At 49.7% G+C, this 141,864-nt stretch overlaps 2 protein-coding genes across 8 annotated transcripts; one reads left to right on the top strand and one right to left on the bottom strand.

Annotated features, from left to right (window-relative positions):
- Window positions 1-9,911: 9,911 nt before the first annotated feature.
- DLL1 (delta like canonical Notch ligand 1) lies at window positions 9,912-18,916 on the bottom strand. The gene is made up of 11 exons (XM_039224217.1): window positions 18,001-18,916; window positions 17,465-17,761; window positions 16,807-16,867; window positions 16,311-16,568; window positions 14,372-14,432; window positions 13,746-13,876; window positions 13,458-13,627; window positions 13,132-13,348; window positions 11,032-11,833; window positions 10,726-10,843; window positions 9,912-10,595 (listed from the first exon to the last, which is right to left on the bottom strand). The coding sequence occupies exons 1-11, from the start codon at window positions 18,052-18,054 to the stop codon at window positions 10,590-10,592; spliced, it is 2,175 nt and encodes a 724-aa protein (XP_039080148.1). The 5' UTR covers window positions 18,055-18,916; the 3' UTR covers window positions 9,912-10,589.
- Window positions 18,917-32,285: 13,369 nt separating this feature from the next.
- FAM120B (family with sequence similarity 120B) lies at window positions 32,286-118,915 on the top strand. Of its 7 annotated transcripts, XR_005526924.1 has the most exons (12): window positions 32,286-32,359; window positions 44,124-45,662; window positions 48,634-48,814; window positions 58,864-58,965; window positions 67,217-67,389; window positions 71,563-71,655; window positions 96,464-96,670; window positions 98,034-98,142; window positions 100,003-100,095; window positions 103,359-103,492; window positions 105,220-105,271; window positions 117,299-118,915. XR_005526924.1 is itself a non-coding variant. In XM_039224211.1 (11 exons), the coding sequence occupies exons 2-11, from the start codon at window positions 44,142-44,144 to the stop codon at window positions 117,309-117,311; spliced, it is 2,544 nt and encodes an 847-aa protein (XP_039080142.1). In that variant the 5' UTR covers window positions 32,286-32,359; window positions 44,124-44,141; the 3' UTR covers window positions 117,312-118,915. The 7 variants fall into 7 exon arrangements, 6 of the variants coding, with proteins under 6 accessions (XP_039080142.1, XP_039080138.1, XP_039080143.1 ...); XM_039224211.1 differs by lacking the exon at window positions 103,359-103,492; XM_039224207.1 differs by lacking the exons at window positions 103,359-103,492; window positions 117,299-118,915 and adding an exon at window positions 105,946-106,160.
- The last annotated feature ends 22,949 nt before the right edge of the window (window positions 118,916-141,864 follow it).

Below are 141,864 nucleotides of genomic sequence, written 5' to 3'. Positions count from 1 at the left end.
ACCCACTACCAGTCCAGCCTCAGATTCCCTGTTGACAGAATAGGAATTATGTTGCCCACTTAGAATCCAAGATCCCCACATGTCCAGAGACTGGGAAGTGAATCTACTGTAACACGTTAGAAATAGTTTTGAAAAGATGTTTAAATAGGATCACTGGCCACCAGGAAGCCGTGGGCTGTGGGGGAAGGTGAGAAACCTCGACGGGACTTCAGTCTTGGCGTCTGAGAATAAGGACTGTGCAGCAGAGCCCACGCAGGGCGGTGTCCCTGGAGCTCCTGGGGGCGTCTGAGGCTCTGCGGGCCGAGAGCAGGCCGGGCGTCCGGGCCGCAAAGAGCGAACCCCAGCGCGGTGGAGCCTGGCTGTGGCCGCCCGTCCGCTTGCGGGAAGAGCACCACGCAGTTTTTGCTGCTCCGGAATCTTCTATTTTCGCCATAGTAATTCTTTTGCTTACATTGACTGTCTATGGCACAACATCAAAAAGCCGTTTGTGGTAATGGATTGATTAAATCAGTGTACGCTGATAATTTGAGCCATAATGTTGAGTTTAGGTTAGTGATTTATTTTAAAGTATTTTCAAATTGGTTGGATAATTGTTCAAACTTCACCTCATTTGTGTCAGGTGGAGATAGCTTGAGAGCAGGTGCTCAGTTTGGGGCGAAAGCGCACGGAGCCTGGGATGTGACATGGTCTCCCGTCCCAACTCAAGACGGCCTCCCTTGAGTCATCAGGTCCCCGTGTCTATAGACTCCAGCCTCATGGCCAGCCAGCGATATGGCCCAGAAGCCATCACACCCCAGCTTGGCCTGCTCCCTCGAGTCCCTCTGAGCCACGGGAGGCCTGGGGGTGCCCCTCTCTGCCCCCCTCCCAGCTCTGCTGCGGTGGCGCCACCATGAGGCCAGCACCTCTCCCTTCGAGGGGGCATGAGAATGCACAGGACTTGTCCTGGCTCCACTGAGAACAAGCGTCCCCGTCCCCCTCTGCACAGGGACAAGGGCCGAGCTGTGTCCATCCCCCACGGTGGCCGTCCACCACTGCCGCCAGCCTCAGGGGTACAGCACACAGGAAAGCCACAGCCGCACGCCCTAAACTCTCCCATGGCTGACCCCTGCCCCTCAGCTGAGGGGACCCTGTGCTCTGCCCCGTTCCATCTGGTGGAAGAGACAGGCTTGCCACCATGCGGGTGCTGAGGCTCGCTGTCCGCGGGGCTTCCCGCGGCACCGGCAGACCCAGAGCACAGGGCAAAGGTGAGGGCGTCACCTCCAGCCCACTAGCCCAGAACACGCAGAGGCCACGGGCTCGGGGGGCCATGCACCCTGTTACCGCTGGCGCCTGAGCTCAGGTGTTCAGTCTCCACAGCGGCAGCAAGCCGCCCCCACGGAGGCCCCGTGAGCACACGTCTCAGGTCTAAATCGAGTTAAAGTGAAAACAAGTCAGGAGAGAAGTCCTTTCTCTCCGCCAGAGGGTCCGTCCAAGCGGGCACGCCTACAGCTCAGTCAGGGCGGCCTGTGGGGAGGCAGGAGCACCGCCCGGAGGAGGAAGGCGGCAGAAGTGCTGCCCAGGACGGCTTCTGTTCGGCCCGGACGTGAGCGGCCTCCCATGTCTGCCCGAGCAGACCCTCCTCTGACAACTGGGAAGGCAGTGGGGCAGGAGCCGGCCCTTTGTGACGCTCACGGTTGACATTTGTACAGTTTCACTTACTCCCCCACGCAGGCTGCCCCCGGGCCTCCCCAGACCCTTCCTCTCTCCCCCAGCTGGTTCCAGCCAGTCACCCAGAACCTACTCCGGGTGTGGTTTCCCTGTTCCCAGGGCTGTGGCGGCCTCCTGGAGCCCTCGGCCAAGCCGCTGGCAGAGGCCACCTCCACAGCGGCCCCCACCTGCCCTCTCGAGGCGCCAGCGCCCGCACGTCCCGCTGAGAGCCCTGGCCTCCGGGGAGAGAGGGACAGAGGCGGCCCCGAGGGAGCAGAAGGGGCCCGCCGGGGGCAGCCCTGGAGCCAGCCCCAGGGGGAAGAGGACACAGGGGGCCGGAAGCTGACCGCACCTGCGGCGCAGGCTCCCCTGGATGCGGCCCGCCGAAGCCCCGGAGACCGTGCAGGCAGACTGCGGAGGCCAGGGTCCCGGGCAGGGTGGAGGCCCCCCCGACGGCGCCGATTTGCATGGGACAGTTCTGGCCACGTTCCCGAGCATGCAAACGAGGACTGACTGATGCGAGAGCAGAGATAAAGCTCGGAACACAGTGTGAAAAGCTTCCTTTTCTGTGAATTTCTAGCACCTATCTCTGCTGAGGTCTGCTGGCTGGGGCGGCAGGGACTGTGGATGTGAAGGGCGGCCAGGGCACTCTCCGGGGGTGACAGGCACGCTGTCTTCGTTGTGGGGTTGGTCTCCTGAGCCTACCCTTATCCAACTATGAGCTTAACATGCGTGTGTCTTACTGCATGTAACTTACACCTCAAATGAAGTTGTTTGAAAAAAACAAGATGAAGGGCGCCTGGGCGGCTCAGTCGGTTGAGCGTCCGATCTTGATTTCGGCTCAGGTCCTGACCCCAGGGTCACCAATCTCCACACTGAGCGTGGAACTTTCTTAAGATTCTCTCTCTCCCCCTTTCTGCCTCTCCGTCATGCTCTTGTGCTCTCTCCCTCTCAAATAACCCCCCCCCAAAAAAAACAATGATTCAATTAAACAAATACATAAAAACATAGATGAAAGTACACACATCCATAAGGAAAACCCAACATAGGGAATATTGGCTCCAAATACACTCAAGGGCATCTGTGGAGGGGACATTTCCAGAAGGAAGTGTCACCTGTCAGGCTCGCCTGGCTGGGCCTGTGCTGACTGTGTGGCCCCCATGATGCCAGTGGCCTTTCCAGCCTCCGCAAAAGGAACTAATTAGACTCAGGTGTGTTACGAACTCTAAATTAATGTGTTTTAAAATGCCTCACACACATTAGGTCCTCACTAATGGGCAGTGGTACGACAGAAAGAATGTGAACTCAAGTAGCAGACAAAAAGGACTTTTCAGCCCACTGTTTAACAAACTAAAGTGCAAATAACTTTTATATAATATTCACCAAATTGGTCAATAAATTTTAAAATAATGATACATATTGTTGGTAAAGAGCAGCTAGTTGGCTTCTATAAATTGGCCTAAGTTTTCTAGTGGGAATTTATAAAAAGACGGCAATGTCTCTACAATGTTTATTCCCTTTGACAATATAATTGCACCTCAAAAACTATTAAAAAATGAGACACAATGAATGATTATGTGGAAGATATTCAATAAATACTATTTAGACCGCTAAAATTTGGAAATAATCCAAATACCTAAAAATAGGAGAAAAATCCATTAGGGTACAGACGGAGGATAGAATATACTTGTTCTCCGCCTGAGACTTTTGCCAGCTGCATTATAAATATCGGGGAGTTCTGTTTATTGGTTGGTTGGTTTGAATGACAAATGTTTAAAGTAAAGTTCTTCGGGCAAGTCTTGGTTCAGTCCCTCCGACAGAAGACCCCAGGGTGTCAAGGTGTCCAGAGAAGAGAGGTGGGAGAGCTTCACCCCAGCACATAACCCTTCCGCCTAAGGGACCTGACCCCCATTCCCATCTGTTGAGCGCAAGTAATCACACGGATGCTCTACCCAAGCTTCAGGAAGGAGACCCTCTGTGTATTCGTAGGGGGGGACAAAATGCGGGCAGGCATCCGTCTCGTCCCCACCTTTCCCGGTGAGCTCCCAGGAACAGTCTGGTATCTTATTCAGCATTTGTGCCTATTACCAGAACAGGGCAGGGCACAGAGCAGGTCCCAGTGAATATGGGAATCAAAGAGTGACATCTAAAAGGAGGAGAAGATTTCCAGGCAAGAAGAGAGCAAGCAAAGAGGGCAGGCAGACATTCGACAAGCGCGTTTCACTTGACCTTGGGATTTCAAGGTCAAATCACACTAGTAATCAAGAGGCATTTTGTTACCCAGACTCATACTTGTCAAGAAGATGAAGAAGGAAAGAAATTTGGGGGTGAAACTAGCCCAAGAACCTACCTCTGACCCCATCTGCCTTCCAGGTTCATCAACACACACACAACAGGTGCATTAAAGTATTACCCAGGGCGCCGGGAGGGCTCTGTCAGCTCAGCGTCCAACTTCAGCTTAGGTCATGGTCTCACAGTCTGTGGGTTCGAACCCTGCATTGGGCTCTGTGCTCACAGCTCAGAGCCTGGAGCCTGCTTGAGATTCTGTGTCTCCCTCTCTCTCTGCCCCTCCCTTGCTCGTGCTCTCTCTCTCTCTGTCTCAAAAATAAATAAATATTAAATATATATGTATCTGGAAAAAATTTTTAAAAAATAAAGTACTTACCAATCTGCCAGGGGACCACTGGGCACCACCTTGAAAGTAAGGGAGGCTTGGGACATCCCAGGGAAAGGGCATGTGCTAGTCCAAGTCCTTCCTTCAGCAAACTTGCCAAGGGCACTCCACGGAGCCTGGTCCGGAAGCCAAGGCTCGGCTCCCTGGGTCAGTGGCTTCGGAGTCCAGAACCCCTGCATGTCCCCCCTGCCCTCCATGGTCCTCGTCCATGCAGGCAGGAAGAGGCAGCAGTTGCATTTGTTACGGCAGCGTCAGGACGGAGGGCTCAGTCCGCTACAGCAGCCTGCTCGCCAGCGTCTCCGGACCGCGTGCAGACCCCACTCACCCTGTCCCGGGGGGGCGGGGGGGGGGCAGGACCTCAGCACATTCCAGGCTGCCAGCCCCACCTGGCTCTCAGCATTTGCTTGGAGGGCCCCCACCTACAGGAATCCCTTTCGGGTCGTTGAAAGGGAGCTGTTGGGGAGATCACATGAAACTAGCCGATTGAACTCTCCTTGAACATTTTATTTCTCTCTGTTCCTCACCAGTCTGCAACTGGCCAGCCCCCTGTGGGCCTGCTGGTCAGGACCATATAGACCACGGGTCCCTTCCTGTGCTGGCACTGGCGACAGCCCAGAGGCTCACTGGCCTCCCTTTCCTCCCCATTGGAGGAACACAAAGCTGGCGTCGTGGTGACTGGCTCTGCCTTCAGGGTGGCTCGGGCAAGCTACCATGGACCAGGGTGAAGGCACAGGCACCTCATCTGGGGCATCAAAAGAAGGTTCCCTGGAGGCTGGCATTTTGAGGAGGAGTTGGCTAGACAGCAGAGCATCCAACGGACGGACAATTACGGCTGGGGTCTGGGCATGAGGGAAGGTAGAGAGCATGAGACAGTGGCCAGCGTGGCTGGAGCTCAAGTGACAGCTGGGATACAGGTATGCGAAGAACTGACAAACCAAATTAAGAAGCTTAAGCTTTGTGACACCTGGGGGCTCAGCCGTTTAAGCACCCTACTCTTGGTTTTGGCTCAGGTCATGATCTCGTGGTAGTGCGATCTAGCCCCCAGTCTGGCTCCGTGCTAAATGTGGAGCCTGCTTAAGATGCTCGCTCTCCCTCTCTGCCACCCCCTGCTTGCTCCCTCACTCTCTCTCTCTCTCTCAAAATATTAAAAAATAAATAAATAAAAAAGAACTTTGAACTTTATACTAGAGCAGGCGATGCCTTCGCTGGTTTTAAACAGGGGTGGCTCACTCAGCTGTGCTTTGGGAAGCCCCTGGATCCCGTGGGGAATGGGGTCCATGTGGTGCTGCTTCACGGAGACCCTCAGCGTCTACGTCTCACAAGCTTGGTGAGCACCTGGCCGACAGGCAGAGCCAGGGCCTGAACCGTGGCACCAAAGCTCCCAAGCAAATCAATTTGTGTCTCAGCCCACTTCCTTTGCTTGGTTTCATCTGAACATGGAAACACGGCAAACCTCCCTAAAATCCACTGCATTTCAGGTACGCCGTCCCACAGACACGGCCTTGCACACACATCAGTCAGTTATACCACAGGTGGGTGTGTGTCTATTCACCAGGTAACTCATCCAAATACATCTGCTCATGGGAAGTTTCAAGCATATGGAGGAGCAGAGAATGGCAGAGCTGAGCCCACCACGTGCCTGGCATCCCGCTCCCACCAGTGGGCCTCCTGGTTCTGCCCGAGCGTGCCCACCTGCCGTGCTCCGTCTCAGGTCATTTTGAGGCAAATCTCAAGTCCCAGAGGAATTATTGTCTCATCTATAAATAGTTTTAGAATTTTTCTCTAAAACATAAGGGCTCTTTTTTATTCAATAGTAATAACCTGTCACGTCTGAAAAACCCGACAAGTATACTTAAATATCATTAAAATACACAGCCAACTCTGAGCATTTTTAACCAAGTTTCTTCCAGCCCCTTCCATCGCCTTCTGTTCCTCTTGTGCCCAGGGGTGTCCTGTGTCCTTCTATCCCGGTATTCCTGCAAATTGCTAACTAGATCGAGGGGTCTGATCAGATCCATGTTCAATTTCTTTGCAAAAATACCTCGTCAGTGGTGGTGTCGGCCTGCCTGAACCCGCAGTGTGAAGGGGATCATGGGCCCCAGGTGAACGTTCCTGGAGCTTCTCTCGGGCTTTCACACTTGACCCTGACTGCATCGCGGCACCTCCTCATTGCTTGAAGGTTCCCAACACACACAGTTAGAAATGCGGTCACTGCTGTTCTCCACTGAGGTGACCCGGGGCCCACAGGGAAGGGGCCGAGCAGGGCAGGGGAGCAGCATTGGGCCCTAACCCGGGCCCTAACCCTAACCCTAACCCTAACCCTGGAAGGTGGCGCACCTGAGGGCACAGGGACACCACCTAAACCTCCCACGGCGACAGACCACGACCTCCTAAGTCCAAGGTGCTTCGCAAGTCTGTCCTGCCACGACCAAGTGCGCCCTGGCTGCAGAAACGCAGAAGGGATGTGGACTGAGGTCCTGAGTGTTCTCCGTGCTATTCTGACAACATTGCTGGCAGGCTACCCTTACGTCCACACAAGGGGCGGCACGTGTGCCTCACCTCACTCACTGGTCTCACTGGAGTCCCGAGGAGGCTGGCGGGTGGAAGGCCGAACGGGAGGCCCTGGTGGGGGTTACGCAAGCCTCTCTTACTGCGCAGCCACAACCCACGCCCAGGGCTCCTTTCGGGACCAGGAAGCCAGGCACTCGGCCCAGCGCAGCTTCTGCGGGAGGGATCCACCACCCTCACTGTTCTAAGTGCTCTGGGTACTCGTTCCCGGCAGGGTACTCGGAGAACGTGGCATTGGCCACTGCCTGGCGGGGGAGTCGCAGCTGATCTGTAAATGCCCATGTTTCTATCTGGCTGGTTTTGATCTGTCCACCTGAGTCCTGCTGCAGGTGACGTAACCCCTGAAATCTGAGTGGCCAACCTATAAATGTCACATGAAAGCACTGGTCTCAGAAGGGACCCAGGGAGCCTCATCCGACAGAGCCCTGGGAGCTGCAAAGCTTCGAGTTTAAGTCTCTGCCTTGCCCCCAGGCAGGCTACTTGGCCCAGAAGAAAGATGGAGGGATTCCCTGATTTTACAACGCAGCTGGGGAGATGAAAATGTTTTCTCTGATGACTTTGAGGTTCTTTTATGGAGTGGGCTTCCCAAGATTCCCAGCACATTCCATAGTTTTGAAAATAGATGAGCTCTTCAATTTATTATCCACACCAGGCCACTTCTGAAAGTGTGAGGGAGCCATTAACCATTACTCCAGGCTGGCCAGTGTAAACGGCCACCAGGTCACCCTGCTTTCACGCCAGATCTTGACTCTTGAGGGCAACACCAGTGGCTCCCTCAGTGATTCTAGAAAATGCTGCTAACCTGTTACCGCAAGCCAGGGCACAGGGTGAGGATGGAGGCGGCTCAGAGGCCTGAATCTGCCCCACTCACACTCTGGCCCTGCCACTGACTTCTTTCCATAGAAAACCCCCTCCACTGGAGCCCTTGCCTATAATTATGGGGTTATTCCAAAATAACAACTCGGGCGGCCCAAAGGGTCAGGACAGATTGGGTTGTGTCAGACACAGAAGCATCTGCAGGGGTGTCCCAGGACTTTGTGTCTGTTGTTGGGCATACCTGGTGTTGTTTTGGGGGGGTCTCCCTCATCTGTATACGTAAGGATGGGTATGCAGGCTGGTTAACACGTGTGTCCTCCTCTCCTCCCCAGAAGACTCCGCAATTCCATCTGTACAGCAGGCGCAGTGGGATAGACTTACCATGGTCACTGGACAAAGACAAGAACAGGTCACTAATGTCCTCCCTTTGGGTAATTAGACCAGGAGGTTCTGTTCCTCTGCCTGCTCCCCTCTGACCCCAGGAATAAGCCACCTGTCCCTACATGGACTTGTCGTCTCAGCTGACAAAGGGCACTGATGCTCTGGAGCCACCAAACCACACAGTGATGAGGTCCGTTAAATACCCAAGTCCTGCTGTCGGTAAGAAGTTGAGTTTCCAACAATTATTGAATAAATTAGTGACTAAACTGGGGTATGGATCCTGACTGCCCAGATTTGAACATTAACTCTGCCATGACAAACCCTGAGCAAGTAACTTTACCTCCCCAAACCTCAGCTTCCTCACCTGTAAAAGGAGGAACACCAGCATCTCTGGGGAGCAACACCAGAGTAACACCTGCGCCAGGAGTAACACCCACACTGGAGTAACACCCTCACCAGAGTAACACCAGTGCCAGGAGTAACACCCATGCAGGAATAACACCCGTGCTTGGAGTAACACCCGCGTCAGGAGTAACATCCATGCCAGGAGTAACACCCATGCCAGGAATAACACCCACACCAGGCATAACACCCGTGCCAAGAGTAACAGCGCACCTGGAGTAACACCCACACCAGTAATAACACCCACGCCTGGAGTAACACCCGTGCCAGGAGTAACACCCATGCTGGAGTAACACCCACACCAGAGTAACACCCATGCCAGGAATAACACCCACACCAGGCATAACACCCGTGCCAAGAGTACCACCCGTGCCTGGAGTAACACCCACACCAGTAATAACACCTACGCCTGGAGTAACACCCGTGCCAGGAGTAACACCTGCGCCAGGAGTAACACCCGCACCAGAGTAACACCAGTGCCAGGAGTAACACCCATGCCAGGAGTAACAGCGCACCTGGAGTAACACCCACACCAGTAATAACACCCACGCCTGGAGTAACACCCGTGCCAGGAGTAACACCCACACCAGGAATAACACCTGTGCTTGGAGTAACACCAGTGTCAGGAGTAACATCCATGCCAGGAGTCACACCGCACCAGGAATAACACCCGTGCCAGGAGTAACAGCGCACCTGGAGTAACACCCACACCAGGAATAACACCTGTGCTTGGAGTAACACCAGTGTCAGGAGTAACATCCATGCCAGGAGTAACACCGCACCAGGAATAACATCCGTGCCAGGAGTACCACCAGAGCCAGGAGTAACACCAGCACCAGGAGTAACCAGCCCAGTCATGCACAGTGGTTACCCTGGGGCTGCTAGTCAGCATTCAGTAAAAAGCATTTTTATCTTACTGCTCTCTGTCCCCCAACAAATGTTGAGTTAGAAGGCAACTAACCTTTTTGAATTGACTGGAAATAAACCATAAACAAATGGATGAATAAGTATTATCCTAAGACAAAAAGCCTTTGCCATGGCAATACAAAAGTGTCTCACGGGTATTTGATCCCAAATGAGGCTTTGTTCCAGCCCTTCAACCAAACAAGGCACAGAAAGAAGGTGTCCAGCTCTGAGGGTTCTTGGGACCCATCAACATGATACTGAGTTGTGTGTGCCTGTGGTATTCCCAGCGAGTCCAGGGGCCCCTCGGGGGCTGGCCAGTCTCCCTCGGCCTCTCCCGGAGCTGCCTTGATAACCGGGCAGGGCTCTCTGGGGCAGGTGGAACCCACTGAAACCAGGCAAAGACATTAAAAATCGGCAATCAGAAGCCGTTTCTGTGTTGGAGCAAGCACGGGGAGCGACTACACCTCTAGTCGTCATTCATAATATTTATTTTGGAAAAATATTTTAAAAAGGATTTTCTTCATTAACAAAACAGTAAAAAACTCAAATAACATTTGCACAATATTCCATAAATACATTTATATACAAAAAAATATAGTCACATAGACCCGAAGTGCCTTTGTACATATTTACCAAGGATTTAAATTATAAAAAATGAACATCACAAAATACTCAAGCTTTACAGATATCATGAAAAATATTTTTACAAGTCCAAAAAATAACACACATTTTTTTCCACCTAGAAAAAACACATTTTAGTATCAAAAAGGACGATAAAGGCAGTGTTTGTGATTCTAATTCAAGAAAAGACTGGCTCATAAGAACCCAAAATATACACTTCAGGCAGTGCATGCTTCTTATGTAGTAATTAAGTCCATTCATTTAAATATATATTTTTTAAAAAGCAACTGTCCATAGTGCAATGGAAACGTCCTAAAAGGCAGTGCAACAGGCACCCTCGGCCACCGCCGCGCTGCAGCCCCCGCCGCGCCCAGGCTGGCCCCCGGAAGGGAGAGCCGGCTCGGCCTGGATCGGGTCCTCAGCAGCAGTCCGCGGGGCTCCCTTTCCTCTTTCAAGCAGCATCCACTGGGGCATATATCCTTGGAATTTTATTTATTTTTAAGAGAAACGGGAATTTTGCCATATCACTTCCATTTCACACCTAGAGGGGCCCACAGGACAGAATGGGGAGTTAGTTCCAGACAGAGGTCAGGTACCCTCTGACCTCTCCCCCTCCCCCACTTCCATCCGGAGCCCAGGCCCGGGCAGCTGCAGCCGCGCTGCGCACTGACCTCAGTCGCTATGACGCACTCATCTTTCTCCTCCGATATGACGTACACTGACTGGTACTTTGTGTCTTTTGAAGTGGAATACACAGAGTCTGGCCTTTTTCTTTCAGATGCTTCTCCACTAAGAGGAAGATAAAAGAACCACAATAAACACGTAAGAACAGGAAGAACTGACCAGCACCAGCCCGGTGCCTAGCACCCCGTCTGGCGCCCGGGTCCCCTCCCGGCCCAGTACACAGCGCCCCCTCGGCACAGGGGCGCCCTCCAGGTGGGCCTTCCCGTGTGTCCCCTCCCGGCCGCAGCACGCACCCCCTCGGCGTTGGGGCACTCTTCTCCTCCCCTGCAGAGCCCTGGGGCTGGCACTCGGCATCACGCTTGCCGTGAGGGTCCCTGACGGTGGCGGCAGCGGCGCCCTTGAGGTCCTGCACTAGGTTATAGTCCACAGCAGGGTAGCGGGCCTTGAGGCCGTTCTTATCAGCCCCATGGTCCCCGTGGAAGTCAACCTTCTTGTTGGTGTTCTTGATCTGCGTGGCCCCAATGACGCTGACACAGATGTCCTTCTCCCGCTGACAGTTGGCCAGGTTGTTCATGGTCTCGGTCTCTCCGCGGCAGGGCTCAGCAGGGGGCCGGTCCTTCTGCAGCCTGAGCCGCACGCAGACCACCGCGGCGGCACAGCCCAGCAGCAGCATGAGGACCAGCACCACGCCGGCACACACAGCCACCCAGGGGAAGGGCCCGGGCTGGCCCTCCACATACTTCTCGCTGAGATCCACCACCACCGGGCCCGGGGGCGGCTCGGGCAGCAGGAACTGGCAGTTGGGGCCCCCGTAGCCCCGGGCACACTCACACAGGTAGCGCCGGTCCCTCTCGTGGCACGTGGCCCCGTTGTGGCAGGGCGCGTGCTCACACCTGCTGACAGGGGCACTGCAGTTCCTGCCTGTGTAGCCTGGGGGACAGGTGCAGGAGTACTCGTTCACACCGTCCCGGCAGGTGCCCCCGTTGGCACACGGGGAGGAGGCACAATCGTCCACGTTGTCTTCACAGCGCCTCCCGGAGAAGCCAGCCGGGCAGTGGCACAGGTAAGCATCGCCAAGGTCCACACACTGGGCACCTGGAACGCAGGACACATCGAGGCATTTGCTGCGCGTCTGCCCTGCGCTGTACCCGGGGGCGCAGGGCAGGCCAGGCAGCCTGGGCCCGAATACCAACATGGGGGAGGGGCGTGATCTAGCCCTAGCTCCACAAACTATAAATAATACAGCAAATATCTTTTTTTAAGTATTTTTTAAATGTTTGTTTATTTTTGAGAGAGACAGAGTGTGAGCAGGGGGAAGGGCAGAGAGAGAGAGGGAGACACAGGATCCGAAGCAGCTCCAGGCTCTGTGGCTTACAGCTCAGAACTCACGAACCATGAGATCGTGACCTGAGCCAAAGTCGGACGCTGAACCGACTGAGCTGCCTGGGCGCCCCGGCAGCTAATGCTTCCCTCGCAGTTATGCTCTGACAGGCACTGTGCACAGTGCTTTGGCTACATTACTGCCTTCACCTTCACGAGATCCCACAAAAGACCCAGTTTGCAGATGAGGAAACTGAGGCTTAATGAGGCTGATGTGCTTGCCCACAGTTCCACAGTTAGTGAAAAGAGCAGGGTGGACAACAGAAGAGGAAAGGAAGAAAGGAGGGAGTTGGAGAGGCCTCTGTCCTTCGAGAGCCAAGTCTGCTAAACCTCCAGCTATTCTGCCTCTAAAAATAAAGCATCCAATGTTTCTGTTGCTTCAATGGGTAGAAACACACAGGAGGCAGATGTGACCCCACAGGACCGCCACTCCCTCTGCACAGCACGTGGAGCGCAGAGCTACATAATTCGTCCCCATCAATCATCGTGGCTCTGCTGAAGCTCCAGACGCTCACAGAACGGCCTGGCATGTCTGGGCCCAGCTTCGCTCCTCTACCCACTCAGAGGGGAGCAGGGCGCCCATCAACAGACCACACTTCTGCACAGACACACCAGACGGTTATGTTTGGGTGACAGAGCTGAGCCGGGCTTCCCTCCAAAAACAGTCGCTGTGTTGCCATTGGAGTGCAATCTACTGAATTATGGCCCCGACTCAGACACCTGTGGTGCTATATGACCTTGATAAGTCATCTCACCTCTCTGCCTCAGGCTCTCCCTGTAGAACGTGAGAATCCACACTCCTGCCTGCCTTTCTTGCTCCCTGAGCATTTCCAGGCCCAGGAATGACATTTCTGTGAAGAGTTTCTGACTGTTTAGTTGAAAGGGCTCCACAGCCTCAGGGTAGCGTGCAAAGTGATGCATTTGCTTTGAAATCAAATGCATGTGCTTTCTAGTGTGTTCTTACAGGGTCGACCACTTGACAAAGTCTCACAACGGCTGGGCTGCCCTCCTACCATTGGAACAAGGTGAAGAGCTGCAGGAATCCACCTTCTTCTCACAGTTAAAGCCGGAGAAGCCCACGGGGCAGCGGCAGGTGTACCCTCCCTCCGGGTTGTCTGAGCACCGTCCCCCGTTGAAGCAGGGGCCGTCGGCGCATGCTATGGCGCTCAGCTCACAGACTCTGCCGTAGAAGCCAGGGGGGCAGGTGCAAGCGTAGCCGTTCTCGAGATCCTGTGTCGCGGAGAAGATAAAGAGCTCTCGTAGGTGCCCCCACGAGACCCACCTGGCCCTATCAAAGCGGCGCCCCCGCTCACCAGGAGACCCGCCGCGCCGGACTCACCGTGCAGCTGCCTCCGTTCCTGCAGGGGCTGGCGCCGCACTCGTCAGTCTCCGTCTCACAGGTGGCTCCTGAGAAGCCGGGCCGGCAGGCGCAGGTGTAGCTCCCCTGGCCCGTGTTGCTGCAGGTGGCCCCATTCCTGCAGGGCTTATGGTGCGTGCAGTAGTTCAGGTCTGCGGGGGGCAGACACGGGAAGGGAGGGCAGGGGGCCGGGGTCAGACTCCGAGAGGCCACATCTTCCCCGTAACCAACCAGGGAAGCCCCAGGCTGCTGGACGGGGCGAGGGCTCACCCTGGTTGCAGAAGAGGCCGCCCCAGCCCTCCTGACAGTTGCACTGCCAGGGCTGCTGGCAGGTGCCGTGGAGGCAGCCTGGGTACCGGATGCACTGGTCGCAGTACCGGCTCTGCCAGCCCACTCTGCACCTGGAAGAGAGCGCGTGTCAGGTGGGCACGGGCCTCGCACACCACCGACTCCCAAGAAACCACCTCCCCACGGCACCAACACGTCTGGCTCTCGAATGAGCAGAACCCCAGAGTCTCCTTGGGAGCCTTCGCCAGTGCCTCAGAGGGTCTGTTTCTGGGAAGGAGGCCCGCTGGGACGGCACTTTTAGAGACTCCCTAGGTGGTCCTAACACGCCAAAAAGTTTGAGAATCACTGAACTAAACTCATTTTCAATGCCAATTCCTTGCACGTGGCTATCTGTATGCTCCCATAACCACTGAGGAGCTCAGGTGACTGCAACCCATCAACTCTACGTTTCTGTGTATTTACTGAGTAGAAACATGAGAATAGCAGCTCTGACCCCTACAGCCAGCTGCCCTTACCTGAGTTTTTCAAATGACCACCTAGAACTACTTTACAGGTACATCAGGTACAAGGGTAACCAGAGAAGGGAAAAAACACTGTTGTAAACTTACTTGCACTCCCCTGGCTTGTCACAAAACCCATGCTGCTCATCGCATCCTGGCAAGCAGATTGCTACAAGCAAAGAGAAGACAGGGGGTCAAGCCCCACCCTGAGCGCCTCCCCGACATAAGGGGGGCGCTGCCACAATGTAGTTGGGACAAAACTTGCTCAGCTCAGTTGGCAAACCCAGCTGAGTTAATCTCCATCTGTGGAGCCTCCACCATCCTGCCTGGTAACTGTGGACCTCACTCCGCCCGCCCCGGGATGAGCATTCTTCTTAACACAGCAGCTCCGGGACAAAAGAGCGCGGAAGCCCCCACCCCCACCCCATCCCCTTTTCTTCTGAGAGGGTCAGAAGTCCTTCCCCCTCCTCCTCCCCCACTTCCCAATTCTATGCACAAAGCTCCGCCTCTTAATACCCAGAAAGTGTGTGTGTAGATAAGGGTGGACAGCTGGTATGCAGAGTACCAGGGCAAGACAGCTGCTCTATTGTCTCTGCTCTCCCAGCAGCTGCCCCGGTGCAACAATACCGCCTCCCCCGCCCCCTCGCCCCCACCCGCACACACACCCCCGGCGTGTGTACACACACACACACACACACACACACACAGACACGCGTGTGTGCGCACTGTGCACGCGCCCTTGCGGCCAATGGGAGCTGGCGTGCGTTCCTGCCCCCTGTGCCCGGAGAGATCTAATCGATGGCACGCGCTCGCTGGGGGCGGGGAGAGACTCCAGTGTTTGAATAAGAAGAAAAAAGTTTAAGTTTAAGGCTACCCCGCAGCGAAGAAGAGGAGGGAGGGAAGCTCGGTTGGAAGGCGGCAGGCAGGCCAGAGGTCCCCGCGGGGGTGGGGGCTGGTGTGGAGCTGGCTTCCTTCGCCGGTTATGAAACTCATCAACAAGCTGCTCCAAGTTCTGAGACAACAGAGCCCGCTCAGGCCCAGGCGCAGCTCGGAACAATGACGCGGAAAGCGAAGACCTACCCTAACCCCCAGGCACGAATCAAAACTGAGACACTGCACCTCCCGAGCCAGCGGTTCTGGGCCTAAGGACAAGGACTGGAGATTCACCTGCTCCAGGGCAGGAGGAGGAAACTCCACAAGGGTTTCTGGGGAGTTCCAGGACCCACCCAGCCCCTGACTGGAGGGAAACCCAATCCCTGGGCATGCAGGGCGGCAGTGAGGCCTCCGCAGGCTGGAGGCAGGCCCACAAACCCGAAGCAGGCCCCGGAGGCAGCGGGAACCTCGCAAGCCTCCTGCTCTGCAAGCCGCAGAGGCCGATAAAGGGGCAGGCAGGGCCCAGCTCGTTTGGGCAAAGGTAGGCCTCTCCCAGGCAAGGTGCTTTGCGAGCATGGTGCACTCTGGCAGGTGGGCCCCTTCCCAGGCAGCTCTTGCCTAGCCAGGCCTCCACTGACACACAGCGTCTCCTGTCCACGGAGTCCACGGACCCCGTGAGGGAAAACGTCATTAACAACACGTGTGCATCACACAGACTATTTGCAAACACACTCACTCTACTAAAAGGCCAAGCACACCACCTCTAGAAAGAAAATGAAGCATTTTTCCAATGAGACGCTGTCCTGGCAAGGAGAACCAGTTTAAAGTATGCCCCTCCACACACAAACTCTCCTCTCTGTTCCTCCCTTCCTTCCTCCTCTCCCTCTCCCTCAGGCTCACTTCCTGACCCCTGGCCCCGGCGCCACAATCCTCCCTGATTAAGAAAGGCAGCTTCCCACAGCGGAAGTTAAAACTTCTGAGCTGACCCCAGCCCCGCTGCTGGCTAGCTGTGAGGTCTCAGCAAGTTTCTCCAGCTCTCTGGCCTTGGTTTCCCCACCAGGGCATCCCTCCAGCGCTGACACCTGAGGGTCCCACTGGCTCAGAGAATACTCTCCACCCCCACCCCAGGGAGCTCTGGCCTGGATGCAGACTGGGGAGGGGAGCGGGGACTCACGTTCAGTGCAGTACTGGCCTTTCCAGCCGGGATCGCAGACCTTCTCCCCCCTCTCCCCGCAGGTGAAGTGGCCGAAGGCATCATCTCGGGGGCGGCAGAAGACGGAGCAGCCGTCCCCGTAGTAGTGCTCGTCGCACACAAAGCGGTACGAGTACTTGAGGTCCGTTCGGCCGCTGCTGTGCAGGTCCTGTGACCACTCCTCGCCCACAGTCAGGTGCCTCTGGGTGGCCAGGCGGCTGATGAGTCTTTCTGGGTTTTCTGTGGGAAGAGGGTGCTCCCGTTGGTTCTGACCAAGACCCCAGAGGCTCAGGGCACTGGGGGAGGTTGGCCTGATGTGTGATGCACGAGAGGAGGCCACAGGCCCTCCACGCAGAGCCTCCCTCCTGCAGGAGTTTGCAGAACGAAGGCACAGGGGCTGATTTCGGGCAGAGACAGGAGTGCATGCTGACTAGGGACGCTGTTGGCTTGGTTTTAGAGGTTTTTGATTTGTTTTTACCTGTTGTGAGGTCATCAGGAGAATCTGTGTGCAGGGCTTCAATGATCAGCGAAAAGGTGCCCTGGAAGAAAGGGGGAGAAGACATAAGACAAACCAGAAATGTTAAAAAGCAAAACCAAAAGCAAGGCACTCAGGACACCCAAGTGGGTGACCGCCTGGTGTGCAGATCTGCGCGCAGTGTGTCCAGAGCAGGCTCTCTGTACATCTCTTGCCTGTTTTCACTTTCCTCAAGGAAATGGAAGAACTTTTTAAAGAGTGGTTTCCTGACGTGTTTTTTCAGCCTGTTAGTACAGGATATCACGTTAAAAAAAAAAAAAAAAAAAAAAAAAGGCTGCGCAGAAGCAGGCGGGGCTGGAGGGGTTTGTCATCAGTCTCCGGGTGGGGAGACTACACACATGGGCCAGGGGCTGTCATGCTCCGAAGGCGGCCCTACCCTCAACCTGCCCAGGGACGGGGTGTCCCCCGTGAAGGGGCTCCTTGGCCCGGGCAGCGAGGTGGTGCGGAGACCGCGTTCCCAGACGCCTCACCCGACCCCGCCATCACTCTGCCCCCTGAGGGGTCATTTCGGGCGCGGAGGCAACGCTCCTGGCCTGGCCCCTGCCGCCGCCGCCTCGCCCCCGACCCCCGCGCCGCCCCGCCCCGCAGGCGCCGCGCTCACCGGCCAGGTGAAGCCGAAGGGGAAGCGGATGGGGTTGCTAAAGGCGGGGTCTGCGCCCGCGCCGTCGGGCAGGCTGAAGGAGTCCACGCCCAGCACCGGTGTGACCGCGCTGCCGTAGGTGCAGGGCGGCTCGGGAGACACGCTGGCCTGGTAGTGCTTGAGGCACACGCGGAAGAAGGTCCTGCAGGCGCAGGGCGGCGGCCCCGCGCCCCCGCGGCAGCAGTTGCGGTTTCCCAGCAGCCCCTTCTTGTTGACGAACTCCTGCAGCTTCAGCTCAAACACCCCGGAGCTCCAAACCTGCGGGGTGCGGGGGGGGGGGGGGACGGGGGCGTGAGGACGCAGAGCCCTGCGCTCTGGGGTTCGCTTTCGGGGTAACAGCTTGCTTCACGCGCCCAGCTCTCCGCCCCCCTGCGCCGCGCCCTGCCGGCGCGCGGCCTGCGCCCACGGGCCCCTACCTGACGCCTCACGGCTCCCGGGTACCCCCACTGACAACCTACCTGACAGCGGGGCCCTGGAGACCCTACCTAACAGCTTACCTGACACAGCAGGGCCGACACCACGGCGAGGGCCAGGGCGCACCGACGGCCCATGGTGCACCGCTGGCCGCGCTCGAGCTCCTCTGCCGCCCCCCCCCCTTTCTCTTCTTAGAACAGCGGGGAGCGCAGGGGGGTAGCCGTGGCCCCAAGGAGCGTGGGCAGAAAAGCGCCGCCGCTCTGCCCCGGGCTGGGGTAATCAGGACTTCTTTCTTCAAGAGCCAGTCTCGCCTCTTTCGGAGGCTGCGGTTCTCCAGATCCGCCCTTCGCTGGCGGCGCGCGGGGGACGCACGAGAAAAAAAAGGCTCGCTCCAAGAGACCGCTGTGGAGCAGGAACTTTCGGTTTTCCTCCTTTCTTCCAACCCACGAGTAGGTAAGGGTCGTCTGCTTCCTGGTTTTGTCTCAAGCTTCTTCCCAGGAAAAAAAGGGGGGGTGGGGAGAAAGCGTCCAGATATTCAGCTTAATTCCCAAAGAGCTGCAGAGGCTTCCTCCGAGTCCGATTAGAAAGCCGAGGTCTGGAAATCCCACGCGCGAGGCGATAATCCCGGGCCCCAGCGGCGCGCGCGCAGGGACGCCCGGCGGCGGCGAGTGTGCGCGGCGCGCCCTGCGGCTCAGGCCCGTGTCACTCGGCAGCAGCGGTCGCCCCGGGAGCGTCCCGGACTCGGGTCTCCTGCGTCCCCGCGGAGACACGCGTCTTTCCGAAGAGCCCAGCCGGTGCCATCCAAGTAAACAGCGCGGGATCCGAGCGCAGGGTGGCGGGTGGCGGGGGGCGAGCGGAGGCTCCGCGCCGCGGCTGCGCGTCCTGTGCGCGCTCGGCCGGGCCGCTCTTCGCGGGTGCGCGCCGAGGTCTGCGCTCGCCGGCGCCGGCTGCCCTTATATCCAGCCGGCCGCCCGCATGGCTAATGAGATGCAAATGAGCAGCCCCCCAATCTGGCGAGAGCTGTCACAAAGGAGCCACTTTTCCAAACCCTCCTCTCAATGGATCGCCAAATGGTCAGTGAGCTGTAAAATGTGCAACCTCCTCCCCGCCCCCACACCTCCCCGCCCCCGGCCCTCCCCTGCCCCCGCCCCCAGCCCCCCGCCTTCCTCCGCACCACACAAAACGCGCTCATTTACATTCCTGCAAAATGTTCGCGGCGAGAATCCCCTGCGCTCCCGAGGCGGGGTCCACGGCTCGGGCCCCTCGGCTCTCCCGCCGGCCACCGGCTCGCGGAGCCCCGCGGGGACGCGCGGGGACGCGCGGGGGCGGCGCTGAGCCTTCGGCCCCGCCGAGGGCCGCCCTCCTGGAGCTGCCGGACGCGGCCTGGGGACACCCTCCCGGCCGACGCGGCGTCTGCCCGCGGTCGTCCCGCTCGGGCCGTGCCTCGGGGTCTGGGGCGCGGGGCCGCCGCTTCTCCAGGGCAGCCCCTTTCTCAGGACGGGCCCTCGCGGGCGGGGGCCGGGAGCTTGGTAGGAAAGGGGCGGGCGCAAGCAGCGGGCAGGCGGCGGTGAGCGCGGCGGCAGTTTCGGGAAGTTTGGGAAGGTCTGGCATCGAGGAGCCACCCGGCCGAGGACGGCGACTCTGCGTCTGGAAGCGCAGAGCACGCACGCAGGGCAGAGCTGAGGCGAGCGCGGCGTCCCCCGGGACCCCGGGACCCCGGAGTCCCCGCGCCCGCTGCGTCTCCGCACCAGTCGGAGGCCGCTGGTGGGGGCGGGGTCTGGGTAGCGCTACGCCTCCCCCGCCCCAAGCTGGGAGATCCTGACGCCTCAAACTAGTCCCCCTCACCCCCGCCCCGCATGCGCGCGCACGCACACACATACATACACACACACACACACACACTCACACACACACACACACACACACACACACACACACACGTGTACGTCCTTCCCGGAGCGATTCTCGGCCACAGGCACCTTTCCCGGGTGTCCAGCCCCTCTCTCCTGGGTATTCCCCCCTCGGCCTCCCTCCGCTTGGTAAAAAGTGAGTTTGGTGTGTGTCGTTCGCGTGGCTGTCATTAAGGCAGTCTGTTATTGTGCGAGGCTGAATCAGTGGCTCTTTGTGCGCTCAGCTGTATGGTAATGCAGACCGCACCTGCTCCCCGCACAATGCCGAGAGAAAGAGCTCCCCTCCGCGCGCGCCGCGGCCTCTGCAACAATGTCCGGCACATGTTCTAAAGACCCTCCAGCCCGGCCCCCCCCAACCCGAAATCTTTACACAACCATCACCTTATTAGGGTTTTACACGTCCATCAGACACTAGAACTTTTGTTTTCATTTTTTTAAAGGGAAATGAGTTTATTGGGAGGGCTGAGAACACACGTAACACACAATGAGTTATCTAAATTGCTCTCATGCTTGTGCGCTCAATGCAGAATTAAGGTGGGGCATGGACTCCTACTCTGGCATCCAGCTTTCTGCTAGGCACACTTCGAGGCCTTTTCCCCAGCCCCCTCCTCTCCCTCCCGCCCCCAGCACCTATGGCAGGTTTATCAGGACGGAAGGTGTGAATGTGGGAGTAAATGTCACTTGGTTTGTGACACAGCCCCAGGGTGCCTGGCCACAATGTCCTCTCTGCAGGTGTGCTACAGCCACCTTATTGGTGGGAACCCACACTGTCCTGGCAAAAATGTGACTTTCATTGCAGCAGGTGTGGAGATCACAAAGTACTGTTTAATGCGCAGGAAGAGGGAAATACCAAGTAAAACCACTGGAAACAACAACCTAAAAATCACTTGGGGAACTCAACCGTGGCCATCCCTCTGGCTGTTAGGCAATCACAACTGTGTTTCTTTGGCTCCAGAATACCTGTCAAGTTTCTAGATTGACCCATCTGCACACTTCAGGTTTTCCACTGCTGCCTCATCGAAAAGCAAAGAATTAGTCGAAAGTAATGTACGTGTAAGGGTGAGGTGAGAAAGGCAGGCTTGGACCCCACCAGAACCCCCTACTGTTTGGTTCAGAACAAACGGGGACTTCAAAGATGCTGCACCACCAGGGTGGTGGCAATCCCAGAGTGGCCACCCTTTGCAGACTTTGTAAGGACGTGCTACATCCCCACAGGCCTGGGTCAGCACGAACCCTAATTTAATCTTGCCACCTAGTGTCAGCATCCTTTTCTCACTACATCCATGTTTCCTCTGAAAGCTGATTTCTGAGAACTTTGCTCTCTCTACAGCATAGAAGTTGGTGTGGGGGGGGGGGTGTGTGAGAGGGTTCTAGGAGCGGGGGAGACACAAAGGAAGAAAGGAATGTGAGCTCTAAATCCTCTGTGCCTCTGAGTCTAAGAGTAGATTTCAGTAAGAAATGAAATTTCAGGAACCTTTTAATTAGAAAATGGAAGTGGGAAACAGTCTCGTTTGAATGCCTGTTTAGAAAACTGGAAATAAAAAGTTCCACGCGCAAGGGCTTAAACCTTGGGGGGAAAAGACTTGCCCCAAATCTTTAACAAACCCCCGTCAGTATCAAGTATTTGTTAAATTGACGTGGCACAGATTTCTCGATTACAGCGGCAAAGCGGAACTGAAAGGCATCGTAAAATCCATCAGAATCCTGCCCAAAGCGTTCATTCTTTTCCAACTTAATTTATGCCACGCGATTCTGTATTGGGGAAATCAAGCAGAAAGCCCTTTTCTTCTCTTTCCTCCTCCTCCTGTTTTCCCTCTTCTTTCTTTTTCCTCCTCTCTCCCCTCCTTCCTCCTCCTCCTCCTCCTTCTTCTTCTTGTTCTTCTTCTTCTTCTCTCTCCCTCTCCCCCCACCTCACGCTGGTCCCTCTCCCAATCTCCCTTTCAAAGCTGAGCTAACGGGAGACTGTTTAACTTCTGTGTTTCTGTAGGGGCCTGTTGTAGTTTAACTCCTGCACACCAGTAGCTGAGATGAACAAAGGAGAGACTCGAGGTCCAACTATTCATCCTTTCTTTGCACTTTAATTTTCATTGATTGGGAAGACAAGGGGAGCCCTTAGGGATTCAGGCTGAAGGGGGATGACACGCCTTTAGACGCCATCAGCCCCCTAGCCAGCCATCTGCTCCGAACCAAATGGCGTTTTTTCACTCCCCTAACTGCATGTCTCTATACTCCCGCAATGAAGCACTCTGAACCCCCTAAATGCGGGAGGAAGCTTCAGCGAGACTATGTTAGATAGACTCGCCCCCATGCGGCCCTGCTGGCCAGACTCCCTCCTCCCTGCACACCATAAATCCTCACCTTGCTCATTAGGAAAAAGCAGGAAACTTTCTTTTAAATACTTTTTGATTTCTCAGCAAATTTACTGTACAAAGTGAGACTCATTAGGGCTTAGAAGGCACCTAATCCATCAGACACAGGAGAGGACAGAGAGATTTGCTGCCTGGTGGTGGTGTTTTATTTTTGCCAGGCATGCATAGCTCATAGCCTGAATAACCTAGTGGTTAGGGTAGGCTCAGGTTATATGATCAGAACCATGGCCACATCAGCTAATTTCCCTGTTTACTGGAGACCCTGATTATTTTCCCTCCATTTTATTAGGCTGCTTGGGAAAAAAGGCTCGCATTTTATCAAATTAAATATGCCCACCTCAGTACTGGTGTGACCAAATACTGTGGACTCCCAAAACTGTCTCAGTCCCCTTTTGCCCAAAGAAAGGTTCTATTCTCAAGGTGTGTGTGTGGTGGTGGCTGTGAGGAGAGGAAGGAGGGTCTGGGCAGATTGCAAAAAACAATGCCCAGAATAGGCTCCAGGGTCTAAGCCAGCCACAGGTTCAGTTTTCTGTATAAACAAGTCTGGAGACTGGAGTGATGTTTGTGTTTTCTTAGACCAACTGAATACTGTATACCCAACAGAGAGGTTCTCTTATTCCTGAGAAGAATTAGCGTCCTTGTTCAGAACAACAAAATAAAAAAACTTCCAAGCAGCAAATCTGGTGTTGATCAAACATGCCAGGTTACCAGGAGGAGGAGGAGGAGGAGGAGGAGGGGACCTAAAGCGTGTTTATTAATTAGTATCACCTCCCCCACCAACACATCCCGCTGCCCCTTCTCGACAGCCACAGTTTGTGTATCTTTTTTTTTTTTTCTTTTCACCCATACAATGCTATTACAACACCTACTGTATTCCCTATGCTCCACCTTTCATCCCGCGACTTATTCCACAAATGGAAGCCTGTACCTCCCACAGCAGTTTCGGAATCACAAAGTGGTTAAAATAGAGGAATTGACCAACTTGCTGTGAAGATACAGATCCCTTCAGTAAGCCCTGGGTCTGTGTGGTAGAGCTGTTAGGGACACTTACTTCTTACTTCTTAAGGCTGTCTCAGGGACTGAATCCCAGAGACTCTCGAACATCTATTTACAAGACACACACTGACCCCAATGCATACACAGATTTGTTTAGACTTGATTGAGTCCTGTGTGGATCTCTGTCTCGTTGAAGATACATTCTGACCTCAGCCACCCATTCATGCCCGGCAGGGAGAAAGAAGGGGAGGGGTGCGCAGGGCTAGCGCACACTTACACTGGAGGCTTCCCTGTTGCTGGAGAATCGACGACACAGCAAACCCAGCGAGGCCCTTCTGACCTCCTTGGCTGCAGCCCCTCATAGCAGAGAGAGCCCCACGGACAACGAGGACAGTGACTTTGGGGCGGCAGGTTCACGGTGGGGGGGGGGGGGGGGCAGGAAGACAGGGCCCGGCCGGAGAAGCAATGGTCCTGACAGTTTCTGCTAAAGCTAACCCTGCCCAGCGAGACCCTGTAAGTGACACGGTGGCCCAGCTCCCCGGTGGGGCAGGGTCATGGCGTGTCATATAACCTTCCTTTTTTAACGGGAGCGGCGGCCGTGGAGCCGAAAGGAAGGCCTGTCCCGGTCCCACGTGGCTCCGCGTGGTTGTCGCGGTGTGGCGCCCGGGGGACACCCCACCTCCGCGGGGGCAGGGGCGGCGGCGGCGGAGGCCGCAGGTCCGCAGCAAGTTGCAAAGGCATGTGCTGATTTGCATGAGAAAGGGCGAGTCGCGTGCTCAGCTGGCGGCCCCGGCGCAGATGACGGGTCCCCACCCCCCGCGCCGCTCCCCCCCCACCCCCCCCGTCCCGGGCCTCGGCCGCCGCTTCCCGAACCCGCGGATCATCTGCTCGCGCCGTCCCGCGCTCATCTCCATGACAAAGCGCGTGTTTACCTGGCGCGGCACCGGCGGGCACGCCTTTGTCCCGGATCGGGTGACCGCGCAGCTGCTCCCGCCGCCGCGCGCCCGCCCCGAGCGGCCCCTCGGAACTTTGCTGCGATTGAGCGCGTCGGGGCCGGGCGGGGGGCGTGGGGCGGAGGCCGCTGCGGCGCGGGAGGGGCTGTGCCGGACTCTGGAGCAATGCCGGAGGGCTTCCCAGAGGTGGTGGCGGCGCCCGGCCGGGCGCTCGCTCGGATAGGTGTCTTCGATGGGTTGCCAGGGCCAGGGGGAAAAGGGTGGCGCAGCACCACCCCGAGGACCCGGGTCGGCTTCCGGACGGTCCCACGCCAGCCGCGAGGCCGCGGCCCGGGAGAGGCCCCTGCGGCGGTCCTGCGCCCGGCTTGCGGCGCGCCCTTTGTGCGCCCCTGCAGGGGTGCGGCCCCTGGGAGGCCAGACCTGAACACCGGGAGGCAGGCCGCTCCCTGTCACCTGCAGGAATGCTCGGCCCCGGGTCCAGGCGTCGCACCTGGAAACTGCAGCCTCCGACGTGGCAGACAATGAGGAAGGGAAGAAAAGGCGTCGAGGGGCGCCGCTAGGCCGGGCCTTTCCCCAGGCCCTACTCTCCCAGGACGCGCCCCCGCCCGGTGAGGTCGCGGGCACCTGTCGCCTGGTCCCCGGGGCGGCCCGTCAATCACCCGCCGGCGGGGCGGGGGCGCGCGGGGGCTGCGGCCCTGTGCCCGGAGGCTCTCAAACAGAGTCGCCCGGAAACGTGGCTTGGCCCGGGGCCCTCCCCACGGAGGGTCCCCGCCGGACCCGCGCAGCCCGGAGCCGCGGCGGAGGAGCCCTGGGTGAGGCGAAGCTTGCGAGCACGCTGTCCTTCCCTGGCCTCCCCACCTCCCCTTTTCTGTGAGCATCTGCCCGGGGAAGAACAGATGTGGGCACCTGCGGTGACAGGCCGCATATGTTCCATCCTATTCACAGGCATTCAGACGTGGTCACAATGAGCAGCCTTTGTGCGCACAGTCACTAAATATATTAATCTGCACTCCCCAGAGCACCGGGCTGTTTAATTTTTCACTAGCAATAACATCTGATCTAATCCTTAAATCGGCTCCCAAAAGCCTGCCCTCCCGCCCTCCTTTTTTTTTCTCTCTTTTTCCCCACCCCCTCTCCCGAAAAACGTGTGAAGCTATTCAACCTTCCACCTGTTGCCTGCTGAACTGGGCGTGGGTTCTTGCAACATCTGATGTTGGTTTGGGCAGGGGGTGGGCGTGGGGGTGGGGGTGAGGGGGGGGGTGGGAGCGACCTGTGTGGGGGACGCCTGTTGGGCCACATGGGCAGAGCTCAGGCATGTTTATCAGAAGGAAAATAAACACAAAGTGCAGAGTGCGGTTCCCCAAATGTTGTGCAAACAAAGAATGATAATTATTAAACAGCTTCCGAAGCAACCCAGCATACCCGTCCTGTGTATGCCCCCTTAAAAATGTACATGAAGTTCCCATTTTTCTTTTTGTTTATTAAACTCTAGTGGTTACTATAAACACCGGTCAATAGGCCACACAGCCAAAAGGTAACATAAATCTCAGATGTAAGACTTAGATTTTTTAAGCAATTTTGGTGCATGACTCTTTTATCTTAGCGTCCCTTATTCTGTTTTGATTTGTTTTCGGCCACAATGAGTCCTTTAGTGCTATTGTGGGCGTCACAATGCAGACGGACATCAGGCTGTGAATGAAGACAGAGGCAGTTTAAACAAACCAGGCTCTTTCTTTCCTTCCCGTCCATTGTAATAGGAATGGGCCTTCTGCACTGGCTGCTAGGAGACCGGCTTTTCGAAGCCCTACTCCAGTAAATGGGCTGGAGAGAAAGGGACCCCTATAAACAGCCTAAGTATTGGAGAAAAAAGAGGGGACAAATTTATGCAAATGTCTTTTCACCTTCGAATCAGCACATTTCTTGATCTCAAAATGTAATTCTTGATCTGCATCCCTTGCTTTTTGAGTTTCCTCCTTGCGCACCATTAAATTCTTAGTCTCTCCCCTTTAATCCCTCCCAGGAAACAGAATGGGGACAGCACTGGCACTCCATTAAGGTTTGCTTTCAAAATGCTATGGGAACAGTGCAGTGGCTGTTTATCAATCATTATCACTAACAACTAATGATCAATTACATTTGAACTGCTTTCAAAATGTAAGCTGCTCACTACGGGCAGGTTGGGGAGTTTGGATTGCTTTTTAGGAACAGTCACAAACTTATGCTTTCTTTTATTGGTAGTTGGAACTGTTCCTGTTTACATTAGTAGACTCATTAAAGCAAGAAATATAGCTGTTTTTAGGTTGTGAAGGGCCCAGTAGTAGTGTGTTAGGAATGAGCCACCACCACTACCTTCATTTCTCAGTAGCTAGAACTAAGTCATAGGACACCACTGAACCAGCCATAGTCAAGGCAAATGGGAAACCCATGACGGGCTTATGGAAATCACTGTTCACGGCTGGGGCTACAGGCAGACCTACTTGCCCCAAGCACATGGCAGTGAGAAGGCCACTTCATTCACTCACTTTTATTTCAGAAAGGGTTCATATAAGATTACTTTGCCTTCCTTAAATGTTTGATACAATTCACCAGTGATGTTACGTGGGTCTGGAGTTTTCTTTGTTGGAAGGTTTTTACTTAGAAATTCAATTTAACAAATAAGCGTATGGTTTAATAAATATAGGGTTACTCAGACTTTCTATTTCTTCTCAGGCTCGGTAGTTTTTATGGCTCAAGGAATTTTTTCATCTCATCGGCAGCTGTTCAAATAGTCTTCTTTTAACCTTCCAGTGTAAGTAAAATCTGTGGTCCCATCTAACGTCATTAATATGGGTGATCTCTGTCTTCTTTTTTGTGGTGATCAATATAGCTACAGGCTTATCGGTTTCATTGATCTTACCAAAGAACCAGTGTTTCACTGGATGTCTTTACTGATCTAGGCTAAATCTAGCCCGGGCCACTAGGCTTGCTTCTCTTCCTTCAAGAATCTCCATCCTCCACTTCCTGTTGTCTACTGTCTGAAAATAATCATTCCATATACTTTGTCTAGATTTCTGGTTGTTTAAAGTGGAAGGACAAGGGGCGCCTGAGTGGCTCAGTCGGTTAAGCGTCCAAATTCGGCTCAGGTCGTGATCTCATGGTTCGTGGGTTCGAGCCCCGCGTCAGGCTCTGTGCTGACAGCTCAGAGCCTGGGGACTGTTTCAGATTCTGTGTCTCCCTCTCTCTCTGACCCTCCCTTGCTCATGCTGTCTCTCTCTCAGAAATAAATAAAACATTAAAAAAATTTTAAAATAAAATGGAAGGACAAGTTCTGTAGGAATTATTCCTTCATGGGCAGAAGCTGAAACAGGATACTTTCAGGGGCAAATAACAGAAAATCCTAATTCAATACTCTTAACCGTAAGGAAAGGAGATCATCAAATAGAATTAGGAGGTAGTCTTAGTGTTAGTTAATTTTTGGCTTAACCATTATCATCCAGGAACAAGACACCCTCCATATTCCTGCTCCACGGGCCTTGGATTGACTTCAAATGTTGGTTAGCTCCCTTCCATGACTGCACGATGGCCGGTGTGGCCAAGAAGTCACAAGCAGACTTAATGATGACCAGTAGAGGAAGGTGCCCATTTTCTTTTTGTATGACACTTTTTCACAGCGCAAAAACACTTTGGCAATATTTAAGGTGGATTAACCATATAGCAGTGAGTATACTGTTATGGTTATGGCTTTTTTCTTTCCCAATTTTTGGATGGTGAACTATTACTAAAATAAAACCACATCAACCCATGTGGTTGTGTTCAAAGAAATTCAGTTCAGCATTCAAATAAAATTAAAACTAACTCTAATAAATTTCAAGGGCTGATTGTTACCAAGAGAAACCTACCCTAATCCCACCCACCCTTCCTGATCTTCTCTTTCTCAGTTGATGTGAATGAAGTCTTTCCCTTCAGCGTTCGACTCTCCCTTAATTCTCTTCTCCCTACTTTCAATCTACGGTTTATTTTTTTCTTCTTTTCTTTCCTTCCCTATTTTTTTCTTTTATGTAAATTTGCCATCCTGTTTTTAGGTTCTCCCCACAATTCATGTCTGATGTGCGCGATAGGGCATAGGTGAGCATCTAGGTGTGGTGTCCAGCAGGAGGTGGGGGAAGGACCTGAATAATCACATGTAGCTTTTTTGCTTCTGTTATGCTGATTCCCATGTACGACTTTTCCTCTAGTGTCCTGGGAAGCGGGCTGCAAAAGAATCTTTGGCTTCTCCCGGTCCTTCACTATTGTTCACCGTAGTTGTAAAAATTTTAACACCTATAGGATTTAGAAAGATTTGAGTTTGAATAACAATTGTGCCACTCACCACCACTTGTACTGGTTACATAACTCTTTAAAACCTAAATTCAAATGTTTTTCCTTTTACCAAAGTAATACAGTTACAGATTGTAAAATTCAAGCAGTATTTCTAGATTTATGACAAAAAATAGCAATTGCCTACACCAAGCATTCCCACTTTCAATTCCTTCCTCTAACTTAACTCTTAGCTATTGCTTTTTAAAATTTACTCTCTATTTCTTTTTTTTTAATGTTTATTTTTGAGAAAGAGAAAGAAAGAGATGGGGGAGAGAGAGAGAGAGAGAGAGAGAGAGAGAGAGAGATAGAGAAAGAGAAAGAGAAAGAGAATGAGCAGGGGAGGGGCAGAGAGAGAGGGAGACACAGAATCCAAAGCAGGCTCCAGGCTCTGAGCTGTCAGCATGGAGCCTGACTCAGGGCTTAAATCCCACAGACTGTGAGATCATGACCTGAGCTGAAGTTGGATGCTTAACCAACTGAGCCACCCAGGCGCACCCCTCCTTTTTTTTTTTTTTTATGTTTACTCTCCTATTTCTTATAAAAGAGTCTCTAATGCTATGTCTGTCTTTTCCCTTGCATGTACTGACTATGGACTTCCCAGCTCTAGCAGATGAAGATGTAACTCTTCCACTGGATTTCTCAGACACACACGTTTATGAACACATGTAAGATTGCCTCTCATTTTTTCAAAAATTATAGCACCCTTTTATATTAAATTTACCATTCTGTATTTACCTTATCGAAGCTAGGTACCATGCCCTTCTGATTTCCAATCCTTTAAATGTGACCTTTTTAATTTTCTCTATGGAAACTTTTAAAGATCTTTTCTTTATCCCTAGTGTCCTGAAATTTCATGATATACCTTAGTGTGGATCATCTCGGGTTTGTTGTGCTGGGCAGTTGGCAATCCTTTTCAGTATAAAAACATGTCTTTTACATCTGGGAAGTTTTCTTGAATTATTTCTTGAGTATTTCCTCCTCTTCATTTTCTGTTCTCTTTCTTGTAATTCCTATTTTTCACATGTCAAACTTCAATCTTCTAATTTTCTTATGTTTTGTCTTTCTCCATCTTTTCTTCTTTTCTAATATCTGTGAGATATCATCGGATTTATCTTCTAACTTTAAACTTTTTAAATTTATCATGGCTTTTATAATTTTCAAGAGCTCTTATTTTTTAAATGTTCTTTTATATACCCCTCTCTGTTTATTTCACGGATAATCTTCAGAGATTGCAGAGGTAATGTTTTTTATAATATTTGTCTTCTTTCTAGTTTTTTTTCCTTCCTTTTTTTTTTTTTTTGTAACTTTAAACTTTTTAAATTTATCATGGCTTTTATAATTTTCAAGAGCTCTTATTTTTTAAATGTTCTTTTATATACCCCTCTCTGTTTATTTCACGGATAATCTTCAGAGATTGCAGAGGTAATGTTTTTTATAATATTTGTCTTCTTTCTAGTTTTTTTTCCTTCCTTTTTTTTTTTGTCTTCCTCAAATGTCTGTCAATCCTTGGTCATAGGTGTATATTTCAGAGAGAGGCAGACGTGCTTATTGGAAGGTCTGTGAGACAGATGAAGACTGCCAAGTGGTGGAATTCACTTAAGGCAGTTTGAGGCGCTTTGGTTGGCCTGTCACCCTCGGCCTCCACAGTCTGGGGCCGCACAGACTACAGATGGTGTCTCTGCTTGACCTTTGCACCATCCAGACTCCGTTTGTTTCCTCGGTTGGCTCCTTCTGACCTTCCTCTTCTAATTCTGAGATCCCACTTCCTTCTAGGCTTAGTTTACCCCTTATCTCCTTGCTGCCTTCTTCATCCAGGGTATAAACTTTACACAATGTTTCACTTGTTCCCTAATATTTAATGTATGTTAATTTGTCTTCCCAACCACAATGTGTGTTCCTTAAGATGAGAGACCACTTCACATCCTGCTTGGCGTGGTACCCAACCAGCAGTAGCTGCTGAGCATCGGTGATTTTACTGAAAAAAAAAAAAAAATTGTTAAGTCAATCAGAAAGGAAAGCCTTGTGTGCCGAGTGGAGAGATTCCTTCTCAAATTTGATGCATACATGTGGTGTCACTGCAATTTGGTAATGCTTCTGAGCGCTTGATCTGTCAAGTGCTTTGCAGGAGACTCTGAAGAGAGCAATATTTGATCACTTTACCTCCGCTGAAGCCTCCTGTTCCCTGGGGTTTACAGAAGCCCTACCAGACACGTTGTGTGTACAGACAGGTTTTGAGATGTGGCTTATATAATTAGGTATTATTAATAATTTTACTTTTTCAGTAATTTACCTAAAAATAAATTAGATTGGTTTAAAGGCTAATCTTCTGCCATCACACTTGGCCACTGAAACATTCTCTTGGCTGTAGAGAAAAGGGTGGCCTTGCAGCTAGAGGAGTGGACACTGGGTAGAATCTGGACTGCCTGACATCTGAACCTAAGGAAGCATGTCCTGACCATGAACTTTACTGATCTTAAAATGGTTTTCGAAGTAAGGTGGATATGGTGGCTTATACGCAACGTCCAAATCCCTTAACATGAGATGGAGACATTGCACGACCAGGTGGTCCTGTTCGCCGTCCAGGTTTATGCCCTCCACCCCTCATGTATACGTCACAGTCAGTGAAACTCCTCTAAAGCCTCCTGCTTCTGCACTGTCCTCGCTTCTCCCCATAAATCTCACTCCCTTCGGACCAGAAAACCTGCCCAGTAAAAATATTCGGACTCGAGGGCAATTATGGTCATCATCATCACGGGCAGCAACACCAACAAAATGGCTAAAACGTACTCAGTGCTTCCATGGGTTGAGTGCTCTGCTATATTCCTTTCTTAATTATTTGTTTTTTAAGTTTATTTATTTTGAGAGAACGAGAGGGGCAAGGGCAGAGAGGGAGAATCCCACGCAGGCTCCACACGGTGGGGATCATCGTCCGGAACTGTGATACCAAGACCTGAGCAGAAATGAAGGGTCAGACAGACACCCAGGTGCCCCTCTGCTCTATTCGTCGTAAGCACTGCCTGGGAAGCACCCTGTTGTCCTGACTAAAGAGTTGACGAAGCTGAGCGTACAGAGGTTAAAGAAACAAACAACAACAACAAAACTTGCCCAGGATCACACCCCCGATTCTGTATCCCCAAACCCTTTCCCCATACCCAGCGCGTAAGTGGGCATGTTCAGAGATGGTAACACAGGTATGACCCGCTTTCCCAAAGTGTGTCACTCTCCTCCGTCCGCGCCTGCGTCCGCTGGCCCAGAGGAATCAGGAGAGGATTTCGCTTGGGAGGGAAAAGCCACCGCGGCACCGGCGCCCGTCTTCCTGAGAGCGGAGTGGCGTGCTCTCCGCTTTGCACCGGCTGGACTCAGAAACGGATTCGCCGAGCGCTCTGCTTTCCGACGGCGCGGGAACCTCCGAGAGCCTCTCGCGGCAGCCGCGCTTCAGGCGAGCCTGACCCTCTCCCGGGCCGGCCACCTGGGCGCCCGAAAACTGGCGCCAGGGGCTCCAGGTAGCTGTCGGTCCTCGCAGCAAGCAGGGCGAACGAGCCCGGGCAGGCCAGCAGCACGCCGCGCTCGCGCAGGCGGCGCAGCCGCGGGTGGAAGCGGGGAGAGAGGCGGTGCCCTGCTGACGCCCGCGGCCCCTCGTGACCCCGGCTTAGGAAGCAGGAGCGGTTTCCAAAGCAACAGGGCTGGCGCCTGCGCAGCTCGCTTCCCCGGCGCCTGGGGGCTGGGGGCGGGGGAACCCGGCCGCGCAGGCCCCGCCCCCCGCGCAGGGCGGTCCCGCGAGCGGAAGCGCTCGGGGCGGAAGCGGAAGTGCGCGGACAGCTGCGGCGGGGCCGAGGGCTGTGCGGGAGAGTGTCTGCTGTGCTGGCGCATCTCTAGGTAGGGCCGGGCCTGCCGGGCCAGCGCCGTCCCGACCGCCCCCCGCCTGCCGGGCTCGGCTGTGCTCGCCGCGCTTGCGGCTCTGCGCCGTCGCTGCCGCCCCGGCCGTGAGCCCCGTCGCGGGTCCCTGCGCCCGGGTCCGAGTCCTCCGGGGACCTGGGACTCGCCGCCCACTGCCTTTCCCCTCCTGGGCCTCTCCATCCCTGTCACCTCACTCCCTGATCCCTCACAGCTGTGCCCTTGCTTCCTCCTCTTTAGTGTCATCCTGACCACCCCACCCCCCCTCCGAGAGAGAGGTGTCCCGATTCCGGTCCACTCACCCCGGCTACCCGGCCGCACAACTGGTTTGGTCGCCCCCGGAGAGGCGTTCTCTGATCTCTGCAGTCGCGTCTCAAAACCTGTGTGCCTTTCGCCCCAGGCATGTCTGGGCTGTTCTAAGCCGGGGCTCCAGCACCTGGCAAGTGCTAGGTCCTTACAGAAAGAAAGATGAAAAGGTAGCCGGCTAGTGTCGGGGTAGCTCAGAGGACCATTTGTCTAAGGCGGCCAAGGAGGGGCCGGGAAGTTTCTTTGCAGGAAGGGGCTATTTGAGATGAGTTTTAAAGAAGTAGGAGTTTGGAGGTGAAAGAGGAGCAAGAGGCCGTTCGTCCCTGCAGAGGAAACCATGTTTGATAGAGTTGAGAAAAGTTACATAGCTGATTAGAGACGGGGAATGGCAGGAAGGTACAGAGAATTAGGGGCAAGGAAGCCAAGTGGTCAGATGTCATTACTAAGGCAGCCTGGCAGGTGTATGATGATGGTGTGGGCGATCGCACATCATGAGAACAGGGCTTCTGCAGTTGTGCAGGAGGGAAGTTTTAAAACCCCAAACCCGAAAATGGCAGTGGAGAGAACTTGGAGTTGAGTTGGATGCGAAAGGCATGAGATGTCGGTATTTCTAATGACCCAGGTTTTTGGCTTGACATTTGAGATGATTCAGGGAGTGAGAAATGGCTTGGGGAACACATTTGGAGCACCAGGCTCCTGACTGCTCGCCTCCCAAGTGTATCAAGTTGTTTGGTCTGGAACTGTATTTCACGGTGGTTCCTCGATCTTGTCCTTGGTCTCTGTCGTTTGTGGCCTCACAGCTGCGTGTGCTCAATGACCTGCCCATGCTTGGGCCTTGCTGTCAGGAGCTACCCAGTGTGCACCAGCACAGCCTTCACACGTTCTCTGTGTTTCGATCTCTTCATCACCCTGTCCCTTGCCGTCCCTGAGTTCTGCCATAGTGCTCCTCCCTGCCCTGATGGTTCCTCTGGTCTTAGAACTGCGCTGGTGCCTTCCTTACCCACTGTGTTCGGGAAGCGCGCTGACAGCACCACAGCTGAGCCAAGTCCCTCACTGCCCATCTCTCCACACCCCTCTCACCTACCTTATGTCATTTCTGAATCCCTAATCTCCCAGACCTATGGCACCCTCTGGTCACTTCTTTCCTGCAGACTGAGAAAACTGAAGGAGGTGGCATCTGAGGTCCTGCGCCATCCCTGAGCCTTAACCTGGGTGTCATTTATGGGGTAGATTTACTGTGAAGCTAATGAAGGTCAGGCCTCAGGGTCCTTCACTATCATGAGCTCCTTGCAAGGCACCGGGAAAGGCCTCAGTGGACTTGTGTTTATAATTTTGTGTTTTTTATAAAGAAGGACCCCAACTCTGTAGGCTTCAGGCCCTACACCACTCGGATCCCTGTGAAACTTGCGATTTGTCACATCCTACTGTCTTGGTGTTTGCATTCTTGTCCTTCAGATGTTGCCCTTCATGTGTGTGCTTCTTACTGGGGCTTGGAGAGAACATAGGAGTGGGTGGAGCCCAGTTCCTGCCGTAACCGGACTTTAATTTGCTCTCTGTCGGGGAGGGGGATGCCGGAAGTTGGGATCTGAGTGCCTTTGGCAGAACCTTTGCAATGGTGTAGTTGCATGGATTGATTTATTTCCCTGCTGCGTTGCCACTTTTTTCAAGAAAAAGTTAATGGCGAGAAGTCTGCTTTACTTGAGGTCATAAAAGCAATTCTTATTTCTATGGAAGAAGCTACAGCAATACATTGGAGAATCATTCAGAAGAATTAATTGCATCCTTTCTTTTATTAGTGTGAAAGTGAGGTAACCCTAATGCTATAAATTGTTTTTATAAAACTTCATAGTTGGGGCGCCTGGGTGGCTTAGTCGGTTAAGCGTCCGACTTTCGCTTAGGTCATGATCTCGCGGTTCGTGGGTTCGAGCCCCGCGTCGGGCTCTGTGCTGACTGCCAGCTCAGAGCCTGGAGCCTGTTTCAGTCTGTGACTCCCTCTCTCTCTGACCCTCCCCTGCTCACGCTGTCTCTCTCTCTCTCTCCCTCTCTCTCTCCTAGAAATAAATAAAAAATATTAAAAAAAAAAAAAAGAAAAGAAAAGAAAAGAAAGCCTGGCAGTGTGCACACGTGTCAAAATGCACCATCCAGTGCACTTACTCTAAAAGCCCCACAGCAGACATCTCTAGTCCCACGGGCACACGATCCGCTCGTTCAGGGTTGTGAAAGGCCTGCTGTACCAGCAGAGAAGGAAAGAGAACTGGTGCTGGACAGCAGCCACCAGCGTGTGCTGCCTTAGGGCACCTGCCTGATAAAGCCGAGATTTGAACCCATCCCAGCCTCCAAAGCTTGTGTACCTTTCACTAAGCCACGGCCCCACCTAACTGTGGCACCTGAGTGGTCTGGTTGCTGCGGGCTCCAGAGCTGCAGACCACATCGCTCACTGCAGAATTGCCCGGTGGGTGTCCTTAGTCCAGAGAGCTCTCCTTCCTGAAGGTTCTCCCCGTCATAAGGGAATGAACAGAATGATCAGGACTGAAGGAGCAACCAGAACACTGTGCCTTTCCCTAACCCACTGCAGCTTGACAGGCCCCTTGAAGGTCAAGGACACACGATGTGACAACCACTGTCACTGAGCACAGGTGAAGATGCAGGTACGCCTGCACAAATTTATGCTTCATTTATCCAAAACTCAGGGTAAGAATCCAATATAAACTCATGAGTTAGAGCTAAAACAATTTATTCGTTGGAGACTCTTCAAGCTCTTATTTATCACCTATGGACTATTTCTCTATGCAGTTCTAACAAGAAACTTCTATATCCACAGTAGAGAAACATACGGTAAGGACATCTGAGGCAGGCACCGACAGCAGCAGGAACTGTTGAGGGCTGACAAGGGGACAGCAGAACAGGAAAACTAAAAACAACCTGAAAGATACAAAAACTCCTTACAAATAACAGGGGAAAAGCTTCCCACGCCTCAGCAACTTCTAACAGTGTTTACATCACAACTAACAAGTTACGTTTTAAATGTTTGAGATCATTAAAGAAAGTTTATACTATCCAGAACATTCTACTAAGAAAGCAGAGAAATAATATATTTTAGGAAGATTGCCATCCTAAATGGGAGATTTTAATGTTTAATGGGCCAAAACCCAGAACTAAACTATCCAGAAAACTCCACTGTTTCAAACAGTTACTTTCCTCTCGTCCTGTTGGCAATGGTTTGAATATAAATGACTTGAAGATAACTTCACAATACTCTGGGCTAAAGCGCTGATGGGAACGGCAGTCCGGCTGCACAGTGTCATGGAACCTCGCGTGTCCCTGCAGGACTCTGCAGCCAGACAGTCAAACTGACAGACCTGAGGATTTGGTCCACCTTACAGGAAAGGTTCTACAGTAAAAGCAGTGGATTCCCTCTCACTGAGCAGTATTCGTTTATAAAGAAAAGGGTGCTCAGGAGCTGGTTTTCTTGGTTGGCAATGTCTGACTGAAGACAAAATATTTAATCTCTTCGTGTATCACTGATTCCCTTTTTTGCACAAATTTAAATAATGATTTACCTCTCAATTTGATAGATTTTAAACTACTACCACAAAATCCTTTCAACAGATCTTACCTTATATAAGTAATTTAAACCTTAAATAACATGTTTTTGGTCTCTGAAGGTTTTTCCAACATCACCTTACAAAGAAAAATGTGTAAGAGCAAATTAAAAAGTTACTTATACTTACTATGAAGTTTTTTTTTTTTTTAATGTTTTATTTTTATTTCTAGGAGAGAGAGAGGGAGAGAGAGAGAGAGACAGCGTGAGCAGGGGAGGGTCAGAGAGAGAGGGAGTCACAGACTGAAACAGGCTCCAGGCTCTGAGCTGGCAGTCAGCACAGAGCCCGATGCGGGGCTCGAACCGCGAGATCATGACCTAAGCGAAAGTCGGACGCCCAACCGACTAAGCCACCCAGGCGCCCCAGGCTTTCTTTTCTGATGGACCCTGTGCCTTTCACTCCCTCTCAGGGCTTGTATCTTAGTGACTTTGTCTTATCCATTGCTGCGTCCACAGCTGCTAGCACAGGGTCTGGAGTACAGTAAACACCAGATGAATATTTCCTGAGCAAGTATGGGAACTTAGAACTCCTGCCCTTGGTATGTATGGGGCCAGAAGAGGGTCTCTTCCTCCATTGTCTTTGCAATGGGAATTAGGACCCTGCGTCCTTCCAGTGTTAGGGTTTTTCCAGAATAGGTGTTTGGATACTGGGCAGCTAGAGCCACCAGTGCCTGCCAGGGCCCCCCCCATTTATCTCCACTTTTGCCTGTCTCCATCCTTTCTCCATGACGTCAGGTAAGTGTTTCTAAAATGTACTTGCTTAGGAGGCTTGAACGATATCTAATCTCCCTTTGAGATGAAGTGCAGATGCATGTGTGTGGCTAACAAGCCCCTGTGTTGTCTGGCCCTGACTGCAGCCTCATCTCCTCTCCTTCTTTTAAATCAGAGTTCTAGCCACACTGAGAGGTTGGTTGTTTCCGCCCCCCCCCCCCATTTTCCATGTTTGAGGAACACATAGTATAAGTAGCATCGCAGGTTAAACTGCTTAATAGAACACATATTTTAAACACCTTAGAACCACCCATTTACTGGTCAGAAAAAAAAAAGATATCTTACGAACTTTAAAACATTTTCAATCTTTTTACTCTTGTGCCTCCTGCCTGCCCACTGTCTCATCTCCATCTGGTGCACCTGTCTTTCCTGCCTTTCATCAAGTCTCACTTCTAGTGCCCGTGCTCAGGACAGCCATTGTGAGTCCTGGATCTGGCTAGGGTCTTCCTGCTGAGTGTCCCCTGGCTCTGTGCCATTTCTCTGGCCTAGAGCTATGCCCCAGTGACTGTTGCTGGTTGAATGTTTTCCTGATGAAGTATAAGCCTCTGGAGGGCAGGACCCCTGTCTCTTGTTGGTAGCGATGGTCTGCTGTAGTGAGTGACCTAAGGTGCTTGCTGAAGGAGCTAATCAGATGTGTGTTCAGACAAGACCCTTTGGTATTGTTGAGGAAACTAAGTATTAATGAGTGGCAGCCACATATGATACCCTGTTGAAGAAAAAAGGACCAGTATGTGTGTTTACTTGACTCAGCAGTTTCCGTCCAAGATTTGTCCCAAGGGAATGCTCAGAAATGTGCTCAAAGATTTATATACACAGATGGGGTTCACTTTCTTATTTATGGCATTGTGCATCCATTGAAAGTAACACTACAGCAGAAGGTTAACACAGTGATTTAGAAATATATTCTTGATAAATTAAGACAAAAAAGTAGATTACAGAAAAGTATCCCAATTTTTCAAAACAATGAGTAATAACAAAAAAAGTCTAGAAATATGTACTCTAAAATTGTTGTAGTCATTGTCTTTGGAAAATGAGATTATGAGTAGTCTTTCCCCCCTTTGTGTATCTCTGACTTTTCTGAAAAAAATATGGCTACTTGTTAAATTAGAAACATTTTTATGAATAAATCTATCCCTGATATTAAAAAGTAAACCAACTTGTAAAAATTGTATACAGTATAAAACCTCACTAAAACTTATATTGCTTTGTTTTAAGTTTTGAGATAATTTAAGAATTTTGACTGGTGCTGTGCTGATTTTACTAACTTTAGGCAATGATGGTATGCTTTATGAATAAATTTGTAATACAAGTGAAATTGCATCACAGCGTATAAGGCAGGTCTGATTTTGCAGAAAAGAAAAATGAAGCTTGTAGAATAAAGTGAGTTGCTCAGAATTTTACTGCTCTTGGGTGGAGGTTAGAATCTGAACTCACTAGAGCCTTTCCTTTTATTGACAGTACTGTACTGCCTACGGGTCTGTCACTTCTCCCCAGGGCACGGCTCAGGGGATTGACCTATAGACCTAGCAACTGCTGAGTGCCTACATCAGCCATGCACCCGTTTTCTGGATCTTGGCACCAGTGGTCATGGCCTGACTGTGTCCTGGAGGGCCCTCCAGGACATCCCGAGTCTGGACATCTGTACCTAGACATACAGTGTACATGTGTACATCCTAATAGGCGCAGGCTTTCCATTTCTCATTTGAATAGCTTCTTAGAGATGCCGTGTGGAAGAAAAAAATGTTCTGACACTTGCTGAAAGAGTAAGGAAGGGTTTACCTAAGATGATTGCGGTAGGGTGCCCCATGAAGGGAGAGAGATGGGGCTCAGCTCTGAACACAGCAAAGGTGCCTGGGGATGGGTAGCCTGCCAGCAGAGGGAGGGGGTCTGTGCGAACTAGGCGGACAAAGCATTTGATCAGATCTTGAGGGTGGTCATGTATCAAGGGCATGAGTTTTCTCCAGACAGACTCAACAGGACTCTTGCTGAAACTGGACTCAGCCAGGACGTACATGGAAGTCCAAGGTTGAGGCCTTGTTGAGAGGAGGGCCCAGAGGGACCTGACTGAAATCTGCCCCAGGGGAGCATCCTTTCAGTAGTTTGATGAGTCCTGGGTGGAGGGCCTCTGAAGCATGGACGCCAGTGCAGGTGGCAGCCACTCATAAGTTGTAGCTTAGTTGTTCACTTGGTTTGAGCATTCATGAATATTCATAAACCCTGAACTAACCTTGTCCCATGTGCTGGTGTGGGATAGGTTTTCCTTTCACGGAGTTTTCAGTCCTTGTTCTTGCCTTGCTGTGCTGAAGCGGGTCCTTGTACGTTTCCCTTTGTAGATGAGGTTGGTAGGGAACCAGAGAAAGAAGCCCACGTCCAGCTACAAGGCGGCCCCCCTGAGGGAAGGGAGGGAACACCTAAGACTTGGAAATGAAGCAAAGAAAAAGGAGGACTGTGTGTTTTGTCACCATCGCGTGGACCATCATTTAACAGATTCACCCATGATTGTTTAGCTTTCTAACCGAATGTGCCTCTCTGAGTTTTCCAGTTATTCTGGATTAGAGCCCAGATGCTGCTGTTCCATGTTAATTTATGGGTTTTTGTCTTGTACAGATACAAATTATTTCTGTCTGATAAAAATAAACTCAAAGGTTTTGGTTTCATTGTGCTGTAGAACTACAACCTAATTTGTCTCCAACTGAAAATAGCTTACTTCAGTGAACTCCAGCTCTCCAGTGCCCTCTGAACCCGCATCCCCTGCACAGACTTCCTCGTTAATTCACGTTTGCATGGCTTATCTTCTGGCCTTTGGAAATCATGCTTTGACACTGTTGGATGGCAGTGCTTTAGGGTGGCCAGAGCTGCTCCTACTGATTGTCCTTCTGCAAACGTTGATCTCTGGGTAGGAAGTGTGTCCCCCCTCCCACCCCTGTCAGCGTGCTGTCTCGAGTCCATTTGTCCCTGTGTCCAGAGGGACTCGGCCCCTTCTGTCAGTGGCAGGCAGGGTGATGTGTCTGTTCTGAGGCACTGCACTCTTTATTCTCTAAGTTTTCATCATCGAAAGATTGTGAATGAAGGAACTTCTGGACTTCTCTTTCCTCTTCTCTCCTTCATTTCCTGGTAACCTGTGAGTTGGGATAGTTCTGCTCTATAGGGGAAGCTGTTCTCAGGAGGCCCTTCCATTGAGACATGCTCTGGACGTGTGCACCTGCTCCTCCTCCTTCATGAACTTCCCTGCATTGACGCCTTGTTTCCCAGACCAGGTTGTCAGCTACTTGAGGGCAGGGACTCTGCTTCCTACTCTTTCTTTACCTGCAAATGGAGTCCGTAAACTTGTTGATTTCTGGTTTCTCTTTATACGCCTCCTGTTCAATGAATGCCTCCTTTTATTCATTTATTTGCAAGTGCTTGCTGGGCCCCTGGCATGCCAGTCACAGTGCTGGGTTTTGGGGATGTGACAAAGTGACATTCTCTGCCCAGAGGAGGCCCACAGTAATGGAAGTGATTCCCAGATTGCATTTTGGGCCAGAAGACTCCTCTCTAGTGAGACATGTGTTTTCTTTCTAAACAATATCGGGATAATGAAAATTATGTGTTTGTGTGTATATGTACATATATATATACGTATATATATAGTGTGTTTGTATATATATATGTATATGTGCGTATATCTTTGTATATCTTTGTATTCATCTTCGAAACCACCTTTAAAGAGTGAAAAACCTCAGTACGGTTGGCCCCTTCACACAGTCAGAAATCCGGCCCCCTAAGAACTTACCTCCTCATGGCCTACTGTTGGCGAGGAGCCGTATGGCTAACAGTCGGCTGACACAGTTTGTGTACAATATATGTATTGTATACCATGCTCTTACAATAAAGTAAGCTGGAGAAAAAAAAAATGTTATTAAGACTATCATAAGGAAAAGATATATTTATTATACTGCACTACATAAAAAAATCCACGTGTAAGTGGACCCATGCAGTTCAAACCCATGTTCAAGGGTCAGCCATATAAAACCTTCACCAAAAAAAAAAAACAAAACTAAAATTATTTACAATGGTAATATCCACAGAATTTATTTTTGTAGCCATTTCATTTCCCATGAGTTTGGGCATCTTGTTGAGGGGTGGATGGCGGGAGCACCAGAGCCAGAGGACCGGAGTTTGGGTATCTCGTCAAGGGGTAGGTGGCGGGAGCACCAGAGCCAGAGGACCGGAAGAGGCCTTCCAGAGTCCCCGGTTCCAGGTCTTTGGCCGTCCAAATCTTTCTTTGTAAATGCCATAGAAGAGCACACTGTAACGTGACATTCCTGAGGTAATCTGTGATTCAGAATGTGAGAAAGTGGCAGAGTGAAAGAGGAAAAAAACGTACATGTTTAATTACAATAGTGAGCTTTTCACTGCTGGGTGGGAAAGGAGGAAAACATTTGAATAAAATCAAAGCAGAGGCTGAGCCTGACTTCTCCCAAAATAAAGAAGAGAGTGTTTTGAGCAACACAGTGTTGTCACTTGCAGTTTTAGTAGAAAAATGCTTGAAACAAAAATCCCTTTTTATTGGTGAGGGAAGGCGGCCAACCCAAATGTGGCAGAGCTGCTGCACAAACGGGAGCCCACGTCTGTGTGGGAGCCGGCACTGAGGGCAGGTTCTCTTTCGCTCCGGCTTTGTCTCCATGTGCGTCTTGAGCGAGCCAGACTAGGAGGCCCCACTGGCCACTGGTGGGCTTGCTGGGAGGGGGTCCTTCAGCGCTGGCGTTGGGCTTTGTCAGGTGGCCGGCACCCCCAGAGAACCTGGTGAACGCGGCGGAGTCTCATGTCATCATTCAGACAGGGTCCGAATCTGTAAGATTGCCTTTAGTCCGTGCAAGTCTGCTTTTCTCCAAGCGAGGCACAGAGTAATGGCTTGCAGGGTGTGCGGCCTAAGCATCGTCTCTGTAATCCGTCCTGACCACCCTTTGTGTTCTTCCACTCTCTTTCCAGACCGGGGCCAGACTACTGTGTTGGACTATCATGGGAAAAACCATCTGGCCTCAGAAATACCGCGTAACCTTCTTAAACAGAGGATCTGCACCCAGAAGCCCAGACTGTAGAACCACCTTAGAGCTGAAATAACCAGGAAGTCCAGTTTGGGCTTCAAACGCTTGTACCTTGGTCATGTTCCCAAGGTCAATGCTATGAGGGGATAGTTCTGCAGTGATTTGGGGTATATTTAATAACTCAATGAGCAAGATTTCTCTAAATTTCAACATACATAAATGTGTATGATTTATGTCCATTCCATGTTTATATATTTTTTCAATATTCATGGCTATTAAATAGATAGGTAACTTCAAATTTCGCTAGGGGCCAGTGTCCATTAACAGGCAGTAAATTCTTAAAAGATAGTCCTGTGTGAGGGTACCTTTTCTCATAGTAGTTTATTTGCAGTTTCTTCACTTGTAAAGTAGAGCTTACAGTGTTTCACCTGCCAGAGTTGGTTTAAAGACTGGAGATTTTGTGTGTTGAGTGACCCGCGCTGTCTGGTAGGAGGCGAGTGTGCCCCGAGCCCCATCGTCATGGATGCGTGCTGGCAGCGGGTGGCGCCCCTCTGTCCCGAGCCTGGAGAGGCATCGTTTGTCCACCCTCCTGCCCCCTGTAGCTATTTATGTAATAAGGAGTTTTTGTTTGTTCTGTCAGTGGACGTGAAGTCCTGATGAATGTTAAAAGAAAACCAAAGTGAAAATCATAGGCCATTAAGATCAAAGATGTCATTGGGGCACCTGGGTGGCTTAGTCGGTTAAGCGTCCGACTTTCGCTTAGGTCGTGATCTCGCGGTTCGTAGGTTCGGGCCCCGCATCGGGCTCTGTGCTGACTGCCAGCTCAGAGCCTGGAGTCTGTTTCAGTCTGTGATTCCCTCTCTCCCTCCCCTGCTCACGCTGTCTCTCTCTCTCTCTCTCTCCTAGAAATAAATAAAACATTTAAAAAATATATTAAAAAAAAAAGATCAAAGATGTCATCATGGAATTTTTTCTGATCAGTGACAGATGCTATTACCCACTTGAAAAATGTCATATATTACATCCTTTATTATATATGGGACACCTTACTTTTTATATAAGTTACCCTGCTAAGGATTTTGTCAGATTTCCAGTTTGAAGTCTTTGAACTACTTTGTCAGTTTTTGCATTTTTTTAAAGTTTATTTATTTATTTTGAGAGAGAGTGAGTGAGTGACCATGGGGGTGGGGCAGAGAGAGAGGGAAAGAGCAAATCCCAAGTAGGCTCCGTGCTGTCAGCACAGAGACCAGTGTGGGGCTCAGTCCCACCAACTGTGACATCATGACCTAAGCCATGACTTGAGCCACCCAGGCGCCCCTGTTTCTGCATTTTAGAGTGGGCAGTTTTCTATTCAAAGCCAGTCACGAACTCAAATGTTACAAACATTTGGCATAGTAAAGTTTCCAGGTATGACACCAGGTTTGATACCTTTATTCAGGTATACTTGATATACAGGAAACTGCTTACTTACAGTATACAATCTGATGAGGTTTTAGCCTGTGTTCACTCGTGAAGCCATCACCACAAGTAAGGTAGTGAGCATATCCGTCACTCCAAGAGTTTCCATTACGTAAATCCCTCCCTCCCACCTGCCCCACCCCGGACCACTGCTGCCTGCTCCCTGGTCTCAGTGGACTCGAATTTCATATACATGAGTCATGTGGCATATATTCCTGCTTGTTCTAAGTTCTTTCACTCAGCAAGATGATTTTGAGAAACATCCGTGTCCGTGTTACATGTATTCTTTGAAAGCTGTTACCCTTTATTAATAGTTTTAGTACAAATCTTAGAGGACTGCTACACTGTGTTGTCCTTATGAAGGCCGACTTCGGTGACTGGTGCTTAGGTTAGAGTTCCTCTTTGTCTTCAGTGAAAACTCTTTAGGCTCCTAACCAGTATGTCACGTTATACATCTGGTTAGTGCCTAGATGGTTTTGAAAATAGAGAGTGAATATTAAGTAGTGTCTTATGTTTATTTACTTTAAAAGGTATCCTGTGTCTAGTGATAAGACCATAATTATGAATTTATTTTCCTTTCCAGATCCTTTCCTGTTCCATTATGGGTGTGAGAGGTTTGCAGGGATTCGTGGGCAGTACCTGCCCACATATTTGTACAGTGGTGAATTTCAAAGAACTGGCAGAACAGCACCGAAACAAGTATCCTGGATGTACTCCCACCATTGTGGTTGATGCCATGTGTTGTCTCAGATACTGGTATACTCCCCAATCTTGGATCTGCGGTGGCCAGTGGCGGGAATACTTTTCTGCTTTGCAGGATTTTGTTAAGACTTTTACAGCTGTTGGCATCAAGTTGATATTCTTCTTTGATGGCATGGTGGAGCAGGACAAGAGAGATGAGTGGGTGAAACGAAGACTTAAGAACAACAGGGAGATCTCTAGGATTTTCCATTACATCAAGTCACGCAAAGAGCAGCCTGGCAGAAACATGTTCTTCATCCCCTCAGGGCTGGCCATATTTACACGATTTGCTTTGAAGACGCTGGGCCAGGAAACCCTGTGTTCATTACAAGAGGCTGACTACGAGGTGGCGTCTTACGGCCTCCAGAATAACTGTCTGGGCATTCTTGGAGAGGACACCGACTACCTAATTTATGATACCTGTCCCTACTTTTCAATCAGCGAGCTCTGCCTGGAGAGTCTTGATACCGTCATGCTCTGCAGAGAGAAGCTCTGTGAGAGTCTGGACATCAGCCTGGCAGACCTCCCTCTTCTGGCCTGCTTACTTGGCAACGACATTATCCCGGAAGGCATGTTTGAAAGCTTTCGGTACAAGTGCTTGTCTTCCTATACCTCTGTAAAGGAAAACTTTGACAAAAAAGGGAACATCATCTTAGCTGTAGCAGACCATATATCTAAAGTTCTTCGCTTGCATCAAGGTGAGAAAAAGCTAGAAGACATGTTACCTTTGGGACCAAACAAAGCTCTTTTTTATAAGGGTGTGGCATCATATCTTTTGCCAGGACAGAAATCTCCATGGTTTTTCCAAAAACCTAAGGGTTTAATAACTTTGGACAAGGAGGTGGGATCCATAAGTTCAGACCCTGAATCCAAGCAAGAAGTTCCCATGTGTACAGACCCTGAATCCAAGCAAGGGGTTCCCGTGTGTACAGACCCTGAATCCAAGCAAGGGATTCCCATGTGTACAGACCCTGAATCCAAGCAAGAAGTTCCCGTGTGTACAGACCCTGAATCCAGACAAGGAGTTCCCGTGTGTATGGACCCTGAATCCAAACAAAGAATTCCTGTGTCTACAGACCTTGATTCCAAGCCAGGAGTTCCCGTGTGTGTAGATCCTGACTCCAAGGAAGGATTCCCCCTGTGTACACACCCTGAATCCAAGCAAGGAGTTCCTGTGTATACACATCCTGAATCCAAGCAAGGAGATCCCATGTGTACACACGCTGAAATCAATCAAAAATCACCTCTAGGTGCAGACCCTGAATTTAAGCTAGAAGCAGCTGTATGTACAAACCCTGAAATTAAACAAGAAGACCTTGTGACTATGGAGCCTGAAGTCAAACTACAAGTGACCATGGTTTCAGACCCTGAAATCTTAAAGGTATGTACATGTGCCCACCCAAATCTGGCATATCATGATTGAAAAGATATCCATTGATGGATTTGTCATGAGCATTTGTTGCCTACTTGTAGCCGTTGAGGCACCGTGGGGGGCACAGAACAGGACTCTAGCCATGTAGTTAGGAAGTATGACCTAATGCATATGGAAACTCACATTATAAAGCATGTTTGATATTGGTGCATGCCTTTTGTAGAAGAGGGCTCTAGGAATTTGAAGGAGAGATCACTGGGGTTAAGTACAGAGAGAAGTTACTCAAGAGGTAGAAGAGGAGCCATACCTTCCTGAGAACTGATATTTGTTCTGAATGGGCAACTCTTTGTTGCTTTAGGGCCTGGGGGACATGGGGAGAGACTGGAAGGGGCAGCATGTAGCCAGATGGGGAAGGTTATTACATGCCCCGCTAGGAGTTTGCACTTGATTCTGAAAGTGGCATAGAGCTCTTGAGAGTTTTTACGGAAAACTATGATTTATTAACCACCTGTGACGTGTGAGGTTCTGTGCCAGGTGAGTTCCACGTGTTGTTTCCTACCCACAAACCTTCTGTTGTTCCTACCAGAGCATCACCATTTTCTGTGTGGGTACGAAGTTCAAACCTAGGAATTAATCACTCCCATTAACTGTTCTCTCCCCATCTTGTTACTTGTACCTAGTCAGTCAGTCAGTCTCCCCACCCTCGTGTACGCGGTCTCTGGTCTGGATGACTCAGGAATGGCTCACAACTCTTCCCTGTGGACTTCTGTCCCTTCCAAGCCACTGGTCATGCTGCGTGCAGAAGGAAAGCCTTCCTCCATACTCAGGGTGGAAGCAGCAGCCTTACGCAGGCCGCGCTGCCCTCACCTCACCGCCGCCCCTCTCTAGCCTGGCCAGTCCCTTGTCCGTCATGGCCCTGCACGTGCTCTTCTGCCCCTTGTGCTAGTTCATGGCTGCTAGTCTTTTCTGTCACAGCTGGGTGGTCCCTCACTCAGAGAAGCCCCAACCGACCGCCCACCTGCTGTAGTGCACACCTCACTGGAATGTCATGCTTGGGACAGTGCCGTGAGGGCAGGGTCTTGTTTGTGTCTCTCACTGCTGAGCCCCTTGTGTCTGTCATGCTGCATCTCATAGTAGCTGCTCGCTGAATCTAGAAGGCAGTCTTCCTTTTCTCTCATATCTCTAGGGCCTTTCCTTTAGTGGCTCCTGCCCTCTGTCCTGTACAACCTCCTGGGTTCTCATATCTGAGAAGTCCTTCACCTCTCCCTTTATTGCATACATTGTAGCAGATAAGTTAATTTATCAACATAAAAATTATGGTAAAAAGTAGAATGCAAGATGTACTGTAAGAGAAGTATAGGTGAAAAGTATTAAGGAGTTGAAATTACCCTACCTGGAGACATCCTGAAGTACTTCATGGGAAACAAAGGACGTGGCTTGGAAGTTGGAGGGCAGGCAGAATCTGAGCCCTGGGTGCGAGTGCGCCTGGATGGGGGGAAAGGAGAGGTACAGCCTGGGGGAAAGGCTGTCTCTCAACACAGAATTAGAAGTCACCTGGGCAGCCTCATCACTCAAAGTGAGGAAAACAGACAGTGAAGACCTAAATCTAATTTTGCTTAAATTTATTTGGTTTGGTTTTACCATGAGGTTGGATGTAAGAATGCTAGTTTAATATGGACCATGCAGAGATGATTCTCCACCGATCCATGTTTGTGGGTCTGTTAATAGTTGCTGGCGGGTGTTCTTCGCATCGTCTCCCTTAGTTGTCACATGGCTCTGTTGGTAGATGTGCTTGCCTCCCTCCCCACGTGAAGGGCTAAATGACATTGTCTGCAGTCACACAGCTAGTACTTGGCAGACCCCCTGGCTTTGAACCCGAGCCTCTAACTGCAGGTTTGACCCTTTACAAGATCCCATCCACGTTCCTGGCTCGCATGTGGGGAGGTGGGTCGTGGTCAGTAGTCTAGAAGGGCAAGCATGGAAGATTCGTCAGGAAGCTGCTCCTACACTCAAGCCTGGCTTCAGAGATAGAACTTGGAGCCGCTGCGACACTTTGCCTGCAGCACAGGACAGGGAGAGGCACACGGGCAAAGGGACAGCAGTGCAGAAGTGGAGCCTGCAGGGTGCCTCAGTGCCTAGAGGCGGGCGGGGTCTGCTGCTCAGCCATCCCAGGACTCGTGTCGAGCAGGAGACAGCACCCCCGCCAGCTCACACGGCACCGCTCTGGGCTCTCTGCTTTTCCCGTTTTGACCTGGCCCCTGCTGGTTCCCGACTGCCACTCATTTCCCAGTTGTGTATGGCCATAAGCCCCATGAGGCAAGGGGAGGCGGGTTCTGTTTGGGAGCAGAAGACAGCGTGACCTTTGAGGTGAACTGTCTCGGGAGAGGGGCTTGTGAAGTGGGGAGGGGGGAGGCCCAGAAAAGGGGCACATTTCCGGAGGCCCTAGGGAGGATGGGGAAGGATTGAGTCTTCCTGAGGAACAGTGGAGGTGCTCCACTGTGACTGCATTGTAGCCGTCTTTAGGAGGTGCGTTGGTGTAAGGGAAGAGGACGCCGGGGCCATGAATGTTAGGGTGAAGATTTGTGGTAGCCATTCAGGTGCTTTGAGGAGATAGTGACTGGACTTGCTTCTGAGAACCCAGGGTGTTGATGCTGTGGAGGGCGGATTGGAGAAGGGAGTGGGCTGAAGCCAGTCCGAGCCTTTCATAGGAACGTCTAGCATGGGGCAGACAACACGCTGTGCGCTAGGTCTGGTAGGCGATTGGGAGGTGCAGGTGGGGGAGGGGTACATGACAGTTCGAGCCTAGAAGCCCCAAGGAAAGGAAACAAATGCCAGCTTGATGTCAGGGGCTTGAGGGACAGTTACTCCGTTTCTGAAAGCCTGAAAACACTGGCATGTGATACAAGGCTGTTGTTTTTTCTCTTTAGAGGTCACTGTTTTGTTTTCAAGGAGAAACCAGTTATATTTGAATTTTGAACAGGTTGCTAGAGCACATCACGTCCAGGCAGAGAGCTACCTGGTGTACAACATCATGAGCAGCGGGGAGATCGAATGCAGCAACACCCTGGAGGACGCGCTGGACCAAGCTCTGCCCAGCCAGGCTTTTGTCTACCGCCCAGTGCGCCAGCGCGTTTACTCCCTCCTGCTGGGGGGCGGCCAAGGTGAGTGGGCTGGTCCCTCTTAGTAACAGTGCTCTCTGGAATTGGAGTCCGAGAAACGGGCCACACGAAGTGGAATGCGTTCTTTCAGGACACGGATACAATTCAAAAGGGTTTTGTTTCTCTTTAAAATTTGTAGTTGAGAATACCAGTCACATCTGGACAACATTAAGGGAAAACACCATGGGGCATCTCTATCTAATTAGTAAACAGTTGATCAGTACTCATTAAAAGAAAAGTGCATTGTTTTTATAAAATGTTATATTTTTATTCCTTAGAAGGATTTGTGTTTTTTAAAAATGTGAAAACCCTTTCCTCCTGCAGGAGTGTAGGGTATGTTTGTTATTAGAAGACAATGCCTACTTATTCCCCCTAAAAATGTGATTTTCATAAAATAATTTCATAAAATTTAGTACTTCATATTTTAAAGTATAAACAAAATTTTCCTTTAGAGTAGTTCTGTTTTTTCCCATCGATATTTTCATTGTGCACTAGCAACAATTGTGTAGGGAGAGGACTGTCCGTGGCCGGAACAGATAAATTCAACGCCAGTCATAAAATTAATTAGGTCCTATCGATCTCTTTTTGGAGTGGTTTAGGGGCATCGTGAGTGGAGAAGATACTTCATAGTGGAGACGAGGGACGCTTCACACATGTGCTTTCCTCCTGCGTGACACTGAGGCAGGCCCGGGACACTGTCGTCTGGCTTGAGAGGGCTTGCATGAGACACGGGGGCCTCGCAGGCTGTGGTCAGGACTGGAGACGGGAGCAGCAAGGCGCCAGTAAAAGTGTATAAAGACAGGCAAGCCCGATTTGGCCCCTTGGCTGTAATTTTCCCACCATTACCTTCAACAGTCAGTTGCTTTTGAGAGGAGTTCACAGATGAGAAGTCTTTTTGTGTACCATTTCTGGTGTAGACCACGTTTCCTTCAGCATCATCTTTCTTCCTTTAGAGAAGTTGACTTTTACATTTCTTATCATGCTCATTTCAGTTTCCTGATTTTTTTTCTCTGAAAATATCTTTATTTCAGAAGTGTAATTTTGCTGTATATAGGATTTTAGAGATTTCTCTCTGGCTGTTTGTAAGATTTTTTCCCTTGAGCGCTGGTTTTCAGTAATTTGTTTAAGCTGAGTTTTGGAGTGGTACACTCAATGTTTGTTCTGCTTGGGATTCTTGAGCTTCTTGGATCATGGAGTTTGTTTCCTACCAGATTGGAAACAAAATGAGCATTATATCATCAAACATTGTTCTCTTTCTCTGTTGGCTTTTACCTCTCACTCTGGGTCTCCTGGTTACATGCGTGGTTTATGGCTCCTGTGCTCCTTGCACACCAAGGCTTGCTTTTAAGCTTCTTTTCTCTGTGCTTCAATTTGAGTAGTTCCTGTTGATTGGTTTTCAAGTTTCGTGAGCCTTTCTCCTGTAACATTTAATCTACTATACCCATCCAGTGAAATGTTCATTTCAGATCTTGTGTTTTTCAGCTACTTTTTTTTTAATGTTTTATTTATTTTTGAGAGAGAGAGAGAGAGAGAGAGAGAGACAGCGTGAGCAGGGGAGGGTCAGAGAGAGAGGGAGACACAGAATCTGAAACAGGCTCCAGGCTGAGCTAGCTGTCAGCACAGAGCCCGATGCAGGGCTCGAACCCATGAACCGTGAGATCATGACCTGAGCCGAAGTCAGACACTTAACCAACTGAGCCACCCAGGCGCCCCATTTTTCAGCTGCTTTTTAAAAAAATCTAACTTTTTTTTTTTCCTGTCTTTTGTTTGCCTCTTAAATCTAAAATTTATTCATGCTAGCTGTTTCCAAGTCCTTGTCCACTAACTCCATCAGCCCCATAATTTCTGGGCCTGGGTCTGTTTACTGACTTTCCTCCTCATAAGAAGGCCACAGGTTTCTGCTTATTCTCATGTATTTCTGATTCTCTCATGTCCCTTATGTTTAGATTGTAAGCTAGAAGATTTTGGACCTGTGAAGGGTGTTGACTTGTGGCCCGTCAGGCAGTTACTTTGTACTTTAATAGGGTGGGTCTGTGGGAATGTCACTAGAGCTGGAGCGGCCCTGCTCCTGAGGGTCGGCCTCTCTGGGTTGTTACCTGAGTGCTAGGTGCCTGAAGAAGTCTCTGCACATTGGCCGTTAGGACTCGATGCTGTGGAGCTCTGTGCGGGCTCTGCTGGTTGCTCAGTGGGGCTGCTCAGTAGTAGTCTTGTCCAGCCTCCCTGAGTTTTGCTCTGAACACTTAGAGCTCAGTTCTCAACGAGGACCTCAAGGACACCTCCGGGCAGGTTTTGGGAGCCCCTTTCTGCATAGTGCCAACTCTCTTCTGTTCTGTGTTACATTCCCAGCTGTCCTCAGAGCCTTGATGTGCAGACTCTGTCTCCTCATCTCAGAGGCTTTCTTGCTCTGCTCCGGGGCTTCCTCCCTAGGCTGCAGTCTGCACAGTGCCTCTGTCCAACTCAAGAATTCAGTTTCTTCAGAAATTTGTCCAGGGGTGCCTGGGTGGTGCAGTCATTTAAGTGTCTGACTCTTGATTCAGCTCAGGTCATGATCTCACGGTTTGTGAGTTCGGCCCCACATCGGGCTATACGCTGATGGCGATTCTGTCTCCCTTCTCTCTGCCCCTCCCTTGCTTTCATACACCTACAAGATAAATAAATATTTTTCTTCCTCAAAATAAATGAATAAACTAAAAAAAAAAAAAAGAAAAGAAAGAAATGTGTCCATAGAGATGTTGGTGGGAACACTGGTCAGCAGCTCTGCCCACATCTCAGCCACCTCACACCCTACTCTAGTGTTGGGGGTAGTGATGAGTCACGTGCTAGTGTGGTTCTAGCTTCTTTTTTGGTGACTTTTTTTCTCTGCAAAGTTTTAATGATAGCCCCTTTATCCTTTATGTTTACAGATTTTTCTTCTCTCTGTTATCTCTGTGTCTGTTATTGGAACTGCTAAGAAATGGATGTTAACTTCCTGAGATGATATTCTGTGTTTCTTAATCTTCTAGTTCCTGGTTTGTTTTTCCTGCACTATGGGAACATTTCACCACTTTGTTGTCAACATATGGAAAAGTTTCCCTGTCTACTTCCTCTCTCCATCGAGGCCTGGTGCCCCAGTGAGTCCACCACCTGTCTGCTCTCTGCGGATGCTCTGTCTGTCCGCCAGCTCCTCCCTGGTGGTCAGATATCTGCTGGCACCCCATGTCGATGGCCCGTGTCCCTCCTGACCCCTCCCCCAGCCCCTGCTTCTCTGCTGACCCCCGTGTGTGGGAGGACCTCACAACTGCATTTGACCCTTTTACACCCACGTGGTCGCATTCACTTGCATTGCTCCAGAAACTATATCCATGTTGACAAATACACTTTTATTTTTTCTAGCTCAGGCCATTCTTCTGATGGATCAATTCTATTTGTTTCTTATGCCCTTAAACACTAACTCCCCCAAATTCCTCCCTTACTCCTTTATCAAAAAAGAACTGTATGTTTCCATTCTGATCTCATCACAGTTTGTTTATAGGCTTGTTTGTCTGATGCCCCTTGTCCCCATTGGCTGTCAGCTGAGCTAGCAGAGACCATTCAGGTGGCATTTTACTGTACCCAGCAGATTCTTGGTATACATTAAGTGATTGATATCTGATTTTTGAGTATGTGTTTAAAATAAGACCTTTTCAGGAGTGTTTCCACTTAGCAAAGCTCTCCTTAGAAGAGGACTATAATGGTAGAATTTCAGACACAGGAGGAAGAGCGATGGCGTCTCAGGTCCCATGAGGGGAACAGCCTTCTCTGAGCCCAGCCTGACCGGCAAGTGGAAGCTCCACTTGACTAGAGTGAGATTTAGAACCGAAGGTGCCTCTCCCCCGCAGGTGTAGACCCAGGGCACTAGAGCGAAGCTCTTCAACTCCCATAGCCACCAACAGTGGGCATCTGAGCCAAAAAGCACACGCACTGGACCGTGGGCGGCCGCTTCAGAGTCCCCAGTTTGGGGTACAGCTCGGATGGCTAGTCTGCTGGGTACTCCAGCTTGTCTCGTTGTGTTGGGGTGCTGGGCTGGCAACTCTCTGTGTATTCTGTCCAGATGACTGTGCTGTTTAGACGGCCCAGTGGTGTCATGGCCCCAGATGGGGACAAACCGCCGTCATTCCAGCCTCTGCCCATCCTGCCTTCGTGCCCATTCCCAATTTACTTCAGGTTCTGACGGTCCCCTCATGAAAAGCTTAGCTTAGGCCACTGTGAAGCCTTGTAAATTTTAGGAAATAAAAAAAAAACCCAGAAGGTGCCAAGGCAGAGTGTGTCCTCCTTGACCGCTTCGCAGGCAACGAAGCCGGGAAGAGCCTGGCACGCAGGCGCTGTCAACGGTTTGGGGTGGCAGCCTCACTCCTCTCTTGCCATTCTGCCCTCCTCCTCCCCCAGCACCGGTCCAGCTGGGGGAGGCTGGCGGTCTCAGGCTGGGGCAGCCGGCCCTGCAAGTCAGTAGCCACGGTCCAGGGCACCAGCTCATTAAAATCCTAGGTACGTGTACACAAAAAAGTATGTTCAGGGAATTTTTTAACTTTTTCAGGACTAAGGCCACATGTAAGCATAAATTAAATCAGCAGTATAAAAATACTACAGAAGAGCTGATGGGGGTGGGGGAGAGGGGAAGGGGGGTGATGGGCATGGGGGAGGGCACTTGTGGGGATGAGCACTGGGTGTTATATGGAAACCAACCTGACCATAAACTATTTAAAAAAAATACTACAGAATGGTAAGGACAGATATCTTTCTTTAAAAGCCTGAGGGATGTTAACCAAATTTGAAAGTCCCAGTAATTGAGAGGTTGTGATGGACGTTGCTTCCAGCACAGGCCCGCGGAGGAGCTGGGCTGAAGCGAGGAGGAGTTTTCCTGGGGGGAGGGGGGGGCCGGGGGGAGGGGCTGCCAACGTGGATACTTGTGCAGCTTTGCTCCCAGAAGAGAGGTCTTCGTTCCATACAGAAGATCCTACACCGTGGAGCCATGTGTCTGTCCTTTGGGAATAGCAGAAGACCAAGTTTGGTTATGTCTTTTTTCCGTTTTTCATATAAAATGTTACAAGCTTGAAGGGAGTTACACTAGTAGAGAACTTTTCTCAAGTTCTTACCTTACTCCTTTGCACGTGCAGCCAGGCAAGTCAAAGTTCGAGAAAATCAGCCTTTTCTTTAGGGAATTACCAAACTCTATTTCCTTTTCTCTTTTTCTTGATTTTTAGGCATTTAAGAAGATTATTTCATTTCAATTCAGACACATCAAATTTTTGCAAATGTGTCTGCTGTAGTTTCAAAGTGCAGGCCAGATTAAGACCTCTGAAATTTTGTTTTTCCTGTTTAAACAGGGTTTTACTTTTTATAATTTTTAAAGTTTTTAATTGAAGTGTAGTTGACATACAGTATTCATTTTAGGTATACAACACAGTGATTCGACATCTGTATAAATTAAAAACCATTCAGCATGATAAGTGTGGTTACCATCTGTCACTATACAGACTTATTCCAGTATTATTGACTACCTTACCTACACTGTACTTTCATCACCATGACTCATTTATCTTATAACTGGAAGTCTACTTCCTAACCCCCTTCCACTATTTCATCCACCCTCCCCACCCCCGCCTCTTCTCTGGCAACCAGCACTTTCTTCTCTGTATTTATGAGTCTGTTTTTGTTTGTTCATCTGTTTTGGTTTTTTTAGATTCCACATACAAGTGAAATTATATGGTACTTGTCTTTCTCCATCTGGCTTATTTCACTTAGCGTAAGTCCCTCTGTGTCCATCTTTGTTGTTGCAACATTTCCTTCTTTTTTATGGCTGACTGATATTGCTGTGTGTGTGTGTGTGTGTGTGTGTGTGTGTGTGTGTGTGTGTATCAGGTCTTTATCCATTCGTCTACTGATGGACACTGGGCTGCTTCCATATCTTCGCTATTGTAAATAACGCTGCCACAAACATAGGGGTGCACGTATTTTTTCAAATTAGTGTTTTCATTTTGTTAGGGTATTTACCCAGAAATGAAATTACTGTATCACATGGTATTTCTATTTTTAATTTTTGAGGAGCCTCCATACTGTTTTCCATCGTGGTGGCAACAGTTTGCATGTCTACCAACAGTGAACGAGGGGTTCCCTTTTCTCCATGTCCTCACCAACACTTGTTGTTTTTGTCTTTTTGACTCTAGCCATTCTGACAGGTGTGAGGTGGTATCTCATTGTGGTCTTGATTTGCATTTCCCTGATGCTGAGTGATGTTGAGCATCTTTTCATGTGTCTGTTGGCCATCTGGATGTCTTTGGAGAAATGTCTATTCAGGTCCTCTGTCCATTTCTTAATCAGATGGTTTGATTCCTTGGTGTTGAGTTGTATGAGTTCTTTAAATATTCTGGATACCAACCCCGTATTGGATATGTCATTTGTAAATATCTTCTTCCATTCAATAGGTTGCCTTTTGGTTTTGTTGATGGTTTCCTTCTCTGTGCAGAAGTTTTTTAATTTGATGAAATCCTAATAGTTTATTTTTGCTTTTGTTGCCCTGGCCTCAGGAGACAGATCCAAAAGAGTATCACTCAGACCAGTGTCTAAGAGTTTATTGCCTATATTTTCTTTAAGGAGTTTTATAGAAAAACTTCTGAAATTATGTGGTACCCCAGATAAAGGGTAAACTCTAGGGTTTTCCAGCAATATCTGTTTCTTTTAAGAGGATCTCAGGTAAGACTTTACATCTAGCTCTGGGTTTTGGAAGGAATGCAGAGCTCAGCCATGTCTGTAGGAGGGATAATTTGAATTAAAAGTGAAAATGCTGCCATCCGAGTATTTAGATTTCGAAAAGTCTTTTTCCAGACTACAAAACTTAATTTTTGTAAATGTTGACAACATTTTCTAGCTACTGTGCACCATCCTCGTTCGTACCCTCTCGTGATAGGGGAAGGAAGTGAGGGTGCACCTTGGGTGTCCCTGTTGCCCAGCAGCTCACAAGGGGAGGAGCAGAGCGCCGGAGGACCTGCAGAACTCGCCTAGTGATTTAATGCTCCTTTACTTGCCCTGAACCTCAGAAAAAGTACTCATTTTAATATCTCTGTCACTTCCTGTATCCTGGCCCACAACTTCAGATAAAGTTCATTTAGGGAGTGAAAGTTAAAATCAGCAGGGCTGTTTTAACTTTCATCCTCTGGCTAGTTAATTTGTTATGTGATAATAAGTGAAGGTCTTCATATTCAAGCCTCTGCATAGTCAGTAGCTGACAGGTACTGCATTTTCAGCAGCGTGGTTCACTCTTGTTCCGTGACTGTACTGTGTGGTCAGTGAAACTCACTGGATTTAAGTCAGTCACCTTAAAAGCAAAAAGGTTTTTGTTCTCTGGTTAATTAAGAGATACTTGGTTAAGGGTTAATGTGGACTTAACCCTCACTGGCCTAAATTATGGAGAAAGGAAGGAATTTTCTGTCTGTGCTGATCTGAATTTTGGAAAAGAGGGAAGGAAGCTGGTGTGTCTGCTGCTCTCCGGCCCAGTGTGTGCCTTTCACAGAGGCAGGGTTTATAGATCCTGTTGAGCTGGTCTCACTGGGCAGCTCTTCCTGGATTATACCTGAGTAAATGACTACCGTGTGGCCTTTCTCTTAGAATATTTGTCCAAAAACTGACTTCTCTAGATCTTAATAGGAAAGGAAATAAAAGAAAATCTACATGGTGGTGTTTAGTGAAGGATCAGTGCCTATCATGAAACTACTTTCTTCTCATGTTACTTAGAATTAAAACTGAGAAGTCAACCCCAAACCCTTCTATTTAGAGATTTGGAGCAGTTTTAGATGAAAGGTGATATAAAATGTGGTTTTGTAAATGTTCCAGTACTTTCTAAGGAGACAGTTGGCAGACTAGGTGTGTGACAGTGTTCGAGTGTCCTCATCCGGCAACACAGTGAAGTCCGCTGAGGTTTGTCTTGGGTGTGAGAGAATGCTCTTCTTCCGGAAATAGCGGCTTAGACCACCATTCACTCAGTTGACTGTTTCTGAGTGTGATGAATACCTCGGCCAAGAGGATTATGTAGAAAACGGGTTGGGTGTCTTTGTTTTTTTAGCAGCCATAAGAATACTATTCAGATTTTTTTTCTTTTTGTATCTGTGGGATTTAGGCTAAGTTGAATGTGTTTGTTAAAGTTAACAAGCATCTGCCCTGGGATCCTGAAGACGACTCACTTCTGGTTCCAGGAGCTCGGTCGGGTGGGCAGCGGGGGGAGTGAGCGGGCACGTGCAGTGCCCGCCAGAGAGCCGCGGTGGGGAAGCATGCAGGTCTCAGTGGAGGGAGGGTGGGGGGAACATGTGGAGGTGAGAAAGGGCACGGTGAGATGGAGGACGGGAGGTGCTCCAGCTGAGGAGCAGGACGCGGGCTGGAGCTGGGGTCCTCGGGCCCAGCTGAGCGGCACGCTGCCCCGGGGACTGGGGAGCCAGACACCCAGGAGTGCTGTAGGCCGCTGTGCGCTGCGCCTGGGCGAGCACCGCAGGGCAGAGGGCGCGGTGGGGCGGGGCTTGCCGCGCTCCCAGGTCTGCGTGCTGATGTTGGCACCTCGGGCTGTTACTGTGCGGTTTTCATTAGGGTGAGCAGCCTGGTCTAACTCTCATTGTGAAAAAGCAAACACCAAAAAGCCTGCATTTACATGGAGAATGGCTTGGATGGGGGGAGTCTGAAGATGGTCTAAGCGGGGCCGAGCCATGTGGGGAAGGAAACCAGACCTCGAAGGGTCAGGGGGTGGTCAAGAGGGCCCTAGGAGAGGGGAGGCAGGCAGGGAGGCAGGAGGTTTGGGTGCTGGAGAGACAGCACCTGGGGACCCCAGGCTAGGGGAGCATGTGGAGTAGGAAAGCCGCCTTCCACCTTTGTTCACGGAGTAATTAGAACAGAAGACAAACCGAATTTTTTAAATTTTTTTTAAACGTTTATTTATTTTTGAGAGAAAGAGACCGTGAGTAGGGGAGGAGCAGAGAGAGAGGGAGACACAGACTCTGAAGCAGGCTCCAGATTCTGGGCTGTCAGCACTGAGCCCAGCGTGCGGTTTGAACTCATGATAGTTGAGATCGTGACCTGAGCCAAAATTGGATGTTAACCAACTGAGCCACCCAGGCACCCTATAAACTGAGTTTTTTAAAAATAATTTTAATGTTTATTTATGTTGAGAGAGACAGAGACAGAGCGCAAGCAGGGGAGGGGCAGGGAGAGAGGAAGACACAGAATCTGAGGCAGACTCATGAACCACGAGATTATGACCTGAGCTGAGGTTGGTCGCTTAACTGACTGAGCCACCCAGGTGCCCCTAAACTGAATTTTTAATAGCAATTAATAATCCAGCGTAGAGAATTGCCTGTTTTATTTACTTTTTAACATTTTATTTATTTATTTGTTTGTTTAGAGAGAGAGAAAGAAGGCAAGTGAGCACACGCACAAATAGGGGAGAGAGTTGGAGAGGGAGGGAAAGAGAGAATCTTAACCAGGCTCCATGGTTGGCGCAGAGCCCCACATGGGGCTGGATCCCACAACCCTGGGATCTTGACCTGAGCTGAAATCAAGAGTCGAATTCTAAATCGACTGAGCCACCCAGGTGTCTCAGAAATGCCTTTGTTCTCTTATTCTTGCCTGCTTTTTGAATTGTCTAATGTAATAGCGGTCTTGATAGTTGCATGAAATAATGAACTGAAGACCCGAAAGGACCGTCCTACTCCCAGTTTTCACTAACTGCTGTGTGGAGCAGTGTGAGGCCCAAGAGGAAGGACATTATAGGAACCATCTAAGTGGTTACGTCTGCCCTCCATCATTGCTTACGTACCCACGTTATCCTGCCGGCCCCCCCACCCCAGAGGTTATTGCCCTTGTTGAAATGAGATTGGAGGTTAGGGAATCAACTGTTGGATGCCTGAGGTCCCTCTCAGTGACCTTGGATGTGAGAACTCACTGTACTCACCAACCTGAAATTGGTCCCCAGTGGAGCTGTGGGTCTGTCACTCTGTTAGCCTGGTGACGAATGTTGAGACTCATGTGCATCTATTGACCCAGCTGTCTCTCCTCAGATGGCACCAGCACCTGCCCCGCTGTCAAGGAGTGGTTTGTGTACTCTGGGAACCCACTGCGGCACCCGGACCTCGTCAGGCCTCTGCAGATGAACATTCCAGGTACAGACAGCTTTGCTTTCAATAAATCACTCATCTGTTCACCGTATGGTGATGTAAATCCAATAACGGATCCATCGTGGAAACATGTTTTTCTAGAACTGTGCTTAAACTAATTTTCATCCTAACCCTGGGCCCAAGAGAGTGTGCCTGTCTTATAACATTGAAACATAGCTGGGAACAGTCTGGGCCAGTCTGCCGCCTGACTGCCTCACCCCACCTGTGCCCTGCTCATGGCCCACGCTAGCGGGAGCGTGCCACCCCAAGGGGAGCCGCGCTGTGGGGCCGAGCCCATTGCTGCCAGATCCGCAGACGCCACCCCTGGTTGTCGCTCAGTAAACATCTGCTGAATTCACAGGGCTGGGCTCTTGATATTCTGCTTAAATCCGCTCTTGTCTCCTCCCTAACACTGGAAGTGTGTTTTGATGAACTGCAAAGGCAAGAGAAAGGGAAGTTTTTTCAGCTGGAAAAGTAAGTTTTCCTTTCATGAGTGTTATCTTAAAATCCTTAATGGGAGGGAAGGAAAAAGAAAATCCACCTAGAAATTAGCTGAAGTCTTTTCTTCCCGCAATTTCTTGGTGCCCAGACAAGAGCACAGATTTAGGACTGGGGGTGGCGTTCTACACAGAGTAAGGTCCAAGAGGAGGAGGGGGTGAGGCTTTATTTTTAGTGTCCCTTGTCATTGTGTCAGAGAACAAATACTTTCTAAAACTTTGATATTCCATTTTTGTATGCATTAAATTCTCTCATGCCACCATTATTTCCATCACACAGGCTTGTAGTTTACCAAATAAGGATGTGAGCACTGCAAAGTATTTTCTTATAAATGGAATTGTACTGGGGGAGAAGGTGAGGAAATACTATAGAGAATGTTTCCTTATTCTCTCAGTCAGTGATATACTCACCCCTAAAAAGGTACTTATCAAAAAAGAAAAAAAAAAAAAGAACAAATGAAGATGAATTGACATTTGTTTTTGTAGCAAGAAATATTTTGAAAGGATAGCCAAAATAATTTTTCAGAAATGTTTTATTATTTGCATCTTATTGTATCTTTCCAAAAATAATATGAAAGGAAATTATTATAGTTTTCTTCATGGTTTGAATTAAAGAGAATATCTGGCTATTCATCATTATATTATAAGTTAGTTTTAAAGGCCACTCCCTAAAATGTTTTAATAAACTCTGGAAGTCATAAAATTATCAGAGACTACTTCTGGGGCTTATGCAAAAAGTCTCCTTGGCACCACTGGACACAGGCTCTGCTTGTGATGAGAGCCGTGCAGGGCGGCGTGCCAAGCTCTGCTCTAGAAGAACTCGTGCAGGGGGCCGTGTCCGAAAGGCCCACCCATCTCCCATTGTTAGTGACATGGGTGTGGCCCTGAGCTTTTGCTCCTGATAATTTACATGTGTGACTGTTTGTTTATGCTTATGTTAATAATGATACAAAAATGACAAGATTTTAAGTTTATGTTTGAGAGAGAGAGAGAGAGACTAACTCTCAAACAGGCTTCATCGTGAGTGCCGAGCCTGCCACCGGGCTCCATCCTATGACTCTGGGATCATGACCTGAGCTGAAATCGAGCTGGACACTCAACCGACTGAGCCACCCAGCCCCCACCCCCTTTTTTCTTTTAAAATTTTTATAATATTTTAAAAATATTTGGTATTTTTCTGTATCCCTGAGGAAACATGCCAAACAGTTTTTGAACTAAAATGGAGGACCAGTCATCGTCCCATGTTTCTGTCACAGGCATTTTCTTTGGCTGAGGCTGCGTGTTGTTAAAAACCGTGGAACCCTTTGGCCGGTGCTCTCCTTCCGTCTGCATTGGAGGACTTGACACGGGCAGGTGCCTGTCACGTGGGTGTGACATGGCCCTGAGGTCTGATCGCAGCCCTTGTTCCCATGCGGGGCCAGCAGTGTTGTTGGTGAAGGAGCATCACCTCAGGACACACGTCTGATTTTTCTTGTTCTCCTGAGAGAGTTTTAAACAGGTTGTTTCCATAAATGTTAAGTGTTCAGTGAGTCTCCTGATAGACCACGGTGTTCTTCTCTTAAGAAAGGCTTTCTTCTAACAGCACTTTTGGCACATTTGGTTTAGCTTGCTTTCCTAAATAGTAGAAATAAAAAAAAAAAAAAATCACAAGATATTTTTCAACAAAATGGAAACAGGAGAGTAGAAAATTATAGAGGAGGGGCGCCTGGGTGGCTTAGTCGGTTAAGCGTCCGACTTTCGCTTAGGTCATGATCTCGCGGTTCGTGGGTTCGAGCCCCGCGTCGGGCTCTGTGCTGACTGCCAGCTCAGAGCCTGGAGCCAATTTCAGAGTCTGTGTCTCCCTCTCTCTCTGACCTTCCCCTGCTCACGCTGTCTCTCTCTCTCTCTCCTAGAAATAAATAAAAAATATTAAAAAAAAAAAAGAAAAAATTATAGAGGTTACCTAAAAAGAAGAAAGAATTAAAATTGACCAGCCAGGGAGCGGAAAAGTAAATGTCATTACTGCCATATTTTCTTCAGGGAGCTCACTTCCCTTCCTTTGCAGAAGTATGCAGGTGGCACACAGTCAGATGTATGTGCACATGGTGTGCTCACGTGCCTGATCTGTGTTAACACGATCATGCGAGTTAGCGTCTCTCATTCATCTCGTGTCATGTCTTGAGACCTGCTGTTTCCAGTGATGTGAGAAGGGTGGACCTTGGACTCTATAGCTTCCTTTCCCTGGAAACAGCTCTTGAAGAGTCTGTGGGCAGGCAGCCCATTCTCTTCTTCCTCATGTACCAGTGTTCCCCACTTCGTGGAGTGAGTCTTGGAGCGAACAACAGGCAGGCATTGGAAAGAGCATTTTTATCTCCAGAACTGGAGATTCTTCTTTAGACAGAGGAGTAGTGACGGTCTTCCCTGCTCATTGTCATCCTTTAGTCCTCATAAGCGTACCCATATTTTAGAAACCTGGGACAACTGATTACAGACATCTAACAGGCAATTTGTCAACCTGCAATTTTTGTCATGTGCTATTCAAGAATCAGTAAGTGGACTTAGTGCTTCTGGCTATATAAGGACATTTTACTCACCAAAATCTTGCAGGTACTCTTAGGAGACTTGTATAAAATGAAATGAGTTGGTGAAATGGTACTTTCCCTAAAAGAAGGGGCTGTGTTTGACTCCTGCCCTCATTTGCCGGGCAGTGTAGTGAAGCTTTCTTATTCCAGCCCCTCTTCTATATGCTGTTGGCACTTTTCATCTTGACGCCTGATGTGTGCAGATCAAGAAAGCCTTGTCAAACGTTGGCAGCTTCTGTGGGTGGTGAGGAGGAATCCCCAGCTGCCATCCAGGCGCATGGACCCACACCTGGCAAGGAGATGATGACGGGCCCGCCGCTTCTGGAACCGCTGCCTGATGTCATGGATCAAGAGAAATGGGTTTGGGAGCCTTGGTGGTGCAGTCATTTAAGTGTCTTGATTTCCACTCGGGTCATGATCTCACAGTTGTGGGATTGAGCCCTGTACTGGGCTCCTTGGGATTCTCTCTTTCTCCCTCTCTCTGCTCCTCCCCCACTGTGCACACATGCTCTTCCCTCTCTCTAAATAAATAAATAAGCATTTTTAAAAAAGAGAGAAATAGGTTTAAAACCTCGATTGGGTTTTCTTTTCATTTTTAAAAATAGTTTGAAGGTTTGTCAAGTAAATGTGTTACAAATACACATTTGAGTCATAAGCCAACAGTTGAATTTCACACTGACTGCTTTTTATAGCCACATTCACCGTATTGTGAATGTGTTAGGTAGATGTGGTACAACAGTGTCATTTTGCAAGCGTGAAATTAGACACTTCATCCATGTACATTTAGACTAGAGCTTAATATATTGAGATATTAATGCATTCTACTCTGTTTATAGCTGAATGAATGTGGGGTTTTTTTGCTCTTTATAAATAGACTCTTGAAGTTTATCGAGCCATAGTGAAGATTCAGTTCGCAGATGAGTCCTTAGGGTTTTTAATTTGTTTTCTTTCGGCCGGGGATGCTCTGTTAAACAAATATTCATGTAACTCAAACTCATAGACAAGCTTTCACAGGTAGCACGAGACCTAAGATGTTTTTCATTTGGAGAACTCTTCATCAGTCAATCCTGACAGTGGACACAAGCCCAACAGGTGTATGGTTTTATCACCCCAGCAGTGTGCAAGGGAAACAACCATATGATAACTCTAAAACGCAGCTATTGAAATACATATTTCCATATAAAAAGCATAGAGCATGTCCATGGCTTAGAGTCCCGGGAGTGTTTTACTCACTCCCTTGTGTCATTGCTGTAGAAACAGAAACAGGACCATTGCTCTGTTACTCATGAGGCACAGCCAGCAGCCCTCTGCCAGGGGTGGGTCGTCCAGGTATCTCTCGAGAAGGTCTTCACAGTTGTCATTCACAGAATGACTTCCTTCCCTGACCCTCTGCCCCACCCTCTGTGGCTCAGGTCCCCCGGAGGGCTCCCAGGCCTTCCTGACCATCTGTTCACACAAAATCTTCTATCAAGTTATGTAACTAGGTTTTTGAGGCTCATGTGTTTTAGATGCAATGCTAGTTGTTGACCTAAAGATGAGAATGCTTGTTTAGGTATGTGGCTCTTTGAAACATCCCAGCTGCCCATGGAGCTCTTGGGGAAGTGTAGGGACCACCCTTGATCTTCCTGGCACAGTCTTGTCTGTCTCTAGAAGCGAGAGGTGGTGGGGGGGATGTATGTGTGGTGGACAGAGAGGAGCTCTGAGCTGATCTGTCTTCCAGTTCTGATCAAAATAGGTTTCATGGGGTTTTTAAAATAATTTTTTTTAATTTTTTAATGTTTTATTTATTTCTAGGAGAGAGAGACAGCGTGAGCAGGGGAGGGTCAGAGAGAGAGGGAGTCACAGACTCTGAAACAGGCTCCAGGCTCTGAGCTGGCAGTCAGCACGGAGCCCGACGCGGGGCTCGAACCCACGAACCGCGAGATCATGTCCTAAGTGAAAGTCGGACGCTTAACCGACTAAGCCACCCAGGCGCCCCTTTTAAAATAATTTTTTAAATGTTTATTTTGAGAGAGTGTGTGTATAGATGAGTGGGGGAGGGGCAGAGAGAGAGAGAGAGAGAGAGAGAATCCCAAGCAGGCTTCAAGCTGTCTGCACAGTGCCCAACATGTCCCACAAACCATGAGATCATGACCTGAGCTGAAACCAAGAGTTGGATGCTTAACCAACTCAGCTACGCAGGTGCTCCCAAGTTAGGTTTCTTTAAAAAAATTTTTTCTTTTCATTTTATTTATTTTAGAGAGGGAGCACATGAGTCAGGGAGAGGGGCAGAGGAAGGGAGAGAGAGAATCCCAAGGCTGCCCCACACTCAGCACAGACCCTGATGCAGGGCTCAGTCCCACAACCCGACCCAAAGTCAAGAGTTAAACACTCAACCAACTGAGCCACTCAGGTGTCCCTTAAACTGAAATTACTGACAGTGTCTCGGTGTTAGGCAGGCCCAACCCTCTTCAGTTATCATATCATGGTTAGAAACCACTTTGACTAGAGTGAGTTTACAATTAGAAGAGAACTAATGTAAATGATCCTTCAAAGAAATTCAGCCCTTACGGCTTAAGATGATGAAATCTATCAACTGAGGAGTAAATCTCTGTGGACAGCACTTAGGAAGAGGACCAGCCTTGAAGTTATGGCCGTTATGTAGGGTCATCAGAGGGTCCCCTTACAGCCCAGCGAGTACTGCTTGTGGCATAAAATGATGACAGCCCCAGAATCTGTGGTCTTGTATGAAAGACCCTCACGTTCTGGAGAAGGCTGTGGAGGTGTCTTATCTCCCGCAGTAATATGTAGACGGGTGTTCAGTACCTAGTTCTTGATTAAATAATTGAATTTAGAATTAAAATTCTCTAATTTCCAACAACATGATTTTTCAATCTGGTGGTTTTCTATAATCTATTTTATCATTAGACCTCAAGAACCAATTTATTTATTATTGGTAAGTTATTCTTGTTTGTGTAAATGATTTTTTAGCTGTTTGGGGGGTTTTTGTTGTTGTTTTGGTAGGTTATTTTTGTCTGTGTAAATTATTTCTTAGCTGTTTTGGGAAAGACTTTTGCATGGTATTCAGACTTTGCCTGGACTGGAATCACCTGGAGGGCATTACAGCAGAGTGCTGCCCGCTGCCTGCTGGGATTAGAGCTAGTAGGCCTGGGGGCCCAAGAATCGGCAGTTTTAACAAATCCCCAGATGATGTTGAGGCTGGGAGTAACTGCCATCTGCATGTCACTGTGTGTCACTGCCACTATACTTGGCTCTAAGTGCATCTTATGACTCTTACTCTTTCTGTATCAAACTCTTACGTGTAAGCAAATGAAACACAAGGTAAAATCTTCCTGCTGTCCGTCCCCTTGCACTGTAATGGGGACGTGCCCTCTTAGCTGGGTGTGTAATTGTTTTACATGCACTGAAAACAGGACCAGAAGCTGTATTTTAAAATATGGCAATATCTGAGTGGTAGGTAGGGTTGTAGATGATTTTTATTTCCTTTTGTGCTTTTTTCCAAAGTTTTTTACAATGTATGACTTCTAGGAGGCAAGAAAAATGTTTTTCAGCTTCTTTAGTATATTTGAAATAACTGTGATAATGATAGCCATCCCTTACCTTAGGCCAGGGCTTGGCAAACATTTTCTGTAAAGAGGCCGATGTAAATATTTGAGACTTGGGGGGCAGTGTGGTCTCTTGCAGCTACCCAGTTCTGCATTCAGTCTGCGCAGGGAGCCTCAGACAGCACAGGGATGGAGGAGTGCAGTGCTGTTTCGATAAAACTTTATTTAGGGACATTGAAGTTGGCATTTCATATAATTTTCTCACATTGAGAAATATTTTTCTTTAGATTTTTTTGTCAGTCATTTAAACCTCTGAGAACCCTTCGTAGTTTTTGGGCCTCCAGAAATAGGACGACGAGCGGGATAGTTTTCCGGAAAAGCAGGTTTCTGAGGAGTCACACTGACCCTTGTAGGCCGTCCTGGGGTAGTTGCTCTGTCTTATTATCTAGTGCAGTGGACTGCATGGGGTTGGGTTGGGTTGGGGTTTGGTTTGGTTTTGCCAGTTATCTTTAGTATTGTCTTTCTTTTAAGAGAAAAATGAGTTTTTTTCCTCTCCAAAATAATGATAAATGTTTTTTGATTGGAAGAAATACTTCAGCCGTTTCAGAAATGCAAGTGACTTTTGCTGGGTTGTTTCACTTTTGATGGTGGGAGATACACAACTGAGCATATTAAATAATACTGTGAGATACATAAATAACACCGTGAGAAATGTAAGCAGACAAGGAGAGCTTCCTTTCTGAGTCATTTAATTCTCATACCATTTGGTTACCGGGTTTTAGACCCCAGCCGTTCTGGCTTTCCAGGCATGGCCCTGCAGAAATGCCCGGCAGCGGCCCATCCAGGGACCTGGCTCGGCCTGGAGTCCAGCTCTGTCCGCAGGCACCGCCAGACGACCGTCCTTCCTCAGGACTCACTGTCATTTGTTGTGATTTAAGTAAATGAGTAATGATTGTCTCTTTTTAAATTTTAGTTTAATAATTTAAATGTATATGTAAAGTATAGAAATGAAACACTAAAAATGGTATGTTAGGAATTTTTGCATACTGGCTACAGGGATCTGCTTTGGGTGCCCTGCACCCAAGCCTGCAGTTGTGTAGTGCACACTCCAGGGCACTCCAGGGCATGTAGAGCGGGGCTTTCTGCATGTTGAACCCAGGAAAATGTGGTTTTTACATTTATATCTGTCTCTGCAACGGGTTCTTTTTACGCTGAAGTTCGGAAACTGCTGGTTTAGGGGAATAAGAGAACAAGCTAACAGGGTGAGTGGTGGCCTTTCCACCAGCGTTTCGTGTGGCTGTTTTGTTTCTCACACCCTGAGATAGGCTCTTTGACACATACTCTGAAAAACACTCCTCACAGTGCAGGATGCAGCACAGGTAGGAAAAAAGCCTTCATTTCCCTCGGAACATAGCCCTTAAGAAAAGAAGAATATTCTCAATGAAGTACATATGTGCAGGCCTTTTAGGGTTTGTTTCTTTTAACCAGGGAGGTCCATCCATGTTGACTTTCTAGTTCTTTCACCCCCAAAGCCCAGGGATGTCAGAAAGAGAAGAGATTAGTGTCTTTTATCCTTTTATGTATTTTTACAAGAAGATGTTATAACTTGGTGGTGCAAATAATGATGATAAATGGACTTTTTAATTTTACCTAGGAGGAACACCTAATTTGAAGTTACTGTGGCTGAACCAAGACCCAGGGTTACAAGTCCGCCGTGTGGACGCGCTCCTCGGCTGTTTCGACCTTTCCTCCTCAAGAGAAGAGCTGCAGGCAGTGGAGGACCCCTGGAAGGCATTGTGCTGCCTCTTGATCTACCTCTTCGTACAGGTAGCCTCAGCTCCTCGTTCAGGTGCCGCAGTGGCTTCTCACCCCTGCCCTTGCCTTTCGCGAGGGTGGCGGTCCGGAGGGGTGGAGGTGGCGGTGTGGCGGCAGTCCGGGAGGGGGGTGGCGGTGCGGCGGCGGTCGGGGTGGAGGTGGCGGTGCGGCGGCGGTCGGGGTGGAGGTGGCGGTGCGGCGGCGGTCGGGGGGGGGTGGCGGTGTGGCGGGGGGGGGGGGGGGGTGGCCTTGGGCTCTTTCCTGTGTCATCCTCCCAGCGTCCCGCCGAGTCTCTAAGACGCAGGTTCGTGTGGGCCTGGAGGGCTGCAGTCCAAACAGGTTTCCTAGAGGCTTGGGAAGCCTTGCGGGGGAGGGAACCTGCCTTCACTTGGCTGATGCCTTCCAAGCACTCTGACCCATGCTGTGCCGCCCTGTTGCCATCACTGTCTGGGAGGTGGCTCCTGTCCTGGGGTCCAGTGTTGTGGCGAGAAGGCTCACAGCTTCTGGCAGATCCCTTCCACTGTCCAAGTCACGCTCACTCCTTCTTCTCCAGATGTGTGCTGAGCATTCCCCTTCGCCTTCCAGCCCAGGCCAAGGCATGGTTACTCCCTGGGGTTACTAGGCCATGTTACATCATGGGAAACAGGAGGCGTGCTTTGCAGAAGGGCCCAGTCAAATGTCCACCAGGACCGTTGTCACCAGTGTGCGTCCTCCTTGCCCGACCAAACCAGGGGTTGGAGGCCTCTGGTTAGGGTGCAGTGCTAGGTCTTGATTGGTGTTCCTCAGCAAGTTGGACAGTTTGTTTCTTTAGTTTTACACTTAATGTGTGAAAATTATAAAGGCCCATGAACATATTTGCCTTTAAAAACAATTTTCTTTAAGTTTAATTATTTTTGAGAGAAAGAGACAGAGACAGCATGAGCAGGGGAGGGTCAGAGAGAGAAGGAGACACATAATCTGAAATAGACTCCAGGCTCTGAGCTATCAGCACAGAGCCTGACACGGGGCTCCAGCCCACAAACTGCAAGATCATGACCTGAACCGAAGTCAGACATTCAACAGACTGAGATCCCCCCAGGTGCCCCAGTATTTGCCTTTTTAATAGTTGCCCATGTGCAGGTAATGTTTAGACCCACCTCAGTGAAGGAAGGACCAGGTCACTCCCTCTCCCACTTTCCTTCCTTGGCTATATTATATTTAAATGATTTTTGTCTCACTTCTGTCACAGAACAATAAAAAAGACCATTGCAATCACTTCTCTTTCTTTAGCCTGTTTAGACCTCCCATACTCTCAACCCCTTCAGGCCATCTTGCCTTCTACTTTGGTCTCCATATGTGATGGATCTTGGGTCTTTTTCTTTCTCATAAGCATCAGATTTTTCCCTTGGCTGAAGTAGAAAGTGACAGGACTGATTCTCAAACCTGAATTCACCTTATGAGTTATTGATTGCCATTAACACACTTACTCTTATTGTGGGATTACATTTCAAGGGAACATACTGATTTTTCTGTTTCTTTTCTAAATTTTTATTTTGTCTCTGCCAGTCTACAGCTAGTTCTGAATTTTGCATTTTGTGAAAATGTGGTATGGTTAAGTAACTCTTAGAGATTTCATTGTTTCATTACTGGTTTCCCATGCACCAGTGTAAACTTTAGTTTTTGCATTACTGGTTTTTTTTAAGCTTTATTTTTTTTTAATGTTTATTTATATAGTTTGAGAGAAAGAGTGGGGGAGTGAGGAGGAGCAGACAGAGAGGAAGAGAGAGAATCCCAAGCAGTCTCCACACTGTCAGTGCAGAGCCCAGCATGGGACTTGATCTCACAAACTGTGAGATCATGACCTGAGCCAAAATCAAGAGTCGGACTCTCAACCGACTGAGACACCCAGGTGCCCCACATTGCTGTTTTGAGTAGAACGTTTTGTTATTCGTGCCAGACTTAGAAATATAAATGAATGGAGGATGGATTGTTAAGTGTAAAACTGCTTTTCTTTTGATATTATTTATCACATATGCACGCATTATCAGCTCATATTTTTGGCTGCGAGGGGGCCATAGTGGGGACTGGGAATGGTGGGTAACCAAGAGCTGCAGTTTCTCTTCCAGAAACATTCGTGTGTTTTCTTCCTAATACCTGTGTGCATGTGGACAGTAACTTGTGGGACAGAGTTTGAATTACTTTTTCAGCACAAGAGACGGGCTGTTGGACCCAGTGACGGTCAATCATCACAGCTCTGTGTTGTCACTTGTGCGGGTGACTGTGAGTTATGAAAATCCATTTCCAGCAGAAAAAAGTCTAGACCACACAACATGTTGATTGTAGGTTTACATCTCGCATATTTATATAAACCTGAAGCAAATAAGCATCTTCTTTCTGTAACACCTTTAAATAAAAATACTTCTAGTGGGAGTCAGCACGAGGTAGACCTGTTGGTTGGACTTGGCATGTTTAAATGTAGACTTCTTAACACTGAAAAACAATGAATTAACACATCAGTGACATCTCTGAGACAAAGGTACTAAAATGCATTCATGGACTCATTATTCTCTTAGGTTTCATAAGGCTAGAAGGATAAATTTATAAAAATGTTATATTTTTATACAGTTAAGCTTAAGTTAAATGTTTTGATGGACAGCGGGTGGCATGGAGCCTGTGGAGAAGCTGAGTGGTCTCCTAACCTCCAAGTTAGCAGCAACACTTCACGTGAAAAGTTTATCTGGGAAAACTCTCCGGAAGGGTTAGGTTATGTCAGAGCAAGTGTACGTATTTTTTTTATAATTTATAGTACAGCAAATGCTTTATAATAATAATGTCTGTTATGTGAAATTCTAAGAAACTTGGCGTTACTAAGAATTTGGCACCCTCTGCTGTGGTGTGAGATTGGTTAGCTACAGAGATGGTGGCCGAGTATGAAATTGGCTAAGTGTGAAAACCATGACATACGAGATAGTTATTTTTTTCTCATAAGTAGGCATTTTATTCAAAAGTTGCTAATGGCAAGAAGTAGAATTACATGTGAACAAACCCAGTCTAAACAGAGAGAGGTGGGGGTTTGTGGAATAAAAAAATAATGTGTTCTTTGCTTGCTCTGGCTTCTGTGGATTGGAGTCTTTTTTCTTGGTCATGAGTACTGCACATCGTAGATTTGGGGGTTTTTCCTGAAACAATTGTAGCTGTCAGTTATACAAAGGCAACAACTTCTTCAGAATAAAAACGAAACAGGGCAGGGTAGTGATGTGGTTGCTGCCTTGTGTGGGGCAGAGGTGATGGATGCCAGAAGTATTTGCTTCTCCAGGAGAGGCCAGGGGATGCTGGTCGGGGGAGCAGGAGTCCCCAGTGAACAGTCTTTCTGGTTTATGATGGGATCATTTTCATTGGGAGTAAACATGTTAGCCATTTTTATCATTGAGAAAGAATCGAAATTCTTATCCATGGGTCTGTGGTGGTTTTCCCGATATTCTTCCCTTCAAGCGTCTACTTGCCACAGAACGCGGTCCCTTCCAGAAAGAAGGTCTTGTATCCCTACGATGGCGTTGGGAACGCCGAGCAAGGCCTACTGCAGTGCTTCCTTCTGGCTGGCAGAACTTGGTGGCTGAGCTGGAAAAGTCACCGCCCTGTAACTGAGAGGAGATGGTCCCTGAGAGTAGCCCGCCGTCCTCATTCCCGTCATTCACCTGAGATCCAGAATTTCCCCGTCCGTTTCTTTCTCCAAATCCCTGCCCCCCTTATTTTCACTCACACTTTGGTTAGCTCCAATTCCACGGAAGACTGGAGGGGCTCAGATGTGGGGGTTGTGGTTTCCATTAAACTGGGATCTGAGTGCACAGGTTTTACTGGGGCTGGCAGGGGTGGAGGGTTACCCCAGCCTTGATCACCCCAGCTCATGCTGCCAACCCCTAAGTTGCCAGCCCTGGGAATTGGTCCCCAAAACAATCACCTGTGTTGCTCGAAGGGTCCCTCTTGCTTGTGGCTCATGCCCCTCCCAGGCAGCCCAGAGATTTCTGCCTTGCTGGAGAGCGAGCAGGCCTGGTCCAGGGCATTGTGGAGAGCTTCACACCTGGACTGCGGGCTCCCGCTCGCCTCTGTCGCCCTGTGCAGGTGCCGGCATTTAGTCACTGAGCCCGTGTGCAGAGTGTCAGGTTTTTCCCAGAGCTGATGCTGGTTCTCCTTCTCTGTCCTTTTCAGGTGGACACTCTTTGCCTGGAGGATCTGCATGCTTTTATTGCTCAGGCCCTGTGTCTCCAAGGAAAATCAACTGTGCAGCTCGTGGACCTACAGGTACTGGAATGACTGGTTGACTGTCACATCTCTGAAGACAGCCTGCCTGACCAAAGGGTCAGTGCTCTTGCTACCCTTTTGTTCTGTTTAGTTTTGGTTGGTGTTTCACAGAAAAGATAAAAAGGCATATTTAGCCAAGATGTTTTCATGATGCAGGGGTGTAGTTCATCCCCAACAGCGGAGCCCCGAGTCTTGCTAGGTTAGCGAAGCTCAAGCAGATCTCTGTACAGATGGCTCCCTGCATTTCCTGGAAGTGGCCGTCCAGACCTCTGTCACAGCTGGGTCATGTGCTCGCAAGTCCTGCCTCTTTCCAGTGCCGAGAAACGGATGGTTCTTAATCCCGTCTCAGTATTGTCGTAATAAGAAGAGAATGGTCTGTTTGATCCCTTATAAGCCTTGCTGACTTCAGGAAAACAGGAGGCCTTTTTCTGGTGTTAGTGACTTTGGCTCGTACACACCTTGTCCCCCAGACTTGGTGTCTGCTCTCTGAGGCTGGGCCACGTCCCACCTGCGTCGTGTCCTCTCCCAGTACCTTGTTCAGGGAGTGTTTAGTAAACAGTGTTGGTCAGTGGAGGTTATTCAGACACTGCCATTCACGAGTGTTTACTCCTTTAGTTTCACGAACTAGCCCATTTGCAGCTAACCCCAGCCACTCTCCTTTGTGGTCACACCCTCTTAGGTCTGATGGTTATTTCTTAAAAGAAGCCCCAAGGTCAGGCCAGTTGTTTGTGGAAACTTAAGACTGCTTTGTAAATGTCACTGGATAATGATAAGAGTTTTATCCATAGTTTCTAGTTAATTGAATTAGTTTTCACCTGTCTTTCTAGTGGAAAAAAAAAAACTAATAAATTTCATTTATAAACAATTTTTAATCTAATCTCAGAATTTAGTACTGGATTTACTTCGTAAACTAATTCCCATGGTGGTCCAATTAAATGAACAGGGCTGGGTTTTGTGTTTTGTTTTTGTTTTTTTATTAGCACTTTTACATCAGATTCAAGAAAGTTCATTTTAAAAGTGGACTTTTTTTTTCTTCTTTTGGCAAGACTCCATTTTAAATAATGGATTTTGGCTTATTAGTAGGTTAGTGCTAATTCTTTTTTTATTGAGGTGTCATTGCCATTATAGAAGTTCCAGATGCACAACATGATGACTCAGTATTTGTGTCTATTGTGAAAGGATCCCAACGGTGAGTCTGGTTAGCATCTGTCAGGACACATAGTTACATAGTTACAGAATGTTGTTTTAGTGATGGGGACTCTGACGGTTTCCTCTCTCAGCTCAGCGGCGCAGGCTAGTGGCGCAGTGGTATTAACTGTGTGCATCCCGTGGCTTATTTATGTTCTCACTGGAAGTCTCTACCTTTTGACCCCCTTCACCTATTTCAGTCACCCCTGCCTCCGGTGACCACCAGCCTGTGACTAGGAGCTTTTTTTAAATTCAAGATCATACATATGAGTGAAGTCCTATGGTATGTGTCTTTCTCTGACTTACTGTACTTGGCATAGTGCCCTCAGGGCCCATCCACGTTACCACAGTTGGCAAGATTTCGTATCATTTCTTTTTTTTTTTTTTAATGGCTGAACAAAACAGTATCGCATTGTGTATATACCCCATGTCTGTCTTTTAACCTGTTCATCAGTTGATAGACCCTTCGGTTGTTTCCGTATCTCGGCTATTGTGAGTAATGCTGCAGTGAACGTGGGGTGCACATGTCTCTTCAAGATAGTGATTTAACTGCCTTCGGATATATCCCCAGAAGTTGGATTGCTGGGTTCTATAGTAGCTCTCTTTATTTTATTTTATTTTATTTTATTTATTTATTTTTTTTAATAGTTTATTGTCATGTTGGTTTCCATACAACACCCAGTGCTCATCCCCACAAGTGCCCTCCTCCATGCCCATCACCCCCCTTCCCCTCTCCCCCATAGGTAGCTCTCTTTTTTAACTGTTTGAGGAACCTCCATACCGTTTTTGGCAGTGGCTACACCAGTTAGCGTTCCCCACCAGCAGTACAAGAAGGCTCCCCTTTCTCAGCATACTCGCCAACACTTAACTTTTGTCTTTTTGATGATGGCACTTCTAAACCAGTGTGACAAAGTAATTGACCACACATGCATGCATGGTTTTACTTTTGAGCGTTCTTTTCTGTTCCATTGATTTTTGTGTCTGTTTTTATGCTAGTACCATACTGTTTAGTTTTACTATTGCTTTGTAATATCGTTACAGCGATATGCCCTTCAGCTTTGTTCTTTCTCAAGATTGCTTTGGCTATTTTGGTCTTGTATGGGTCCTTACACATTTTACGGTTGTTTTTTCTATTTCTGTGAAAAATGCCTCTGGAATTTTTATAGAGGTTGCACTAAATCTGTAGATTGCTTTGGATAATATGGACATTTTAACAATATTTGTTTTCCAGTCCATGAGCATAGGATGCCTTTCCATTCCTTTGCATCATCTTCAGTTTCTTTCATCTCTGTGTTACAGTTCTCAGAGTACAGGTTTTTCACCTTCCTGGTTAAATTTATACCTAAGTTTTTTTTTTTTTTTTTGGTGCAGTTATAAGTGGAATTGTTTTCTTAATTTCTCTTGCTGCTGTTTTGTTTTTAGTGTATAGAAATACAACAGATAATTGTGTATTGATGTTGTATCCTACAACTTTATTGAATTCATCTATTATTTCCAACCATTTTTTGGTAGTCTTAAGGGTTTTCTATATGTAATATCACATCATCTGAAAATAGTGACAGTTTTACCTCTTCCATTTAGTTGAGTGTCTTTTATATCTTTTCCTTGCCTGATTACCCTGGCTGGGACTTCCAGTGCTGTGTTGAATAAAAGTGGCGAGAGTGCACAACTTTTTCTTGTTCCTGATCTTAGAGGAAAAGCTCTCACTTTTCACCAATGAGGATGATGTTGGCTCTTCATCTGATCACTGTTCCTCCTTTTGGCAAAACACAATTTTAAAAAGTGAATTTTCAGTTATTAGTAGATTAATACAGTTCTTAATACCAGACTGTGGCCTTCCTCCCAGACTGCTATCCTACTACTGGCCTGTCTGTCCCTTGACCCTCCCCTGCTTTCCTCTCCCCTCCTAGTGAAATTAAACAGGCAGGCAGAAAGAGAGAGGAACTTGGAGGTCATGCTATCTCCTGCCTTGTTCTGTGGATGGGGAAACTGAGGCATTGTGGGCAGCAGAGCCAGCTGGAGTTCATGGTCTGCTGATGAGGGTACGTTCTGGGTTCTGTCACTTACCAGCTGCATGACCTCGAACAAGTTCTTATGAACATACAGCAGAATACCACTCCTCTCTCTTGTAAACTGGAGGGGACACCTGACCGCCGGCACCATGTGGGACGTTCTTTCACTTTGTCCACGTCAAGTGTGTGATCCTATGCCTGCCTTGTTGTTGGCAGAGCCAAAGTGGAATCGACTCTTGACACCCAGCCTGTGGTCTTTTCCAAAAGAAAGGCGCTGTTACTGGGAGGGAAGGACCTGAGGGGACGTTAGAGTGACTCCCATCGGGAGCTCACCGTGCTGTGCCCTCTCTCTCCGGCTCAGTGCTGCTCTGCACTCGCCAGTCATGGCCTCTAGTCAGACCAGGTCCCTTTCCCGTTGTCGGAGCTTCTCCAGCAAAAATGGGGATCTGTGCCAGCTGTCACTGACATCAATTCCCTGTTAGGGCTGTAACTGGGCCGTGTGCATTCTCCTCATGTGAAAGCCGCTCCCAGGGACCGCCAGAGCCCCCGTGGGAAGTGTCCCGAGGAGGACAGGGAGAGTTAACCAGCGGTGGGACTGAAAACAGATGCAGTATCAGTGGCCGACCCTCTCATTAGCCCAGGGTCACTCCCACTTGGCTGTCCTGGGTGATTGGGTCGATTGTGGAGATGCTGTGAGGGTGGGCAGGACAGAGTCCCCGCCAGGGCCTCATTCCACTCCCGCTGCCGAGGAGCGCCTTGTTTAGGTTCCAGACCCCCCACCTTCACCATCAACAGTGGAGCCCCACAGCTGCAGAGCCAGCATCCCTGCTCGCTGGTACTGATGGGCAGTTTAAAAAATGCCCTGTTAGGTTTGTATCCACCAATATTTTTTGTGTCTCAGCAAGCTTGAATCTAGCTTTAAAGAGGTATATGGATTTATGTACTTATTAAAAATCTAAGGGGGGATGGATTATATATGTGAAGATTACATCCCATGTTATACGTACACACATTCAGAGACACAGAAGTCTGCTGTCTATGACAAGGAGTATAAGGAACCCTTCATCGGCAGCAGTTACATAAAAAAAGAAAAAGAAGGGATGCAGTATTACTTCTGATGAAGAAAAATACAAAGAGCTTCCCTTTCTCACGCACAAGGGGCAGGCATACCGGTGACAGGAGACGCTGTCCTCGGTGCTGAGAACACATGTGAGGAGCCGAGCCGTCCGCAGGCAGCATTACTCTCTTCCCGGCTGTAGCTGCGTCCTCTCTGAAAGCTGGCTGCTCTTCTGTCCGTGTTGACAACTGTCCGTGTGTGTGTTCACCTTACGGTCCTGGAGGACATGATCATCACTGTATTTTAAATAGTTCACGTGGTCCTTTGATATTTGGCTGGTATAGCCCATCTGAAAACACACAGGTAGGGTATGTATGGGATTAAGTTGGGATCTCTACATATTTAGGAGGGAAAGTCAGCTAAACACTAGACTGAATTACACAGCGATTAGCTAACTTGTGAGGCCCCTCTGTAAGGAGCTGCAGGTGGGGGGCAGATTATTGGATTTTTGCATCTGTATAATTGAAGATGAAGTTGTCAAGGCAGAGGAATGGTCGTGTGTCTTGAGGTGTCCTGCGGACCCTTCTGTCAGTGCCTCCCCACCCTTGACTGGCTCTAATAGCTGGGCCCCTGGTGTGTGGCAGGGGGAGCCCCTGGCCTCGGGGAGCCCTGGGTCTTGACTCCATACTGTGCATGCTGGCTTCTGAGGTAGGCATGCGTGTACTTGTCCAGAAATGTAGACGGGCTAGAAGTCGCTCTCTCACTCACACCCTCTGGTATTTTGTCAGACGTGGGTACCTGCTGAGAGCATTTTGTCAAGTCCTGTCCCCTTGCTACTGCCGAGCCAAGCAGAGCACAGCAGGGACACCTGGCGCCCACTCTCGGAAGCCTTCCTGCTGCCTCCTCCCCGGAGCACAGCAGTGCTTTCCAGTTCCTCCTGCTGCCCTTCTCAGGAAGTGGCAGAGGAATAGCCCTAGCTTTCTTTGCTCATCAGTTTCTCTGCTGTGCTGGGTCCCTGACACCAGCAGACCCCTTATCCCCTGCTGGCTCTGATTCCAGCCTCCTTCTGGATGGACAGCTCCTCATGGTTGGAACATTCCAGATGCATCTCTTCCGTACCAGGGACTTGGGGAGCACTGTCTGAGTGCCCCAGCAGCTTCTTCAGAGCTTACAGGAGGCGGCAGCCACCTTTTCTGCCCTTATCACCACTCATCAGAAAGTGCTGGGTCATCTTTGGGGAATAAAAGGAAAAAAATATGAGTAAATGGAAGGAAAATCCTATTATAAAATTCAGGCCACACCACATCGGAAGGTGATGTGTTGTAAGCAGTACATTTCATTGCCACTATAAGACTTTTCAAGACTTACTGGACGCAGAGCTCTTGGGGCACACATGCCGTGGTGGGGTTGCCATGAACGGGACCAACCCCAGCAGCACCGTGCCCGGGCAGGGAGCATGGTTTGGCCCACAGTGGACACGGAGGCTCAGACGGGCAAGCTGCGTGCGTGGCCCTGCAGCGAAGGTCAGCTGACGCCCATGCAGCTGTAGCTCCTGGCTGAAGGAGCCTCCACGTGCCTCAGGCAAGGCCTGACTTTATCACAGTCCCCTTCACTCTGGGCACGTGGTGACCTAAGTGACAACTTCACTGAACGTGACATTCTCAGTGAGATTCCATCATCATGTTTATTACACGTTCCTTTCTTGCAGGGGGTCTCTGTTTTGTTAAAACAGTTAAAACAGCCACCTTTGAACTCCAAGACTCTAATAGTCTCTGAGTCTTCATGAGCTCCTCGTGCAGCGTGTAGGTTTTAAACTTCCATACTTTTAATAATTTATGTTGTAAAATTGAAGAAATAATTTGGAAGAGTACTTAAAGTGGGTCAGCCTTACTGTTCACCGCAAGTGTGGATGCTGCCCTTTGCCCTGGGCCTTCAGAGCCAGCTTGTCTTCTCCACCTGGGCCTGGAGTCCACCACCCCCCACCCTCTCTGGGGGGTTGCTGTGCACATGGGCCCCTCTCCCTGTCTTTGCTTCCTCTTTATCCTCCATCTTTAATTCAGTCTCTTTGATTGGCTCTGTCCTTTGGTGGATAAAGTCACGAGTCTCTCCACTGAAAAACAAAAAGCTTCTGCAGGAAATATTCCCAGCCAGCCGCTTGCCCACCCTGTTGCTCGGAGGACGCGGCAGGACTAGGCTGCATGGGTGCCAGCCTGCACTGCCCACTCTCCTCCAGTCCTGCAGGAGGGCCGTGCCCATTGCACGAGGTCACCGAAGCTGAGGTCAGGAAGTGTTCTGCTGCCAACCCAGGGGCCCCAGCTCTTGTGCTGTCTTCTCTCTGCTTTTGAGCCTGCATTCGGCACACCTTTTATTTATTTTTGTTAAGTAAAGTTTTCACATTCTAGACTTCTTCCAGACACATTGGCTGAGCCTCGCTCTGGGGCTCCAGTGTTGGTAGCTTGGGAGTGGAGCAAGGGCAGGCTGTTGTGTGGGGACCTCGGTGAGGAGCCTGCCTGTCCCGTGTGGGATCTTGATGATCTCCTTCCTCTTCTAGATGAAGGCACTCATGTTCCTGGGAGCTTGCCACAGGTGGGCGCAGTGTGGGTGGGGGGAGCTGGTTGTGTTCTCACAGGAAGGGACTGCTGTCCTCTGAGGGGCTGATGAGCCGCCAGTCACCAGGTTCCTTACCAGAGTCTCCACTTGCCTTGCAGTAGAGGGTGTTTGGGACCTGGAAAGTTAGGCGTGGTGTCTGCCTGGCGGTGACCTGTGCTCTGAGTGACAGGTGGTGTCAGGCAGGGTGTGGGGGACAGAGGTGCACACATCTGCCCACATGTGCTCCTGACTGCCCGCACCTGTCAGGAAGCCTGTTGTTCTGACAGGAGTGCAGGTGCTGGGGTGAAGCTCCGAGAACCGGGATGCTAGGGGCCTCCACGCAGAGCACCTCGGCCTGGGGCCACAGCCATAGAGCTTGGTGAAAAGTAAACGACCAGGGTCAGGAGCATCCTTGAATTGCGGGCTTTGTAAGAAACATTTCGCACACATGGGTAACTCATTCCCAACTCATTGAGCTGAGTCTATAAAATGGGCAGTATTGCTGGGTCTCTCCTCTTGGGGTGTGGTTTCCGTAGACCTGTCAGAGCACAGACGCACATGGTCATTCTGCTTGCCCTGACCACGGGTGGGTGCGCAGCTCTGACGAAGAACACGCTGCCTTGGCTGTTCTTATCTCCGAAGAGTATCCGGAAGCTACTCTGTAAACCTGGAGTAAGCCACTTTGAAGTTTGTTTAAATTTTGACAATTTCGACTTTAAACAGAGGTTCTGGAGAAGATGTAAAGCTCACCAGTAGAAATTTAAAATCAGTCTATGCCATTGACTCTCCAGATCATATCTTTATCTTGCCAATGAAGCGTTAAATGGGACCCTCGCTCTGCCAGAAGCTCAGAGCCAAGCTCAGCAGCTGCAGCCCTCAGGCCAGATCCGGGCTGTCACCTACTTCTATATGGCCTACGAGCACAGAACCAGTTTACACGTTTTGAAAATTTTGTTTAACGTTTATTTATTTTTGAGAGAGAGAGAGAGCATCAGTGAGGGAGGGGGAGAGAGAGAGAAAGAGGGAGACCAAGAATCCGAAGCAGGCTCCAGGCTCTGAGCTGTCAGCACAGAGCCTGACATGGAGCTTGAACCCACAACCCAAGAGATTATGACCTGAGCCAAAGTCGGACACTTAATTGACTGAGCCACCCAGGTGCCCGAAGCTTTGCATTTTTAAATGGTTAAGAGAAGAATCAAAGAAGAGTCATGTTTTATGACGTGTGGAAATTATATGAAATTCAGATTTCAGCGTCCAAGGTTAAGTTCACACCACAATAGCAGAGCTGAGAGCTGTAACAGAGACTGTAAGGCCCACAAAACCAGAAATACTGATCGCTCGCCCTTTGCAGACTTACTTGCTGGCCTCTGGCTTAAACCAGCAGGTAGGTCTATAGGCTCTTCAGTGAGAAGGAAGGTCACCAGACAGTGCATTTCTTATGGACAGAGAGAGACCATTCCACTGGTCATTGTGCTGGGCCTTGCACACATTCCTCAGGAACAGGAAAGAATAGAGCATATTTTAGAGAAATTGGGAGGTCTTCATAAATATTACACAGTTAATTTTTATATCATTTCTTTGAGGGAAATAAAATTCTTAATGTTGTTAGGGAAATGAAGACAAAGATTGGTGTCTTGGCCGAGGCCCCTTGAAGGGGCTGGTGAGGGTGCACATTCTGTGCTGTGGAGTCCGGCCCACCCACCCATGATGAAACCTGGATTTGGGGTCTGGGGGGGTGGGTCCGGGATGGTGACTTACTCCTGTTGGATCCTCTGTGCTTCGGGCTGCCGTACAACGTCTGATGCCCAGTAAGTTTCAGTACTGAAGGTAATGTCTGCTGGAGCCAGAATGAATGGGACCTTGGTGGTGGCACAGGCAGGCTCTGGTGCCAGGCTCTCATCGTAGAGTGATTTGCCCAAGGTCAGGGCACCCAGGTATGTCATAGCCACACTGAGAAAGTCAGGGCTGCGGGGTGCACCAGACGTCATTGCTTCACGTCATCTCCCAGACAGCCTCTAAAGTGAAGAGCAAACATGGCACGTGTAACAGCAAATATAGAAATTTTCCATGAAAAGATCTTTAGTCAATATTGCCCCTGCTGGTGAACTGTCACTTTCCAAATCAAGCACTTTAAATTCTAGGAATAAAATCAAAATGCCTCAAGGAGATCACATTTTTAAAGCACATCAGAATAAAATCTATGGAATGATGCTTTACTGATTAAACTACTAAAACAGAGGATTGTGTAAATGTGTATTAAAAGATTTTTTTTTAAAATGCTTTTACTGCTAGGCACTCAGAAAGTTGATGGACGGACGGATGGACGGATGGATGAATAGTAGAAATAGAATCTACTGGGGACGCCTGGGTGTTTTAGTCAGTTAAGTGTCTGACTCCTGATTTCAGCTCAGGTCATGATCTCGTGGTTCGTGGGATCAAGTCCCATGTCGGGTTCTGCACTAACAGTGCATAGCCTGCTTGGGATTCTCTCTCTCGTCCCCTGCTCACACTGGCTTTCTCAAAATGGGGAGGGGAAAAAAGAGGAAAAAAAAAGAGAAGTAGAACCTATTGAAAGTTTTAGTAGGCTTTTTAAGTTGATACATAAGCACAGAGGGTGAAGACTCCCCAGATGGGTTAGATTAAATATGTCAGAGAAAACAGGTGGGACCTTCAAGTGACAGGCCCTCAGTCTCATCCTCGTGTGCACATGGAACTCTCAGATGCTTTCCCAGAGCATCCACAGGCAGGTCATCGTGTGACATGAGCAGGGAGGGCACTCTCGGGCCCAGCTGCCCCTTCTGGATCTGGTGGGGCGGGTGCCAGTGTCCCTTCTTGCGCCTGTGGCCCTGTGATAATGGTTACCTGTGTCACACGGCATGTCCTTGATTTGTGGTTCAGAGGATGAGCTCCGGTAAGCCCTCTCCTGCTCCTGTGATGCTGGCAAGATACAAGCAGGGGTTGGTGGGTGCCGCCTGACCCCGGTGCCACCCTGGTGTGCCTTTCCTGCACTTCCATCCCTAGCACGTCAGTGAGCCGTTTCTCTGTCTGGAGAGCCCCAAGAATCTATTGGGTGCCGGCAGCCACCCTTCCATGCTGTTCTGGGGGAGGGCTGGTGGCCAACCAAAGTTCAGTGAGGACATGTTGGACTTGCCTGGGACAGCAGGTGGGACACCTCGTGGAAGTTCTCAGGGGAGAGAGATCTCTGGCTCCCAGCCTCGCCAGCACGTAAGGGTCCAGAATGATCCATCACTCTCACCGGATGCCCCACAGCTGACTTGCCTTTGAGGAAGAGAGATGCATGAGTCACCTGCAGAACAGAGATGTAGAGCAAGGCAGGCCACACCCAGGCCACCTCCTCCGTGTTCAGTGAAGCTGCTTTCTGCACAGCCTCGCCTGTCCTCCCATGTGGCACCCATAGACACTGGCAGGCCACAGCAGCAAACTTGAGCGGCCTCAGAGTGGAGCCTGGGAGGTGGCCATCAGTCCTCCAGACGCTGAGGCCGGTAGTACCCACAGCAGCTCCTGTCTGTCCTGGGTGCCAGTCATACCTGCAGAGAAGCTGTTTGCAGATTTGGGCCTCTGCCTCTCTTGCTTTGTCCTCTGCTGTCACTGTGCTTCTCACTGTGAACCCTTCCTGGGACTTTGAAACTGGCCTCTGACCTCTCCTCTGTTCACCACTTGCATCCCGGGCAGAGGGGAAGGACTGGTGCTTAGAGCTTTCACACTGGGCCCGGGCCTGGCCTTGCAGGCATCCACAGTCTGGTTCTGTGCCCCGAATCCCATCCAGAGCCTCTCCCCCACCCCACTGCCCCAGTGACTCTGTGTCCTCAGTCCCATCCAGACCCCCCCCATCCTGCTACCCCAGTGACTATGTCCCCATTCCCATCCAGACCCCCACACCCTGCTGCCCCAGCGACTCTGTGTCCCCCGTCCCATCCAGAACCCCCCACCCTGCTGCCCCAGTGATTATGTGTCCTCAGTCCCATCCAGACCACCCCCCCATCCTGCTACTCCAGTGAAAATGTCCCCATTCCCATCCAGACCCCCACACCCCGCTGCCCCGGTGACTCTGTGTCCTCAGTCCCATCCAGACACCCACCCCACCCGCTACCCCGGAAGCAGGCCCTGCCCAGACCCCAGCCTTGCTGCCTTGTCCGTACACCTGCTGCAGAGGGGCTCCTTCCCCTGCTGGGTGTCTGCACATGGCAGGCTCCAATGTGCCCAGTGACTACACCTTGCCAGTGATGTCACATCTGCTTCAGGGCCTGTCCCCTTCCTCTTTCAGTGAGTAACCCTTCTCTCCTGCTCAAGGATGCCTGTCCCCTCTCCTGGGGGTTACAGCCCTTAAATTCCTGGGCCGCGGCTCTTCAGGACCAGACACTCGGCCTCATTCACCCCCATGTCTTCTCTTGCACCTGCACTTTCTGGCAGTTTGCGGGCACTCAGCTTGTTTTGTTTAGATGGATTGAAATATATCCTCAGTTACTTGGGAGTGGAGACTGAGTCCTCTGTAACTTTCACGGAACCTTTGTGCTTCATCAGTACTCAGATGTTGATTTACTTAATGCTTTCATCAGTCACTGTGCTCATGTCCATGCTGGGTGCCAGGAAGTGCGTTTTGTCTTCGTTGAGTAAGAATATTCAGGGGCGTCCGGGGCGGGGCTCAGTTGGTGGGGTGTCCAACTCTTGGTTTCAGGTCAGGTCATGATCTCGGGGTCGTGCGGTGAAGTCCCACATGGGGCTCCACACTCACCTGGAGCCTGCTTGAGATTCTCTCTCTCCCTCTGTGCCAACTCTGCTTGCATGTTTGCACTTTCTCTCTCGCAAATTAAAAAAAAAAATTAAAAATAAAGAATCTTCGATAAAATTTTTTTCCTATAGAAAAAACAAATCTCAGTATAGAATTTTCATTTTACCTTCCATTTTCAAACCCCATTCCACAGACTGGCAGAAATGTACCCTGGGTTGAGAGGGGTGGGTGTCCTTGAGCTGTCCTTGCCCCACTCTCTGTGCCCGTGCTCACACACTACCAGCCCACAGAACGTGGGTGCCCCATGCAGGTTGTCTCCCCTGGGCTTCAGTGGGTCCGCAAGGGGTTTGGGGGGCGCTGTTCTCTCCTTCCTGTCTCCTCACTGTGGCTCCGACGTTTCACGCCTGTGGCAGATCGGAGCCTCTAAAGTTCTCCCAGGAGCCAGACATAGGAAAGGGAGAAGCCAGAACTTGATGATTTTTACCCTCTGTTGATCCTGTGTATTGGCTGTGGGATATGTTAGGTGACCACCGAGTAAGGCAGTAAGGAGAAAATGGTGGAATTATGGCTAAGAGTTCAAATGTTATCTCACTGTTCCTTGTAAAGATTAGCCTTTTATCATTCTCTTAAACCTGGTCCTTTCTGTGACTATACATTCGTGAGTAGAGCTGTAGACCTCGTGGCGGTCGTGGGTCTGACGGCAGAGGTCGTGGCGGTCGTGGGTCTGACGGCAGTGGTTGTGGCAGTCGTAGGTCTGACGGCAGAGGTCGTGGCGGTCATGGGTCTGACGGCAGAGGTCATGGCGGTCGTGGGTGTGATGGCAGAGGCGGGCATGCTGCCATGATGTGCGAGGATGTAGGAGGGGAGACGGGTGGAGGTTTCACTGAGCCAGTCTTTGGAGCCATAGGATGGGTGGGATGCCCCACGTGTTCAGCGACTCGGCTCAGAGAGGGGCTTGGGTAAGGAGACGGCCCTGGAGTGGCCAGTGGTGTGCCTCCGCCCGCGTGGGTTTCAGGCCGCTCACCGGACAACCCCCTGGCAAAGCACTCTCTGAACCTGACTTTAGGTTGGCCCAGGGGCTGCAGCTTGCTAGGAAGCCGAGTTTCAAAACAAAGAAATATCGTTTTACGTAACTGCCAGGAAGCCCTCGTTAATGCGCCTTCCTTGGCCTATGAACACCACGCCACACCGTTGACTGTTTACTGTTAAATAGTTCCTGCGAAGCTTTGGGACATTGAAACTGGTTTTTCCAGTTTCTTGGTCCCCATCGAATGTCCCATCACCTGGGCAGGAAACATGCAGGCCTCAGCTTTTCCTTGTGTTTATTCCAAAGCCCCTTAAATCCTATTTCTAAAACACAGGCTGCTTGTCCTCATTAATTTTATTTATTTGTAAGGCCATACCTTATAGCCACATGGAGCTGGTTCGTGCTCGTTGGTGACTCTGAGCCTGGAGCCAGGCCCAGCCTCCTGCCCTGACTTGGGCTCCCAGGGTGTCCCCTTGGTACTGGTTGTTTGGGGAAGAGGAACGGCTGCTGTGGGGTCTCTCTTGCGGGAAGGTGACCTCAGTGTTTCAGGTGTCAGTCCTGCGGCTGACAAGGTCTGCTCTCTCCTTAACCCGGTTACTGTAAGTGCGGGGTTCCTCTGCTCACCGAGTAACCGGGAAGCCACCAGCCCCGTCCTTTACTCAGTTTTTCGTGTGTCTTCAGCCAGTTTGGGATAATCCTCTTCTTTAGTAGACTTGTGGAGGAAGGAGGAAAGCTGTAGTTTATCTTCTAAAACCTTACATTGTAATTAGAAAAATAAACTCACAAGGCAAATATAGCTGAGAATACTTTCAAGTTTATTTTATTTATTTTGTGACAGAGAGAGAGTGTGAGCTAAGGAGGGGCACAGAGAGAGAGAGGAGAGCATGAGAATCCCAAGCAGGCTCCACAGCGTCCGCGCAGAGCCTGACGCAGGGCTCATTTCCTCCATCTGTGAGATTGTGACCTGAGCCTAAATCAGGAGTCAAATGCTCAACCGACTGAACCCCAGGCACCCCTGGCTGAGAAATACTTTCAACGTATTCTGGGAAATAAAACTTGCACAACCCTAACACTTAAAAAACTATTTTGTTTCCCCAACGTAGAGAAGCACAGGAAAGCGCCGCAAATGTGCCGGCTGCTCCTGATATAGGCACTCTGCCAGCAAGCAGTTGTATGTGGCTCAGTCTGGGCGAACCAGCTGAGGGTCTCAGGCCCCGGCACCCACCCTGCCTGTACCTCCCGTGCGCCATCTGTCCCTTGGTCTCCCTGGGTTTTCTGCGCTTGCTTATATCGAGCGGGAGGAAGAAAGCCATGTTTAGGAAACAGTTAATGGCCGTACAGCCTCTTGAATTAAAAGTGTCCCTAAAGTTACCGATGATGTCACCCCCCATCCTGTGACCCCAGGACAGCGTAACAGCTTTAGACTAAAGTCCCACATTGGTTGTTTCACCTGCTTTGACGTGGTTACTCCTCTTAATAGAAGTCGTTCGTGAGCTGTGAGACGGGATACAGCGCGTCCAGTGTCGCTCAGATGAGCCCCGAGGAGGTGCAGTGACCAGCGGGCCTGCGGGGGCGCTGTTTCAGCTGCCTGCATAGCCCACGCTAAGACCCACGTCCTCGGTGTGGCCCTGTGCTCACTGGTACCACCAGGACCTGACACGTCCCGACTGTGCCTGACAGGGTCACTAGGGATGGTGTTTGATGAGGCTTTGTTTTCACTTAAAAAAGTGACTGACTGGAACACCTGGGGGCTCAGTCGGTTGAGCGTCCGACTTCGGCTCAGGTCATGATCTCATGGTTTGTGGGTTCGAGCCCCGCATCGGGCTCTGTGCTGACAGTTTGGAGCCTGGAACCTGCTTCGGATTCTGTGTCTCCCTCTCTCTCTGCCCCTTCCCCATTCTCCCTCTGTCGCGCGCTCTCTCTCTCTCTCTCTCCNTGCTGTCTCTCTCTCTCTCTCTCTCTCTCTCAGAGATAAATAAAACATTAAAAAAAAATTTTTTTTTTTAAAGTGACTGACTGAGAATGAACAGTGTCTCCCAGGGTTAGTTATTTTCCCAGCAGACTTTCCAGTCCCTGTCACTTAGTCCTTAGTGGCGCGCACGCTGGCTGGGTGTCCAGGAGATGAACTCTGCAGATTGTGCCACTTTTCCTCCTGTCACTTGAGCCTCGCTGTGGCACATAATGACTTTGTGTTTCTGGCATTGGGAGAAAAGCGTGCAGTAGGTCAGGTTTGGGTGTAAAGCTGTCTGTATTCCATTGCACTTTGGTTCCTTAAAGGCAGGACTATACGTTTGCAGTGCACGTGGCACTCATCAGTACCGATGATTCGCTGGGACCAGGTGAGACCACGAAGACCCACAAAAGGCCCCTGACTCACTTGCAGTCGCCCGGCTGGGGCTGGGACTCCCAGCCTGGCTCCTCCTGTGGCAGCCCCAGCACCTGGGCCGCTCCTGAGCTGCTGTTAAAGTGAGAGGTGGAGCCTGTCCTGTGCGACCATGGCCATGAGCCGTGTTCCGGGCTGGAGTTCCTAGTTCAGCATCCTGCCGAAGAGCCCCCGCCAAGGAGCACTCACAGCGCACGCGCACACTGTGGACCCTAGTTCAGCATCCGGCCAAAGAGCACCTACCGAGGAGCGCTCACAGCACACCGCACACTGTGGACAGCAGGGCCTCCCAGAGTGGAGGCCGGCACAGCACAGCTCTCAGGACCGTGCATCGTTCTCAGCGGCACATGGCCAAGTGCACTGTGCATGCCTGATGCTGAGTGCCCAGCATGTGTGGGGTCATGACCTGCCCCGTGTCACACGGCACTTACGCTAGAAGGCAGCAGTTGTGTCCTTGTACACAGACATGACGTTATGAAATAGAGTTGATGTTATTTCCTAATGAAGACCCTCTGCCCATCTATTTTAGGATCCTGATAGAGCAGTAAATCTCGTCTGTGTCGTGTTGGTACTGAGGCAGCTCACTCGGCAACGCAGGCCCGGTGCCAGACCTGTCCTGGGGCACAGACACAGGAAAGTGATCGTCCCTGGAGGGTGGGCTCGGGGAGTGCCACCGTGGTGACCTCCTCCTGGGGCACAGGGGCAGGGAGGGCATTTCTGTCCCCCCTTGGTCCCCCGACATCTGCCCCTGCCCTGGGATTTGATGAGGCTGAGGTGAGAAGACAGTAAGGACAGGAGGGCCTCAGAAGGGAACAAAGAAATTAGCTGGGTTCATTGAGCGGCTTAGAGCCGGAAGCAACGGCTCTGGTCACAGCCGGGACTCACCAGGTGTTGGAGAGTCCAGGGGATTTTGGACAGCAAAGAGACAGCAAGCCCTCTGGGGCCAGGTGTGCCAGTACACGTGGGTCCTGGCCATGGAGCAGGCTCAGCGAGGGGCCTGGCACAGTGGTGCGGGGGCTGTTGCAGGTGGGACTGAAGTTTGCAGGTCCAGGTAAAGAGAAAAATGGTGGGAAGTGTCCAGGAGGCAGGAAGAGCCTGGCCTGGGAGTCCCGTTTTCCTGGCTCGGGTGTCCAAGAAGGGAGGTGAAGGGCTCAGTTTGGGGAGTCGCGTGTGAGATGTAGATCTGCACAGTGAGACTTACAAGTCTGAGGCTGGGGAGAGTTGGCACTGGAGATGGATTTGGGAAGTGTGACCACATTCCCATTTATCAACACGGGAAGAAGAAAGAGGTGTGGCCTGAGGATGTCCGCTGGGGGTCTTGAGGGCACCCTCACCTAGGACAGAAAGGGCGTGGACAGAGGCAGGCACCTAGTGGGCAGAGCGCCCACGTGCGGGTGCAGTCAGGAGAAAGGCTGAGATGAATGCTGGACTTCGACCTGGAGCAGCTTCTGGAGAACGTCAGGGTGGAGGCTGGTGGAGGGGGTGCTGAGACAGGAGAGGGTAAGGCTCCCCTCCCCGTGGTAGGGCCTGGAGGGTTGGGGAGAGTGGGGAGGGAGAGGATGACTGTGAGTGCAGGCACAGGGGCTCGGGCACCCTAGGAAGGAAAATGAGGTTTCCTGCTTCAGCACAGCCTGCTGTGTGTGCCACCCGTCGGTGGCTTAGGTGGTGTTTCCTGACCCCGCGTGTCCCAGAGAGGCGTGGCCCTTTCTGGGTAGCAGGGAAGCCCTGAGAAGGCTGGGATCAAAAGGGAAATGATTATGTTTGAGAAATGAAATTATCAACATATCTAGCCCTTTAAGACTACGACCTTATTCCTGGTTTGATGTGCTTTTCTTGGTTTAGAGTTTTAGTGCCTGGTAATTAAAAGTGTAATAGAAGTTCCAGAAATGCCCATGTCTTTTGGTGGAATTATCCTCAATTAACACACTTTGCAAACCCTCCAGCAAAGATTACAACTATACAAGTAGAGCAAATGCTGGTCTCAGGATTCCGGGCATCTATTTAAAGTACTCACCTGCCGCAGTATGTGTTTATTTTTGTCAGACCCAGAATGGTTGTCGCACATGTGATATAATTTTGAGGATTCTTTAAGTGAGAGCCTATGAACTGGAGCAGGAAAAAGAAATGCATCTTTATTTTCACCAATTTATAACAAATCCATCATTTCCTTTTTGATGTAGACAACAAATCATAATAATAATAGCATCGTAATAATAGTAATAATTTGTAGTCAACAAATCATAATCACAAATCTTGGTGACTGTGGCTTTGTCACCAAGAGAAATCACAGAAGAGCCCACATTAAATTACAGTTGGAAAAATTCGTACATTATTTCCTGTCCTCATTTTCTCAGAATTACGATTCTTACACCTGCTGTTGTCTTTTATCTTTTATTTCTTAAAAGATTTTTTTATAGTATTTATTTTTGAGACAGAAACAGAGCATAAGTGGGGGGAGGGGCAGAGAGAGAGGGAGACACAGAATCTGAAACAGGCTCCAGGCTCTGAGCTGCCAGCACAGAACCTGATGCGGGGCTTGAACCCACAAACCGCAAGATCATGACCTGAGCCGAAGTCAGACATTTAACTGACTGAGCCACCCAGGCACCCTTCTTTTATCTTTTAAAGTATATACAAAGAAGTAGGAAAATTACTATAAATTTGTTATTTTGAAAACTGTAGTTCATTATAACTAATTGTTTTATAAAGCTATGTATTTTATTGTATGCATTTAATGTTATTCTGAGAAAGAACCCATCGGTTTCATCAGGCTGCCAACAGCATTTATGGTGTGAAAACGAGAACCCTGGCTGTGGACACCAAAAGTGCAGCGCTGCCTTCAGGAGTGGGGGGTACATCCTGAGGGTGTTTGGATGGGTTTTCCTGGTGAAGACAAATAGAAAACATAACAAAATATTTTTTAAAAATAATAAAGTGTCAGATGGCTCAAAGGGTCATAAAGAATTACTGAATCAAGACTGTGGGAAACAGAAGTCTAGGAAGGTCAGCCCAGCATTTGGGAACCACTTTTGCTCCTGAGTATCTGCCTGGTAAGAAAGGAGAAGGGGCGCCTGGGGGGTTCAGTCGGTTGAGTGTCCGGCTTCGGCTTAGGTTATGATCTCATGGTTCGTGAGTTCACGCCCTGCATCGGGCTCTGGGCTCTGTGCTGACAGCTCAGAGCCTGGAGCCTGCTTCAGATACTGTATCTCCCTCTCCCTCAGACCTTCCCCTGCTCACGCTCTCTCTCTCTCTCTCTCTCTCTCTCAGAAATAAATAAAGAAAAAGAGAAAAGAAGGGAGAAAATATAATTTGTCACAGTCAGGAGTAAACGATGTGTCACCACAGACCCTGCCGAGAGCAAAAGGGTTAAGGGAATGCTACAGGCAACTTTATACACACACAAGTTGAGCCGCTTAGATTTAACAGACTAGATCTCCCCAAAACATAAATGACTGCAATCTACTCATTATTAACAGCTTAGACAGCCATATAATTGTTAAGGAAACCACATTTATAGTTTCTGAAACTGTCTCCAAAATACATCTATAACCCAGTTGTTTTCACTGGATCATTTATCCATGTTCAAAAGATCAATGCTAGTCTACCCATTATCTTCCACAAAATACAAGGAGATGGAATACTTTCTAGCAAGACCAGTATTGCCCTGATACCATGCCCAGATAAATGATTTACAAAAAGGGAACACTTGAGGCCAGTGTCTCTCGTGAGTAGAGAACACAGATAGATCCGTAACAAGATGTTAGCAAATCAAGTCAAGCAATGTGTAAAAAGAATCACACATGACCAAGCGGGGTTGTTTATTGCAGGGAGGCATGGCTGATTCAGAATTCAAAAATCACTCTCTGCAATTCTCTAATATGCTAATAAAGAAAAATAACACGATCACATCAGGTATTCAGAGTAAGCATAGAGAGGGACCTTCTTCACCTCAGTGAAGAAATATCTACAGGGGTGCCTGAGTGGCTCAGTCGGTTAAGCGTCCGACTTCGGCTTGGGTCATGATCTCACGGTTTGTGGGTTCGGGCCCCACGTCGGGCTCTGTGCTGACAGCTAGCTCAGAGCCTGTTTTGGATTCTGTGTCTCCCTCTCTCTCTCTGACCCTCCCCTTCTCATGCTCTCTCTCTCTCAAATAAATAAAACATTAAAAAAAAAAAAAAAAGAATATCTACAAAGTCTCCTGCAGCTATGTCACGCATCCCATGGAAGGGCTGCACGCGTCCCCCTGTGGCAGGGAATGAGGCCAGGATGTCTGCTCACATCGTCCCTCTCGAGCTCAGAACTGGTACTTGGGGCCTGTGCCCTGAGGCTGGACATGTCACTACATGAAGATCACTAAGGGAGAAAAAACCATCCCATTTTGCAGCTGACATGATTCTCTACATAGAGAATCCCAAGGAATCTACCAAAAAACTCCTAGAACTAGTGCAAGTTCAGCAAGATCTCTGGCTGAAGATCGACATTAAAAAATTTTTATGTGCTGAGAATTAGAAAATGCTGGTGGAATAAGTTGAAGGAAACCCAAGTTCATAGAGACATACCATGCTCATGGACAGTGAGGCTCTGCACAGTGGAGAGCTCAATTTTCCAAATTGATGGACTTTTTCTAGCAAAGTCCCAGCAAGGGTTTTTTTTGTTGTTGTCATTGATATGACAAGATCACTCTCAACTTTATATGGAAGAGCAAAGGAACTAAAATATAGACAAAACAGTTTTGAAAAAGAAAAATAAAAGTGAGAGGAATATAGCTTAACATAGCTGAGGATATAGCTTGTTATGTAACCACACTGATCAAGACAGCCTGGATGGTTTGGAGGATCGACACATATGTCCGTGGAACCGAGCAGAGAACCGAGAAGCAGAACCACAAAGGTCCTGCCACTGGATTTTAGCAAAGCGCAAAGGTCTTGTCAACAACATGTGGTGCTGGAGCAGCTGGACAGCCATAGACAGTGGAGTCGTGACCTTAACCTAACCGTTCATGCCGAAGAGGTGAACTCAACTGGAGCACCGAGCTAAGTGCAAAGTGTAGCACTGTAAAACTTTCGGGGAAACAGGAAACCTTCGGGATCTAGGGCTTGGTACAGAGTTCTTAGGTTTCACATCCAAAGCTTGATCCATAAAAGAAAAAAATAAGTTGGACCTCATCAGAATTAAAAACTGTTTTCTTCTTTGGGGCGCCTGGGTGGCTTAGTCGGTTAAGCGTCCGACTTTCCGACTTTCGCTTAGGTCATGATCTCGCGGTTTGTGGGTTTGAGCCCCGCGTCGGGCTCTGTGCTGACTGCCAGCTCGGAGCCTGGAGCCTGTTTCAGTCTGTGACTCCCTCTCTCTCTGACCCTCCCCTGCTCACGCTGTCTCTCTCTCTCTCTCCCCCTCTCTCTCTCCTAGAAATAAATAAAATATTAAAAAAAAAAAAACTGTTTTCTTCTGTAAAGATGAGGAAACAACAAGCTACTGACTGGGAGAAAATATTTGTCGACGTGTGGTCTGACAGAGGTCTTGTAAGTAGGAAATAAGAGGGGATTCTGAACTTAGCAGTAAAAACAGCACACTTAGAAAGTAGACAAAAGACACAAATAGACACAAAATATCATTTAAAAAGATACTTGGGTGTGTGAAATATCAAGCAGTGAAAAGTTTTTCAACATCTTTAAAGCCACAGTGAGGGGCCACTGGGTATGTATCAGAACAGCCAGACTACACGCAGTGATGATGGCAAAGGCTGGCACACGTGGGCTGCTTCCACGCCAGTGCACTGTGTGGGGTGGGAGCGCTTGGGAGAAGTTGGTCAGTTCCCTGAAGAGCTAAGCGTGCACTTACCACATGCCTCAACTGTTCCTAGACGCTCGTCCCACAGAAAGGAAGACTTCTGCTCACACAAAACCTGGATGTGAGCATTCGCAGCAGCTGCATGTATGGCAGCAAGAGCCAGAAACGAGAAGTGTCTTTAGGTGAGCGCTTAAACCCATTGGCCCATCCCCACGGTGGGGTAGGGCCAGCTGTAAAAGGGAAGACCTCACACACACAACAGCATGAGCGGATCTCAGTGCATCGTGCTGAATGAGGAAGCCACAGCCGCATGGCCACACTCTCAGAACATGGTAGTCAGAGAAATGGCGGGTGGGGCAGGGCAAGTGGGACCACCAGAGGCTCAGCACAAGGGAGGTCTTTGTGGTGACAGAGCAGCTCTGTATCTGTGGTGGTGGTTGCATAGATTGCTCGTGTGACAGAAGCTACGTAGCACACCCCCACTCACGTGTGCATGTGTGTGGAAGGGCCCATCTCCTGGTCTTGATGCTGCACTGTGGAATGTAGGGTGTTAGCACCGTGGGAAATGGGGTGCATCCATGGGACTCTCCATACAGCCTTTGCAGCTTCCTGTGAATCTTGTCGTCGTGGCAAAATAAAAGTCCCAGGCCAACCATCTGCTGCCTCACAGACACACACCTGAGATGGAGGAACACCAAGATGCTGGAAAATGAGGACCGTCAGAGATGAGCTGTGTTCTCACTGCGAGAAACCGCTGTGGCTGTGTTGGAAGAGTGTCCAGTGGGAATCACTTGGGACAAGGGCTGTGCCCTGGTGATGGGCAGCCTGGGGGCACAGCATGACTCGCTAGCTGCGTAAATCAGCACGAGCAGCTCCAAAAGTATTTCAGATGAAGACTGGCGGAATGGCAGAGAGGAGTACTGTCATAGCGCAGCCTTGAGAACAGAGCTGAGCAAACTGTGGCCCCATGTTCCGGATCCAGCCCATAGCCTGTTTTTGTACCATCCTGCAGCCTAAGAATGGCTTTTACATTTCTCAGAATTAAAAAAAAAGTTTTTTAAAATGTTTATTTAAAGAGAGAGAGAGATACAGAGTGTGAGCTTAACCGACTGAGCCACCCAGGCATCCCTGGTTTTTACATTTTTAAAGTGTTGTTTCTGAAAAGAAAGAATGTTCAACAGGGACTGTACAGGGTCAGCAAAGCCTGGAGTCTTTACTGTCTTGGCTGCTAACGTAAAAGCTGATTGATTGAGCCCTGCTTTACCGCCTCCCTGTCCAGAGCTGATGGAGCAAGCAGAGGGGAAATCACTGAGGGGCAGAGTACGAGAACACAGTGGACACGCTTGACCTCATCAGCATATAGATATGCACCCCAACCTGCAGGACACAGTGCACGTGGGCACCGCTGACATTGACCGTGTGGTGGCCCTAACACCCCAGCCAGTCTCAAGCCATTGAGGCCATAGCTCTACTTTCTGACCACAGTAGAAATGAGCTGGAAACCAACAGTAACACAAAAATTAAAACTCCCATTTATTTGAAAATTAAGTGGTATAATTCTGATTAACTCATGGGTGGAAGTAAAACTCACAGTAGGCATGAAATAATCTGAATGACAGTGAAAATAGTAATATTGAAGTTTGCAGACAAAGCTCAAAGCTGTTCTTAGAAGGAAATTTACAGTGTCAAATGAATATGTTGGGAAAGAAGGAAGGCTGAGAGCCTATGGTGTGAGTTGACGTCTCTATAAATTAGAAGTGAGCAGGGGCACCTGGCTGGTTTAGTCAGTTGAGCGTCTGGCTCTTGATTTCACTTCAGGTCATGATCTCATGGTTTGTGGGATCAAACTTCACATTGGAGTCTACACTGACAGTGCGGAGACTGCTTGGGATTCTCTCTCTTCCTCTCTGTTTGCCCCTCCCCTGCTCATGTGTGCACACATGCTCACTCTCATTTTCTCTCTCAAAATAAATAAACATTAAACAATAAATGAGCAGATCAAACCCAAAGAATATGATAGGAAGATCATAACAGCAGCAGTCAATAGACCATAGGAAAGGAGAAAGCATAAATGGCCCATAGGAACAGCATCCTTGCAGGGCATGTGGGCACTAAAGAGATAATGAGAGGGTATTATGAACAACATTACACCAGTAAATTTGGAAGATTAGGTAAAATGAATGTATTCCTTAAAAAATACAATCTATGTAGAAGACTGAAAGAAGAAATAGAGAATTCAAATGGTTCTAAATCTATTGAAGACATTGACCCTGAAGGAAACCACAAACCCCTATGGCTCCTGGTAGAATGTACCTCCACCTGTGATTAATCAGCGGCGCCTCAGCCCCACAAACCTCTTCCATGGTTGCTCTTTTTAGGACAGTTTAAAACAGTGCTGTAGTGCTGTACAACAAATACACTTTCTTTTTTAAAAATGTTTGTTTATTTTGAGAGAGACCGCAGTGCATGTGCACACAAACCAGGGAGAGACGGAGGAGGAGAGAGAGAATTTGACTCCTACTCAGCGTGGAGCCCCACGCAGGGATCTGTCTTTCAACCGTGAGATCATGACCTCAGCTGAAATTAAGAGTCAGACACTTAACCGACTGAGCCACCCAGGTGCCCAACAAATACACTTTCAGTAAACCTCAGATTCACTCTAGGGCAGTCACAGTTCATGATAACTTTCTTAGAATTATGATAAGTTTTCTTGTATTTCAGTAAGTGAAGTGAACCCTTATAAAGGAGTTGAATCGTCCTTGACTTATTTCATGGTTTATTTTGTTTTTATGAACTCTATTGGATATGCAGTGACACTTAAAAGAGCCACTGTTGGGGGCACCTGGGTGGCTCAGTTGAGTGGCCGACTTCAGCTCAGGTCATGGTCTCACGGTTCATGGGTTCGAGTCCCACACTGGGCTCTGTGCTGACAGCTCGGAGCCTGGAGCTGCTTCGGATTCTGTGTCTCCCTCCCTCTCTCTGCCCCTACCCTGCTCACGCTCTGTCTCTCTCAAATAAAACATTAAAAAAATTTTTAAATAGCCTTGTTGAATTGGAGCAGCTAGGCCAACCAGACACTGACAAGGAGCAAAGCCACATGGACACGTGCTTAAGTATCAGTTCACTTGTATGCATTCGGCACAAGCCAAGAATCCCAGAACCGTGAGCGGCTGCAGGCTCTCACCAGACACAAGAGCCCACCTGAAGTGCGTTATGGCAGCTACTCTGGCCAAGCGCGGTGAGAATGTATGATGTCAGGGTAGGTCTGACAACAAAAAGAAAATTTTAGATTTATGTGATCTTAATTTGTGAAAAGTTACTCACCAACTCTATGAGATAATTAACACCTATAATTAGAACAACCGAGTGTGTTTTTTTTAAGAATACGGTGAACTCAGGGCGCCTGAGGGGCTCAGTTGTAACCGACTTCGGCTCAGGTCAGGATCTCACGGTTCATGGGTTCAAGCCCCGCGCTGGGCTCTGTGCTGACAGCTCAGAGTCTGGAGCCTGCTGCGAATTTGTGTCTACCCCTCTCTCTACCTTTCCCCCACTCATGCTCTGTCTCTTTCTGTCTCTCAATAATAAATAAATGTTAAAAAATTTAAAAATATACATAGTGAACCCATCAGTATCTCAACTGATAATCATTTGGCTTCTTGTCCTTTGCCTTCACTTTTAAAGAAGCTTTCAGAGGCGAATACATGAAGGAAATGACCTGGCAGTATTTTCCTGGTGGACCACAGCTCTGACATGTCAAGGAGCTGTTCCAAGTTGTGGCCCAGAGGGCAGTGTACACACAGGCCCGGGCAGATGCCTGAGGTGTTCACGGTCGGGGCACGAGTGAGCACGCACTCACAGATGCCGCTCCCTGTCACGTCCCGCTGAGCAGCAGAGCTCACAGAGTGGCTGGCCACCGGCTCTGCTGTGAGCAGAGCGAGCACACAGTGCTGAGGGGCAGGTGTCCGCTTCCCCACGAGTGTGACCCCTTCTTTACGTTCTCTGTGTGCCCCCACAGCTTGACTACATCGACCCCCGGGCGGTGCAGCTGGGCTCCCTGCTGGTCCGCGGCCTTACCACTCTGATCTTGGTCAACAGCGCGTGCGGCTTCCCCTGGAGGACCAGTGACTTCATGCCCTGGAACGTGTTTGACGGGAAGCTCTTTCATCAGAAGTACCTGCAGTCGGAGAAAGGGTACACTGTGGAGGCCCTAGTGGAACAAAATGTGAGTCCGCGGTGTTTTCACACTCAGAAACCGCCAACAGGTTTGCGGTCAGGTGCTCAGGTGCCTCGTGAGGCTCAGGGTCCTGGGCCAGATGTCAGTGCTGTCTGTCCCAGTGGTCACTTTACTGAGGAAAGCAAACATGCATCTCAGAAACATCACACTGGAGGGGCCACTCATTCCTGTCTGAAGTTTTACACACTTAGCATGGATGCTGCGTACCTTGTGCAGGTCTCTGCTCTTCCGACCCAGGAAGCCACGAACATGGGATGGGAGGCCTGAGGCCTCAGGGCCAGCGTGCAGCCTAGCCTGTCCCGAAATACCGCCACAGGGCTCAAGTCCCCAGGCTCCTGCTGAGGGAGGGTGAGGAGCCTCCCGGCCAGGCCAACACAGCACCTCTTCAAGCGCTTTCTCTCCTTTACCCTTTCTGAATGAAGAAGGAAGGTTTATCCAGAGGTGACTAATAACCTAATGGGAATAGTGACTGGGTATTACCTGAAAATGTGCCCTGAAGGCTGTGGTTCAGTGGGGGACATCGGCTGCCTTCCTGCTGTGTGAGTATGAGTGCTCCATGGTTCCAGAGCGGCCCCCGCGTGAGGCCCCCACCAGGCTCATGTGGAGCGTGCGGGGATAGCCTCGAGTATGCGCGAGAGCACAGGGTCCCGGGAGCACTCCCCAGCTGTGAGGGTGATGCACACTGAGCGTCACAGCAAATGGAAAACATTCGGAGAGGTGCTCCCGCCTCTGTTCCTCACACAGACCAAACCAGGGCACCCGAGGGCTTCAGGTGTTCAGAACTGAGAAGCAGCCAGTATTATGTGCAGGCAGCGGCGGGGAGTGGGGCAGGGCACTGCTCAGATCTGACTTGTCACCGTGTGGGGAACAGATGCAGGAGCAGGGCAGGGACGACTGCAGCCGCCCCCTGTGAGCCCCCCGTCGTGGCCCCGGGTCTGATGCCGCAGTCACACACCAGGTGACCACAGGCTCCCACCTGTGGTTTAAAACAAGTTGGGGCAGATGGGGCCGCGTGTCAGCAGTACATGAAGCGGCACGGAGGGGCGAGTCTGCCCCTGAGAGCCGCCACCGCTCTGACGACAGGCCCAGGTTTGTTAGGGAGGAGCACGTGGTGGTGGCCCCGATGTCGCCACAGAGCTCAGAGACCTTTGGGCAGTGACTGTGGGCCAGTGACTCTCAGACCAGAGAGGATGTAGCGCTCCCTCAGGGGTGTCAGTTTTCTGAGAAGCTCTTGTTTCAGTGTCAAAGGAAGTGCTTGCCCAGAGTTCTCGGACACCGTTGTCACTGCCGTCGTGACTCCAGAGTGTGTGCACAGGCCTGACGCCGCTCGTGCTGTCTGCTCTGTCTGCAGAGGTCCCGGCTGACCAAGTTCCACGCGCTGAAGGCGGTCGTGTGCAAGGCTTGCGTGAAGGAGAACCGGCGCATCGTCAGCAGGCAGCACTGGCGCGCTCCTCAGCCAGGTGGGCACCGCGGGCACCGTGGCCGCCGGGCCAGGCCCTACCATGCGGCATGCCGTCCGCTGGTGCTGAAATCAGCAAAAATGCAGACTTCATGCCGTAGGGTGCCGCCCAGCCTTTTATGTTCTGGTCCCTTTAGGAAAGGCCTCTGTCAGAAGAGTTCTGCTTATCCCGTGACCAAGAGCTCATCGTGGGCTCCTCCCTCCCCACGGTGCCTGCAGCCAGCTGCTGCTCGCATGGCCTTTGTGTGACCAAAGTTGTTTCTTCTCATGATAAGAGTGTATTAGAAACATGTAGCATATAAATAAAAACAGTTAAAAAGGAAATAGAAATAATCTCTATTCTGTCCCCTAAAGATAGCAGATGTAGACAGATGATTTTTTGCAGTATTTTTCTGTGCTTTTATCTCCTTGTGATGATCTTCTGTGCGGCTCTGCCTCTTCTGGGTCCCGACTCCTCAGACGGCGGCCCAGCCCTGCACCCAGAACGCAGCCGTGCACAGTTGTGGAGCTCTGAAGGGGCTTCCGTTTTATGTCCATGATTTCCTTGAAATAAAGCAGCATGGTGTACATATTATAGAACAAATTGCAATCAAATTTTAGATCAGTCTTGCCAACTTGTTTTCTAAAAGCCTTTTATCACTTTATACCTTCACCAGCAGTGATGAAGAGTTTATTTTGTGGCCCCCTGACCGCATTTACCGGTCGTTTTTTTAAACTAATTTAACAGATTAAACACTATATCTCGTTGACTGGGTGATTATCACTGAAGTTGGATGGCTTATAGATTAGCTTCTTGATGAGTTTTTTAAAATTATTTCATGTCCTCCATCGGTTAGGATCGGTGCCTGTAACTCGAGCAGCCCCATTTCTTTCTTTGGTGGAATTCGAGAACTCACCCCTGTTCCGACCCGGCAGATGTCTTCAGGGCCTCGGCTTGGCGTCTGCCTTGCTGGTCTCTGAGAGGCTTCATGCGGTGAGGTCTGTCAGCCCCGGCGGGATGTGCCTGCTCCTGTCGGTGCCGTGCGGGACCTGCCCAGAGGAGAGTCTGGGGGCAGGAGCGGGGCCTCCGGAGAGCGAGCAGGGCACTTCGTCCCCCGACTCCCAGGAGTGACTCCAGCCTTGTCCTGGCCTTCTGTCTCCCTTCGGCTTCGTCCTTTCAGCTGTGGAGAGGCAGGGTTTGACCGCAAAGCAGGAGCTCATTCCTTGCAAAATACACGTGTGAGACACTCTCTGTTGCCTGTGCCTGAGGCTGGTTTGCGTCCTGTCCTGCACACACAGCGCCGTGGGTTCCCAAGTGGTGGCCGGAGGCTGCTTTGAGTTGGCAGGAGACACTGAGTCAGACTTCGTCACGGAGAAGGTGTCAGAGCTGAGGAATTTACGAGAGGAAGCTCCAGAGTGATTAAGTGTGTGGAGGATTGGGAGGGAGGCACACACACCTCGTCTGGCTCTCGGGGCCCCAGGCCCACCGCTCACCCAGAGCCCGAGTGCTGGGGGTCCAGAAGCCGAGCTGGCAGCCTGCAGAGCCCAGCCGCCGGCCCTGGGAGGCAGGGTCAGTCAGAACCAAGTGCGGGGACCCCGCTTGGACGGAGCCCTAACAAAGCGCCCCTGATCTGGCTCAGCGCCCGCTGGTCTGCTCCTGTGTCACCTGCACACCATCTCCTGGGGAACGTGTTTAAATGTGGATGTCCCACTCCCACCCCCGCAGCCCAGCTGTGGCCCCCAGTCTGCACTTCTCTCGGGCCTTCCCTGTGAGTTAAGGACGTCAGAGCTGGTGCCACCCGGCTGCCCTCGTAGACGAAATGTGTTATTTGGGGCTAGACACGTGGCAGCCCCCTAACGTGCTGATCGTGTGTCCCTGCAGGCCGGTGGGGGAGGCCGGGATCCGGCTCCCACAGGACGAGCTCCGGGTACAGCCGGGCAGGCCGCGGACCGCACTGGAGGGATCAGGGTCCAGGTAAGAGGCCGGCGGCCGCGAGCTGCTCGTGACGGTGCCGCCTCGGCGCCGCGCTCCTGCGGAAGGCCGGCCACCCGACGTGTGTTCGCGCGTCACTTTGTGTTTACAAGTAAACAGGTCAGTACGCTGACAGTGTCTCATTTCATTGCTCAGCGAAGTAGAGACCAGTAATTTCCAAGCTCGGCGCTAATCTGTCTCTGCTCCTTGCCACTTTGTTTCTTTTCTATCAGTTTGTTCATCTGTTTGAGACCCAATTTTTTTTTTTTTTAAAGTAATTTTTTTTAATGTTTTATTTCTAGGAGAGAGAGAGAGAGAGAGAGAGACAGCCTGAGCAGCGGAGGGTCAGAGAGAGAGGGAGTCACAGGCTGAAACAGGCTCCAGGCTCCGAGCTGGCCGTCAGCACAGAGCCCGACGCGGGGCCCGAACCCACGACCCGCGAGATCATGACCTAAGCGAAAGTCGGATGCTTAACCGGCTAAGCCACCCAGGCGCCCCTTTTTTTTTAAATTTTTAATGTTGAGACCCAATTTTAATAATTTACTCAAAGAAAGGTTCTTGTAAAGGTTTCCTGTACACGCATCCTTCTGATGAAAAAACAGCGCAGAAAGTAGCATTTTACCAGTAGCAGCATTTTGATATTTTCTGGGATTTGGCTTGTACACATAAGAGCCTTTTGGGTGATCTAGGAAATCAAATGAATCCTTTACTTCTTGGGTGTGTAATACAAATGTCTGATTCTGGTGCAGAAAGCTGAGTTTAATACATAGTAGTGTACGTTTTAAATACAGAGAAAACCTCATCAGTATTTAAACTCAGAATTCCTTACAGTTTTGAAAACCAAACTGTACAACTCTTACATGACCTAAGGTTTACAATGTTATCCTTGCAAATACAAACATATCTTTAATTTAATTCAGTGTTTCGCAGACTCTAAAATATGTAGAGTTCACAGATCACTCGCATTACCCCCCTAAAGCACAGCCAGTCTGTGTCGTGAAGCAAAGCCGCCTTTCCTGGTTTGCCTGTGTGGGCGGCTGTGGCGTCTGCTCCTGTGGGATGCGGTTGAAGGGAAACCCGAGTCTCTCCTTCTGGCAGAAGCGGCAAGGGTCTGCTGTGTGGTTCAGTGTTGGCCGAGGTTCGTGACGACAGTGTTTGAAGTGCCCAACCCTGGGGGACAGAGGACAGCTCCGTAAGATTTGTAGTTGTTGCAGGCGTCCCTTTCAGCTGGTGAGTCAGCACCGTCGGCCTGGCTGGCCCTGCTGCCCACCGCCACCTGGAGCTCCTGGACAGTCGGCCACATGCGTGTAGCAGCGTCCCACCCTCTCCCCGCCTTGTCCAGTGTAGGCACACGGCACCTCCACCTAAACCATCTGAGCGTTGGTGCTGATGCGGCGCTACTGGGATTAGAGGAAATTCCTTCCCTCCGTTATTTCAAGTACATTTGAGATTGCTTTTAATTTAGAAGGTAGTGCCGTTTATTGAGCTCAGCTACAGAGAACCCAGAAGATGAAGGAGGGTTTGTAAACTTACCTAGAGTCAGACTCTGACACCTAGTGCTGTGGGCTCGCGTCAGCGAAGGTGGCACCCCGGGTGTCCTCTCGTTGGACGCATTCTGCGTGCACAGTGTCGGCCCTTACACAGCCTGTTGAGCTGAGCTGCCTTGATACATACGCAGCGTGCGGCACCCTGGGCTGGAGCTCCACCCAAGTCTCAAGTGTGGCCTTGCTCCGTCGGGCTGCCCGTCTCTGCTTGGGGTTCCTAACCCATTAAGAACGACACGTCTTCCTCCAGCAGCCAGGAGGGCACGGACAAATGCACACTTGTCTCCCTCCCTCCCTCCACACCCCAGTCTTCACTGAGGGTCTGAGAAGACCCCTGTGAGAGGTGCGCAGAAGGCAGGGCCCCTGGGGCCCTGTGCGGCTGCGGGGGAGCGGGAGGCAGGCAGCAGAGGAGCAGACCTTTTAGAGCCTCACGACGCTGGTCAGAGTTCACTCCAGATGAGGTGCTCTGTGGGCCCTTCTGGAGAGATGTTCCCTTAGTCACCAGACCTCCACCCACAGACCTCAGAGCCCCTGCACCCTCGGTACAAAGCTGGTGATGAAGCTGTTTTGTAATCCTAGCAGGGTTTGAAGTGTTAAGTCCTCATACCGTGTCTGAAATACATGTGTGATGGGCTTGGAGCCGAGGACGGTCCCAGCCCTGTCCGTCTGCGTATCCCGTCCCGGGTTTGTTTAAGTAGCAGGACCCGGGTACCGGTCACCCTTGAGGTTACGGTGGTACCAGGCGCTCGAGGCCCTGGCCCGTCCAGGCGAAGGTCAGAACACACCCACCCAGCTCAGGCAAGCAGGGTGAGGGAAGGCGGGCTGGACACCTTCCAGGCAGCCCGGCGTGACAGGGTGTACTGAGTCCTCCCCATGTGTCCCCTGAGCAGATGGCAAAGGCTCCCCGGCAGCCCCTCTCCCCACCGTCACTGTTCAGGGCCTGGTGTGGGAGGTGACGACCTTCCTCTTAATCCCCTCGGACTTGGCCTTGTCTCCTTTTCTTCCTGCTGGCTCTCAGGACGTCAGGAAGGATGAGCTACTGCAAAGTCAGGGTGAGGGGGGCTGCACGGGGAGCCCGGGCACAGTGTGGGGGAGACGACGAGCCCCACAGGGAGGCGAGCACGGTCCCCTGTGGCCCGTGGCTGGCGTGTGTGCCTGCGGTGGGACCGACAGCCACCGCGTGTACATTCACACGTCCAGGCGGCCACTCCTATGCTGCTTCCCCTTAGATGCTCCTTTGCCGTGTCGTCGGCCTCCGGCCCGGGCAGCCTTGGTGACCTCCGAGCCCTGAGCCCTGTGGTTCCACCGGGCAGTAATGACACGTGAGTGGGTAGGTGGAGCTGTTCACAGACATGCTGTCAAGGACGTGCCTCACCTTGACCCCAGCTAGGTGCCCTTGAATTTGAGCTTCTCAGAGCAGTAAGCCTTGCAGGATTTATCTTACTTCATCTTTCCCAGAGGAAGCCTGCTGCAGTGGGTTCTCACGGGTGGGCACAGCTCACTCCCGGGACCCACCACTCACCTGTGGCCCGACCGGAGCAGGGCACAGAGCCTCCGGGTCTGCCTGGTGTGAAGGCCACACAGAAAGGGCTTCTCGCTCCCGGTGTAATCCCCCCACCGACGTGACCGGCTTGCATTTCAGGGAACATTCGGAACTCTTGGGGGTGCTTGTCAGACTGGGTGCTGGGCCTAGAGAAGCGTGCTTTACCTCTTCCTTCCTAGTCCTGTTGAAGCAAGGAAACCCTAATGGCCTCAACGGCCAGAGCCTGAAGCTGCTTCAGAGGTGCCCTGGTTTGAAGCCAGTCCCTCCTCGGGGGACAGGACCATGGTGGTGACACCAGAGTCTGGAGGTGGTGGTACGTGAGGGTTTGGGGCTGGAAAACGTGTCCTGGAGACCTCGGGTCAAAGGCAGACTTGCGGTGGTGAGTGCTACGTTAGGGTCAGACTGCAGAATTCAGGGTTGGAGATCCGGCTTCCAGAGCTCAGTCGCTGGCAGGTGGCAGGGACGCCCGCAGTGGGCACAGCGACACGCGCAGATTTGCTGAGCTGCCCGGTGCCCACCCGAACTAGCGGAACACCACGTGTCAACTGCACTGAAAGAAATTAAAAACAAAAAAGAATTTGGGCGTGGGGGCGTGAGGAACTGAAAGACTCCTGCGGGGCACGGACACTGTGTTTCATTTGCATTTTGCCTCACATGGACAAATGTTCACAAAAATGTTCCTGGTGGTACCAACATGTTTTCTAATTTCAGATGTTTCTGTACAAAATCTATGTTCACACACGCATGTAAAATCTTTCATTTGTTAGGACTGGTTATCCCCTTGTTCACCTTTAATTACTGTGATAGAATTACATCCTCTTTACTGGGCCCCCACACATTTTGCTGGTTTTTTTCTACCCTTGAACTCGTAGTTTAGTATTTTTTAGAGATATGTGAGTAGCCTAAGAAGAAAGTTGTCAGTACTGCCTGGACAGGGTTATAGTAGACAGAATTCTTTGTTTTAGTGAAAAATTAGAAGCGCCTCAGAATGAGCATGTTGAGTTACTGAGAGACAGTTGGGAAGATTCCGGGGCCAGTGCCTGCCTGGCGCAATGGATGAGCGGGGAGCCTGCCCACGCGGCCGGGCAGGGGGCTCAGACACGGAGCTGTGGGCCCTTCTGGGGTTCCAGAGTCCCTGGGAACATTTGCCCCCAGACCTGTGAATCCCCGCCCGGCCTCCTCCTTGCACTGGGGAGCATCAAAGCAGCTAAAGTGAGAGCATTTTAATGTCTTCCTTACTGTTGGTGAGAAATGTGTTAAATTCCACAGTCAGTATCAAAGCACATTTGCCGGTGATTCCTTCAGATTTTCACTTCTCGGTGGTAATTCCGTAGGAGGCCAGGGCTGTTGTAAAACCGCCTCTGACCATCTGTGATAACAAGGAGGGGCCTGGAACGCTCATCCCGGCCTTGCTGTGACCTTCTCCTCCACCCAGCCCTCGGTCAGAGCCCCTGCCCGCCTCACACTCGTAGGGGTGACGAAGGCCGCCCTCAGCGGGAGAGGGCGGAGGTATGGGCGTCATCAGTCAAGCAGAAGCATGGACAGCTTTGTAGGAAAAGTGTAATTTTCTGAATGTGAAAACAACTACCTTTTCCAACGGCAGGCTGGCCTCTAGCTCTCCCCCGGCAGGAAGGCAAGAGGCAGCCAGCTGCCCCGGCAAGGGGGTCTCTGCACTCAGCTGTAGAGCCACACGTTGCTTTCTCTGTCCTTGGCAAAGTGTCCTCTGTGAGCCATCTGCACACGAAGTCCCTTTCCCAGTGTCATTGGCAGCAGAGACCGTCTAGATTCAGTGCAGGTGGTGGGACACCGCTCCGTCTACCAGCAGAACCACCTCTTAATTAATTGCTTCCTACTCTGATGGAAAGTGTGTGCAACAGACTTTCCATCACAGTGGCAACCTCGGGGAAGAGAGGAAAGTTGTGTCCTCCAAGTACAACTCAGCAGGTTTTTATACATACTTAGAAATGCGCAGTTTTCACGTTTTGAATTTGGAGAAACGTAAATTAACTTAGCTTTGGTTTGCATGTCTGTTTGGTGCAGGAAATAGACAGTATGAGCCTGACCATTGGAGAAGATACTCATCCTCCTCCGGGTAAGTACACCACTTCCATCCTGAGAATAAATCCATCTCATCAAAGATGGAAGTCAAGCGTCTGCCTTTGTAACCTAAATCTTTCATGTCAGTCGCTAAACTTTAAAACAATTCCGATGTCAAATTCTGAGATGGGGCTAGAGCCCTGGGGGTGCGCCCTTCCCGAGAGTGAAGCCTTGAGAGCCACACTGCAGCCTTGTCCTGCGGGAGGTCTAGACCCAGCTTTTCACGAAAAGGAAGGACATCCTTTTCAGTGACTTCTCCCTTGTATCATACAAAGAAGCTCCCTATTGACTTATTCTCAGAGGTTGTGCCTGAGCCTGTGGCCCCAAACAGTTGTTAACACCTTCACCCTACTTTCTTCATCTGTGTCTTTGCGGCATGGTTGATTTTTTTTTTTTTTTTTTTAATGAGTTGGAATCTTACTATGTCTTGCTTTTTTTAACTTAACACCAGATGGTAAGGATTGGAGACATGATGCCCTGTGGTTGTATAATATTTCCAGAATTGCTTTCTAATTATAAATACAGAGAAAGAAGTAACAATCTCCTTCTCGCCTGCCCGGCAGGAGACCCTGCTCTGCATGGAGGGCCAGCCCTGCCTGGGAAGCATAACAGCATGTGGCCCACAGATCTGTTCCCACTGTGTTGTCCTTTCCATCTTACTTTTGCCAGGCCCCAGCTCAGAGTTCCTGACCATGGTCGTGTGGGACGGGTCCACGTCCATCAGGCAGCAGGCCTGCGGGCGTGTGAGAGGAGGCAGTGGTTGAGTGTCAGCAAGCCTCTTCTGCGATGCCACTAAGGAATGGTTCGTTTGTTGCTCTATCTGAACACTGAAGGGGTTTTGTTTTTATTTTATTTTTTTAATGTTTCTTTATTTTTGAGAGAGAGAGATAGAGACAGCATGAGGAGGAGAGGGGCAGAGACAGAGGGAGACACAGAAGACAGGCTCCAGACTCCGAGCTGTCAGCACAGAGACTGACACGGGGCTTGAACCCACGAACCATGAGATCATGACCTGAGCCAAAGTCGTACGCTTACCCGACTGAGCCACTCAGGCGCCCCCTCTTTTTTTTTTTAGGGTTTTTTTTAATCCATCGTAGATACATCCAAGTTTCACAGGAGAATTTTCAGATAATTCAAGAATTGAAATTTTAAGCCCAAAATTGTACTGAGCTCAACCCTTGGGGTCTTACAACGGAAAGAAATCGAGATTAGAGGTTAGAAGTCAGACCCTGCGTCAGTAGCTTGTTCTGCACCACACACCGTGGCCCTAAAGGTTCCCAGAACCTCTCAGAGATGCGCGTGCACATTACCCAGAGGACGTGTCCAGCTGCTGCTGTCTGTAAAGACTGAAGAAGCCCTAAGGATAGTCAGAGTCCAGTTTGTATATTACGCTGGATGAATTCCCTCAAACAGCTCAAGTATGCAGAGCTCCTGGCTTTGTCTTGCCTTAAAAATCCCAGCTAGCATTTACAGTCTCTAGATAGCTTAATACTTACCGTTTTTATGTTTGAAACATGCTCACCACTTCCTGCAATTCCTTCTGAAGCACATTTGCATATCTAATTACTTTTCATGCAAGTCTTGTAGGACCTACCACCTAATTTCCCAGTTTTAGAAATAGATTTTTTTCATTTTCCTTCTGGTGTTTCCTGTCTAAATACTAATATTCTGTTTCTTTCATTTCTGCTCATTGGAGACCACTGCTGCTTCTAGAAGTTTCATTTCTTTGCTGCTATTTTTTATAACTAAGATAAATTCTCATCCCTTAGACTAAAGGAGTAGACCTCCATGAAAATCAATCTCCCCCTTTGTAATATGTGAATTCTAACTTATCAATAAGGTATTTGAGGTCAGTTAGCAAGCTTAAGTAAGCCACTGAGTTGGTATAATCTTTCTTATGTTTGAAAAGTCAGTACAATAAGTTTCTGTGATCTTATTGTCATTACGTAGGTTAATTACCTCTGCAGCCCAGTCTTCTGATGAAATGCCCATATATCAATTTAAAAATGAAAATAAAATAATATATTTATCACTCATAAATATAATTTCACATTTTTTTCATTATTTGGAAGACATTTCACCATCCGATACATTGGGATCTTTGTGAAGGAAAAGAATGTCGGATTTTGTCAAATGCTATTTCTACATCAATTGAGATGATCATATGATTTTTTTCTTCATTCTCTTAATGTGGTGTATCATGTTGATTGTTTTGCATACGTTGAACATGCCTTGTGTTCAAGGGATAAATATCATTGATCAAAGCATATGATTGTTTTAATATGCTGTTGAATTTGGTTTGCTGGTATTTTGTTGAGGATTTTTGCATGCTTGTTTATCAGGGCTTTTGGCCTATAGTTTTCTTATAGTGCCTTGTCTGGTTTTGATATCAGGTATGCTGGCTTCGTAAAATGAGTTTGGAAGTTTTCCTTCTCTTTCAGTTTTTTGGAAGAGTCTGAGAAAGATTGGCATTACTTCTTCTTTAAATCTTTGGTAGAATTCACCAGTGAAGCCATCTGTTCCTGGACTTTCATTTGTTAGGAGGTTTTTAATTACTGATTCAATCTCTTTTCTCATTTATTGGTCTGTTCAGATCATCTGTCTCATCATGATTCAGTCTTCATAGGTTGTATGTTTCTAGGAATTCATCCATTTCTTCCAGGTTGCCTGGCTGTTGGTGTATAATTGTTCATAGTAGTCACGTCTGTATTATCAGTTGTCATTTATCCTTGAGTGATCTTTTTCTCTTGTCTAAAGGTTTGTCAAGTTTATCTTTTCAAAAGACCAATTTAGTTTTGTTCATCTTTTTTATTGTCCTTCTTGTCCCATTTATTATTTTTCTTTTAATCTTTGTTTTTCATTCTGCTGTCTTTGGGCTTAGTATGTTCTTTTTCTAGTTCCTTGAGGTGTAAAGTTAGGCTGTTGAATTGAGATGTTTCTTTTTTCTAATGTAAGTATTTATTGCTATAAATATCCCTCTTAGAACTGCTTTGGTTGCATCCTATTAGTTTTGTGTCCCATTAGTTTTTGTATATTGTATTTCTGTTTTTTTTTGTCTCAAGATACCTTTTGATTTCTTTTTGACCTATTGGTTGTTCAAGAATGTGTTGTTTAACTTCCACAGATCTGTGAATTTTCCAGTTTTCCTCCTCTTATTGGTTTTTAGTTTCACACCATTGCAGTCAGAAAATATACTTGATATAATTTTGATTTTGTTAAATTTTCAAGACTTGTTTTATGGCCTAATCTATGACCTGTTCTGAGGGATATTTTGTGTATGCTTGAGAAGAGTGTGTATTCTGTTATTGTAGTTGTCTGTCAGGTCCATCTGGTCTAAAGTGTAGATCAATAGGTCAACCAATAGATCAACCAGTAGAACAACCAAAAGGTCAAGGAGTCACCAAGTCCAATATTTCTTTATCGGTTTGCTGTTTGGATGACATATGCATTGTTGAAAGTGGGGTATTAGAGTCCCCGCTATTATTATATTGCTATCTATTTTTCCCTTCAGTTGTGTTAATATTTTCTTCATATGTTTGCAAAATTTGTCACCCTTTCATAATAAAAGCTCTCAATAAAGTAATTCTAAAAGGAACATACCTCAACTTAATAAAGGCTATATATGACCAACTAGCCCATAGCCAGCATCATACAATGGTGAAGCCTTTCTCTAAGAGCAGGATGCCTACTCTCACCACTTCTATTCAGCATAGTACTAAAAATTCTAGCCAGAACAATTAGGCAAGAAAAAGAAATCAAGGAAATAAGATCTGTTTGATAACATGACCTCATAGAATACCCTAAAGATTTCACCAAAGACCTGTTAGAACTTTCGGTGAATCCAGCAAAGTTGCAGGACACAAGGTCAATATAGCATTTCTGTATACTAACAACAGAGTATTCAAAAAATAAATTAAAATAATTCTAATTATGGTGGCATTAAAAAGAATAAAATACTTAGAAATATATTTAACCAAGGAGGTGAAAGATCTGTATAATGAAAAGTACAAAACACTGATGAAAGAAATTGAAGACACACAAATAAATGCAAAGATATTTTGTGTTCATAGATTGGAAGAATTAATATTGTTAAAATGTCTACACTACCCAAAGCAATCCACAAGTTCAGTGCAATCCCTATCAAAATTTCAGTGGTATTTTTCACAGAAATGGAACAAATAATCCTAAAATTTTTATACCGTAAAACAAAATACCCAAAACAATCTTGAGAAAGAACAACAAAGCTAGAGGTGTCACATTTCTTGATTTCAAACTATATTACAAAGCTAAACTAATCAAAATATGTGGTATTTGCATAAAAACAGACTCATAGCTCAATGGAACAGAAGAGAGAGCCTCATATGTATGGTCAACTAATCTTCAGTAGTGGTTCCAAGAACACACAGTGAAGAGAGGACAGTCTCTTCAATAAGTGATATTGGGAAAACTGAATATCCACATGTGTAAGGATTTAATGAAGGGGGTGAAAGACTATACTCTGAAACCTATAGAACATTAATGAAAGAAACTGAAGAAGATACAAACAAATGGAATAGTACATCATGGTCTTGGATTGGAAGAATTAATATTGTTATAATGTCCATACTATCCAAAGCAATCTACAGAATCAGTGCAATCCCTATCAAAATACCAATAGTATTTTTTACATATTTAGCATGAATAGTACTAAAATTTGTATGGAACCCCAAAAGACCCTGGATAGCCAAAGCAATCCTGAAAAAGAACAATGTTGGAGGTTTCACAGTCCCAGATTTCCAGGTATACTACAAAGCTATAATCAGAACAGTATGGTACTGACACATATGTGTCAAATATGTATACGTGACATATAGACACATGGATTAATGGAACAAAATAGAGAGCCCAGACTTAAATGCACACTTACATGGTCAGTTAAGCTATGACAAAAGAAGCAAGAATAGACAATGGGAACAAGACAGTCTCTTCCATAAATGGACAGCTACTTGCAAGAGAATGAAACTGGACCACTTTCTTATACCACACACAAAAATAAACTGAAAATTGATTAAAGACATAAATGTTGAGACCTGAAACCATAAAACTTGTAGAAGAAAACCGAGGCAGTAATCTCCTTGACACCAGCTGTAGAAACATTTTTCTAGATAGGTCTCCTTAGGCAAGGGAAATAAAAGCAAAAATAAAAATTGGGACTACACCAAAATAAAAGGCTTTTTGTACAGTGAAGGAAACCATGAACAAAACAATAAGACGACCTACTGAATCGAAGATATTTGCAAATAATATATCTGATAAGGTGTTAATATCCAAAATATATAAAGAACTTCTATAACTCAACACCAAAAACAAAATTTAAAAATGGGCAGAGGACTGGAATAGACCTTTTCCAAAGAAGACATCCAGATGGCCAGCTGACACATGAAAAGATGCTCAGCATCACTCATCATCAGGGAAATGCAGTCAGAAACCACAGTGAGGTATCACATTACATCTGTTAGAATGGGTAAAATCAAAGGAAATAACAAGTGTTGACAAAGATGGATTAAAAAGAACCCTTGTACACTGTTGGGAATGTAAATTGGTACGACCACTGTGGAAAAAAACTATAGCGGTTCCTTAAAAAATTAGAAATATCATATCCAGTAATTCTGTTACTGGGTATTTATCCAAAGAAAACAAAAACACTATTCAAAAAAGATATAGACATCCTCATGTTCATTGCAGTATTTACAATAGCTAAATTATGGAAGCAACCCAGGTGTCCACGTATAGATGGTTGGATAAAGAAGATGTAGTACATATACACAATGGTATATTACTCAGCCATAAAAAAGTGAGCTCTCCATTGGCAACAACATGGATGGACGTTTAGACTATTATGGTAACTGAAATTAAGTCAGAAAGAGACAAATACAGTAAGATTTCACTCATAAGTGAAATCTAAAAAACGAATGAGCCAAAAAAAAAAAAACAAACAAACAAACACCAGAGACCCACAAGCAAAGAACAAACTGGTGGTTGCCAGAAGGGCAGGAGATAGGGAGAAGGGAGATGGGCAAAGTGGGTGAAGGGTAGTGGACATTACAGGCGGCTTCCAATTATGGAATGAATGAGTCACAGAGATGAAAGGCACAGCATAGGGAATATAGTCACTGGTATTGTAATAGCATACGTGGTGACAGATGGTAGCGACATTTGTGGTATAGTGTGTGTGTGTGTGTGTGTGTGTGTGTGTGTGTGTATTATACATATATATATATATATCAGGGTAATATATATAATAAACTTGTCAAATTACTATATTGTACACATGAAATTAACGCCTTGTATGTCACCTACAGTTCAATAAAAGTTCCAATACACCAGGAAGATAAAACAGTTATAAATGTTGGCTTACCAGATTATACTCGAAATATATGAAACAAAAATTGACAGAATTGAAAGGAGAAATAATAGACTTTATTATTTTTTTTTAAAAAATTTTAGTGTGTATTTATTTTCGAGACAGAGACAGAGCATGAGCGGGGAAGGGTCAGAGAGGGAGACACAGAATCCGAAGCAGGCTCCAGGCTCTGAGCTCTCAGCACAGAGCCTGATGCAGGGCTCGAACTCACAGACTGAGAGATCATGACCTGAGCCGAAGTTGGACGCTCAACTGACTGAGCTACCCAGACACCCCAATAATAGAGACTTTAATACTCCACTTTTAATAATAGAAGAGTGGACAGAACGTAAGGGAGGTAATAAAAGAAGTAGACAACATGATAAACCAACTGGATCTAACTGACATCTGGAACACTCTTATGAATAGGCCTTATGTTAGCTGCAAAGCAAGTCTCTTCTCTGACCACAGTGAGATGAAGTTAGAAATCAACAACAGAGGGAAAACTGGAAAATTCATAAAATTGGAAATTAAACAGCATACTACTAAACAACCAGTGGATCAGGGAAGAAATCACAAGGAAAACTGGAAAATACTTAGACACAAATAAAAATGGAAACACAATATACTAAACTCATGGGGTTCACCAAGAGCAGTGCTTGGAGGGAAATCTGTAGCTATGAATGTCTACATTAAAAAGAAGAAAGATTTCAAGTCAATAGACTGTATCTCATCTTGAGGAACTAAAAAAGAAGAGCAAACAAAACCCAAGGCTAACAAAAGGAAAGAATAAAGATTAGAGAGGAGATCTACAAAATACAGAATAGAAAAACAGTAGAGAAAATCAATGAAATCCAGAATTGGTTATTTAAAACAGTAGAGAAATTGAGAAACTTTAGTTAGATAAAAAGAGAAGATAGAAATAAAATCAGAAATGGAAGTGAGGACATTGCAACTGACTTGAGAAAGATTAAAAGGATTTTAAGAGCATGGTATGAAAATTTTTATGCTAGTCTAAAAAAAAAGGGCAAAATGCCTTAAAACTTACAAATTACCTAAACGGACTCAAGAAAAAAATAGAAAATCTCAATAGACTTATAACAAGTAACACAATTGAATCAGTAATTAGAAACCTCCAACAAAGAAAAGTCCCGGACCAGATTGCTTCTCTATGAATTCTACCAAACATTTAAAGAAGAACTAATCCTTCTCAAACTCTCCAAAAAAAAAATTCATTTAAGTCCAAATACTTAACTTATTCAATAAGACCAGAATTTCCCTGATACCTAAGCCAGATAAGAACGTCACAAGAAAAGAAAATTATAAACCAATGTAGTTTGCAAATAATAAATGCAAAAATCATCAATAAAATATTAATAAATTGAATCTGATAGAATACGAAAAAGATTATTCACTGTGACTAAGTGGGATTTAGTCCAGTAATGAAAGGGTTATTCAACATAAGAAAATAGGTGTAATATACCACAGCATTAGAACAAAGGGGGCTGTCACATGACCTCTCAGTCACTGCAGTAAAAAAGACATTTGACAAAATCCAACATCCTTTCATGGCAAAAACTCTCAGAGGTGCCTGGGTGACTCAGTTGGTTGAGCATCTTACTTCAGTTCAGCTCATGATCTCATGGTTCATGAGTTCAAACCCCACATCAGGCTTTGCACTGACAGCACGGAGCCTGCTTCGAACTCTCTGCCTCTCTCTCTCTCCCCCTCCCTCCCCTGGGTGCACTCTTTTTCTCAAAAATAAACATGAAAAAAAATTTTAAATCAAAATAGATAAATAATGAAAACTCTCAGAAGACTGGGAATAGAAGTAAAATTCCTCAACATGATAAATGGTGTTTATGAAAAACCCATAGCTAATGTCATATTCAATGGTGGAAGATAAGAAGCGTCCCCCTTAAGATCAGGAACAAGGTGCCCACTTTCACCACTACTATTCAGCCTTGTACTGGCATTCTAGCTAGAGCAGTTAGATAAGAAAAAAATAAAAGGCATCCGAAATGAAAAAGAAGACGTAAAGCTGTCTGTAGCCATACATGTCATGAACTTATATATAGAAAATCCCAAACACTCCACAGGAAAGCTACCAGAGCTAATAAATTCAGCAAAGCTGCAGAATTTAATAAGTCAACAGACAAAAATCTATTGTGTCTCTACACAACAGCAGTGAGTAATCAGGAAAGGAAATTAAGAAAGCAGTTTGTGTATTCATTTGTTTGTTTATTCATTTATTTATTCTAAGTATTTAATAGTGTAGGAAAATTGGATATCCCATGCAAAAGAATGAAATTGGACCACTTACCTCACACCATATACCAAAATCAACTCAATATGGGTCAAAGACCTAGATTCAAGAGCTACAATTTAAAACTCTTAATTTAAAAAAAAAAAAATTTTAATGTTTATTAATTTGGAGAGAGAGAGCACCAGGGAGGGGCAGAGAGAGGGAGAGAGAACCCCAAGTAGGCTCTGCACTGTCAGAGCAGAGCCTGATGCAGGGCTGATCCCACGAACCATGAGATCACGACCTGAACCAAAATCAAGAGTTGGATGTTTAACTGCCTAAGCCACCCAGGCGCCCCTAAAACTCCTTAAATAAAGCATTGAGAAAATCTTCATGGCATTGGCTTTGGCAAAGACCTCATCAGTATGACACCAAAAGCATAGGCAACAAAATAAAAAATTGATAAATTAGGCTTTATCAGAGTTAAAAATTTTGGTACAATAAAGGATAATATTTAAAACAGTGAAGGGGCACCTGGATGGCTCACTTGGTTGAGTGACCATTGTTGGCTCAGATCGTCTCATAGTGCATGGATTTGATCCCTGCTTCGGGCTCTGTGCTGACAGCTCAGTGCCTGGAGCCTGCTTTGGATTCTGTGTCTCCCTCTCTCTCTCTGCCCCTCCCCTACTCACCCTCTGTCTCTCTCTCTCAAAAATAAATATTAATAAAGTGAAAAGACAGTGTATTGAAAGAAAATATTTATCAATTATGTTTCTGATAAGAGGTTAATATCCAAAATATGTACATGTATAAAATCTCCATAACTTGACAGCAAAAAGATAGCAGGGCTTGAATAGATTTTTTTTTTTTTTTAATGAAATTTAGTTTGGAGAGAGAGAGAGCACATGAGCAGGGGAAGGGCAGAGAGTGAGGGACAGAGGATTCCTAGCAGGCTCTGTACTGACAGCAGCAAGCCAATGTGGGGCTTGAACCCCCGAACTGCGACACCATGACCTGAACTAAAGTCGCACGCTTAACCAACTGAGCCACCCAGGTGTGAATAGACTTTTCTATAAAGAAAATACATAAATGGCCAGGAAGCTCATGAAAAGATGCTCTGCATCATTAGTTACAGGAAATAAGTCAACACTGCAAGGTACCACTTCATACCTACTAGAATGGTACTACTAAACAAAATGTTAGATATTGACAAGGATGTGGAGAAACCTGACCCCGTGCACTGCTGGTGGGGATGTAAAATGGTGCAGCCATGATGTTCATAACATCATTATCCACAGCAGTCGACAGATGGGAATAACCCCAGTGACCATCAGCAGAGAAATGGCTCCTTACCTGACAGCTCTGCAGACTGGCTGCACCCCCGAGGAGGTTGGCGGGGCAAGTCCTGGAAACAACCTCAGGCGTGGCTACTGTCCCCACGGCCCCCCAGCCTCTGAGCACCTGGCCTCCAGGAGAGCGACCACGTGGAGTGTGGTGGGGAATGCCACGAAAGCCAGCTGAGCCAGCAGGCTTCCTATCTCCCAACACACCTGGCTGGCCGCCTCGCAGATGGCAACGAGAAGCTGGTCCTCATCTTTCAGATCTGGAACTTTCTTCCAGTTTCTTCCATGATGTACTTACTTTGTTTTCTCTGCTCTCTGTTATTTGTCTCAGAGGTTAGACAGTATATTCCCAAGATATATATATATATATGTATCCCAAGATACATATATATATATTTGTCTTTTTGCTCCACTTTGTGGGAGATTACATCAACTTTATCTCCCATTCTTTCTGATCTTCATTTGTGCTGTTTTTAAATTCTGAGAGCTCAGAATGTCTTTTTCATAGCATGCTTTTCTGTTTTGTGACCACATTTCTTTTGCATCTGAGTAAATTACATGAGTAGTCTTGTTTCACTTCGTTTTCTCCTTCTTCCTTCATAAAATCTTCTTCCAAGTTTCTCATCCTATGTGTTTGTTTTGGTCTTTGTTTTTATTTTAGATTTAAAAAAATTTTTTTAAATGTTTATTTTTGAGAGACCGTATGAGCTGGGGAGGGGCAACAGAAAGTGAGACACAGATTCCGAATCAGGTTCTTGGCTCTGAGCTGTCAGCACAGAGCCTGACGCAGGGCTCGAATCCACGGAACAGAAGATCATAACCTGAGCCGAGGTTGGACGCTCAACCAACCGAGCCCCCCAGGCACCTCTTTTTTAGACTTTTGTTCTCACATGGCTGGTAGTTGTTCCAGGCAGATTGTATTGAAGAGTCAGGCATTGGAAAGGTAATGGGAAGCCAGTACCCCAGGTGAGGCTTTCGCGGTGGGATCCTTGGGGAGGTCCTGATGACGGAATCCTTTTACCTCTGGTCACAGAGAGAGTCTGCCTGCTCTGCCTTGAGACACCAAGGGAATGACCTAATTAGAAAGTCTGAGGAAGTCCTGGGGGACTATTTGTAAGTGGGGTGAGGGAGGCAGTACAAAGGGCCCTGATTTGCACAGTTTTCAGTGCAATTAACTTGGCTAGGAAGTCCAAGGGAAGGAGAGCAAGTGTAGACAAGCTCTAACTTTTGGGTCCGTTGTGACTGAGGTGTCAGTGCTGGCGGTGGTGGACCTTGGGGCCAAGAGGACCAGTTTGGCTTCTGCTCTGTGGTCTCACACCTGGCCCCTCCACCCCTCGCTGCCCAGTGGGGGTGATGTCATCCCCCGCTCAGCGGGAGGCGGTGTATGCTCGCACACCCACAGTGAGCATATGCTCTGCTGCATCTGCAGTGATGCGTGCTTGTCAGAGACACTGGGGGTGACCAGAGACGGATCTGGCAGGGCCAGTGTCACTCAGCACAGAGCAGAGACGCAGGCACAGACCCTGGGCACCAGCACCTACACACCCGTAGGAAAGGTGGGGAGGTCTGTGCAGGCGCCACTCCAGGGGTCTGGAGAGGCCAGTGACACAGTGCCCTGGGGTCTGGGGTGCGGCATTCAGAAGGAGAGTGGTGGGCGGTTTCCAGTGTCTTCGAGGGAGGAATGATCTCCAGAATATGGACGATGCCAGCACCGAGGGCCACGTGAGTCAGCACATAGTAAGCATTCAGTAGGTGATAGCAGGACAAAATATCTGTGACTGAAACTGTGACCTCTGGTATTAACAGTTAGGAAGTCACCAGTGGTGGCCATTCTCCATTCAGTAAGGGTGTGCCCTCTGCTCATTCTGGAATCAGGCAGGACACACACGTGAAACACGGTCTCCTCCCCCAGTAAGGTGCACACACACAGCCACTCTCAGCACAGCGGCTCTGGCCGGGCCTGCCGGACACAGGCACTGGGTGCCTCCTCCTTACGGGCTGGCTTGCGGGACGTGCTTGTCAGGGAGGCTCATGCCGTCGCTTGTGTTGCAGGTGGTCCAACTGATGCCCGCCTGCTGGATCAGAACAACCCTCTCACGGTCGGAGAAAGAATCATTTTAAAACGTGGACATTGAGCATAAAGCCAGTGCATCTTACTTACCTACATCCAAGACATCTAATAAGATACGCTGTATTTTCACCCATTACAGCCACTCGGTACAGATGTGTTGAATGAGGTGACCTGGACATGGTTTGTGTTTTTAACTCCACTCCACTGTGCCGTTCACATTGGCACCAGAGCAGGCACGGCTCCTGGAAACCAGGCAGCAGACGGGGCTGAGGGTGCCCCAAGTGCAGGGATCTCCCTTCATCTCCGACAGTTTGTCAATGCATAGACCTTCGTGGAGAGAACGGAGAAACGACGAATGCCTGTGTGAGCGAGGGCTTCAGTGTGGCCTGGTCTGTGCATATCTGCATAACACAGGCCTCCGCCTCTCCCCAGGGGGTGGAGTCAACCCCAGAGCGCAAGGCTTCGGGAGCTGCCCTTGAGTCCCTTGTGCCTGGGTGAAACATGCGACTTCCAGCAAGTTTCTTCCTGAGCCGTTGGCCCCGGGGCCTGGGATGTGCAGGCCCTTGTGAAAGGTCACCGCGGGCCTCACAGCACCACTGAGGTCTCTGTTCCTTGTTTCAACGTGTCGGGAATGCCACGTAGTCCCTGGTCCAGGAGCCCTCAGCTGGTGAGTGGGAACGACTCTTTTCTTCAGGGAATATGGCCAGACCGCCCTCGTGTGAAGAGCGTGACATCTGAGAACGGGCAGCGCTCACATGGGACTGGGACGTGGGGACCCACGTCATGTGCATGGTTCTGTGGCAGTGGTTCAGACGGTGTAGCTGGGCCGGTCCATTGCCCTTTGTGCTCTGATGCTGATCTGTAAGTGGCTCTGCCACTTCTCAGTGGTTAGTCTGCGCTCACGACCAGTGGAGACCTGCTTCTTTGTTCCTGGCACTCATTTGGCCCTGTCGTTGAAGTTCTACAGCTGGAAAGGCCTCGGGTGCTGGAAGGAGTCAGGCCAGGTCTCCTGTGGGCTCTGTGCCACCCTGCTCACGTGTAAGTCTGTGCCCCCTTTAGAGGAAGGAGAAAGTGGTGATTCCTGTGTCAGTCTGTCAGTTGTTACCCCAGTGTTCTTTAAACATGTGCAAACGTGCATTCGGACCTTATGCTCAGAGCGCTTTCTTATGCAGCTTTCATTCCAACACGTCATATAAATAAAATGAAACTAGATTATGAATCGAGTAGTGTTGTTACCACAGTCCCCAGCAGTTCCCAGGGGGCCAGCCAGCCCCGTGTCCCTGAAGAGAGCTTTGTATGAGACAGGCCAGCCAGAGTCCTCTTCTCGGGACCTGCTGTGCACAGAAGGCACAGACGCTGGGCGGAGGGTGCCCACGACGGGAGCCCTGTGAGCGCGCCCCTTCCTTGAACTTGCAGGGCGCATGACATGGCTGAGCCCACGGTGGCGTCTGGTGCACCCCCTGCACACTGCTGACTATGTGTCAGCCGTCTTCTAAGGGACTAGATTTCAAGAGGGACATCTGCCGTATCCATGAATTTCTGCAGTAATAATGACTTCATGTGTTGTGTAGTTGAAAATAAAGGAAAAGAAAGGATGATGGCCAGTGACCACTTTGGTGTCTCTGTCAAGTAGGTATTTATTTCCAAAGCACTAACCGCTTGGTGTTAATGAGGTTTAGCACCCAGAGGATTGGACATGTTCATTTTTTTCCCCACCGTTGAACTTAGTGTTTAAAAGTTTGAGCTGTTTCAGGCACCTGCCACAACTTAGGAAGAAAAATAAGTCGGTAGCACCAGCATCCACCAAAAGGAAAAAAAAATGCAAGAGAAAAAAAGCGTATGTTGGGCGTGTGGCAGGCTCCTGTGTCGTGTGGTGTTGCAGCAGACAGTGTGCAACGTGTTGTGGGTGTTTGTCCACCGTCACAGCAGGCGCTGGGCCTTCAGAGCAGCCCCAGCCCTGTCGACGGGGGGAGGGGAGGCTCTCAGCCCCGCCGACCGTGATGTTTTGCCACCACTGAGCTGCCAACCCTCAGAAAGAGGGACCCGGACCCCTGTGCTTGGAGAGTCGCTGCTCCATGTGGAGACAGGGCACCCCGGCTTGTTCCCCTCCTGGAAGCCGGGGGCCCCTGGTGTTTGTAATCCCCTCTTGTTCGATGCCAAGTGGGTCACACCATCGGCCTCCCTGTTACTCTAGTGAAAGCTGTCACGTGCCTCTTCCTTGTCCCCCAGATGTCCTGCAGCTGTTTGTAGAGCTTCAGGAAGGGCTCCAGCACTGGGGGCTAGCTTCTCCACCTTGACCATGAAACCTGAGAGCAGTGATGAAAGCAGCCAATAACTGGCAAACGTAGTTACTCTTTTAACCTCCCCTTGAGCCGAGTGCACATCAAGGTCCTAGGTTATTAGAGAACCGCTCACTCACGTGCCTTTCGCTCTCTGGCAGTGCCTGAGGCCTGTTCCCCTGTTGTCCCTGCTCGAGGCCAGCAGCCCAGGCACATCGTGCTCCCCACCTGCAGACAGCCCTTGGTTGCCATCCCTTTGTGGTTCTGAGGGAGAAGATTGCGTGGGGAAAGCCAGTGCAGGCATCCGATTCTGCTCGTGGCTGCTCTCCTAAGTGTTAGATGAAAAGTAAAAGTTCATTGTAACCTGTGTTTGGCCAGCCATCTGAACTAAAAAAGCCAAGAAGCGGCCATTCAAAAACAAACCAATCTTCACCTTTTTGTGGTTTCCCCCAGAAGCCGCTTTCAAAGGCCTGGGGAGGTCGAGGTCAGGAGACCCCATGGGACACCCCTCATGGTGCCGGCAGCCAAGTGGGGTGGGGCTGGTGTTTCCCCAGCCACCCCTCGGCCAGGAGACTGAAGCTGAGGGCAAGTATGACCCAGCCCCGCGGGACCTCCAAGGGCATGTTGGCCACAGCTTCCCATTAAAGCACATACATCCTTATATACCTATTCCTCAAATGGAGTATCCTCATTAGGGCCATTGAATTGATAGCTTTTAGTAAAACTGAACAGAAGCATTAGGAGAAGGAGCGTCTTACGGGAAGGCTTGGTTGTGACTGTAGGTTTTCTCACTGGCCGCTTGTGCACTTTGTCTTCTCATCCCATTTTGTAGAAGACAAATTAGTACCAGGAGCAGAACTGGCCGAGCTCTGGTGATGCTCCTTCAGCCTCTTGGCGCCTTGGCCCACCTGTGCCCCGGGTAGCCTCTGATCTGCGAGTTCCTGTAACATGGTGTGAGACACACACTCCCTTGTCTCAGATCCTGTAGCATTCAGATACAGGAAAGTCTATTAAGTTAAGCCACCGATCTGTTTATTGAATTGAATGCTTCAAGCCACAGCCCTTAACGTACAATCCAAACAAGATGAAAGCCTGTCACGTGAGGGGACATTTGGAGAATCTGAGCTGTAGAAATAAGCCTGGAGCCTTCTCGAGCTAGCTCCATGCTTATATCCCGGACAGCAGAGCAGGCGACCAGCCACTGTGTGCTTGGGGACACGCGAGTCCACAAGGAAGGGAGAAATGCCCCTGAAGAAGCTGTGCCAGGGAGACAGGCCTGCAGCAGCCGAGAGGTGGTCGGGAAGGAGTGGTGCCAGTTAGGGTTACGGAGTTTTATTTTGTTCTGAAAAGGTTTACCAGAGAGTCAGACTCCTGTGTTATCCCAGAAACCTTCTTCCTTTGTTCTTTTTTTGCACATTTCCTTCTAACAATTTGACCTTTCTGGGTCTGGAAGCTGACTCAAGAGCTTACCTCGGCTCTAGAGGTTCAGCCGAGCGCCCGCGAGGGCTGGCAGCATGGGGAGCTTGGGCCGGTATCCTGAGCTCGTGGGCATGGACATCACAGCAATGACTTCTTGACATGTTTGGATCCTACAGGGTTTCATCTCACAAAGAAACGCGGGTCATTGTACCACAAACCTTCCCAGTCATGTGGACAATGACAGTTGTGTAGGGCAGGAATTAGATGGTCGTGGAAACTGGCTTTTTATCCAAAATCCACATTATCCAGCAGTTCATTCTTTCTGCTTTTAAACACCTTCACACTTAAAAATTACTGAGGACTCCTTTTTACTTTATTGAAAATTTTAAATGAGAAGTTTTAAATATGTGTTAATTTAAAAATAATAGTATACTAATTATATACCAGCATTTTTATATCCCCTTCCCCCTCCGAAAAGAAGAAGAGTAGCCTTGTTTTACACTTTTGCAAATCTGTTTAATGTCTGGTTTTATTACAGACAACCAGACCCTTATGCCTCTGCAGTCATCTGTGGTCACTGGGGTCAATAGAAGACCCCTCCTCAGAGGCCTTCAGAGAAAGGGGAGCTGCCCTTAGGAGCCTCCTGGAGATTTCTAGACATTCTCCTTGCATGCCCCCTCATGACTCAGCAGGCACAGGGAAGGGTCTGAAAGCACGAGTCACATGTGGGCAGCTGCTTGCTCTTACCTCACTGCCCGTTGGCCCATCTTGCCCTTTGTAAATTTTTTTTAAATGTTTTTATTTATTTCTTAGAGTGACAGTGTGAGCAGGGGAGGGTCAGAGAGACTAAGAGACACAGAATCCGAAGACAGGCTCCAGGCTCCGAGCTGTCAGCACAGAGCCCAATATGGGGCTCGAACCCACGAACCGTGAGATCATGACCAAGCTAAAGTCAGACGCTCAGCCAAATGAGCCCCAGGCGCCCCCCCCATCTTGCCCTTTGAACAAATGTTTCCCTCTGCACAGTTTTGTGACATCCACTGGTCACTGGGACAGCACTGGTGATATAGCTGAGCCGCGCAGGCCTTGTAACTGCTCCTCGTGGGTGACCAGAGACGTGTTTGCTGAGCCACTGCCAGGTTCCTCGGCGAACAAGCACTTCAGTACGGAGAAAGTGTAACCTGCCGTGCTGCATATGAGTAGTCCAAGTTCTCATTCTTGCTTGAAGTCTTGGTTTCATCATCGGCAACAAAGCTGTCCAGTGTTTTCCTTGAAATGACAACTTCAGACCCCTGGGAAAGGGGGTGAGGGGCAGAGACTTGGGCGGGGTGTTAGCTACGGATCATGCTTTTAAAAAAGGCATTAGCAAAAAAACAGCAGAAAGCTAGTTCCTATGGTGTCTAGACAGCGCAGAGGCATCCCGGCATTTTGTGCATGATTGTACTGTTTTGTAATAAAAATTAGCAAAGTAGTGAATAGTCCTCCTCCATCCCTCCTCCCGTCCTCCCGTCCTCCTCCCGTCCTCCCGTCCTCCTCCCGTCCTCCATCCCTCCTCCCGTCCTCCTCCATCCCTCCTCCCGTCCTCCATCCCTCCTCCCGTCCTCCCGTCCTCCTCCATCCCTCCTCCCGTCCTCCATCCCTCCTCCCATCCTCCCGTCCTCCTCCATCCCTCCTCCCGTCCTCCCGTCCTCCTCCCGTCCTCCATCCCTCCTCCCGTCCTCCTCCATCCCTCCTCCCGTCCTCCTCCATCCCTCCTCCCGTCCTCCCCCACCAGAACAGGGGCTGGGGGGTGTGCACCTGAACTGCCACAATGGCCTGTTTCCCAGTGGAAAACATGTTCATAAAAACAGTCAGCAAAAGACCTCAAGGAAGAACATTTCACAGGAAAGAGGAAACTGCAGCAATTGTGTACCTGTGTCTCAGGTGTGAGCCGTCGGATTAATGTGTCTGAACAAAGTGAGGCCCACCTGAGGGTCACACTACTTTCCACAAACTTACTGAAGCCACAGAACCTCTTTCTTGATGCCAGCCGTCTTCGTGTCAATGCCGTTATTCATTAACTTGTCTGTACAAACTATCTGGTCTTTCAACTCAACCTGAAGCTTGGTGGTTGTTGTTTTTTATATTTTTTTTTAATGTTTTATTTATTTTTGAGAGAGACTCAGTGTGAGCAGGGGAGGGTCAGAGAGTGAGGGAGTCACAGAATCTGAAGCAGGCTCCAGGCTCTGAGCTGTCAGCACAGAGCCCGACGTGGGGCTTGAACCCACGAACAGTGAGATCATGACCTGCACCGACGCTGGATGTTCAACCGACTGAGCCACCCTGGTGTCCCTGAGGCTTAGTTTTTAAAACAAAGCAGTCCTCGTCAGATCCAGGGTGACGTCTACTCTGGGACTTCTGGGGCCCCACTCAGGCACTTGTTTGTTCACATTTATTGAGCAACGACTGTGTGCCTGGTGCCAGGGCTGCAGGACAGGAGACGGTGCCCCCGCCAGAGAAGGCCAGGGACACGCTGCAGCCGTGGCAGGGTCAGGAGGGCGTCACACAGGTGGACCTTTTGGGGTGTGGTGGCTCTTAACGGGGATGTGGCCACACGTTCAGGGGTGTGCATTTGTTATGAAACCAAAGACAAGCTACGTTGTTGCTTTGGAACAGAACAGAGGCTCACTACGTTATTTTCGGGTCTTATGTGAATTATGTCAAGGACATTTATTCAGTCAGTGTTTTTTGAGCATGTGTGTCAGGCACTCAAGTCACCACACAGCAAGAGTAGTGTTTGATTTTATTGTTACTGAAAATTCCAAAGTCCGAGCAAGAGAAAAAGATCATGAGATAAAGGTGTTCTGAGTTTTAAGCAGCAGGAAGACTGAAATAATTTCCCACTTTCAGGAAGTCATTCCATGGCAGGCGGTGACGACGCCTGAGACTTGCGGCCTCGGCCCCTCAGGGAAGACAAGCTGCGTGGTGCCACAGGCCCCGCTGGAGGCTCTGGTGCCCCAGACACACTAGCCCACGTCCGTCCACACTCACCTGGCTGACCTGGATGGCCAGTCCCCAGGCAGCCTCCGAGATGACCCAGTTCCGGGCCTCACACCTGCGTCCTGGGTCCCTGGAGACCTCCCAGCGGGTGGTGCTGCAGGGTGGGGGGGGAGGGGGGAGGGGGGAGAGTGTCGGCATTTGGAACACCCGGCTGTTAAATGACAGAGAGGCTCTCCGAAGGCCACCTCCACAGCCCTCAGTGCCACAAGCCCATGCTGCTAGGCCCTGAAGATGGAGACCAGTGGAGAAGAGTAAATAGGTAAGTCGCTGTCCACACACACCTTGGAACCCTTAGCTCTTCCTGTGGAATCTTAGAAGACCCATCAGCCCCGGAAGTAGTTGACTCCACGTGAAACACTTGGGTGTGACAGTGCAGTTCTGCGGGTTTGGTTCTCCGCGTGCATGCAGAGAGGAGCTGTGCTGTGTCTCCCTGCCCCACCATGGTGGCCCCAGAGTGCAGTCCCCGTGTAGCTCCCCGCAGTGCCAAGCTAGGTAGTGAAGTGACCACTGGTACCCAAGGGGACAGGCAGGGTAACAGGTGTTCCCGAGGGCTCAGGCCAGAAGAGGTGGGCTTCCTGGGCCAGCCGCCCTCGGCCCAGTGCCGCCCCTTCCAGGGCCCCTGCAGACCACAGAGCACTGAGGCCTCAGGCGCAGTAGAGAGCTGATCGCTGCCAACACCACCACAGAGGGCAGCAGACACCGCCCCCCAGAGCCTGCTGGCCTGCCCGCTGACAGTGGAGTGTGGCGGTGGTGTGGCGGGGCCCCAGGGACACAGAACGGCCCAGCCCGCTTACCGCCGCTTAACCGTGGAACTGGATGCCACGCTCTTGGGCTCCATCCATAAAATTTACTCAGGCACACGCTCCTCAAAGACCCTTGCCAGTCGGCGGAGAGACCACGGCCTGTCCCTTTGAATGCTCCTCTGGGGTCTGGCTTACCCGGGAATGGTGCCGACTTAGACATTTTAAGCCAAGTGACCTCAGAGAAAACACCCGGAGGGACCCAGCCCAGATCCCCTCCCCTGCTCCATGTTGGTAAATCATGAGGAACAAAGAGGAGGCCCTCTGCCCTCTCGCTCATCACAGGCTCCTGGCAGGTGCCACAGGGCACCCCCAAAGGAAGCCAGACTTTGTTTTTAAACAAATTGAGTTTGTCTCTCCTGATTTGTTATGGAAAGGACCACAGGAGACGGCTTCCTGACCACTCCTGGCTCGCAGGTGTATTCGCTGGGTCTCTGGGGGCCTCCCCGGCAGGGCCACCTAGGACTAGGGCCCTGCAGCCCAAGCAGAACCTGCTGAGGACATTCCGGGAGGGACAGGCCCCACAGAGCCGCGACCATGTGGGTATCGAGCACCAGCGAGCAGTGCTGAGTTAGACCGCCGCAGCACAGACCGGCCGGGAACAGAGCTGTGACGGGGGCAGGTGGAAGCCCCCCCCCCATCCCCTCCCAGCCTGCAGACCCTGGTTCAGGACACTGTCCGCAGGAGAAAGGGCGCCCGGGTCACCTGGTGATGGCGCAGCCCCAGGGCGGGCTCCGCTCTCAGCTCTGGCCACCCACAGCCAGCCCAGCCTGGGCCCAGTGACTGTGAGCCCCCAGCCCATGGTGCCTGTTCTGCCCCGGCCACATGGCCCAGGGTGTCTCCGGGCTCTGCAGGTTCCGATGCTGGTGACTGTGGACAAGCACGGCTGGTCTGTTGGCCTTGGCAGAGCCTGACATTTAAACCTTGCTTCAGGGGGGCCAACCAGATGCACAGACCATTGATAAATGAGGAGCCTGCAGGAGACGCATCACTGGCCAACACCAGCCGGCCGTGACCTTGAGTCGGAGACTCCCGTTTCACCCCTCACCCCATTCTCTGCCCCCACCTCCGAAAATGCTCCAGACATCTGATTTCTTATGTAAAAGCCACAGAAGCCGAGGCAGAAGCTGCAACACCCCAGCAGCAACAGGGCTGTTCAGGTCCTCAAGGAGCGGCACTGATGCCCCGCCAGCCACCCCACCCCACCCCCGCCGTGTCCCTGGCAGCCCCACCTGGTTAGGTGGAGCCTGAGCTGCACGGGGTGTCGCTAAGGCCCAGCAACCCCACCACCTCCGGAGGACAGCGCAGCGCCAGCGAGAGGCAGAGGGGACACGTCTCCTAAGCGCCCTGCCCACCCTCCATCTGTGCCCGTGTCAGGGCTTACGGAGCATATGCTGCCTGTTGCTCACTGACCATCTGCTCTCGAGCTGATGAAGTGTCCCCGTTACTGTGGCAACAGAGTCCTTGATTGGCGGTGGCACCACAAACATTCCCTGCTCAGGTTTCTCTTTTATCTGTGCTCCGGAATGGGGCTGGGGGAGGGGGAAGGGAGGGAGGGGACTGGGGGAGGGGCAGGCCTGGGGCTGGGAGAGGGGGTGGCTGGGGGAGGGGCAGACTTGGGGTTGGTGGGGGTGGGCAGAGCTGGAGGGCAGGTTCCTCTACAACTTCCTTTCTCCCCACTTTCCTGCCCCACCCCCACTGCTCCCCACCTCTGGTCTGGCCTCTTCCACCCTGTGAGCAGGTGCCATTGGGAGTTCCACTGACAAATCTGGGTGCTGGGCAGAGCGACCAGCAGAGCCCTGTGAGGACCCTGACCCTTGACTCAGCTGCGTCCCTACATCAGGAGGCTCCCTGGGGTGTGCAGGTGTGGAGCCCTCCGAAATACCCTGCTTCTTGCTTGGGTGACCGTCCCCAAAGCCGGCAAGTGCCTCCTCCCAGCTGAAGCATCAGACACCTGCCGAGGGACGAGAGGTCTAGGGCAAGACAGAACCTTTGCCGTCCTGGGAATTGAGCACCACAAAGTCAGATTCCATTTCTCCGGGTAGTTCTCAGTCTGGTGGCTAGTGTCGGTCGGGAGAGCCACCTCCCGGGCAGGCCTGTGACTCTGGGGCTGCCTTCTCTTTGGGTCAAGATGGGCATGTATGTCTGGGGGTGCTGCCTCCCAGGCACAGAGAGATGCCATTGCACGTGGAGGCTGTGCCAGGCTCTGGAGCCCTTGCAGGCAAAGGACTGCCTCGTGTTTTATTAAGAGAGAACGCGTCAGTCTCCTCTCAGAAGGAAGGGCACCGGGCTGCCCTGCGAGTCTCCAAGGTGACGGCGCAGTCTGGGCAGCCTGTGGAAGTGGAACCAGGCAGGAGGGTCTGCTGTGGGGCTTTTCTGGGGCCTCCTTAGCACTTCATGAGGTCAGACCCTATATGGGCAGAAGGGAAGTGACATCACCTGTGACATCACATGCATTTCCACAGGTGCACTGGGAGCCCAGCGTCCCTGCAGGACCACGTGAGATAAGGAGAAGCTGCCTCTTAGAACACAGTGCGCCCATCACAGAGAAAGCCTGCCACGCCCACCCAAGCTTTTCCCAAAACGCACTGTCCAGAATGAAGAAAGCCCCAGGATGCCATTGCTCTCTCTGCTAGTGGGTGGCGTGAACCCCCAGGGTTTCATGAAATTATCTTTAAGGGTTCATTTGTGGCTAAGATTAGAAAGCGACCTCCCCTCGGTCACAGGGGTTGATGTCACTGCTGTGGTCTTGGTGCCCCAGCACGGTCATTTTTTCAGCATGACGTCTCTTGAGTTCCACACTGGTCCATGTCCCCCCGCACAGCCACGGGCCCGGTCGGGGTTCACTGTCCTCAACCTTAACAGGAGTCCCTCCTCCCAACCCCCCTTCAAAACTACAATCACACCAGGGCACCTGGGTGGCTCAGTCGGTTAAGCGTCCGACTTCGGCTCAGGTCATGAACCCACAATTCGTGGGTTCGAGCCCCGCGTCAGACTCTGTGCTGATGGCTAGCTCAGAGCCTGGAGCCTGTCTTTGGATTCTGTGTCTCCCTCTCTCTCTGACCCTCCCCTGCTCATGCTCTCTCTCTCTCTCAGAAATAAATTTAAAAAACCATTAAAAAAAAAACTACAATCACACCAACTTCTTCAAGACCTCATTCATGTGCACGTGTGTGTCAGCGTGCATGTCCATGTGCACATGTAGATCTGTGCACATATGTGTCAGTGTGCATGTCTGTGTACACGTGTGTATCCGTGTGCACGTGTATCAGGGCACATGTCTGTGTACATGTGTGGATCTGTGCGTGCGTGTCAGTGCACATGTCTGTGTGTGCGTGTCTGTGTGCACGTGTGTCAGTGTGCATGTCCGTGTGCACGTGTCTGTCTGTGGGGGGTGTGCATGTGTGTCCATGTGCACGTGTAGATCTGTGCACACATGTCAGAGTGCATGTCTGTGTACACGTGTGTATCCATATGCACGTATATCAGGGCCCATGTCTGTGTACACGTGTGGATCTGTGTGCACATGTATGTCAGTGTGCATGTCCGTGTGCAAAGCCTTCCTGATGCTTGTCCAGCAGGCAGCCCCTCCTTATCTTGTAGGATTCTGAGCTCCATTAAGCAGGTGCTTTGTTGCTTATTAAATTACATTTTCCTGTCATTCATTATTGCAGCTTATGAGCATAATGTTTTTTTAATAGAATTAAAATCTGGCCTCCAGACAACTTCCAAATTAACCAACAAACATGTGCTAGGCACCAAATGGGTGCGAGAGCAAATCAAACTTGGAATTTTACCAAAAGTAAAACCCCTACTATTACACTGTATTATCTCAGATTAAAATATAAATTTCTCCCTAAGTATCATTTATCTCCTAGTTTCCAACAGATGCACATAAAAGACCCATTTCCAGGTTCCTTGTGTAGAGTAGAAAATGCCAACTTCTGGCTGTGTCATTTCCCTGTCTGTTCCAACAGTAGTTACACAGTTCCAAACATAGAAACTGAAAGCTTCCATTGCTGTCTCATTGGAGTATGACTGGCACTCATGTTGTATTTGTTTCAGCTTCCAGGTTTTTGTTAGTGAAAGAAGCACAACTCTGACACCAAAGAAATCAGTACATAGAAAACCATTGACTAATCGAATGTACAAATAGCAATGTGAACATCCTAAATCCTTAGCAAACACAATCTAGCAGAGTGTTAAAAGGATTATATACTGTGACCAAGTATTTCTTTCCAGTGTCGTAGCAATGGCTCAATATTAGACCTATTGATATAAATCACCATTTAATAGAACAATAGTGACAAATAATATGATTATCTCCATAGGTGCTGCAGAAACATTAGATGAATTCAGTATTCATTCCCTTTTTAAAATGCTCCTGATGAAACAGAGATCAATGAATACTTCTCTAATATTATCACTTCTGTGTCCCTGGGAATGTTGCCACCCACCTTAGTGTGTTGTTGAAGCCTCGAACACCAACACCCCCACATGCACTTTGATGTGGTGTCGGTAACACGGGCCCACACGACGTCATCATGAGAAAGAAAGTGGAAGTACAAAGAGATAATTACTTACAGATTATTTTATTGTATATCTGGAAAACCCTAGAGAAGCAACTGAAAAAAATGTTAAAAATCTAAGAGAATTTGGCACGCTTTTTAAAAGCAGAAGCAAAAACCACTTGGAAATACCCTAGAAGAAAAGACTGCATTTGTCAAGAAAAGACCCAACACCGAAAAGTGTGCTAAGGAGGAGATATGGATGCTTCTAGCAAGAAAACGTGGCAGTGCGTCCGAGAGAGCCGGACAGTGGGTGGCAGGCACATGCCGGACCAGCGCTGTGCCATGAGGATCCTTGTCTTTGCAAAGCTAATCTGCACAAAGCGTGCAATCCCAACTAAAATGCTAACTCTTCTTTTAAACATCTAGACAAGCTTGGGGCGCCTGGGGACTCAGTCTTAAGCATCTGACTTCAGCTCAGCTCATGATCTCACAGTTGGTGGGCTTGAGTACCACATTGGGTGAGCATCACTTCTCTCTCACTCTCCCGATCTCTCTCTGTCTCTGCCCCTCACTCTTGCACCCCCTCTCTCTCTCTCAAAAAAAAGATAAATCTAGACAAGCTAAATCTAAATTCATATGGAAATAGAAAAAAGAGGGGCACCTGGCGGGGCTCAACTGGTTGAGCATCTAGACTTTTGATTTTGGCTCAAGTCATGATCTCATGGTTTGCGAGTTTGAGACCTACAGGGCTCTACACTGGCAGTGCAGAGCCTGCTTGGGATTCTCTCTCTCTTTCCCTCACTCTCTGCCCCTCCCCCACTCTCTCTCTCTCTCTCTCTCTCACAAAATAACTAAATAAACTTTTTGAAAAAGCACATTGTTTGAATCAAACAAACATTGGTTTAAGAAAAAAAAGAATAGATAGGGCAAACCTAAAAGAAAAAATTAGTCATATCAGATATTAAAACATACCATGCAATTATATTTTAAAGTATATCCTAGTGGCAAACGAATAAGCAAAAAGTCTAGACAGAGACCCAAAATACATGCAAATTATATGATAAGAGCATTTAAATCATTGGGGAAACATAATTTTCCTATAATGATGTTAAGATAAATGGGCAGACATTTAGGAAACCATAAGGCTGATTTTGTTTATCATGAGATTGATTCCAGACAGGTCAAAGATTTAAATGCAGATGAGAAGAAACAAAAGTATACTTAAAGAAATGCAGGAGCATCTGTTTAATGTACCAAAATATGGGAGGCCTAAATACAACACAAAACTCAGAAGCTGTGATAATATATTAATAATATTAATAAATGTAATTACATGAGAACAAAAAAATTCTGCATGGAATAAAAACACCACCATAAGCCAATCAAAAGAATAATAAGCTGGATAAAGTATTTAAACTTTGTATCAGAAACGAAGAGTAATTTCCCGAATATTTAAATCAATAAGAGACTAATAATAAGGATCCGAGGGCTCACAGAAAAGGAAATACGAGTTGCTCTTAAACCTGTGGGGTGAAGCCCAAGGCCACTTAAGCACTCGCCAGAAGTTGCTCCACCTATCGAGTCGGGCTGAGCCCTGCTGTCACACTTTCGGTGGCAATGTAAAATCCACCTTCCCCAGCGAAGAAGATTTGGATGTGTCCATCAAAATTACAAACGCACATAATATTTAGGCTAGTAATTCTATTTCTATAAATTTATTCCACAGATAACGGTCACACATATGTGAAATAGTATGTGTATGGTTGTTCATGATGATGTTTCCATAAACACTGGGAAGTAGAAGTGCCCACCAACAGAAGGCTAGTTCTAGAACTTTGCTGCACCCACACAGCAGATACAAGCTGCCATGCATACGGCTGTCGGTCAGGATCCATGTCGTGCTGCTCACTATTCTCCATTCATTCCTTTGTCTACAGATGCTATTGCTCATTAAGTACCAGGCATGTGCCAGCCCTGCTGAACAGAAAAACACCATACACTCCCTCTGGCCCTTGGAGCTCAGCCCAGTGGCCATCACACACCCTCATGTGAAGATTCTGACCCCCATGCACACCATTGTTCTTATTAGGACCTAGAGGTGAAGGTTTCAGTTAGGCTGGCCAGGGGAAATCAAAGCGCCAGGCTTGGGGCAGGTGTGACCTCCAGGATCCCCAGTGGCTTCGTGAGCCTTGAGTCGTGGGAACTATGTCCTGTCCTGGTCACAGGCCATCCTACAGGGAAACCTGGCCCTTTGCTGCAATGCCCTCGGTACACGCCTCCCTCCTGTGTCCCCCAGGCCAGTGTTGTTCTCGAGATATCACCAGGTCTCAGAGCAGCTGAGTGGGCCCAGATTTCTGGGTGAATACCACCCCCAGGCGAGAGCAACTCCTTGAACGTAGCTGCCACCAGGTTCCACACCAGCCTCCACGCAGCAGTGCAGGGAGGGTGCCTCCGTGCCTGCCCAGCAAGAGCAGCCAAACACGGAAGGGCTGTCTTGTTGTCAGAAGTGGAGCAGAGGCCACACCGGCTTCCCTGTTCACAAGGGCCACAGAGCCCACCAGCTAGACCCGCCTGGACAATGACCACGCTCTGCTCTCAAGTATGTGGCCCATCCCGAGTGGCTCCTGAAGAACCTTCTTGTCTCCACATCAGAACATAAGTGCTTTTCAGCCCTTTGTCATATTTACAGAGTACAAGGGACAGAAACACCCTTAGTACATTTCCTGGTAATTTGTTCAAAGCCATTACGCTTTCCGTGCATTGCAGCAGGGTTCAGGCTCTGCTAAGGGCCAGGAGCAGGACAGCATGTTTACATGTGTGTGTGTGCATGAGCATGTGTGCATGTATGTGTGTGTACACAAGTGTGTGAACATATATGTGCACATGGGCGTGTGCATGTGCTTATATGTGAGTGTGTGCGTGAGTTCATGTGTGCATGTTTGTGTGAGCATGTATGTGCATGTTTGTGTGTGAGCATGTGTGTGCGTGTATGCGTGGGCATTGCGTGTACATGACCATGTGTGTGAGCGTGAGTGTGAGCTTGTATGTAAACATGTGTTCATGGGCATGTGTGTGAGCATGTGCATGAGTGTGTGAGCGCATGTATGTGAGCATTGCTTGAGTGTGTGCATGCATGTGTGCATGTGCGTGTTGCATGCATGTGTGTGAGCATGTGTGTGAGCACAGCTGCTATTGCTGTGTCCAAGGAACCCACCTGAAGACCCAGACTACATGAAAGGCGCATGGGGCACATCAGCCCATTCAAGCCCAAGGGGGCAGGCAGGCATGGTTGCCAAGTAGACCAATACTACCCAGCGTGCATTTGTGAGGGTGCTACCTGGAGACCCATGCAGGAGGCTGGGCTCCTGCTGATGCCAGCCCGCGTGAGCCACAGATGTGTGGACGGCACAGCTGAGCATCTCAGGGGCCCCGCCCTTCCTGGTGTCTGCCCCGTGTTCCCCATGCCGCTCCTCCCTCGGGAGCCTGTTCTGGGCTCCGAGGACAGCAGTCAGGCCCCCCGACCACGCTGCTGGGGCTCTGGGAAAACAACAAATCTCTGTCCTCCTGGCTCTCAGTTGCTGACAGGGAGCCGGGCAATTTCCTGATTTCTAGTCTCACCAACCTCCCCTGGACACCAAGACCTAAATATCTCCACAGACTCAGAGCCCAGGACCAGCCTTGAAGTTGCCAGAGGGCAGGGCCCCTGCCAGAGAGGACCTTCCACTCCCTTCTGTGGGCCTCGGGCAGAAGGAGGTTCCCTCTGTCCCCACCCTCCGGGCCAGGAGTGCCTCTAGTGCTTGTGCCCACCGCTCTGAACCTGAGGGCTCCTCTGCGGGAAGCTTCCCTCACTGGGCAAGCAGTCAAGGCCACGGACTCCAGCTTGGGCGTCTATCAGCCGGGGGCTCTTAAGACCCTCGCAGGCAGGCGGTGACATCTGAAACAGAAAAGCAAGCCCACTTGCTGGCTCTTATTTTTGGACATCTCGTGGACACCCCTGTTCTCCAGAGCACAGTGTCCCTCCTGCCCCACTAGCGGCTCTAACTCTGATTCTGGGAGTCCTGGACAGGCCCCACGTGGATGTCACAAATCAGTTTCCAAACTGAGACTACAGCGTGAGCTGGCAGAGCATGCCCACCCCGGGTGCAGCTGGCAGTCTGTGCCCACAGCCCAGTGGCCTGTAGGAGCCAGGGGAGAGGGAGCCCCAGCCTCTCAGACTGAATGAAGCAACTGAAAGTCAGTCGAGGGCTGCAAGCTACAAACACAGCTGCCCAGGAGGCAGGGCTTCAGTTGGCCTCCTAGGTTTGGGTAGCTGCAGATGGTTTCGCACTTGGACTTCCCACCTTGGAGAGCCCTAGGAGCTATGCAAGCAGAGGTGTCAGGACACTGTCCCCAGCTTTGGGGTCCTCCCAGGGCTTTGAAGTGGCCAGGCCTACACCTCTGTCAGCAGGACGTCAGCTACATGTGGGGCCTCTTCAAAGGCAAAGAAGCTTTGTTGTTTTGGGAACCATAGGGCTGCATAAACTCAGAGGAAGAGGGAAGGGTTTGCAGCCCAAGGCAGCTGGCGTCCTGGGGCCTGGCCAGCCTTTGGCAGCTGGGAAAGGTCAGCTGCGGCCACCATGCCCACAGGCTTAAACCTGGCAGTGGGGCCTCAGGTGGGCCTCCTGTGCCCATAAGCTGGTTTGTGTGTCCACCAGGTTTCCAGGTGCCACGGGGGGCCAGTTTGGGCAGCTCCCTAAAGTCTCTGCAAAGCTACTTCTACATGCTGGGAAGTTGGTGGGAAACAAGTTGTAGAGTCTCCAACCCCAGCAAAAGGGCCTGAGTCCCCGGTGCTGAGTCCCTTTAGCTTCCCTCTGGGCTCCCAAAGCCAGGCCCAGCAGGGCCCTCCGCCCATGACTCGGACTTCAATGCACATTGATGGACCACAGCTCTGAGACTGCCAAGGAGCCTATTAAAGTGACCATGCCTTGTTGCATGCTCGAGAACTTGGTGGTGGTAAGCAGGGCTGCAGCCTGCGCCTGCAACGACGGTGAAGCTGGGCGCCCTCCACAGCCCGGCCTGAGTCCTCTCACGTGAGGCCTCTCCCGCCTGCCCATTTATGGGGCTGTGCTCCTGGCCGTCTGGGGAGGCCTGGTGGGGGTAGAATAAAGACTACTTTGGGGACCTCGCAGTCTGGCCTTGCTCGGTGCCCCCAGGGCAGGTCTGAGAGCCACAGCAGAGCCTGCAGGTGAATGAGCATGGAGCCAGGTGACTGCAGAGCGTGGTGCCAGGACAACTCGGTGCAGCTACTGTCTTGTCGAGTTGGCTGAGGGGGAGCAGAGAGGTCACGGTGTCCACTGTGGGCTCCACAGATGAAGCAGCGTGGTTCAGAGGGTCCCTGCGGGGTCTCTCTGAGGTGGCTGCTCTTGGCCTTGGAAACCAGTCTGGGCTCCCTCTGCGCCCTGCCCTTCCTCCCTGCCCCCACTGCCGGGACCCCATCCCCTCTCAGTGCCACCTGTCAGGGCAATGCTTCCGGCTGCTCATGAGAAGCCCCATCCCCAGTTCCATGTGAGTGTGTGGAAAGGGGAGCAGCCCCTGCAGGGTTCCTGTGAGTCAGGGTGCCCACCAGGCCCGGCCCTCGGTGTCTCTCACACCCCATGAGGGGCCAGCCCACCTGTGAGCCCATTGCATAATGTCTGCACAGGTAATAGTGCTTTGTTTCATCTACCTCCCGGACCTGGGACAGGTGTGCAGTGGCTGCCCCGTGGGCAGCATGGTGTCCAAGCTTCTTGAGGTCCACACGGAACCTTCTGTTTGGCCATCCTTCCTGCTGCACCCCTGCATCTCCAGACCTCCATGGGTCACCAGGAGCCTGCATGCCTTTCCAGGGCAGAGGAGGTCCCTGGCCCAGCTGTAAGCTCGGGCCTGTGCATGTCCAGGAGACGGCTTCTGCACTAGCTACGAGGAATTTGAAAGCCTCTGGGCAATGTAGAAGTTCCAGTGAAACCCTCCTCACTGACCAGTGTCCCAGGCTGAGTAAATGTCTTTCAGCTCTTCTTCCTGCCCCTGTGTTTCAGGGCAAGTGACTGGGCCTGCTTATTCCTTGATACCAAGCCTCTGTGTGGATGGCCCCTGTGGCCCTAGGCCCTTGAAGGCCAGAATCCCATAGGCCTCTTGGGAAGCACAACTGTGACCCTCTATCTGGCAGCATCTGGGACTTGCTGGGCTGGGTCTCCAACCTCCGTCTCCTCAGGAGCTATGTAAAGGCCTCGACTCAAACTTGAGGGGGTGAGCAGGTAGCAATGAGATGGAAAGGGGTTGTCAGACGGGACCTATATGGGGTTTGTAGAACTATTTGAATATGAGGTAAGGCAGGGAAAGGGTCCTAAATGGTGGCGGGTGTCAGTCTGGGGGCTGAGGGACAGGATCACCACCACAGGAAGAGAGGACCTGAGGGAGCTGCCTGTATGGGGGCGTTCTGTCGTAGATATTTTGTGGGTGTTATTTGGAAGCTGGTGCAATATTACAAGACAGTGGAAATGTATGCCCAGAGCTCTGGGAAAGGCCTGAGCTATAGGAATAGATTAACTCAGCCCTGTCCATTCACTGAATAAAATGGGCATTGAGTCCCTACTATGTGCCGGACACTGGAAAATAAAAAGTGGGAAGAGATCACGCTGCTTAGGAGCCGGGGAAGCAAACATGTCCACAGAGTCATGTGAAGCTGAAACACAGAGTGGAGAAGCCTGCACCAGAGAAACGAACCCCGAGAGCCCACAGGATCTGTGACCTACATCCCCTGCAATGGTTGGAAAAGTCACAGAGTCCCCTGGATGGTGGGAGATGCCATGAGTCAGCGGACTCTGCTCAGGTCTCGGACACAATTCTGAGAGTCCAGGCAGGCAAGGCCCTAGGAAGGTGGGCACGGAAGATGGGGATGTCTGCTTGCCTCAGGGACAGGCTCTGGGGGACAGGGAGCTGGGCCGGGTTAGGGAGGGAGGGCACATGCTGGAGGGGCCCAGTCATGGACCTCGTGCTTGCTCCCCTGAGGACACACACCTCGGGGAGTGAAGAGAGGTGGGGTGACACTGCCAGACTTTTTGTATAGAATGACCTCGCTGGCAAGGACCTGTCCAAGATGACAGTCAAAGTGGACGGAGGCTCCGGGAGACGAACAAGAGAAACAAGAGGCCCAGAGGAGCCTGCATGTGAAGACTGCAGAGGGGTTGACAGAGGCGTTGGCTCAGAGGATGCTGTGTGTGAGCCTGTGACTCGAGGTTGGAGTCCACAAGCTCTGCAAGGGCTCCAAACATATGTGCGACTCGGAAAAAAGATCATGTGCTCCAAAAAATAAAGTCACAAAGTCAAATTAATATTCTAATATTTATAAACATATTATACCTAGGAACTCAAATCAACTCCATTCTTACTTCACATTAATTGTATTTAACACAGGTTATTAGTTCAGTTCGGTTCGCCACATTTGCTGGGTGAGGTCCAGAGGTGAGAGGCCGGCGACTGAGGGCTGGGGACCCACACGGCACAGATGGGCAGGTACAGTGGTGTCAGGTGGGGCTGGAGGGGCACGCAGGCCTCCCCTCCCTGTGCTGAGCCTCTGCTCCACTCTCTCGGGCAAGCCTGCGGCTCCATGCCTGGAACTATACCTCTCCCCAGAGTGCTAGTCTCAGGCTGTAAGTGTACACCCCTATGTGTGTTGTTTCATCGGTAATTAAATAATTGCACCTCACAGTAAGCCACATGTGGGCCAGTACATGGCTTTGTTCATTACTATAGCCCAGTGCCCAACATGCTGCCCGGCCTGTGGTCAGTGCTCAGTACCTGTCGAGTGATTACCGTAAACTTGTCCCCTGCTCTGGAGTCCAACTTTTTTTCTGTGACCAACATATAACTATTGGTCTTTTCACCATCCTGTGAACATAAAATATTGTCTGCCTTTTGGTTCCTTTCTTTTGCCTTGAACCATCTCCTTCCCTCCTTTGTCAATCCGACTCCTACCTGTGTCAAAAGGAATGCTTTAAGCCGTAAGTGAAGACTCCTAGAGTAAGGGTGGCTTCAGCAAATAGATTATTTTTCTCATGGAACAAGAAGCCTTGAGGTGGGAACACAGAGCCAGGTCAGTATTCACGAATACCAGGGCATTGGGGGAGCATCTCTGGGATTCTGCTGGCCTCTCCTCATGGTGAAAACATGGCTGCAGCAGCCCCAAGTATCAAATGCTCAGACAAAGCACCCAAAGCCAGAAAAAAGGGAGTGGGTATGAAAATGTCCAGCTAGTAGGAGTTAGCAAAGAATTGTGTCAGGAGATTACCCGCTCTGTCCAGCTACCAGAGACCCCACAGCCTCTGTTCATGACCAATGGAGTGGCAGGTCTGTGTAGACCCTTCCAGGGAGAAGGGAACAGTGGAGATGGGAAGCACCAAGCCAGTTTTGTGGGTAGCAAAGCTGAGACAGAAGAAGCGAACCGAGGACCATCTTCACTATTTGGCTACAGTGAACGAAGTGGGACTTGGAAACTGAACCACATGTGAGCAGCTGAACCACAACAGGAGGGAAAAGTGGGCTCACTCCCTGTTCCTGGACAGTCCGGAGGCTCTACCTGAGCAACAGACTAGACTGAGCAGTCTGCTGTCTCAGAGGCCACCACGCTTGCCTGCTCCCTGTCACCTCAGGCAAGTCACCAGTCAGGCCCTCGCCAGCAGAGGCCACAGCTGCCCCCAGACTCACATCCGATTCAGGAACATGGAAGGCTCTGGGCTCCTCTGAATAGGGCAGGAATCCGGGTGGTACATTCAGAGGGAGATGCCACGCCGTGCCCCCACGGAGGTCTGCAGGAAGTTTGTGTCAATGGCCTCCTCAAAGGGCTTCCTGATCAGGATTTGAAATGGTGCTCACCATGCAGGCCCCTTTGTGTGGCGAGTCTTGGCAACACACGGTCAATACATGGTGCTCTGAGGACAGATGCATCCTCTTGATGGCAGAAAAGGAGGAGGCTCTCTCTGAGTTTTTGCCTCTGGGCCTCACGCTCAACCAGCCCCTCGCTGGTAGAATAGGAGCTGTGAGCTGGGGTCCAGAGAGGAAGGGAGCCAGTGACCTAAGAGTTTGGGAAATTGGTTAGAACAAAGGTGCGCAGGTGCCCCTCCTGCAAGATTGCTCACGACCGCCACAGGGCGCCTGTCATACATCAGGGGCTGTGAGAGCACTGGGCACGATCCCAACAGCCACCAAGAGCCTCTTCCTGGAAGCTCATTGCTTGCTGACAACTTTGGACATTTCTCAGTGAGGAGAGCCATTGTCAGAGGGGCCCTGAGTATTCCCGCTCATCTGTGCCATTCCCCGGGATTCTAGGCCCTTCCTCTTACTCCTGCAATGTGCTGGGCACTGTGGCCCTGGGCCCGGGGCCACAGGACGCCCCCAAATCTAGTCCTCTACCAGCACCCAGCATCCCGGAGGGAAGTGCCGCCTGCTGTCTCCACGCAGCCCTTTGCCCCAAACCCTCCCAGCAGTTAGCAGTATATTCAGAGACCCTGCGTGCCATCACAGGGGACCTTCCCAAGGCTACTTGGAGTCACGTGTCCACAGCAGGGTGCAGGGAAGAAATGGAGAGGGGCCGGAGGCTAATTTTCTCCAAAATGTCAGCCTCTGGATGGAGATGGACAGAGAATGTTCTTTTCTTCATACACATCAGACAAGCAAAAAAGAGAGAAACAGAGAGACAGAGAAGCTGTTTGGGACAGTCAGTTTGTCCTGATCCAAACTGGTAGCCATCTGTTGTTGAAGCTAGTTTTCTTTCCCCCATCTCCTTTTGGAAAAAGAAAGAATTGGCATAGAAACACTGGAATCCCAAGCTCCCCCCAGGCTCCCGAGCCGGTGCCTAGGACTCAGAGCCCGAAATGGATTACAACTCTGCGTGATGGTCTAGAGGCTGCCGATCCAAGGAAAATGGGAGCCTCTACCCTCCTGAGCACCCAGGGACCACGTGGCTGGCAGTGCTCATTATGCTAAGCTTCTTAGACAAATAGCTATTAAATATACAAAACTGTTAAAAACATAAAACCCTTGTACCAAATAGCAGGTGACAATGTTGATGAACAATTAATCTATGAAATTTGCATGATTTCATCAGACATGCTGCCCACTGCGCTAACCACATGCACATAAGGCTCCTGGAGATGAGGGGCCCCGGGATCTGACCAAATGCTAAGACCTAAAACCAAAGTCCTCATGTGCCTGGCAGTTCAAGAACAAGGGTGTTCAGGGGTAGCCTAAGAAATGCTAATGTATCTTTGAAAAAAAAAACAATGCGTGATGTAGCATGTGTAATACCTAGCACATTGTAGGTGCCCAACAAATGTTCACGAAGGACTGAATGAAAGATGGGCATTTGCACGTTTGTTTTGTCATTGTATAAGCAAAGAAATCCAAAATTCACAGCAACACCTGCCAAGCCAGCAGGCCCATGGCCTCCCGGGCACCCCCACCTCTGCTTCAGTCCCGTCCAGTGCCTGCTCTCTCGGTGTCCCCAAAGTGACCACAGGCAGCCAACACCTCCTCTCCTGGGGTAACGGGGGGACCGAGGAGGTGGAAGGAGGGGCTTATCGTGGCAGTAAAGGACCCCGTGCTCCCGTCCACCCTTAAACAGCCAGAGCACACTTCCTCCTCCTCCCGCCTCCCCACAGGGTCGGCGAGAAGGACAAGTCTCCTCTCAGAGACACAGGCACCGTGTGCAGTAGACACATCTCCCCTAAGGAAGCGGGCGAGCAGGCGTGCCTCCCTCACAGACGTCCCGAGGGCGAGCCTGTTCCCCAGGCAACCCCCGTGTTCCTTTAGCAGCAGAGTGTTTGCATGAAGCAAGAGGTCTGGGAGACGACAGTCAACTTCTCCAGGCCTGGCTCAGTGACCTGAGAGAAACCAGAGGAAATGTCCCTGAGGCCTCAAAAGAAAGAAGAAATTTGGGGCAACAGATGCATCTGGAAAGTAGCACACATAATAAGCAGACCTGGCCAAGCTGTACAGGAGCATTGGGAGTGACCCAGGTCACAGACGGTGGAAGGAGGGGACACACAGGGTCCCTGACTCACTGTCAGGGAGGGCGGTAGGTGGGAGCGGAGGGAAGGGGCGGTGAGAGGCGGACCCACAGCAGGTTAGGGGAAGTGAAGGAGGCGGTGAGTCGCCCCCTGGCTGTGAGCGGGGCTCCGCGGCACTGCAGAGCCCCAGGCCCGGGTCAGGGGCCTCCAGGCATCACGGGCTCTGGGCACCTGCGGGGTTGCGTGTGGGGAGCGGCTCCACGTGAGGAACCCTCACTCGGCCTCACGCTGTCACCCTCCTCCCAGGCACAGAGCAGGTCCCTGAGGGTGAGAGACAGAATGTCCCCCGAGACGTGCTGGACAGGTGTCCTTTGGAAGGCTCCGGGGTCCGGGAAGCCAGCCGGCACGCCAGCAAGATGCTGCTGACCTGCCCCATCCACGACTGAGGCAGAAGCTCCATGAAGAGAAACCCTGTGAGCAGTGAGCTGTGACAGAGCTCAGGACACAGGGGCCTTCAGAGACAACCTCAGGCTGGCTGTGCTGGGCTCAGGTCTGCTCAGGGTCACCAGGCACAGCGGGGAGGCGGGCCTGTCTGGGCCACAGGAAAGCGAGTCTGAGCCGGTGGGCTAGGATGGAGGTCCAGTGAGGAGCCTCAAACACCTGGGGCCCTGGCCCTCCCCGGCAGTCCCACACTGAGGTCCCAATCCCGCTGTGATGAGGGTCACTGAGAGCTCTGAGCGCAGGAGGAGCAGGATGGCAGTCTGTTGAAGGGCTGCCTGGTGGTGGAGGCCGCAGTGGCCCCAGGCGCTCTAGCAGAGCAGGTGGGAAGTGGGAAGGCCATTGTGCCCGGAGCCGGAGCCTCAAGCGAGCTGGGATGGTGGCCACATCCTGTGGCCTCTTTCTCATTCTTTGAACTGGCAGGAGTGCCCTGAATTAACTTTGGGGTCTTCCTCCTAAGACCCTCCGACACTGGGATGCCCAAATGAGACAGCGAGCGTGCCGCTGAGGTCCCCTTGAAGGGATCAGGGTGACAGCCCTCCCAGAACCAGAAGGTAGCTGTCTGCAGTGGTGACAGAAGGGGAGTTCATCCTGGGGGCCTTGCTCTTCAGAGGACAGGATGGAAGGTGGGCTCGGGGGGTGTGAGCAGCTTTGAAATCAAGAGAGCGCTTCTGACGTTGCCTTGCGGAGAGTATTGGAGGGACAGTGCTCAGGCCACGGGTACACGTGTGAGTGGCAAGGCAGACCCCATGAGTACCCGGCAGGAGGAACTGGTTCTGGAGTGGCCTGTGTGGCCCTGTGTGCGTCCAACATCATCATGGGCGTCCCTACCCTCAGGAGCAAACAACCCTGTTCTCACCTGTCAGCTCCAAACACGGAGGAACAAGGCCGCTGGCTACAGGGGCTGCAGGAGCGCGTGCTGGGCATGCACCCAGCACCCCGGGGTCTGGCCTTGGCCGGGGACTGGCCCTGGTCAGCAC

This window comes from Hyaena hyaena, unplaced genomic scaffold (assembly GCF_003009895.1).
Source record: "Hyaena hyaena isolate Hyena2069 unplaced genomic scaffold, ASM300989v1 scaffold_1557, whole genome shotgun sequence".
Classification (NCBI taxonomy): domain Eukaryota; kingdom Metazoa; phylum Chordata; class Mammalia; order Carnivora; family Hyaenidae; genus Hyaena; species Hyaena hyaena.
Note: the sequence above shows the minus strand (reverse complement) of the source record. Positions and strands in the feature narration are given on the sequence as shown.

What these genes read in the sequence shown, in the direction of transcription:
- DLL1 (XM_039224217.1), bottom strand. Translation starts at nt 18,054, where the DNA reads ATGGGCCGTCGGTGCGCCCTGGCCCTCGCCGTGGTGTCGGCCCTGCTG. An exon ending in TGTCGGCCCTGCTGTGTCAG is followed by an intron (nt 17,762 to 18,000) that starts GTAAGCTGTTAG and finishes CGCACCCCGCAG; the next exon opens with GTTTGGAGCTCCGGGGTGTT. An exon ending in AGTGCCCCAACGCCGAGGGG is followed by an intron (nt 10,844 to 11,031) that starts GTGCGTGCTGCG and finishes TCTTCCTCTTAG; the next exon opens with TGGAGAAGCATCTGAAAGAA.
- FAM120B (XM_039224207.1), top strand. Translation starts at nt 44,142, where the DNA reads ATGGGTGTGAGAGGTTTGCAGGGATTCGTGGGCAGTACCTGCCCACAT. An exon ending in CCTGCTGGGGGGCGGCCAAG is followed by an intron (nt 48,815 to 58,863) that starts GTGAGTGGGCTG and finishes GTCTCTCCTCAG; the next exon opens with ATGGCACCAGCACCTGCCCC. An exon ending in AGGCCCTAGTGGAACAAAAT is followed by an intron (nt 96,671 to 98,033) that starts GTGAGTCCGCGG and finishes CTCTGTCTGCAG; the next exon opens with AGGTCCCGGCTGACCAAGTT.